The sequence below is a fragment of the Poeciliopsis prolifica genome, unplaced genomic scaffold, assembly GCF_027474105.1.
Source record: "Poeciliopsis prolifica strain line A6 unplaced genomic scaffold, Auburn_PproV2 SCAFFOLD002, whole genome shotgun sequence".
NCBI lineage: Eukaryota > Metazoa > Chordata > Actinopteri > Cyprinodontiformes > Poeciliidae > Poeciliopsis > Poeciliopsis prolifica.
This window is the reverse complement of record NW_026562377.1, coordinates 23,889,062-24,016,042: the sequence shown is the minus strand read 5'-3', so window position 1 is coordinate 24,016,042 and position 126,981 is coordinate 23,889,062. Positions and strand designations below refer to the sequence as shown.

General features: G+C 41.3%; 8 protein-coding genes across 23 annotated transcripts; 4 read left to right on the top strand and 4 right to left on the bottom strand.

Annotated features, from left to right (window-relative positions):
- Positions 1 to 16,950: 16,950 nt before the first annotated feature.
- Positions 16,951 to 27,604, top strand: atp1b1a (ATPase Na+/K+ transporting subunit beta 1a). Its single transcript, XM_055020258.1, has 6 exons — positions 16,951 to 17,211; positions 22,097 to 22,225; positions 23,560 to 23,715; positions 23,866 to 24,050; positions 25,947 to 26,030; positions 26,139 to 27,604. The coding sequence occupies exons 1-6, from the start codon at positions 17,118 to 17,120 to the stop codon at positions 26,400 to 26,402; spliced, it is 912 nt and encodes a 303-aa protein (XP_054876233.1). The 5' UTR covers positions 16,951 to 17,117; the 3' UTR covers positions 26,403 to 27,604.
- An 8-nt stretch (positions 27,605 to 27,612) lies between these two features.
- nme7 (NME/NM23 family member 7) lies at positions 27,613 to 49,599 on the bottom strand. The gene is made up of 12 exons (XM_055020202.1): positions 49,446 to 49,599; positions 47,298 to 47,399; positions 47,035 to 47,201; positions 45,873 to 45,983; positions 42,831 to 42,881; positions 42,459 to 42,666; positions 42,243 to 42,348; positions 38,098 to 38,162; positions 37,244 to 37,312; positions 36,964 to 37,065; positions 30,095 to 30,202; positions 27,613 to 27,785 (listed from the first exon to the last, which is right to left on the bottom strand). The coding sequence occupies exons 1-12, from the start codon at positions 49,446 to 49,448 to the stop codon at positions 27,753 to 27,755; spliced, it is 1,125 nt and encodes a 374-aa protein (XP_054876177.1). The 5' UTR covers positions 49,449 to 49,599; the 3' UTR covers positions 27,613 to 27,752.
- A 173-nt stretch (positions 49,600 to 49,772) lies between these two features.
- zgc:172121 (uncharacterized protein LOC337599 homolog) lies at positions 49,773 to 53,433 on the top strand. Of its 2 annotated transcripts, XM_055020248.1 has the most exons (9): positions 49,773 to 49,865; positions 49,969 to 50,081; positions 50,606 to 50,673; positions 51,132 to 51,289; positions 51,370 to 51,473; positions 52,004 to 52,165; positions 52,777 to 52,982; positions 53,075 to 53,154; positions 53,225 to 53,433. In XM_055020248.1, coding segments are annotated over exons 1-9 (993 nt in total). In that variant the 5' UTR covers positions 49,773 to 49,864; the 3' UTR covers positions 53,326 to 53,433. The 2 variants fall into 2 exon arrangements, with proteins under 2 accessions (XP_054876223.1, XP_054876227.1); XM_055020252.1 differs by lacking the exon at positions 49,773 to 49,865 and having other exon boundaries at positions 49,872 to 50,081.
- Positions 53,434 to 53,597: 164 nt separating this feature from the next.
- On the bottom strand, positions 53,598 to 60,881 carry LOC129351245 (basic immunoglobulin-like variable motif-containing protein). Of its 5 annotated transcripts, none has more exons than XM_055020144.1 (10): positions 60,522 to 60,611; positions 59,825 to 60,389; positions 59,567 to 59,696; positions 58,296 to 58,391; positions 57,298 to 57,402; positions 57,117 to 57,211; positions 56,911 to 57,043; positions 56,699 to 56,782; positions 56,524 to 56,620; positions 53,598 to 55,870 (listed from the first exon to the last, which is right to left on the bottom strand). In XM_055020144.1, exons 1-10 carry the CDS (start codon positions 60,600 to 60,602, stop codon positions 55,565 to 55,567), a joined length of 1,692 nt encoding a protein of 563 aa, XP_054876119.1. In that variant the 5' UTR covers positions 60,603 to 60,611; the 3' UTR covers positions 53,598 to 55,564. The 5 variants fall into 5 exon arrangements, with proteins under 5 accessions (XP_054876119.1, XP_054876132.1, XP_054876127.1 ...); XM_055020157.1 differs by lacking the exon at positions 60,522 to 60,611 and adding an exon at positions 60,622 to 60,881 and having other exon boundaries at positions 53,892 to 55,870; XM_055020152.1 differs by lacking the exon at positions 60,522 to 60,611 and adding an exon at positions 60,622 to 60,881 and having other exon boundaries at positions 53,892 to 55,870; positions 59,825 to 60,369.
- On the top strand, positions 60,309 to 70,550 carry si:ch211-201h21.5 (uncharacterized protein LOC555526 homolog). Of its 6 annotated transcripts, none has more exons than XM_055020227.1 (6): positions 60,309 to 60,406; positions 62,981 to 63,182; positions 63,285 to 63,648; positions 63,723 to 63,859; positions 64,295 to 64,676; positions 69,450 to 70,550. In XM_055020227.1, the coding sequence occupies exons 2-5, from the start codon at positions 63,000 to 63,002 to the stop codon at positions 64,658 to 64,660; spliced, it is 1,050 nt and encodes a 349-aa protein (XP_054876202.1). In that variant the 5' UTR covers positions 60,309 to 60,406; positions 62,981 to 62,999; the 3' UTR covers positions 64,661 to 64,676; positions 69,450 to 70,550. The 6 variants fall into 6 exon arrangements, with proteins under 6 accessions (XP_054876202.1, XP_054876208.1, XP_054876213.1 ...); XM_055020233.1 differs by lacking the exon at positions 69,450 to 70,550 and adding an exon at positions 65,339 to 66,461; XM_055020238.1 differs by lacking the exon at positions 69,450 to 70,550 and having other exon boundaries at positions 60,310 to 60,406; positions 63,285 to 63,467; positions 63,537 to 63,648; positions 64,295 to 65,178.
- tmem131 (transmembrane protein 131) lies at positions 66,451 to 100,429 on the bottom strand. Of its 3 annotated transcripts, none has more exons than XM_055019976.1 (41): positions 99,978 to 100,429; positions 97,159 to 97,220; positions 96,964 to 97,004; positions 93,761 to 93,829; positions 91,820 to 91,940; positions 89,182 to 89,298; positions 88,986 to 89,108; positions 88,425 to 88,505; positions 88,193 to 88,343; positions 88,052 to 88,108; positions 87,420 to 87,481; positions 87,223 to 87,331; positions 86,644 to 86,752; positions 86,410 to 86,563; positions 86,164 to 86,334; positions 84,495 to 84,605; positions 83,997 to 84,131; positions 81,421 to 81,525; positions 81,239 to 81,325; positions 80,227 to 80,379; positions 80,026 to 80,101; positions 79,509 to 79,623; positions 79,050 to 79,188; positions 78,847 to 78,956; positions 78,696 to 78,768; positions 78,438 to 78,589; positions 78,206 to 78,348; positions 75,755 to 75,941; positions 74,015 to 74,200; positions 73,765 to 73,920; positions 71,971 to 72,383; positions 71,713 to 71,897; positions 71,184 to 71,314; positions 70,994 to 71,106; positions 70,763 to 70,912; positions 70,511 to 70,661; positions 68,616 to 68,731; positions 68,136 to 68,217; positions 67,936 to 68,039; positions 67,696 to 67,838; positions 66,451 to 67,603 (listed from the first exon to the last, which is right to left on the bottom strand). In XM_055019976.1, exons 1-41 carry the CDS (start codon positions 100,138 to 100,140, stop codon positions 67,328 to 67,330), a joined length of 5,382 nt encoding a protein of 1,793 aa, XP_054875951.1. In that variant the 5' UTR covers positions 100,141 to 100,429; the 3' UTR covers positions 66,451 to 67,327. The 3 variants fall into 3 exon arrangements, with proteins under 3 accessions (XP_054875951.1, XP_054875943.1, XP_054875961.1); XM_055019968.1 differs by having other exon boundaries at positions 70,763 to 70,915; positions 99,978 to 100,428; XM_055019986.1 differs by lacking the exons at positions 96,964 to 97,004; positions 97,159 to 97,220; positions 99,978 to 100,429 and adding an exon at positions 95,578 to 96,414 and having other exon boundaries at positions 70,763 to 70,915.
- A 7,100-nt stretch (positions 100,430 to 107,529) lies between these two features.
- Positions 107,530 to 114,782, top strand: cnga3a (cyclic nucleotide gated channel subunit alpha 3a). Of its 3 annotated transcripts, none has more exons than XM_055020062.1 (9): positions 107,530 to 107,759; positions 109,653 to 109,767; positions 109,883 to 109,972; positions 111,257 to 111,370; positions 111,687 to 111,746; positions 112,235 to 112,453; positions 112,584 to 112,685; positions 112,769 to 112,875; positions 112,972 to 114,782. In XM_055020062.1, the coding sequence occupies exons 2-9, from the start codon at positions 109,667 to 109,669 to the stop codon at positions 114,366 to 114,368; spliced, it is 2,190 nt and encodes a 729-aa protein (XP_054876037.1). In that variant the 5' UTR covers positions 107,530 to 107,759; positions 109,653 to 109,666; the 3' UTR covers positions 114,369 to 114,782. The 3 variants fall into 3 exon arrangements, with proteins under 3 accessions (XP_054876037.1, XP_054876029.1, XP_054876045.1); XM_055020054.1 differs by having other exon boundaries at positions 111,212 to 111,370; XM_055020070.1 differs by lacking the exon at positions 111,687 to 111,746 and having other exon boundaries at positions 111,212 to 111,370.
- A 619-nt stretch (positions 114,783 to 115,401) lies between these two features.
- Positions 115,402 to 124,181, bottom strand: ube3a (ubiquitin protein ligase E3A). 2 transcript variants are annotated; one of them, XM_055020032.1, is made up of 11 exons: positions 123,907 to 124,179; positions 122,488 to 122,533; positions 121,209 to 121,465; positions 119,927 to 121,131; positions 119,690 to 119,834; positions 119,356 to 119,561; positions 118,543 to 118,707; positions 117,880 to 118,035; positions 117,460 to 117,533; positions 116,926 to 117,069; positions 115,402 to 116,840 (listed from the first exon to the last, which is right to left on the bottom strand). In XM_055020032.1, coding segments are annotated over exons 2-11 (2,475 nt in total). In that variant the 5' UTR covers positions 122,490 to 122,533; positions 123,907 to 124,179; the 3' UTR covers positions 115,402 to 116,719. The 2 variants fall into 2 exon arrangements, with proteins under 2 accessions (XP_054876007.1, XP_054876016.1); XM_055020041.1 differs by lacking the exons at positions 115,402 to 116,840; positions 116,926 to 117,069; positions 117,460 to 117,533 and having other exon boundaries at positions 117,896 to 118,013; positions 123,907 to 124,181.
- Positions 124,182 to 126,981: the final 2,800 nt, after the last annotated feature.

Here is a 126,981-nt window from a genome sequence, read left to right as displayed (position 1 = left end):
AAATTTGGGAACTTTAAATAGAAAGAGTTGAGTTGACTTAAAAGCATGTACTGGTGTGTGAATGACAAGTTCCCGATGTAGATCTGTCAGCTAGCTTTTCTTTTGATGAGGTAGACTTATCGCCGAGTGAGCATGAAGGGTAGCAACTGTAGACGGAATAGTTAGCTGTTCACATAACACCAATTCACAATAAATGTCATCCGAAGGTACTTTATAAAAAAATATATATATAAATTCAATCACAGTTCACAGTAGTTTCAGAAGTTTCTAAGGAAAACCAGCAGATTGCAATTTTGAAAGTTATTAGAAAGGCATAGGAGAGTGTCAAAAAAAGAAAAAACAATGGCATTAAAAAGTGATCGCAACATAAACAAGTTTTGTGTTTAGGAATGCGTGTGTCCAGGTGACGGTCCAGTCAAATGCACGATTCCTTCGTCTTGAGAGCAGAAAGCAACACAAACTACAAAAGAAAAAACCCAAAAGGACGAGCCAAGAGAACAGCAGGAGAGGACAAAAGCAGGGGACCGCAGAACCCACAATACAAAACCAAGAGAGGATAACATGGTAGTTTGTCATTTTTTGATGAGTTCATTTTCTTCCTCCTGGTCTTTTTCACTGAGCTCTCTAAAAATGCATCTCTGTGCCGATTGTAATTTTTCCTTCTTTGTTATAGTTTCTAAAATGCTCTATTGGCTTTAAGATAAAGAGACTTTCAATTTAAAAATGTAGGCTGCCTATTGTAGCATAAATAACGTAAAACTAAATCACCTCAGCTTAAAAATACAGTCCTTCTTTTCCGTTTTCTTCAAAAGTTATCTTTACCTGAATGCTGCTTTTACATGGAAATAAAACTTAGCTATGCAAACATTAGCTTATCTAGTTAGCTGGTGTTCACATAAGTAATGAAGCTTCCCTCTTAAAATGGAAAAAATTATAGAATTTATAACTTTAAGAATAAGAATGACAAAATACCTGGAGTGTTTCAATTTTTTTTTTTCACTCACTTCTGAGAAATCCTTTAATCTCCATGGCAACGACTCAGCTATCCCAAAATACCTGGATGTTGGACAAGGGATGTTGTGATGACTTCCTGAAGGCGGAGTTTCAGAAAGAGCAGGCGTACTTAAAGAGACAGAGGCCCAATTTCAATTATGAAGTCAAATTTCTTTTTAGTCATATTTGATATAGATGTTTTAATAAATGAAGGTAACATAGTTGCATAGTCGTGGTATAAAATGGTGCTGTGTAACATAATACTGCCCCTTTAAATATGCTTCTGTAGAGTCTCTGTCATCCAGAACATGACAATCCTTTGTGAAAACATTTTGCCCCATCCAAAACACTTCTTCATTATTTCAACTGAAGAAGTCTTTTGGATTCTGAATTTAAATAGATTAAATTAAGTTAGTTTAATTTAATTACGCTTTTAACCATCATGTTAAATTGTGTTGGTTGTCTTTAAGCAAGGACAGTAAGGTCAGCACTGTTACTCTATATAGTGCAGTATTAACCTTTTTGACAGTGACATCTCTTTTGCAATTTGCACATTTTATCATCCCACTTTGGAAGCACTCAGCTGCAGCAGCAGATGACCTCCCGTTAATACTTCAAACACGATGTTCCTTCCTCCTAATCATGTTTCCATGTTGACTGATGACGACAGGAACCTATTTGATCGCCGCGCGCCTGAGAATCTGATCTCGTGTGAGAGATCATCCTCGAAGTAGCTAAAAATAAACGGTAGCACTGCTTAAAGAATGGTGTCTGTGAGTCACTGCAAGAGGAGTTCCACAAACGTCAAAATGGAGCAGATACGGGGGAGGTATTTTTAGACGCCTCCGCCGTCTATTTAAAATTCCTCTATTTAGAGCAGTTCTGGTCACCATTTGAGAATTTAGGGCTCCATTAAAAAATAAAAAAATAAAAAAGCACTTTGATCTGACTCTGACATCCTAGCTTCTGCGAGCCGGAGATCACGCTGCAGAGGAAGCCGGGCCTGTAACTGGAAGCCGCCGCCGTGGTGTCCTGATCGCCTTGCTGAGATCCAACCCTGTCAAAAATGCAGCTGATCTGGCAAATGAAAACACAGCGTGACTTTCAAAGTACACAAAAACAAGCAGATGGAAGTCTAGCTCAGATGTCCACTTGCAGCCTACCGACTGTCAGGTGAAGTTTTCGAGCTCTTCGTCTCAGCTGTGCATAAGTGAATACCCATCTTTGCTGAAGGTAAATATTTAGAAACTACAGGGCACATCTGCTTTTCGTCACGTAAAACCCAGAGCTGAGATACTGCTGGCTTCGTGTTAACACTCAGAGGGGCCTCGCCGAACATCTTGCACCTCTTAAGACACTTTCACACGATGTCAGGTGAAAAAAGCAAAGGAAGTAGGAAATACTTTTACATACACCGCCTCAAAATAAAAATTTAAAGGGAAGCGTTCCACTTAAAATACCAAGCTAATACTGGACGGACCCCTCACAAATTATTTCTGTAGCATCTCCAAATGCACTTAGACAAAGATTAAAGGCGTCCACTTGACTTGTAAGCGCACAATAAACTTCGACACCTTTGCGCTCCGCCACAACGTTTGATGTTCAGATGAGTCAGATAAGATCCTTCCTGTTCATACAGGCAGCCCTTGAGCATCTGTGTACAAGGACGTGTTTAAATACAGTCATGTTCAAAGGCCTCGTGTACTTAGAATTAGCTTCCCGAAAGAGACGTTTTCTTTGTTATCCGTCAACACGGCTGTCAGGCTTTCTGAAGGTCTTGCATGTCTTGTAGCGTCGCAACCCCAAATGCGAATGCATTTTCTTGCACTTTCATGCAATGACCCAACATTGAGTTGTGCGTTATTGTAAAATTTGTGATGAAAAGCTGCTAAAAAAAAAATTTTTCCCTTGCAGTAAAGCGCAATCCAGTGCAACCGACTGCCTTTAGAAATCACCTAATTAGAAAATATTAACCACCAACACTGAGATGCAGAATTTAATCTCATTATTAATCCAACTATTATTATAATAAAGGCCTTAGAAGATTGTTGAGGAACATTAGAGAACAAAGAGCATTATGAAGACTAAGAAATAGAGCAGTTAAATTGTGGAGCAGGTCAAATTAAGGTTACAGGCTATAGAGCTTTGTTCAGTTTTGGAGCTTCTGACAAAGATCTTATAAGTCAGTCATGTAAAAGCAGAAAGAGTGTGGCATAACGCAAACCTGTTAAGAAACGGCCAAGTATGCCATGGTACTAGTAGCCCCAAAAGTTATTAAAAGCAAGCTGATTTACTGTAATTCTATTATTGTAACAGTAAAAAGATATGGCAGCATAGAGTTAAGTGAGTGGGGTCATTCACTCTGTAAACAAAAAATATGTCAAACAGGTGCTCCCTATTTAAGGTCTAGCGGCAGATAATGTTTTACATACATTCCCCTCAGATAGTCTGAGTAAAATTGATCATTTCACATATAAGAACAAGGATATTCTTTGATGAAATACTTCCCTGACTAGAAAAAATATGTATTTATGCCCAGAAAAGGACAGGCTGCTGAGGTACACTGATCCCAAACGCTTTGGCATTAAAACTCTGAACAAACTCCAAGCTCAAAATGCTGAAAACCCAGTCATTGATCAGCTGCAAGGCGATTAAATAAGCTCTACGGTTATTTGTGAGACCTGTAACTATCAGAAAACGCAGAGCTGTAAGAAAGCCAGCTGCCATAAAGTTTGAATATTGAATAAAACTACAGTAATCTGCTCAGCAAGGTGAGTCAAGGAACATGAAATGGGGATGCTTCCCAAACTATGGAATCAGGTCTATATTGACCACAGCAGGAATCATGGATCAGCTTCAATACATTGTAAACTTACAGGTCATGTAATGTCCTTCAAATTAATGGCACGTGAGACAAACACAAGCAAGTGAGCACCATGTTGGTACTTGACAAACGTGATGATATCTTTGGATGTTAAACCAAAGATTGGTACTTTAGGCTGAAAAGTACCAATCTTTTCACTGATTAAAAAATTGGTTTTCGGTTTAACGGTGGTTGTGTGTCACCCCACAGTCTATTTGTCTATTTATTGTCGCATGCGGGGTGACATTAAACAGACTGTTCCTGAGGCAAAGCCACAACATTTAGAGGAACTTTAGTGGGATGCAGTCCAGTCATCCTGGAATACCTGTACGCAGGTGCCAAAAGTAGGTCAGCTTTATGTGACACAGATGGAGAGCAGTTCTCGCAAACAGTGGATACACATCTAAATATAAACTCAGAAAAGCTTCATCTTCAAGCAGTTTTTTAAGTTTATCCCATCAATTTTTCAGCTGAAAAATTAAGACTGTTGCGTAAGGTTTGGTAGAGGCAGCTGGGGATTTGGGATTAACAATATGAATTTTATAAACATTCAAATGACAGGGGTGCTGTGGAGGCGCAGGGGTTAAGCACAACCAACATAAGGAGGATTCAGTCTTTTACACGGCCATCGCAGGTTCGAATCCTGGTCTTTGCCGCACGTCCTCTTTCTCTTTACCCACTTTCAAATAAAGCCCACTTTAGGCAAAAATAAAAGAAAATATTTTTCAAAAGAATGAAATCACAAGGTGAACAGGACGTGTCACGGAAAGAGCTGCATGCACACGGAGGAAGGAGTGGAGGATGACATTGGATGAGGTGAGGAGATCAGGTGATTGTGAACAGCTGTGGAAAGGAACAGACTTGCAATATGAGGGAAGGTGATTAATAAACACAGAGAGACTAAACTAGGACTAAGAAATAACAAATCAAGGGGAAAAGAACAAGGCTAACCCGAGGGAATAAAAACCAAAGAGCAGAGCACAAGAAAGAGACTAAATACAAAGGAATAAACATGTATGGCAAGTCCTTTTGAGCCATAATAGAAGAACAAATGATCCCCAAGAACTCAAATTATATATGTATTTTAAACAAGAACAGAATGGAGCATTTAAAACTGTTGTTGTTGAGCCCAGATGTCTATTTATTCAATCAATTAGCACAAAAAGAAGTTTTGAATGAAAAATGTTACCTTTTTGTCGATATCAATTAAAATGCTATTAACTGTGGTTAATCAAATACAGATCCTGCAAGTCCCAAAACTACTAAAAACAAAGCCACGTCCGGCGTACTGGAGATCGCTGCAACTGAGAGGATGTCAGGAGTCTCGCTCTGCGTTTCCCCTCAGGAGCTCTGCGGTTTAATGGTGCTGCAAAAGGCCACCGTAATAACACGGAGAAAACAAATCACCCAGCTTCATTAGAGCAACGCGCAGCGGTTGCTCCGGGGGTGGAGGTAAGCGTCTGAGCCTCGGCTGGCCGTGTCCGTGGTCTGATTGGCCAGAACGTGACCAGGCCTCAGGTATTTTAGGCCCATGTCAGCGTCTCCCTCCACTACAAGGGATTGCAAAAAGGGACGACTGCAAGGAAGCATTTAAGCATTTCATCTTTTAAGAAGCATCACACCAACAACACGCCAGCACCCTTTCTCATTTAGACGTCTTTGTCGGGCTGTTGTCGCGTGTCACAGTTTGACAGCGGGGCTCACAAGCTGAGGGCATGTATTAGTTGTGCTCGGAAAGCGCGCACAGCAACTCTTATCTCCTCTGACAGGCACTGTAGTCAAGCGACCGCAGGAGGCTAAAAACTCATTTACAGTGAGTCAGTGCCACTGGAGTGAGCTCGGTGTATTACTTAAGACAGAGGAACATTTAAAGTCACACAACTTTTTGCGAGGGCAGAAGATTGGGATGGAATGACCAGAGTATTAGGGCCATGCTGAGAAAATGAAAATAAATACATTCACAAGACTAAAAATAATGAGAATAAAGTCGTAACATTATGAGAGTAAACTCATGAGAATAAAAGTCACAATATTGGGGAGTGAAGTTATAATAAGATAAAGTTTACGGGAATAAAGTCATGATTATCATTTTCTTTACTCTATTGGTTAATACTCCGACTTTATTCTCGTGATTTGTTTTTCTTTTTTTAACCCTGATATTCAGCCATAAGATGGTGCAAAGTTTCTCATTTTACAACAAAAAATAAGTAAATAAAAATAGAGCCACTAAGCTGGTACAGCACAGCATTTCATAAAGTTGAACAGTTTGCTCATGTTAGCCCATTGACCATTTTTGATATGTCTTATTGATGGTTTGACACGTAACATAGTGCAGCACTGCCTGTCCGGGTTTGTCGTGTACAGAGAAAATGTTTCTCTGCTGCCTGACAAACTCAGCATCTCTTTAGCCATCAAAGCTTTAAATCAGTGGCGTTTCAGCTGCTCTACAGAAAACAGTCCTCAGTAGTGAGAGCTATCAGCTGTGAAACAGAAAAGGTTACTGTATTTGTTCGTCTCCACAAAACTGGAACAATTTTCTCTTCATAACTTCTTGTTTAAACATAAATCAGATTCTAGATTCATTTCCTATCACTACGCTGCACAGAGAAAGTATTTTGTCAGTCTTTTCCGTTTCCCTTACTTGCCTTTTGGGCTTCTGAGTTCAGCTTCTCCTCAGCCATATTACTTTAGTCTTTTACATTTTTTTTCCCAACGAAACCAGAACACAAACTGTTAATGTTTGTACTTGGGATGAGTGGTGTGTTTTGCAGGATGCAGCCATGCAACCACAGTCCTTCAATTGTTGCTCATACTGCGTGACCAGCATGGCAACGCGGTGAGTGTTCAAACCACAGAGGACTGAACGGCAGATCCCTGTGCCAAAGTCACAGGTGCCCACTGTTCATGACATCAGCAGAAAGCAGCAAGGTAGATATGAATAGGTGAATCCTAGATGTGTGTGTTTGATATTTCCTTATCTTAATGCTTCTTTGTTTTTTTACAATTAAATTCATTTGAAATATTCTAGTTTCAGCCATAGAGGGACACCTTAACGACTTAAAATGCTTTTGTTTGGCTAATGATGCGGCATGGCCATCATCAGATCTGTGTCGATCTGTGTGACCACAAATGTAAAGAGTGAGCTCGATTCCGTTCATGCTTCACTGTTTTTACAGCTTTTTGTGTCCTTTGAATCAAATCACAGCACATAATCAGTCCACAGTCAGAGTCTGGGTCTGAGAGGTATTTGAAATTCAAATCAAATCTCTTTGTTGTTCACTGCTGATGCTGTTGAAGAAAAGAGAATCTTCATCTCTTTCACTATTTGACTGTATTTGTTCTTAAGTTTAATAACTTCATCCTCATATGTCAACCTAAGTTTTCTAAATACATTTGTGTTTATGAAATCTGTTTTTTAAAGAATTTAACTTTTGTGTTTGTGATACAGATATGAGAATCTGGTAAGTGTTTAATAGAAGTTAAATGATAATAGCTCCACATTTTTATTCACAAAATGGCCTTTCTTAAAGTGTAGCAGTGGGTTGAAAATGGAATACCTTTGATTGTTTTTGCATTTCATGCAATTAAATTATAAGTAAATAGGTCAGTTTGTCTGATTAATAACAACATTATTGGTGATTTTATAAATTATCACTTATGTTTTGAGTTATTAATTTCAGAGGCATACCGAGAACCTCTTTCTCTGTTAAAAATTTTAATTCATTCAGATAGTAAGATTGATTGATCTGTTGACATTATAGCCCTTCAATATAATGCACAGAATAGTACACTTTTTCAAAAAATGCAGCGTTATGCTTACACTTAGCTGGGGTTCAACAAGTAGGTCAGTGAATGCAGCGTGAGACTGAGCACCAGAGCCACTAAACGCTGCAGCAGCAGGAGGTGATTTACTGACTTTTTCAGGATGAACTTGAACTTGACCGCAGCGGGAAGTGAATTTGAAAGGAAATAGTTAAACAGTTTAAGCACAAACACACAACAACTTCTCCAGCTTCTGTTGACATAAAACTGCACCATGTGAAAGACATGAGAGGCCATTGGCCCCTTCTTTCAGTGCCCTTTACTCAGTGATGGGTTGGATCACACCGGTCCTGTATCTGAAGGCCAGCTCACCTCAACAGACTGGTAGAGTTCTGAGTAATGCTAATAAAAACCGTAGGTTAGAAGGCAGAAGGGAGGAGGAAGAAGCAGTGAAATGACAAGCACCCATAACAGATACACACAGGGACAAAAGTTATTTTAGCCTTGAAGAACAAAGAGGGCAAAATAAATTATGGAATAATAATAGCAAGGCATAAGTTTGATCTGAGTGGGACTGAGTTGTCATCTCATTAACGGCAGAAAAGATGCAAAATCTCTGAGCAAAAAATTGAATATAACACCAAATTTCTGGGTTAATAAACTCTTCAGATTTGCATAGCTGCCAAATAACTAGTTCCATCCATAAGAATGCTCTTTTAGCCGACTCTGTGGGAAGCCGAGCCAACCGCCTGCTGCGTAACAACCTGGTGTCTTTAACGGTTACAGTCAAGAGACGTGTTTTGACAAGATGAACTCTCACATAAAAAAGTCCAATTCACTATCAGTGGAAGTTCTTTGAGAACTGAACCAAGAGCCATTGGCACAAGTCCAGCCTATGTACGCATGTAACTATGAGCGCTCGTTCATGCGGACTCGTCTATGCATTCTGATGATCGAAGTTGGACGTTGGTGAACATGAGCACGCCGCTGCTACTCAGAAAAGTCCATCAGTTCCACCTATTTACATACTGCCACTGGTCCAACAATAACATCGCCATGCTAAAGACTTTGTGATAAGTTTAACTAGCCTTTGTTAAACTCTTGTGTTCCTGTTTATTTTGATTCTTTTGCTTTTCGACTAAGTTGAGGGTCATTTTGACAGTGTTTCCTCATACTTGGTTAGTTTCCCTGATCTCACCATTCCCCTGTGGATTCACTTCAGGTCAACGGTTATTTTCCCTCAGCTCCTCCTTGCTTTCCCACAGTTACAAACACATTTAGTTAATTAAAGTCACATTATCCTTGTTCCAGTAATCATCCGCCCACCCCTCTTTTTTTCTTCTTCTTCTTGTTGTTGTTCATGTTTAACATTTTCTTCCACCACTCATCCAGTTTTGTGGTGGCTTCCCATGTCCATGTAAAAAACTGACAGTAATTCTCTTGTTTGATCCAGAGAGTATGAAAGAGAACTCCAGTGCAGTAAGACTTACTCGAAAAGGGCTTTTGCCGTTTTGCAGAAAAATAAGAACCGCCACATCGAAGCACAGCGCTACGCCGTAAACGCTTGTCACCATTCGGAGTGAGTAGAACTTTAAAACCTCCAGCGGAAAAGGAATCATCCCCCACTGTGGTCGTCGCATGGAAAATGATGTGACGCGCAACTTTATTGACGCTGGTGTGCAATTCAGTCAATCCTCTCCTGCAGGGCATGATCTGCATCCCAACACTCAGCAGCAAACAAGGCCCCTGCTTCCAGAGAGAGGTCGTCTGTAACATGCAACAACCCCGCACCGTCACATGGAAGCTGAGTCTCTTGCTCGGCCTGCCGTAAATAACTTTGTGCAAAAGTTGACCCGGCCCTTTAGCTGCTTCCCGCTGATGTCACCGTTTACAGATCCCTCAGTAGTAGTCGCCCCTCTTTGGTTGTTTTCACATTTTTCTCACCTATCAACCTTAAAGAATAGCTCATATGTTTGGGGGATTTTATAACAATCTGAAATGTGTGGCGTGCATTTATATTCATCCAGCAGAAGTTCTTCTCTAATGAAATATTTAAATTCTTAAAAAAAGATTTTTTTTAAAAGCAGACAAAAAATAAGCCTTATGTATTTGTTGCCTTATTTAAAGAAAAACAGAGAATTTCCAAATTTTGGGGTCATCTTTTATTTTCTATCTTGGTGAATATATTTTTACCGTTTCCGACCACAAATGGCCACTCTTTGGACACTGAGCTGTCTTTATTTTTAAGATCGTTGCCGTGCTGCATGATAACCTTACGCCCTGGTTTCAAGTCTTTTGCAGCCGCTACCATATTTTGGCCAACATCTTCTCTGTCCCTGCTGAAAAAAGGTATAATGCTGCCACCGCCATTTTCCACCAAAGTAGTCGGTTTCCCTCCATCTTGTGAACTAACAATATTTAAAACTTGGGTTGTAACTTAACAATGTCATCCGTAACCAGCCTACTGGTGTCACAGTGACACTCCTCCTCTTCCTGTCGAAACTGAAAGTAGGTCAGTGCAATGCATTGTGGTTTCAATAGTTCTCGCTGCTTCATGGCTGGAGGCCCAACATTTGCATCGAGCCATGTGGTATGGGAGTAGTTAGGCAACCAAATGCCTGCATGCAAATGGTTTCACAAAGTGAACAAAAGGCTAAGGGGAACACCTCCAACATAGCAGCTCAGAGACAGACAGTTTGTAATTTCTGTTCTTGCTGCTGTGTTTTCTCGTGAACAGCTCCAGCTGCTTTAATTTTCATACTGTAAAAGGACATGCTACATGCTAAATGTGGCTCTAATCACTGTTGCTCTCATGGCATTCAGTGTGTTTTACGCACCTAGCTTACAGCATTTTTGCTGTAAATGGAAGCAGCTTTTGCTCGCAGGCTGATGTTGTCAAGTTGCCAAAATGACGTCGTGATTATGGAACTATTTGTTCAAAAGTCACAAGTTTGCAGCAGAAAAAAAATAATAAACAGGCACCCCAGCACCGAGGATCCGGACCAGCCTCCCTTGACGTGGACTTGCCCATCAGAACGGCCCTCGTTAGAGCATGTAGACGAGCGCACTGCAAGGAAATGGCGGCAGCAGCTTAATCAAACACTTCTCTCATTAATGTGAAGCATTAATGCTGGAAGCAGCCAAGAGGCTCATGTTTTATTCGATTTGTTTTAGATTTTCTGTCCTGGCAGCTTGAGGAAACAGTGTGGAAGGTCCCGCAGTGTTCAGGTAACAGACAGGGAAGAATGCAATATAGTTTGTTTGTTTGCAAACCAACCACCCCCTACTCCCCGTGCATACAATACTGTAGCCACTAAACTGGCCAGACTGGCAAGGAGGAGAAACCAGTAAGCCCATTGCAACACAGATCTCCACATATTCCCCAAATCTGACTTTGATGGAAGAGTAACAAGAAGAAAGCATTTGTTGAAATAAAGTCACAAGAAATTCTGTTTGGCGCCTCTAGATGCAGTAAATGTGTAGAAAAAGTTGCTGACAATTGAACTTTTTGACCTCCAGGCAGATAAATGTCATTCCCCCCAGTACACTTAAGGTAAAACACGGTGGTGGCAGCATTATCCTGTGCTGTGCTTCGTGACTGACAGGGAAGTTGGTCAGGGTGGGTGGGAAGATGAGTGGAGATAAAAAACTGGATAATCCTGGAAGAAAACCTATTAGAGGCAACAACAAAAAACAGAGACCGGGACAGAGCTACACCTGGAGCGATTAATCAGATTAAACGCAATAAATCGATTATTGAAATAATCGTCAATTAATTTAGTAGTCGACTAATGGTTGACTGGAGAAAACTAAACAAGAAAACTATACATGAAATGTATACATTTTTCATTTAAGATAAAATAAACATTGCAAATTCTTTCTACCCAGTTTTAGCTTCACCTGCTTCAAATCGTGCATAAAATCTTCATGGACGTAAAATCAAAAAGAAAGGGCTGAGTGTTTCTCATTACCATGGGAGTCTTTAGCTACAAATGATCAAGAATACACTGATGGGCAATTGCATATTATTCATTCAATAATATGCTTATTTTCTTATTTGAAAAATGTATTGAATTATATGTTTATCTGTACCTTTTAATGTATTTGTAGGATTTAATAAAAAAACAGTGACGCGATTAAATGAGAAATTTATAAAGTGTGGAATTTTTTATTATTATTTTTTATCAGATTAGTTGCTGGACTGATCCCTTACTAAAATAATCATTATTTCCATATTTCCAGCCTTCTAACAGGACAGCTTACAGTTAAAGATACAATGTGGTAGTCTAAAACTAAATATGCCTTCAGGTCAGTCAAAGTCCAGACCTAAATCCAATGAAGAATCTGTGGAAAGACTTGGAAATTATAGACACACTTCAAATACCAAGCAGTTATACACAGATACTGAATCACAACAACAACAAAAAAAAGTACATAAATGAAAAAGAAAACCATTTCTCATTTTCCTTCCATTTCACAAATTAAAACCTGCCACTTTGTGTTGGTCTATCACAAAAAATAAAGTGACAAAAATATATTGAGGCTTGTGGTTGTGACTATATGTAAAAAGGTTTAAGAAGTTATTCATTTTTGGAGATTTTGAAGTCGATTCCCTTGTCTGATTAACCCTGGGACATTAGAAGCCCAGTGTGTCGATGTCGGTCACTCAGCGTACGATGTGATCGCGTGCCAACGCCTGCTCATCCACCTGTAACACAGGCTGACACAGAGGTCAGCACACATAAAGAGGCTCCCCTTATGATAAAGGTCAATCATGTGGCCCCCTGGAGGGCCCTTGTTATTTGGGGAGTTCAAAAGAAAACGGTGAGCAGCAACGTCCTAAAGATGAGAGCATCATGTGTGAAATATGATAAAAACTAAATCTGAAGTTTGGTTTTAATCTGAAGTAGCCGAATTGTTCCATTTATGAGGGGTGTTAAAACCTTAAGTCGATATTGACTTAAGATTTTAACCTGGTATTTTGCGGAAATATTGTGATAAAGCTAAATCTGACTTCTTCTTTTACATAACATGACTGTGACTGTGCGTCACAACAATTACAGTCCCACGAAAACAAATACTGCTCTTGCAAAATATATCCCATTTGTAATGTGCTTCTTTAGGACACCAGATACATGGAAAAAAATAACTGTATTTCCAAATGTATTGGTATTTATTGCTGCTTTCATTTAATAAACTGTGGAGAAAACAGGAAATCTATCAATCCCTAACAATAAGAACAATTTTGGGGGGAGGGAGGTTAAACATCATTAATTGGACTATATCATGACAACAATTAATAATATTTATCATGATAAATAATAAACGATAAGATAAATGTCCACCCCTACCATTGATTTATCTTTTTATAGTAAACAACACCCTACCTTGTGCATTTGTTGCTGTAAAAATCAATGTGGATTTTTTTAAGGTTCAAAATACGTTTATTTTTGACATAACAGTTTCTGTGAAACTGTGGTAAAATAAAGGATCTGTCTTATTTACTACACCAAGTTGGTAAAAATAGAAAGACATCCAAGTACGTGACAGTGAGTCACAGTCACACATATATTATATATTATATAATATTATATAATAAGGCATAACGTTGTCAGATTGAAGTGAATTTATTTGCATCTCGTTAGAAAGTTATTCAGCAAGGAGTTAAGTATTATGTCTAATGGTAACTTTAACAATTTACAGAGACAGGATATACTTTGCAATTACTCTGAACTCGGTATAATAAAGTGAAGATGTCAAAGTCGGGTTTCAATTTGATTTTCTAACTAAAAGTAAACAACAACACAAAAAAACCCCCACAAAAATAAATAAATTTAGATGTATTTTCTGATGTGGGTTTTCCAGGAGGTTCTTAGTTTCCTCTTACACCATGACTCATGGTGTGAGAAATGGAGTACCAGATTTTTTGTGTCATCTGTTGAAGATCCAGCGCAGGACTCCAGCTCATAGAGGTGCTATTGTTGACTAGCTCAAGTCCAGCTCACAGAGTGCATACCAGCTTCCCTCACAACCTGCTTCAGAATGCCTCACCTCCTGGTAGTCTTGACAAAGCCTTTGTCTATGTAAACAGAGAGCTGTCTTGTTATCTCTCCACAATCGATAGTAGCCCCACAAAAAGAGCGTGGGACATTGTTTACTTTTGACGGTGCAAAGACAGAAAAGTGTATGACGCAGTTCTCCTTTCCAAACTGAATTATAGATTATTTAAATAATAGGGTCATAAATAATTCTGATTCAGTTTGAAAATATTTAATTGTATCCTTTTATAGTATTCACTCCCTATTATCTTTTTTTTTTCCTATCCTGTCACTCTTCCATAAAGGTCAAATTTGCAGAGCACAGCTATTATTTATTAAATTCTCCCACCTGAGCTATAGGTCTCTGCAGCTCCTCCAGCGTTCCAAGGAGCTTCTTTTGCTTCTTCTCTAAGTGATGCCATGTGACATACTATTTTACTTTCATACTTTTCAGGTGATGGGTTGAACAGTGTGGTGAGGCGTTTACAATACATTATTTGGAGAGATCATGTTATCATTTCTCTTCCATTTCACAATCACTGACCGAAAACATCAGAGAAATCTCAAGGGACATGAAAGTTTTTGCAAAAATATTGCAAAGGTATATGGATATAAGCTTAAACTTTATGAGGAAAAGAGCTCTGTGTTTTGATCTGCTGACGTCAAGTCAGCAAGTCATGTAGAATAAAAATAAAAGCAAATCTTGTTTGTGCAGTAACACGTTTTATTTGTGGTGCTACTTTTAATCTATTGTCTATAACTCTTAAAATACAAAGGTCATGGGTGAACTATTGAGCCATATAATACTGCATATAATCAATAGGCCTTCCATTCAGTTTGAATACTGTTGTGAAATGTAATTGAATAATAGTGACTCAATGACGGTAAGGTCGCCTTGCATGACTAACCGTGGAGTAACTATCTGGTTTCTCGGGACAGTGTCCTCATTTTCTGACTCATTGCCAAGTGATTCTGAGCTACTGTGCTGATTTCAACAGAAGCTTGAACTCCTCACTAAAGCAACAAATTGTTTTCACAGCAACATATTAAAAACTATATTGAAAAATCTATGTATTCTGTATTTGCATTCAGGTTTTTTGTGTGTATCTAAGCGACGAACCAGTTTCTTTAAAAAAAAAAAAAGAAAGAAAAAAGCAGAAAGTCTAATTCTACTGTTGTTCAATTCAGATATACCACATTTTTGAACGTACCAGTCAGATTTTTGCATGTTGGCAAAGTTTCATGGGGCAATATGGTTCAATTAAATGTGTAACAATTTCCTATTATTTAGCTAGCATGACTTTATTAACAAGCACATTTTCTACTGAAACCTCCACACCACAAAATTAAAGAATATGCAAAAACTGAAATGATTATTTTAAAAAGCTTTGATTATGTAGTTGCTTCAATGCCATCAATAGCATATGTTTCTTGTTTTAAAGTCAGAACTTAGTTAGCATGTGTCCTACAAGCTAGAAGAACAGCTCACAGCTTGTAGACTATAAACACATTTTTAGTTGTCTCCAATGTCTAACGTTGAGCTCAAATTTAAGTGTTCCCGTGCTAGTCTGCTTCATGTTGTTATTTAGGACCTGTTTTAATTTGGCTAATTAGCTATTTAGTACAGTTAAAAACAGGCTTAAAAACAGGCTAACGTCTCACGAGCGGTGTGCTAACTGCAAGTGAATGCGCCATTTGGGACGCAGTACGTTGCAACGTAACGTCAGGCGCACGCAAGATCCCGCCCACGAGCTCAGTGTTGGAGAGCAGAAAAAACTACTGGCAGACGATGACTACCATCATTTGTTAATATAACATGCAAAATCTTAAATGTATGCGTGATATGTAAAAGAAAATGAGACACAGTGTTTTGCTACTAATTGTCACAACAAGGTCATCTAGGAAACAAGTTCCAACATTTCACAGGTCAGTAATAAAATTTTATCAAAAAATAGAGGGAGGAAGTATGACAGTTTTGCTAGCTTAGTCAAACGGTCGTGTAGAAATTATATTTGTTTCGGTTCAGAAAAAAGTCTATCAGGATGCTATGTCGGCTAATGGCTGTTCGTCCGTTGTTATGGCAACCGGTGTGTTTGTAGCGTAAAGCCGACATGGAGCAAGAAAAAAAAAGAATATGAATGGTTTTGAGTTGTTCTTCATCGGGTTTTCTGCGTTATTTTCCATTTCTGTGGCACACTTCACTAAATTAATAATACCTGCAACTATAAGTTTCATTTTTTTAACGAAATTGTTGTACTGCGGCTGCGCGGCTATGGGATAGGAAGTACCAAATCGTGGCCCTCCGGTTTTGTGCGCATGCACGACATTTCCGGATGTAAATTTTGCGGATGTAAACAATAACATCCGGCAACTGAAACAAAGCCACCTTTGTTTAGTCATAACAGCAGTTAGCGTTTTTATTAGTCTTTTTAGTCTTTAAAAAGTTAAAGACTGATAAACTCCAGACCGTGAAATCAATACACAGACATTTTTTTCTATTTAAACGACTCATTAAAGTCTGATGTAAATGGGCTCCGCTGATAGAAAAAAATCCAGCAAGTTCAGAAGTGCATTGTTCCGTTTATGCATTGTGTCAAAAACAAAAAGGGCTTATTATCTGCACAATTTTGCTGCTTTGAAGAAGTTTCATTCATTAAGACTAGCGATAGACTAGCACTGCTTGTAGTAAGCTAGTTGTTACATTGAAAAACAGTTCAAGTACTGCTTGTTCCATCCTATTTTTTAGCAGAGTATTTGAGTAGCTTTTTGTACTTCTAAGGACAGTTTTGCAGCTCCGTACGCTTTAGTTGCGTGGAATTATTGTCATACAAGATAGCAGTGCTGCGACTTGAGTACAAGTTTTGGCTCTGCTTGTTGACACCTCTGTTGTCACAGCTTTTCGTTTTTGAACATGCAGAGGTACCTTCGATGTCACCGAGATGTATTGGGGAAACGGACCGGTTGCAGACGGTATCGTTTAAACGCCTGCAACAACCATTGGGTACTTTCTGTGTAGCCCCTTAAACCCCCACCCCCCTCCCCCACATACCTATCCAACTGCCCCCCCTCCCCCTCCCACACACACACACACACACACACACACACACACACACACACACACACACACACACCTCTGTACGTTGATAAGCGTCTCCTGTCTGGAGCGAGTCCCCTCCTCGGTTCGCCTCTTACGCAAAACGCAACAGAGGGTTGTGATTTGCTGAGCCGAGCCCTCCCTCTTCGACGGTAACTTATTACAGGAGTTTGCGGGCGGAGCTGCTCCCCGCTAAATAAATCGTGAGTGGTACAATTGGAGGAGTCGGGTACGAAACTGTCCTTTCGTGTTTCCCGTGAAGGACAGTGAGCAGTCGCAGCTTCTTCTTTTTTTTTTACCCCCCAAACCCCCCTCAAAAAACTCCGGTGAAACCTTTCCAGAGCGGGGATATTCCTGTGGAGGTAACATGGCTGGAAAAAAGGAGAGCGACGGCGGATGGAGGACATTTCTATGGAATTCAGAGAAGAAAGAGTTTCTAGGACGAACAGGGGGCAGTTGGTGTAAGTAGCCTACTCCATTTTCTTTTTTTTTTCTTCCTCCTCCCTTCATTGAACTGAGCCAGTCCTCGTCAGGCGTCTGTCGCGAAGGATGAAAGCCCTGACGGTATATCAAGGGAAAGTGGAAACCATTTTTTATTTTTTATTTCACCCCCCTCTTCTCCCTCGTTTCCTCACTCCGCAGACAGTCAGCACCTGTTAGAGCACCGCGGCTCTGACACGCCGAGTCGTGACTTCGGCTTTCAGTGCAGACCGTGGGGAGAAGTTTCTCAATCCTTTGACGAGCTCCACTGTTTTAACTCCAGCCGCCAAACACAAAACCGGCTCCCTTCGAAGAGTTTGACCCCGATCAAGAGTCGTGAAAAATACAAGCGCGATAAACCAATCAACTTTCGCTTAACCCGAGTGACATCTCTGCGACGACGGCTTAATTATTGATCTGGATTCTGACAGGGTTGACTGATAATACATTGTCATAGACAATGATTACCGTAGGCGTCGCCCACGTCGTCCCAGTCAATTATTGCCCTGTAGAAAAAAAGGTCATCTTGAAGGACAGATTGCTGTGGGCCAGGACCGTCCACTAAACGAGTTTGGCTTAAATGTTTTGCAATTTCCTCCACGCTTTTAATTGTCTCTTTGGTGGTTGTTGTTTTCCCACCAAGGAGAAGTAGCCGGAAACAGGGGACATTTCCACAGTTCTGAAGCGGATGGCTAATTTTTTTTTTTGCTAGGCCCCATCTCATACCCCGGATTATTGAATCCAACTCTTGATAATCCTTTTAACGCTGTTTTCAATACTTTAAGGCGGATGTAGAAGCTTGACTAATGCGGGAAGATCTGGGGGATGACTTGATAGGATAACCAGCAGTCGTTGGTTATCTAATTACTGCTGTTAAACCGTTTTACCAATTAGAAATGATCAGCTTTTATTTTTGTTTTTTATTCGGCTCCGGCGCGAGTCTCACCGTTTGGGAACACGGTGCTGTGCTAGAGAGCCGATCACGACTCACGTCTCATGGGCCGCCCCTCTGTCTGCCTGTCTCTCCCACCTATTTATTTATTTATCAATTTATGTATCTCCCCCCCGTTCAAAGACGTGAGACACTGGTCGTCACGCTTTCCGCAAGTTCAATTCGCTCGTTACTCGGAGCTTTATTGAACGCCGGAGGTAAACAAGCCTCATTCTTCGAGGCGGCGGAAGGAGGAAGAATCCGGGCAGTTTGTAGACGCGCCACCTACAACTGCTCGTCTCGGCTGGCGCGTGCTGCCCAATGGCGAACTCTCGGGAGCTACTTTTCTGCGCGGATTTCAATCACTACAGAGCCGCATGGCCGCAGTTCGACTTATTGAGAGTCCGTCCTGTGTTTGTTGTGAAGAGGACAGAGGGGGTGGGGGAATAGAGTGACGCCCCGTTAGCTAAAAGTGTCCACTGAAAGCAACAGGTTTATCTGTGGCGTCCTTCGATAGTTTCAGCGGCCTGAGTACTTTTCTGAGCTTTAACTCCGAGCAGCGGGGCCGGTCCCTTCACAGGACAACACGCCGCGGCAGGCCGGTGGGGGGAGGGGCCCTCCATTCAAACTCTGCCTGTCAACCAGACTCCCCTCTTCCCACACTCTGCTTACATTTTCCGGTTTGTTTTGAAACTCGCTAACCCGGAATGACGTAAACCAAAAGTCATAAGAACAACTCTGGAGGTTTTTTATTTTATTTTTGCTATTATGAGTATTTCACACAGGATGTTTCATTTCGCAGTCGGACCTTGATTCGCATCCGCCTCTGCGACATTTTGTACCTTCCCTTCTTTGACCATTGATTTAACGCTGTTTTCCACAATTAACTTAGTCTGAACGGAAATGTGATTATGTGATTCCAGTAAACATTACTCACCCGCAGCAGGTTGCTCAGAGTTGTATTAGTTTGAGCAGGGACCCCAACACTGGATCAGAACCGTAATAAATGCAAATTGCATGGAATATAAGAGCTTTTCAAAGTATCATACGCTAACATTTAAGTATACATAAAGTCTGAACATTTTAGGATGATGACTACAGGTTGTAAAATTACTGGTAAGAAAGAGATCGGTTTAAAGTTTGTGGCAAATGAGTTGCTTACAGGTATAAAATGGAAGAAGGCAGAAGTGGAATTTGCACCAAAGCGAAGTAGGACTTGGTGAAGAGGGTGACTTAACCCAGAGCTGTTTTACTTAATTATGTTGCTGAGGCAAAATTTAATTAATATAATTAATGAATAGACAACTGTTCAAACTGGTTCCTTCATTCATTGAATTCATGGGTACAAGAGCAGAAATGCAACAGTCGGAATCGGACAAACTCCATGATCGGCTCTCAGTCATGACCCTCGAAGTGCTGCAAAATCCCAGGATTTTTCTCCCCCTTTCAATAAATCCACCTAAACTAGCAACTTCCACTATGTAGGAAAAAGATTAGATACATTAATGTATCTAATGTTGATACATCAATATATCTACAGCTTCTTTGATGTCGATACATTGATTCTGCTGCGTTTACTTCATTTTCTTGTTGGATTCTAAGCCATTGCCTCTATCACAGTCCGACAGCACATCATGTTTTTTTTAAATGCTCCTCAGTCCTTCAAAGTAAACATGTGATCTGTGTCTCAGACCTCTTAAAACCACTGGAAATCAGTATCAATTAGTTAGGCTAAGTGCTACTGGCAGCTTCACTAATTTTATATGAACATATTCATGTTTGCATGACTCCAAATTTATGTATTTTTTTTTGTTTTGTTTTATTTTGGAAAGCAAACAAAAGTTGACCGGGTGAGGTCTGATTGGCTGGCTTGCCTGAAAAGTTAATACATGAGGAGAGAAACATTTGTTTTTGCAAATTCCCTTCACCTTTTCACAACAGGCAGCGAGCGGCACAGTGTTGGAGAGAGAAATAACTGTCGTCCTCCATGTGCGTTGCATGTCAGCATGTCAACAGTTACTTCCTGACAGGTGCCTCACCGCGCCTACGACAAGTTCAACTCTGTCTAGATCCTGTTTGTACCCCGTACCTCCTCTTTTTTTTTTTTTAACCTGTTCCCAACTCTAGAACGCTTGTGAAAAGATCGTATGGCTCAAAAACATGTCGGTCTGTTGCGTTCAAACACGTGCGGGAAGAATATCGGAGCCAACCAGAGAGCTTGAGCAGGGTAGGGCCCAATGAGCCTGCTCATTCCCCTGCTGTCTGTTTGCAAGAGATTATTGTTCAAGAGGTGGAGACCGTTGACTCGTCAAACCAGTTGATGTGGACGAGGACCTGGAAATGGAGGGAAAAGTTTCAGAAGTGAGGAAGAGGAAACAACATGAACTCTGGTAGAGAGAAAGTAACGATGTAGGTTTGGGGTTTGTTTTTTTGTTTTTTTCCCCCCCACATCTTGACAAGGTCAGGTTTAGGCAACACAACAAGCTAACCTTTTCCAAGCATTGCTTTAAAGACAAGACAACGTTTGATCAGCGGTTCTGTTGAGACTTGACAGTTTTAGCTACTAAGCAAGATAAACTGAACGGTTACAGGGGTGACTGAACAACAAGACTCCTTCCAAGCAGCCGACAGTGGGTGCACACTGTAGCAATAATGAAACTCTGCCAACAAGGAAAACTAATAAGATTCAGTCCATTACGGTAACATAAATAAAGGAGCTCTTTGTTTATTGAGGTGAGGGCAGCGTATTTTATCCAGGAACTTGCTGGGGGTGGGATTTCAGGAGGTGAACCGGGGTGTGGGGTGTCCCAGCAGTGGCGCCTGACAGTGACTCAACCCGTCACACTGGAAACACGACTGCAGCCATTACATAATTGGACTAACATTTGAATCGGGCTGGAAGTGTGTAGAGGCTCCTTTCACCACCAACTTTGGAGTGAGGAGAGTTTTAGCTAATTAAATATGTATTGTTTATCACGCTTGGTTGAGGTTCTTTAAAGAAAAAATAATAAGTCCTGTGGAGCTTCAGCCGTTAAAGGCTTCGCTAAATCCATAAAACAACAGAGTTTTAAGAGCTACAGTCTGGATTAATGAAGTAGCTGCTGACTGCACTAGCATAATATATCAAATCAGAATGATCATTGTCATACCAACCAGGCCCTGTCACAATAACAGATTTTACTGGTTGTGTCCCAGAAATGAATGCGATAAGTGATATTTTTTCATTTTTGGACCATTCTCAACTTGTACAATAATAATCACATTGGATTTCTCATGCAAGTACAGCCTGTCAAAGATGAAATCTCAGATTTCTTAAAAACATTTTACAGTGCACCTGGGAAACAGTTTAAAAAATGAAAACGATCGCCTTCACTTGAATTTATCGTGCGATTAATTGATTTATCGTGACAAGCTCAATAACAATGTCCGATGCCCATTGCAATGTGTGATGCCAATGTTTGCCTATTGCACTTTTAAAAGCCATGTTTTCATTATCTTACATACCAAAAGTGTATTAATTGGCCAGCTGTAATAACCTTTACTACTCTTGGTTATAGATTCAGTAATGGTGGTGAGAGAAAGTATTTATTTCAATCAGAAGTGCATGTTTTTCATAACATGGTGCAGTTAAACTACAGATATTCATTTCTCATTAAGGACAATTAAAACTAAAATAAAAATATATCAAAAGGTAAGTAGCTCTGATTCCAATAGAATATGAAGAAACTTATACACATTTCTGCATCACAGCATCTAGGTTTAACTTCTGCAGCTTTAATTCAGCTCCATAAAGGGCATCAGAGTACAAACATAAGGCGGCTCCAGACCTCTAACTGGGGGAAATTGTTGCTTTTAATTAGAAGAAATTGAAGCTTTTTCAGCATCTGACGCGACTGGTGCTTTTCTAATCTCTTTCCACCTGTTTCTCTTTCCAGTGAAAATCTTCCTGTTCTACGTGATCTTCTACGGATGCTTGGCTGCGATCTTCATCGGGACCATTCAGGCTCTGCTGCTGACGATACATGAGTTCAAACCCACCCACCAGGACAGAGTGGCTCCCCCAGGTAAAGCCGGGAGCTCCTCCCCTCCCTCTCTCCTTCCTCCTGAGCGATTCGCCGGTCGCCAAACGATGGCGTGGTCGTGACGGCCGCGGGAGAAAGACAACTGGTTTAGGTGTGTTTCTAACCAGCTACTGTATCCGGAGTCTTTCTGACCTCGAACAGGCTCAGCCATTTTGTCCTTCACTCTCTCCCAGCCAGTCAATGGTTCCCCCCTCAGGCTGCGGGGAACTGAAACGATTTGGGATTATGAGTCACAGCAGCCTGCTTTTCACATGGAGAGCTTGTCGAACATTGTTTAGAGGAAAATAATGCGGTTTCTCATCCCTGAGTGAGCTTGTATCCACCTCTGCGAGGAGACAAGGGAAGGTGTTTAGAATTCGAACGCTGCCGTTGCATTAGAAGCATTTAGAAATCTGCAAGCTTAGAGAGCGTTTTTCTTTTTTCTAAGTTGTTTTCATAGGTGCCAAGCTCCCCCACCCCCTCCAAACTCCCGCACCTCCTCCACCCCATCATGTTGCGCCAGCACTTGTATGCGCAGCACATGCTTCAGCCTCTGCGGTATTTTTAGCAGCCATTGTAGACGCCCGGCTCCGTTTTCCTGCCGCTCTCAAACCACCGACAATCGACGAGATCAGCAGAAGCCTGGCAGAAAGTGTTGGCCTGACGGTGAGCTGAAGCAAGTTTCTACTAGAGGAACGAACAAGGAAGCAGAGAAACTCTTCTTCTTCTTCTTTTTTTTTTTTTTTGTTCTTGAGCTCAACCCGCCTCCCACTCTGGGGCTAAAAGTTTCCATTGTGAGAGAGAGTGAGAAAGAGAGAGTGAGTGAGAGAGAGAGAGACATACACACGTGAGAGTGGATGGGTGGGGGCAGGGGACTGGTGAACTTTTCACAAGTGAGATTCTGACACTCTTCTCTCTCGCCCGGCCTCTTGCTCAAGTTTATGGCGACGCATAAATCCACCCAGCGGTTCAAAAAGAAAAAAAGGAAAAAAGAGGAAAGGTTAATGAAAGTTATGTCTTTGATTGCCATTAGAGCCCATCTCACTCTGCCCCGCTGCCACGCCTTCACTTGGGAGCTTTTGTGCGCGAGGTCTGTGGAAAATTACCACTCCCAGGAGCTGCCAGAGACCATCCGAGGAAAATCCCCAAGACCCCACATTGTCTTAAGATAAAGAGCAGAACCTCGATACGGCTTTGTTTTCCCTCCCCGCCCTCCCACTAAACATTCATCTGCAGTGGTTTTCTTTTGTTGTGTTTTTGTTTTTGTTTTTTTTACATATTGGTTATAATATGCACTGATTTCCTTCTTCTAACCCAAACTTTTTGACGTTCCTCAGGTCTGTCGCACACGCCCCGCTCCGACAAATCTGAAATCTCTTTCACGATCAGCGACAAGTCCTCGTACGAGAGGTACATCAAGAGCATGAAGGCGTTCCTCGAGCCATACGACAAAGACAAGCAGGAACAAAATCAGAATTATGAAAATTGCACTGGCAAGTATCAAGGCATTGTCACATTTGATCACTGACTGGCGTGTGACACATAGCTATGGAGATTCTGCATTTTCTCACGTCAAACACGTTCAATTGTGGATTTAATTATTTGTATTTTTTTGTGTGTGTCTTTTGGTTCACTATTTGCAGACACCCCCAAGACATACACGGACCGCGGCAAACTCGAGGACGATTATGGAGTGAGGAAAAGTTGTTATTTCTTCAGAAACCATCTTGGAAGCTGCTCCGGGGAAATCGACGAGACTTTCGGCTTCAGTGAAGGAAAGCCGTGCCTCATCGTCAAGCTCAACAGGATTGTCAATTTCAGACCAAAGGTGTGTGTCCCGTGCGTGGAGCTGCTGGTTTTTCCTTGAAAAGATTAAAACCAAACCGCAGATCACACTGTTCAAAGTCAGCAACTCTGTGAGTTTCTCCCTCAGCTTCTAATGTGCTTTCACATTTGCTGCTGGTTCGTATCGCCCTCAAACAAGCCTCCTGATTAGGGAGGTTGCCTCTAAGTGGAAGCGGACAGGGACACAACAGTTAGCCCAGACTCCTGTCATCCTGTCTCGGAATTGAACTAGCAGTAACATAGCAGAGAGAAAGGAGAAAAGGGAGCGTAGGAGCGGCGTGTACACAAGGATGTTTGGCAGCGCTAAGACCCTTCGATATCCTTCGATTGGCGTATATCTGCAGGAGTTTGCTCTTTGCTTTGGGAGCAAATTTGTAAGCTAAAATATTTCCAAACACCAAGATTTGTTTTTCTTAGAAGGCACTGAAGGTTATTCAGTTAGTGGGGCAGGAGTGCACAGAAACAGGTGGGGGAGAGGCAACTTGCCTGTCTCGATACATTTGAGTCAACTCTGTCTGGCATCCCAGTTTATCCAGTAAAGCAGTTTGGTGTGTCATGATATGAAATCCATGCCTTATACATAAAGCATTATGAACACTAATTTGATTCTTTTAGCTAGCTAACAGTGTTGTCAACATTCTGCTAGACAATCGACGATACGGCTGAAAAAAGTATCGCGATGCCAGCGTTTCATATCAGTCGATATCGAAAAGTGTCGACGTGTCTTTTTGTTTTTAATACCTGGAATGCTGACAAACCGATGGCTTGACCTGTCTAGATTGATCCAGTTTTCACTCCACGCAGTTTGAGGCACTGCTGCTTACTTAACAGGTTGTTGCTAGGTAACCAGGGAGCGATGCCCTCAACCTTCCTCGGCTGGTTGTGAGAGGTTGAGCAGCTTTCCTCTGCCTGTATCCCCCAGAATGCTGTGCGGTCCGGTGAAATGACTGAAAATGCTATCAGACGTATTACCTGTTGACATTGATCGCGTGTCAATGGCGACACGTTATTATCGATTCATTGTCCAGTCTTTCTTACATGTGTTTCCTGAGCATAAATGTGCGTATTTAAAATAGCATTTTGAAGCGTCATCACGCGCATGATTCATTTCTGTTCATTAGCGTGGCCCCTAGTGTTTAAAACCTTTATGTAAACCTGACGAGAAGCAAGTGCTGAATAATATGTAAGAGCACCTGGGTGATTGTTTGACGTGGCTGAGGGGAAGTTGGTGAGTTTTCCACGCAGCGCGGTTCTGATTTTGATTCAGGTGGTTGACAGAAACATACTTGGCCTAAAGGGGAAACCCGGCAACATGAAACATTAAAGTTACAGGTTTCACACACACACACACACACATTACATCTCAGACCTTCCTATGAGTGCACTGAAGCTGCAGACCGGCGCTGGAGCTAGCATGTTTCCTGTTTCCTATTGCATCATGCGACTGGTGATGGAGTCGAACGCTTCTGCAGGACGAGTTAAATTATTGTGCACCAGTTAGTTTTTAATAGGCTGAACAAATAAGCCAATAATAATACTTATCACCATAGACACATCGATAGATGATGAGTCTGAGAATGGTCAATAGTGCCAGTGCCTACCGAGTCAGAACCGCACGGCATTCTGGGGGATGTAGGCAGAGGAAAGGCTTTAGCTGTTCAGGCAAAGTCTGACTCGCTCTCTTGTTACCTAGCAATAACCTGTGGAGCAGCAGTTTAAGATTTCACTGCCTAAAATATATTTAAAATAAGTGAAATCTGTAGTTAAAACAGAAAAGGTCACATCAGTTTGGGAGTATTTAGGATATTTAAAACTAAACACTAATCAATGATTATTGATATTGACTGATAGAAAATGCTTATCTGCTCTCTGTCTTCAGCCTCCCACCGACAACAACTCCCTTCCTGATGCTCTGAAAGGCAAAACCTATGAAAACTTCATCCCCATCCACTGCAAGAACAAGGTGAGTTTGTGTATTTCATTCCTTCCGCTCAAGAACGACCATCGGTCTGCAGAGCCAAGGGCTTCCCTGCTTGCTGCTTAGCACTAACTCAGCGCTTCCCTCCCACAGAGGGAGGAAGACGAAGGCAAGATCGGAGAGATCAAGTACTTCGGGCTCGGTGGGCTCGCCGGTTTCCCCCTCCAGTACTACCCGTACTACGGCAAGCGGCTGCATCCCGATTACCTGCAGCCTCTGGTGGCCATCCAGTTCACCAACCTCACCCTGAAGGAGGAGCTCCGCATCGAGTGCAAAGTTTACGGCGACAACATCGACTACAACGAGAAGGACCGCTATCAGGGACGTTTTGACGTTAAGTTCACTGTGAACTCGTGACCCCAGGCACGATGAGCGCACACATAAAAGAAAAAAAAAAACCAACGTAGAAAGATATTCAAGAGTTAAGATAAAAAATTAAAAAAAACAAAAACAAACAAAAAACAACCACCACTAACTAGTCTTTGAACAGTCATTATTTACAGGACCTACACTTAATCCGTGTGCTTTACACTAGCTTTTCCCGTGTTTTCTGTCCGGTTAGAATGTAAAATACGCTAAAACGTGAGAAAAAAAAAAGAGGTAGCAATAGCAAATATTTATTCTACTGTAAATGGGGTGGGAGGGTAAAAAAAAAAATTAAAAAAAATAGAGAAAAAAAAATCCTCGAGCCATGGGATGTTCATCGATTACTGTAAAACTGCAGTTTCACTACTGATGTGTAGCGAGTCGTGTCTCTGTCCCCCCATGGTGTTTCATCCTCACGTGGTTTCTATATATTTTTGAAGTGTCCAGAGTTTGTAGGCTAGCCCCGTCGTGATCTCCTGTCTTATGTCCGCTTTAGTGGTCCAAGGTGTGTGTGTGTGCGCAGGTGTGTGTGCGCTCACTCGCTCGCTTGCTCGTGTCCGTGCAGGCGTCTGTAGTTTATGTGAGTGCGTGGAGTGTTTGTCAATGTGCTCAGACTAACTGAAATACTAGCATGGTACTCTGAACCTTTAAGACCCATGTGTTGAGTAAAGATGACTGCGCTCCATCTTTTTCGTTTTTATGCATTTTTCCTTATTCAAGTTCGCCGTAGAATATGTTTGCTCACTTTTTCTTTTCTTTTTTTTCTCCTCCGCTTCACAATTAGGTTGTGTGTTTTTTTTTTTAGACGACAGTTCTGTTTGATACTCTTAACATCAGTTCATTCTTACTAGTGTAAAAGTTTTGTGGGTCCAGCCTAAGAAGACTGTCACCTCCATGGAAATCATGGCAACTCAGTGCTTTTGAAATCTGCTTTGCTGGAGACGTCACGTTCCGTGACGTACCTTACTATTGAATGTTTTTAGCCATTTTCATAATGGAAGAATTTTATATTTATGCAGTTGTACATTTTTTTCCTTTTCTTTTTTTTTTTTTTTTTTTTTTTTTCTTTTTTTCAACGTGTGATGTTTATGAATCCAATACCAAAGTCGCTGGTCTAAAAAGTTCCGAGAAAATCAAAGGCAATGCAGTATCATGTGTAATAAAGATGTTGTAGTGGGTGTGAAAAAAAAAAACTACTTAATTCAATGTTTGAGATCAAAAACACATCAGGAGTCTGATCTTGTCACTTTATTTAATCTGCATAAGGCTGAAACAATAAACGGAAAATTGAGACAACAGAGAAGTCTTTGTGGTGAATGAAGCGTCTTTCCTCCTTTGCTTTCATTCGTCCAAAATCCTGAAGAAATATTGCACCTGGAGAAGATATTCCAAGTTACTCTCATTTTCGCCAACAAATGTAAAAGACAAAATAATAATAATAAAGCGGCGTTCTTAAAAAGCACAGAGGAAAACAGCTTGTTCTGCGTTGCACTGATGACATCACAAGAGGCCCGGGAAGTAAAGCCGATCCACTGGCGTTGCGACACAAAGGACTTTCAACTGATTTCTACACAGATTCTGAAAATCTGAGTTTCATTCCCGCCAACCCTGATTCTCAAAGAAATGGATCAACAATAAAAAACATGGAATCAGTGTGCACCTATGTTTTTTATAGTTATTTATACATTTTTCTGCAGCATTTTTGAATTGGAGAATCAAAAATAGAAGTGAAAGAAGGCGGAAAAATTGAAGAGGAACTTAAAAGCACTCGGATAAGTTTCCTCATATGATGTCATTAAAGTCACTTAAAAGCTTTTTTTTTTCTTCGATTTTGTCCTCATTACATAATGTTTCAAACCAAAATGGCAGAAAAAAAAAGACTTTCCACTGTTGGTGAAATAAACCTAACAGAGTTTGGTGGATTATATGAGACATGCCAGTTAGCACACTGCTAAATGTTTCTAGCGCAAACATCTTAATACTTTTTAAATAAGGCAAAACAAACTTACAAGTAATTTTATAGCCAGATATAGGAACTGGCTTTGAGTTAATAATCCTTAGTTAATAACTGGTGGATTAATTCACTTATGGGAAAAAATGTCTTGTTATAAATGAAAATATCTGCCAATACAACTGGCAGTTTTCCATCAATATTAATATTAATCATCGTTTACTGAAAACAAGCTCTTACATCTTGCTGAAAAGTTACTTGTAAGTTACTTTTGTCTCACCAGGATATTTATGCTAGGAACTAGACCAAAATTACTTGGTAAGACTTTGTGCTTTTGCAGTGCAGCCTTAAAGGAAATGTATCACAGTATTATCTGAATCCATTTATTATTCGTCCAACTCATGTCGAACCCAGGTGTCTGACATCACACGCAGTAACACTCAGCCCCTCTCCTCTGCACAGGCCCTTTCTTGGTCACTCTGTTTCCAGTCTTGGGAAAATGGCAGCCCAGTTGGCCACAGGCTAATGTTTAACAAGGAAGCGTTTGTCCTGGGTTACAGATCAGGAGTTCTCCCGAACAATGACGTCCGATTGGTCAGACCCACTGCCTGCGAAAACAATGGTTTTGTTTCAAATTCCTCTGCCACTCTTGTTCTCCTCAAAACCAGCGTGATCTGAGGTTGCCCCGGCCCACAGAGCGGAGTCATGGGACTTGTCTAAAGACGCGGCTTCACAGAGTTGAGGGGACTTTGTTCTTGGACGAATGCAAGGTGGCTGCTTATGCACGGGGCCGTAAGACAATGACGAGACTCATTGGTGGGGTGAGAACAGTCGTGCTGATGGAAACATGTGGGAGTGGCATAAGGAATCTAGCAACAGCACACACACGCGCGCGCACACACACACACGCACACACACATGCACCCTCCATTTTTTTTCCCCTCTTCTTCTTCTGTTAGTCCTGCTGTGGCCACACACTTCCATGTACTTTGTTGGCAGCTCATAATTGTGAACAAGGAGAAAAAGTGTACCATTCTTTGAGACCAAAGTCCCAGACTGAAGACTTTTATCATCTAGTTTTTAGTAGAAAAAGTAAAAAAAAAATGCTAAATGGAAATGATTGAGCCTGTTTTAATTTATCATGTGATTAATGGATTTGTTGCTTAATAGCACAAAGTTTCTCAGTTGGCAACAGTGGGTGGCTGTTGTGGGAGTGGCATCTGATTACAACAGAGCATGTGCAGATTCAAATTTGAATCCGAGAGATTTTGCTGATCCCAAACGGAAACTGAATGTTGTGACTCATATCAGTGGTCAGGACTCTCATGGGACAGTGGACGATTTTCAGACCTTTGTGGCTGAGATGAGATCAGTTTAAGAAAACTGGGGCGAATCTAATCTGAAACACCGTGTGTACCTCTGGGTATGCGTTTAGTTTTTCGCGTCCTTTTCATTCATGACTCGTTGTAAATTGGGTGTCTTCTGAAGGCAGGTGGTTGGAATGGATTATATTATGGGGTATCACACAACAGCAGATTTACATTTGTACAAAAAACAAAAAAAGATCAGTAGATAATGCACTGTTTTCCCTTTTATTTCAATATTACATTGTTTTTGTAACATGAAACAGGTAGGAAATCTAAAAAAGCTTAGGGATTCAAGTATAATCTGGTCACAGTGAGGGCGTGTGTGTGTGTGTGTGTGTGTGTGTGTGCGTGCGTGTGAGACCCACCTCCAGAACACCGTCCTCTGGGAGGTCTGTGCAGTGCACTGCGTTCCTCACTTTGTCTTTGCCATAAAGGCCGCGCAGCGTGTTGGGACGGAGGTGCCGCGCGATTTCCTGTTGCATGAAAACAGTCTGATTGTTATATCTTTCCCCGGTTAACACAAGGACACATCGTCCCACTGTCATTCAGCTGAGACTTTCAGCAGCAGCAGCAGCAGCTGGTGAGACGCGCTCCGGCGTCCAGACGTCAAACTCCTGCGTGGATGATGCAGCCGAGGTTGGAAACTGAACATCCTGTCCTCTCGCTGCGTTAATAAAATTGTGATTACTCAGCAGCTGGTCATGTGATCCTGGAGGAGAAGTGGAAAAAAAAACAAAACAAAAAAAAAAAAAACAACAAACGCTGACATGCAGGAAAGCTTTCGTGGACTCCAAGGGGGGAGACTTAAAAAGGGATGTTTTGGTTTTAGTTTTATGTGGAGCTCATGTAACGAGCGACAGCACTGGACCGGATGAAACGGCAACATTACAAACAACTTAGCTCTATTACTTCTGTAGGAAACTTGAAAGCATTTCTCATTTATTGGTATATCACAAATCTTCCCAACACCTGCACCAGCTCGTTTCCTCTGCCTTCTTCTTCTTTTGAGTCTAAATGTCTGTTTCCTCTCGACGTCAGACACTCCCAAGGTCAAAGCCGGGCTCCGTTGCCGTGCGCGTCTCCAGGAAATGCAACCTTCCCCACGGCGTCTGCCGTAAAGAGGGAGGGGTAGCTTGCGAATAATTCATTTACTAAGAACACTGTTGACTCCCTGTCCGTGGAAATCTTGGACAATAACCGCTGCTAATAATCTTTAACATTAATTCTTGGATCACCAGTAAGACGGTTTGGAAATGTCCCAGAAGCCTGAGGGGATGTGAGATTTTCCATGTTCAGGGTCGGACTGGCTCTCAGGAAACATTTTCCTGTAACCGCCATAACTCTGTCTAGGAAATAAACTACTCTGACCTCCAACCTGGTTAAGGGGAAAAAAACAAAGATGGCGCTTGAAGGACTTCAGGAGGTTTAGGTCAACCTGCTTTTATTTGAGCCTCTTTCTTTTCTCCTTCTTTGTTCCGGTGTCTCTCTTGCGTTTCATTTTCAACTCGAATTGATTCATTAACACAGCGTCAATCTGCGTCGATTTCAAAAGAACAATGATTTTATCTCCGTTTTAAACTGCACTAAGACAATAAGATGTTCATAAAAACACACAGGGTTCGTAAAATGATGCTATTTGTGGAAAAACTATGTAAAAAAACAAAACAGGGCATGGTTGAACACAATGAGAAGGAGAAGCCTGTGGCTGCAGATTGTTGCTCAATAGAGTCCAGAGGGCCACATAAAATGTTATGGCGGACCAAATTTGGCCCTGAGCCTCGGGTTTGATGCACAACGTAAATAAATCCCAGCATATTTCACAACAGAGCGTACAGCTTTGAGAAGAGCTTCAAGTTCATCTCATCATGCTGAAGGGGCAGAATTATGTAAAATCAACTTTTTTTCTTTAGCTTCATATCATGTTATAATGTTATTCCCTCATTATAAACATACCTGGAGTGGTGCTGTGATAAAATAGAGGATGACTTCCTGAGGGCAGAGTTTCAGAAAGACCAGGAGTTTTTAAAGAGACAGGGGCCCAATTTTAAATTACAAAGTCAAATTTCTTTTAAGTCGTATTTGATATATAAAACATTTTATAATGACTGAAGTTACTTGATTATGGTGCAAAATGGAAATCACCTAATAATGCCTCTTTCGTAGAATTTTATTGTATTTTTTTCTGTTTGAATGCCAACATTTGTATTGTGTACAGTTGTTAACAGGGAGAGTCGTGTTTGAAACTTTCCACGTCAAATATCAGCGCGCTCTCATAAAACCAGCAAAAACAAAGATTAGCACAACTCTTAACTGTTGTCTTTCTGGATTGTATTCTGCTGTTAACAGTTCATTTAAAAATCAGTGTTATGATGAGGATATTCCAATAAGTAGTGAGGTGAAAACAAAGGAGGACATCAGCTGTTGAACCTCTATTGATTCGATGAGCTGCCTGCTGCAGACCCGTCCATGCTGCGCTTCAAAGGAGCAGGAGGACAAATCTGCGAGGACGAGGCGCCGCTCCCTGCGACCGTATTGGCCAACGATGAGGTACGCTTCAGCGTGACGGACCGGGGTTCCTGTAACTGCTACCATGTGTGGGCGGTGAGGACTTAGAAGTCACATGACCGCCCAGAAACGGCTGATGTCCTTCCCACCCTGCAGAGGTCAGGGAAAGGATGTCCACGGCGTTTACACACACGCACGCACACACACACACACACGCACGCACACGCGCGCGCACACACACAGTGCTTACTGACTCACAAGGTGAGTAATTGTTGAAAATATGTCTCTATCCGCCAATGTAGCCAGGTATTTATGTACATTAGGTTAGAGTTTAGATCCCGACCCAAATGATTACTTTTATTTATAGGTCTGAGCCCTAAGCTACAAAAATGAAAATAAATCAATAATAATAATAATAATAAATTATGAGAATCAAATCTAAATAATATCAGAATAAAGCTGTATTACTACTTTATTCTCATAAATATTAGAATATGTATTGGAATAAATATTCTAATAAACATCTATTTACTAGAATATTGAAGTAATATTACCTAATAGCATTACTTATGAAGTAATATGACTTTATTCTTATATTATTTCGACTTTATTTCAGTGATATTATGACGCTCTTCTTGTAATTTTATTTTTTCTCAATATGACTAATATTCTGTCACACGAAATAAACCCATCATCTTATTTTAATTACAACTGTACTGCTTTCTCCTGTTTGCAGCCGTTGCTTTGCTCCATTTTGTTGCTTGTTGTGATGGCAGGTGAGTCAGGTGCAAATCATCTGGGACGTGCGATTGACAGGGTCCAATCTGCTGTATGCGCGAGCATCTGATGAGCTTCTGCTGCCTACTTCCTGTCTTTATTCCCTCCACGGGTTAGATTACCATAAGAAGATTAACACAACTTCATATTGTGCTTTCTCTGTGCTGGATGTTTTCCAGACTCATTGAAAAGGCGTCAGAAGTCCCAGCAAGACGCGACTATCAAGCAAATCATTCTGCTCTTTCATTTAGGAAATCTAAACTGCCATAGCTGGACACCCTCTGCAGCATTGGAGTTTTATTGAGGGGTAGCAGAGTACGCATTATTTAACAGCAACTCTAAATTTATCGCAGTGGCAGCAGCTGGTGTCATCTTACCTATTATGGGAAAGAAAATCGATAGGAAAAAATATAGCCTCCAGCACAAAGAGAAGCTTTTAAGCCCTTTGTTTGTGGTCATTATAAAACACAATATATGTAAAAACGGCGCTGTGTCGCATGTCGCAGGCACGGCTTCTTCTGTTACTGATTTAAAGGGGAAGCATTTACTTTTAGGGAAATCAATCTCTGTGGAATGCACTTCAGAACCGGCTAACAGGGCAGAACCGTGTCCCCTCGCTCCCACACCAGGGCCCCGTCACGAGACGAGAGCACGATCCCGTGACTGACTGGCTGTGGAGCAAGGCAGCAGGAAGGTTTAGGTGTGAGTCTGTGTGTGTGCGCAACTCCTTTTGCACTGAGATGGTTCACGTTCTCTCCAATAAAGAAACATTAGAGTCAATTGATTTGACCTCGGCAGCCAGCTGTACAGTCACGGTGAGTCCCATCAGACCTGTGCTGTTTATAGATTAGTCAGCCGGAACAAATCCATAGCTTATTCTCAGCACAAATAACTAAGCCTCCTACTGGTAAAAGACGCTTTGACCTCCTCGTCCAGTCGCAGAGTTAGTTACGGAGAAAGTTCAGCCTTATCTCTTAATTCCGTAATAACGCCTGGAATGTCTTTACGCTCCAGTCAGCAAGAAAATGTTCCATACTTTGGGAGCCATCCAGACGCCGCGACTTGAGGCTGCACAATCTAAAACAGCTGAGGACAGGGAGCGCTAACGTTTAGGTTAGCGCTGAGAAAATGCTACTGCGGGTGGCGAGGTCACACGGTGATGAAACAGCTTGACCTTCCTTCTCGGTGTGGGAAGTCTGAAGCAATCAAAGTGCTGACCGTCAAAAGAGTCCCGAACGGGGCGAGCGGCGCGGAACGGAACGGCAGCAGATGAAAGAGGCGACCTCTGCGGCAGTGTCAGAGATAAAGTAAAGAAATAGTTCAAGACCTAAGAGGATGTTTTCAAATGTTAACTTCACAGACAGAGACGGGAGCGCAGCAATCTTGATGGTCAATTTTACTTTCATTCAGCCAACTTCACTGTCACTATTTTTTTAAAAATATATTCTGCATGGGCTTTAATTGGATCGTCTATTATTTATCGTGAGAGATTTCTCATCCTGATAAGAATCTTAATTTATCGTTGGAATTGAGGTTGAAGGCTACAAACGAACTCTATTTGGCAAAACGGCTACGGGAACATTTTCCTGCATCACACGAGTCGCGTAATCTACGAATGTCGGAAAATAGGTTGTAGCATGGCGCTTTGTTGGCGCCATGCTACAACCAGAAGGGTAATCTGATGCTGATTTATAGAAAAATCAAGCAATATGTCAGCTGTTAACAGAGCTTGCCACCGAGCTCTTTGAGCGTGTCACAGATGGACAGAACAACGCAGAACACCAACGTGTGATCAGACGAGTCCATGTTTCAGATTACTGTCGGGATGAGACAAACTAACAAAGCTGTTGCCACCAAAAAGCCATATGTTCCCTTCAAAGTGACATCTTTTTAGGATTTCAGACTCCTTAAATCTAAACTCTCACATTTACCGAGAAGAACAAACACAGACTTCTCCAGCCGCATCAGTTAGCATGCTTACTGTCAAAATGTCCAAATGCCTGTCACTAAAAATATACCATCACCTTCGTCCTGTTCTTTCTTGTTGCACTGGTTTTGTCGTACTGACGGTACATGGGCTGAACTCTTTGAACTCTTTACAAAGCAAATATTAATCAAACCAGCTGCACCCTGCAGCCGACTGAGATATTGGCTGTACATTGTATATGATCCAAGGCTGCGACTAAGTTTGAAATACTATTTTACTTTATCGCTGCATTATTACTGCAATAAATCTCAAGAGAAACTTATAATTCCATATTGCCCAACTCCAGCTGACAAAATGACAATAATTGTGTCTTTTAGTGGTTGAAATACGTTCAAATTTGTAAATTCTAGCAGCTCAGTTGCAGTACTTTCTACAATAACGTTGTTATTTTTAGAGCAGAATTTTCTTTTGCGAGCCTCTGACAAGAAAAGCTGACCAATTATGCGATAGTTTTTATCATCACTTTATTGCTATCACAATAAATTCCATAAATGCCATCATAGTTAAGGGCCATATTGCCCTCCACTGTTCTGGAGTTAGAATTTGGTTCTAGAAATAAGCTCAAGCCCAACTTATCAGTACTCTGTGTTCACCTGAGAAAACACAGGTACTACAAACTAAAAACATGGCAGCCATGTTGGCGTTTGTAAGAACTGTAAAAAATGTAATGTACACCTTGAAATGTGACTTCTCTTCCTGATCATTTATCTACCTTCAATTGGGACAATTTTACTTTAAACTTTGGCTGTCCTATGATTTTGAAGTGACTTTAAAGTACAGTTGTACTTGGAAAACTTTAATTTACATCTCTTGTTCTGGAACTGGTTTTTTCTGCTGCTGCTTTTTGAATATTTAAGGGCTTAAAATCAGAGGGATGTTGCAGTTTCTGTATCAATGTTACAAAAGAAAATGTGACTGTAGTTACTTAGCAAATACAAAAAAAAAGAGAAGCCTAATAGACATGTGATGATAAATTCCTTTAGCTAATTATCAGAAGCTTGTTCCTCTTTTGTGGTTTTGATGGAAAGAACATGTCTCAGTGTTTCAAGGGAGGACAGATGGATGGTGAAACGGAGGGGAAAAAAACTGAAAAGATCTGCGTCAGAGAGAAAAACAAGCTGACCCTTTGAAATTATTAACATAATACAGAGCTGAGTCATCGGTCGCAGCTGCATTTGAAGGAGAACGTCTGCAGGTATGTTGTGCAGCACTCATGCTGACCAAGCACAGCCTCTTCATCTGATTTCACATCAAGAGTTGTCCTTGCTGTAATCGACGGCAAACACGCCCACACGCTCTTCACCGGTTGGTTTCAGGACTGTGAGTTAGCTTGAGCTATGAACTGTTTCACAGATACGGCGCACAGGTAATGTTATTTATAGAGCACATTTTCAGCCACAAGGCAATATAAAGTGCTTTACAGGAATCAAAAGGAAATGCAAACAAAATAACAAACCAAAAGAAAGAGCAAAAGAGATACTCCTATTCAGGGTTTGTAGATAAGTATAAGTAACTATCCTCTGGTCAAATTCCTTTTCTGGTTTGGAAAACAGCCATAAAATTGAAACAAGTTAAGCTGCCTTGATTTGAAACTGAACATCATATATAGGAGCTTTCAATTAAAAAGAGACAAAGATCAGAGATAGCTCATCTAACTGTAGCTTTAAGTCCGTATAAAGAGCAAACATCTGCAGCTAAAAAAATACAATAGAAGTTTGATTAAAAAAAAAAAAAGACTGGGTTTCTGTAAGAATTGCACTCTGAACCACAAATGTATAAAACTTCACCAAACATGAGCCTGATAAATTAATGGTGATTCAAAAATTAATCTAAAAATACATTTCCAAACTCCCTCTTGTTGTTCCTCATATTAAGTCGACTGCTGCTGCTGCTGCTGCTGCAGGTGCTGCTGCAGGTGCTGCTGCAGGTGCTGCTAGTGTAAGACACAATAAGAACGGTACTCACAGGGTCGGAAGGTCCGCATAATTCTCTGAAAGACTTTGGTATATCTGCACCTTGGATCTCTAACACAATGCAGGGTCCAGAGCACAACTCGGTCACCATACCCTGAAAAATCCAAGCAAAAATGTAACAACAGACTCTCAGCTCCTGTGACACTTGTTTGTTTTTGTTTTTTTAATCAATCCCTTAGATCTTCTCATGCTAAGCCTTTGTTTTTGTGTAACCAAATGTAGCAGCAAGCATGACAGCCATGATGGCACAACACTGTCATGGCTACACTTACAGGATATTCCGTGACGACGCCTTTGTAGATCTCGTAGAATTCCTCTGCGTTCGCCCGGTCCATGTTAAACTAAATATATGAAAACGAAAAGGTTAAAAAACATTAAAAAAAGAAATTAAAAAGAGGCAAAATGTCAACTAGATTATGAAGCCTAAAGAGGAGAACACAGAATTAAGAAAACAAAGAACGTGTATTAATCAGATGGAAACGCTTCCTTCTTAAGGGCGTCAGCAGCTTTTAAACAAGCTCAAAAACACATATCATCACAAATATTAGGATATGTAAAACGGGTAGCTACAATTTTTGTCAGAAATTAGATCTGGCCTTTGACTGGGCCATTCTAAAGACATGGACAACAAATAAGCCCATAAGCTCTGGTGTATGTTTAGGTTTATTTTCTTGCTCATGTTGCTCTGCAGCTTTCAGCAGGTTTTCAACCAGATTTCTCCTTTGTTTACAGTCATGTGCAACATTATTGACACTATGGGCAGATGCAAGTACAAACGAATCTTTTCATTTTATCAACACGTTTCTTCTCACACTACAACCTCATCACCACAGATAAATCACCAGATAAAACACCAGGGGAAACATAAAGAAGCTCAGCAATTATAGGAATTGACTGCCGTATTGCCACTTAAGAGTTTTCTATTGATTATTGATAAATATGTAAATAATTCTTCACGTACCTTTATTTTTTTGCATACCAAAGTCCGTTTTACACCGTTTATATTGTCATTTGACAAATGTTTCTCTCACTTGTTTGTTTTTTGTTTTTTTTTGCTTAATGAAAATAATTTTAAATCAAAGGACATTAAATCAGAGGGTGTGAGTAATGTGTGTCGAATGATTACCATTTCAAGAGCAGAGATTTTAAAACGAGCTTCATGTATGGAGTTCAGGATCTTCCCAGTCAGACCTGTGAACACACCACAGACATTCAGGAAGCTCACACCGATTTAAACATGCTCGTTTGAGTTCAAATGACCCGAATGTCATCCGGATGATACGTCTAAAAAGAGAGCAATATGGAGAAAAATCTGGGCAGAATTGTGTAAACCGGAACTATTAATAATTATCAGAACTTTACTTAATTGAACTTTTTTTCCAGGGTGGGAAAACAACACTCAACTTTACCGAAGGGCTAAATTAGAGATATTTGATCAGAACTAACATTTGCTGCTACTTAAAATGGAATAAAACAGAGATTAAGTTACAATGATGAGAGGCATGTTTGAAGGAATCTAGGAGTCCACTGCATCAACTATCAAGCATGGTGGTGGCTGCATCATGCTGAGGAGTTGTTCAGCTAACAATGGTGCTGATACATTTCACAAATGTAGGCAATACATCAGTTTAATTTATTGTGTAATGGTTTGATTAATCACTTATCGTGACAGGCTTAGTTCTAATGATCCCGAACACACATCGACCCGGTGTTGAAACGGAACAAGCCAGCTGAGCTTCTGGACTTCCTCCGACCTCAAACCTGCTAAAGAGTCACCTGCTCTGCATAAAAGCAGACAATTTCCATTAACTCCACTATTACTGATGGAAAAGGCAGGTGATGTATCCAGTCAGGCTGTTCATTTTGCACACGAAAACATGAGTGGGAAGGGTATTTAAATTTGACACATGTGCGTAGTATACAAATCAATAACATCAGATGATGGGTGTACGTAAACCTCTGACAGGCAACGCAGTGACCTCAGTTTCTCCTTTAGATGAGGGCTTCCCAACATACACGCAGACCAAACCATCATTTTCAGTCTAGTCACCCTTTCCGACAGAGATTCTGAGCTGTGTGAGTCGAGTCGCCGTGGCTGTACATTAGTGCAAAAATGCTGCAGCGGTGAAGGCACATCGGTAACATTGAAGGTCAGACTGTCTCAGACTCTTATTTGAATGAAGGCGCCCCTCTCACAATCTCAGTCTCCCATCCTGATCAAAAGTAGCCGGTGTACTCATCCGACAAGACAGTTCCCATTAACTCAGAAAGCTGCGGCGTGCAGACGTGACTTTCATGTTGGACCAGGTGCTGCAGCGAGCATCGATAAATTCCCGTCTGGTTCCGTCACAGCCGAGATATGTGCGTTAGGTAATAAACCACCCTCTCCCCTCCGCCCCCTGGAGTCCTCTTTGCCCTCCCCAGGCAGCAGCCAGCCCAGAATAAGCGCGGCTCCCTGAAGCAGCTGCTGCTGTTGCTAGGAGATCCCATTCCGGGTGCCTGGCAACAGAAGCTTCTCTATTCCGGTCATGTCTGGGTGCGTTTTCAGTCACAACTTCCTTCATGGATAACTGGGATAGGCCAGGCTCTGAAGGCGTAGCTGCCACGTAAATTAGGAACTTGTAGTTGATCCCCGGGGGAAAATCACAGCAAGTATTTAGGTACTATTTGTTCTCAGGAGAGCAAATTGTTCAGCCTGGTTTACTATTCTTGGCTCAGACCAAATATCTCACAGCTCTGACAGTAAATCCTTTCTAGTCTCGTTTCAAACAGCAAAAGTGCATTTGAATGAACTCCTGTTTGTAAACACACAAAAACTCGCGTAAGACAGCGAATTAAATCGAAAAGCCAAACCCTAAGCTAATGAGTTCGAGCCATTTTCCCATTTGGAAGAATGAAATAGATGAAGGACTTTGCTTTGCTGCCGTCGTGAACAGATGGAATCGCTGTTTAAGTCAGAGAGAGCACACCTGCTTCCAGGTAAACTCCGCCTGCGCCGCCAAACCACAGAGAGGCCAGGGAAAGTTTAAGGTTACACCCTGGTGAGATTGTGGCATTATGAACTCACGCCGCTTTAGAAGCAACCAAATAAAATGTTGGGGTTTTTTTTTTAAAAAGAAGGAAAAAAAGAATAAGATGAAGAGAGAAGAGTTAAAATGTCCTCGACAAATTTGTTGCAACGGATTTCACCTTTTGTACAAATCAGTACAGAAAGTGATTTCCTTGAAAGTATTCTCAACCCTTGAATTTTTTCACATTCTTCTATCCACAAACTTGGAATGGACTTTGAAGGGGTTTCGTGGAATAGAGCATCACGAAGCAGTGCAGACCTCTCAAGTGGAACATTTTATACACGTCAAAATCTGTGCAAAATAGCACCTTTCAAGTCTCACCCTACATTCAGATTTGGATCCACGCTCGGACTTTAACACGTGAATATGCTTTGATCTAGCTGTTGAGAGTCACTGCTCTGTCTCAAGTCTTTAGCATCACATGTGTTGAGATTGGTCATAAATAATGTGTGATATTTCAAGAAGTCTTACAAGACACTGAAGGTCACTGAACTACAAATACAAGAGCAGCAAAAGAGAAACAATAAAACAGTGTCTTTCTTCTCGCAACTTTTCCACAAAGTACTTTTTGATAGGAATATGTTGTCAGCAGATTTCTCCTTCTAAGCTGTGGATCACTGCAACTCCTCCAGACTTAACATGGAGTTAGGTTTAACTTTAACCGTCATCCTAACCCTAACCCTACCGCAAACCCTTCTCAGATGCTTCTCTTATTAATGCTCTCCTGGCCAAGTCTGGGCAGGTTTATAGTTGCGCCATAAACTTTCCTCTGTCATACAATCAAAGCTTGGTAGCACCTTGCTCCATCTTCATTGGTCTAACATAAAATCTTGATAGTGGTTGCCACAGGACAGAATAGCAAATGTAAGCAGAAGATATTAACCCTTTTCAAAGGTGCAGTGAATGATTAACACCATTAATCGCTGAGATAATTTATCAGGGAGTTGATTGCAAGCTTAACTCTGGCTCAACGAGATCTCACAAACTGTAAACAAAGAGTGCTCCGGCGTATGCATGTCCTTTCATTGCTTTCTCTCACAGCAAACATTTGAACATGTCCTGGCAGGCGCAGCACATGTGTGTCAGCAGAGGTTACATTAATGGTGGCTCTATTCCATCTAGGTGTGGCCAAAAGTCATGTTTGAAAAGAAGAGGGCTACACTCCCTCTAAGGTTGTAGGATGAAGGCTTCATCATGAAGTGTTGGTCTGAACTAAACCTCTAATGGATTATCAAGACTACTAATATATATTTTTATACTGTTTCTGTTCAATAAATAACATGCAGAACTATTTGAAGATGCAGCATATATACCTCTTCTGGAAAAAAAAGAAGTGGTTAAATAATGTCTGATTGAAACAACAGTTTCTATATAAGTTTAAAAAACAAGAAAAAATAAGACAGCCTGGTCTGAAACAGAACAGATAGCACTGAAGGTAAACCCCAGGAGGAAGATTTTTTTTATGGAACTAAGTAATAAATAAACATAGTGGGGTGCAGGAGAAACAAAAACCCCGCGGGTCTTTTCTTGGTCAACAGCTTTTGTGTGCTTACTTGGGCTCTGTCAGGAGAATTTCCCATTTCACAGGTCAGAGCCCCGGTGGCATGCTCCATGAACGGGGGATCAAGCCCGGGATTAGGATAAGTCCTGGGTCATTTTTGGTACCCAAGTAGTGTCTTTGCATGGCTCAAAAACTTTCAACAGCAATAGCTGCAGGGAGTTGTATGTAATACAGGACAGCTGTGTTACATATTCGCACAACACAAGGTAAAACCAAATAGTGCCAGTCAGAAGAGACGTCCAATTATTGTTGGCATGAATTCTATAGGTTTGGGCTCTTAATGGTGCGTTTGAAGCTAGCAGTAAAACTCAACAGTCACTTCTCTAAGCCTTAGCTAGCAGGTCATATGTTACAGTCTGAACAATTAGACCAGGAAATACTTAAGACTCCTTAAATACTTCAGAAGGGCCTGGACAAAATGGACTCTACAGAAGGGCCTGGACAAAATGGACTCTACAGCATAATAAAGCGTGTAAGGGTCAACGTCAATGACAGTTGAAGCTTGACCGAGGTTGGATCGTCCAAGAGGACGACAACCTCGAACCAAGCAGAAAATTCCAAGAGTTGTAAAAACGAAGGGGCGTACTTCAGTTTTACGAGAATTTTTTTTAACATAGCTTTTATATGTGATGACCTGACCTTCTGTTATGGCGTGAGGCTTGATGATGCAACACGTGCTGTCTTCGCAGACCGCTGTGTTGGCAGGACTGTGGCCTACCGTGGAAGGGAAAAAGAATTCGAGCTCCTGACAAAAACACAAACACATCACCGCAGGTTCACCATTATTTCTGGGAGCAAATATAACGGGCGACAAAGGCCCAGGCAAAGAGTGACTTCAGGCAAAACTTTTCTCACTCTTGCGGCGGCGGCGAGTGACTCAGAGCCGTGGCAAACGTTTTGGATGGCGTCGGTACCGAACTTGGCGCGGATGCTCTGCGGCGCCTCCTGTCGTGCCGCAGCGGAGTCCGCTGGTCCCAGGAGTGTCCTCCAGATGCACATGGCCTCGTCACCTGTCACCTCCATGGCGATCACAGGGCCCGAAATCATAAACTTGATCAAGTTGCTGCAAAATGGAGCAACGTTGAATTTAGCGCAGATGATTGAAATAGAAAAGTGGAACACATTGGAGTGTTTCGAATGTCACTGCAATGTCATTTGGATCATTATCGCCACTTCTGGCAATGGTCTTGTGCACAGAACCTGCAAATCATTTACATAGGCACTCACTTGAAGAAAGGCTTTGACTGATGTTCCACATAAAAGTCTGCCGCTTGGCTCCTGCAATGTAACAAAACCATAAACCAAAGTTAATCTGTGACCAAGTGATCTTGGACTTTTAAAGTGAACTCTGTGTACCAGATTAGAGTCATTAAGAGCGGTCAGAGATAATTCTGGGCTTTTGTCTTTTGGGAAATACCTCTGGACAGCAAGTGAAGCAGGACTTTATTAACAAGGTCATTATCTTACACACCTTTAGTTTTTTTGTTGCTGTTTTTTTTAACTTTGATAATATTAGTTTACTGTTGGCAGTTTAGGTAAGCTCTGAATTAAAGAGTAACCTTCAATTTAGTGTTTGAACAATTTACAGGATTTGAGTTAAATAGAACCTGTGGATGGATATTAAGTCAAGACCTCAAACATCCTGCTTCCTTTTCTAGCAGTATGGAAAAATCCATAAAAATCAGTTAAGGTATCAGGAAGAGAATTATGGATTTCCACAAGTCTGATTAACCTTTGGGTTCAAATGCCAAGCTCACTGTTCAAGCAAACATATGCTACAGCAAATAGCACAGGAACATCCACTAAACGTTCAGGAATCAGACGGGTCCTGATTTCCAGAGAAAATCCAGAGAAGCCAGTATACCAAAACAATTAGATTACAGTTTTCAAATGCTCTCAATGGTAAAGTCCAAATAACTAAAAAACTAAAGTTGTACAGAAACCGATATTAGGGTTGGGTTGAAAACAAATATCAAAATGATCTATCTGAGCAACATTTGCATCGTTGTTGAATAGAGCACCTTTAATATGCTGCGTAATCCTTCTTATTTTAGTCATTCTTGTCCCAGTTTTTTATGGATTGCCCAAATTCCTATAAATGGCCAAGTTGGTATTAATATAGGAGGAATGTCAAAGGTAACTCTGAATGAATTTTAAATCTCAACTCCCATTTGAGTGTGTGTCCACAGAACCATTTCAAGACATTCATCCCAACATGCTGGGCTCAAAAGAAGTAGCCAAACCAAAACACCTGTTTGTAGTGAAATATATAAGTGTCTTGGAAGTATGCAGTCAGCAACTGCTCAATAGTCATAAAACAGGTTGCAGAAAATTGGCTGGAAACCAGAATAAGCTCGACCCACAATGACTTTTTCCAATTTGTGGTCAAAATGTAAATCCTATCAGGTTGCTCTTTGGTGCACACCCGTCAAGTCTCCCATTTTGGGTGGGAAACTACTGTATTTTATCCCTCTGTTCCAGTGTGCTCCCGTAGTAGTATTTTTCTGTAAATATCCCATATTAGAGTGACTCACCTTCCCTTAACAGGAGTCACCTCCTTATCAAAGCTGTTAGTCTTTCTCCCCCTGCCCTTACCGCTCTTACGGTACTTTTCTTCACCCCTCTCCCCCTGGTCTGACGACGTCAGCGAACGGATAAAGATTTCCCTAATATTAAGTCCAAAACTTGACGGGGATAACTTAAAGGTTTTATCACAATATTTTGTGATATTATCATAATAATGATAGCAACGATAACTGTCACATCATCTGCACTTTACCATAATTGGACCTGCTGCTTCTTCTTTGGTGTGGTTGAGTGCCTTTAGTTAATTTTAGTTGTATATATTATTATTATTGTGTGTTTGTTTATTTAATATTGTATATTTTGACTTTTTGCACGGGAGTTGCAATAGAAATTTCGTTGAATCCTGTTCGATGACAATAAATGCTATTCTATTCTATTCTATTCTATTCTATTCTATTCTATGGTCCTACAAACAAATACTGCTCTTGAATAGCATTCTCATTTGTATTGCTGTAATGTATTTCTTTTAGGACAGGTCCCATAGAGATGTGTGATTTGTATCACTGCGGGCGTTAACTGTACTTTTGTTTTAATTGAGAAAATGCAGGAAATAGTAAAAATGATCAATGCCCACAACAGGGGAAGATCACACAGAAGCAGTTTTGCACCAGCTGCATCTAGTTACATCAATGTTTGAAAAGAGCAACGTCAGCTTAAGGCCTGGTGCTGACTGGTGTTAATCTTTTTCAAATCTATAGCTGTTTTGTTCAAATTGATTACCAATGAGCAGTTACACTTTAGACTGAACTCTGGTTGGACCCCAGCTAACCACCCCATCTACACAGATGTCGTTACTGTGAGAGGAAAACTCAAAGTTTCTTATTGTTGAGCGTCAGTGAAGCGTTTAAAAGGAAAAGTTTCAGTTTGATGCTTTGGAGCTTTCGATCTCTGTTTGTGATGAAACGTGCCAGATTGGCAGGACTTTGAATTCTGAGTTACAGATCGAGATTCGCTGGGAGATACGGAGCCTCACTCGAGAGAATAATAATAATAATAATAATAATAATAGTAATACAGCTATAGTTCTAAAAGCAGTGCTAATCATGCTACTCACTAAAATGAGAAGAACTTTTTTTATATTAGTAAATCAACTGTTTTAGTATGACACACCACTCATGCATGCTGGAATGTCACTTTTTATTTTAATATAACAAATTAATAGCCATCAGTAGCAGCAAGACCAACAAAAATATTTCACATGCAGTACTCATAGCATTTTAAATTAAAGTAAAAAAAATAAATAAATAGAACTCTTTCAGTGGCTCTTAATACTTGTTGCCACTTTTATCTCCAATTTTAAAGTAGAAATACAAAAAGGTCACAGTAGAGTATATTACCCTTATTTCACTTTGAAAAACACTTTTAAAAGTAAAGGAATACATGAAGGACATTTCGTTCAGTGTCCTCTTAAGTAAAAGTGAGCTATTAAAGGTTATCCTTACTGCCTTCAGGCTTCTACTAATTTGGTAATGATTACACCACCAATATGTAGGCGTAGCTTTTTTGCCTTTTGGCACGTCATTTGTCCGTTGCGCTGAAGAAAGTCATTCTTCTGATTACGTGAAGAAACAGTCAGCAAACAGCCTGCGTCTTCCTCTTGCACGAGACCGTGTCATAAATTTAAAGAATACAAAGAGTAGTAACAACGCGCTCATTAAACACCGGGTGGCAGAGTGACCTTACCATGTAAGCTGGGTCATTTTTGCTTTGGTCACAATCAGGTGGGCGGAGTAAATCAGCTCAAAGATATCGCCTATCTTGTTAAGCACATCTGGCTTCACCAGACCAAACGTTCTGGAACAAAGAAAGACAGAAACATGGGATGTGAGATTTTAGAGTCAGGCGACAATTTATTTATGTAGCAACGATTCGCTGCAAAAGTCGTGAGATGACACTTCACACATTCACAAACTAACATTCACAATATTGTATATTGAAATTCTTAGCTGGGAGCCATCCCTCCATCGTCTATGTTCCTATTATATTATTCTTACGGTTATTTTGATTTGATGCAGAAACCTGAACCACTGTCTCATTTTGGGGCCATTTTCTCATGAACCCAGTCACCAAAAATGTAGCAGAACATAATTTTGTTTTCAAATGCTCGATGCCAACAAATGCATAGAATCTGATGATTCTACAATTAGTCAAGTTTTTATATTAATCCAGGGGATTTAGCGTGACTGCCAATTTATGAGCTGTCTGCTATTGTTACTTTATTGTTTTTTTTTTACTTTCCATAATACAGCATGGTTTGTGGTTTAAGTTCCACAATATATTCATTTGACTTTAAAGCCAGTAATGACAAGCAGTGTGCATGTGAAGTCTGAGGTAAATTTTACACAGTTTACAAATAAAATAATGAAAAGTGTGGCAAGCTTTTTTTTACTCACCCGCCTTTGCCCTGATTCCACTAAATAAAAGTCACTGCGACACTACTGAGCTTATTTTGAGAAGAAAGTGGGCAAAAATGTCCGTTTCCAGGTGACCTGAGCAAGTTGAGAAGAATCCTATTCAACAGTTTGTGGACATAAGGTGACAACATGTGAAAAGGTTTTGTTTCTGCTAAAGATAAATGTATTAAAGTTTGTTATACTTCTGACATTATACTTCATGTCAGAAGTATAAAAGTTAATTAAAAAAAGTAAACACTTGCATCAATCTTTGATACCAAAGGCAGGGTACCATGTAAAGACGCACATATTGTTTAGCTTACAAATTACTGGTCGTGGATTATTATAAGGTCATTACCCTGCACACAATGGGGTTGATTGCTGTGAGGCACAGTGTGTACAGTTACTAAAGAGGATAAGAAAGATTTATTGCACGGCCAAAACAAGCGTACTTTTCTATTCTGCTGCCGAGTTTGTTTGCTGTGAACTGATCTCCGTAATCTATCAGTTTCAGCTGCCGTGAGAACACGGTCACCCGATTCCCCAAAAACAGGTCCTCCAGATGGAGGTCGTCATATTTCGTCTTTCTCAAAAACATCCTTTGGTACTTTAGGTCAAACTGGAAAAGAAGAAACATGTCAGTATTTGTTTTTTTTCTATAGACATTTACAAAAAGCTTGGGGAATTTAAAAAAAATAAAAAAATGAAGTGGTACCATTTCTACAGAGTTGTCTTTATGGTAGAAGAACAGTTGGTAGCGCCGCAGCAGGGCTGCAGTGGGATCATACCACTCTGTGAGAAAAGCATACCGGTCCTCCTAAAAAAAAGTTTACATATTTAAGATACGAATTAAAAACGACACAAGGACTTGGGGGCGGGGGACAAAAATCTACTTTCATACACTATTGTTTATTCTACTTCATGCATGTGTCTTGATTATGAAAGACCTACTTGGGTTAGATAACGCAACAAAGTCAACACCTGGTTTTTATTAGCCCTGCATGACCAGACCTAGCTTCAGCGCATTATGATAGCACCGACGACATGTTTGCATTGCCCTCAAGTGAAAACTTACTGATGTGACAAAGAAACAAATCTGAGCTTTTTCAATTAGGACAAAAATATCTGTAGTCACTTTCTATAGCGGATTAAACGATAAATCCAAGTTTTATGTCACAACTTGCATCAAGACATATAATCCCTGTATTGGATCACAGGAAGCGGATTTCCCATAATGATTAAGTTGGGCTTGTTTGAAACTGTGGGGGAAAAGTTTTCTGACTGTCTCCTGTATGTAAACAACTAAAGTCAAAACCTGGAATTGTTTAATATGATTGAAATTAGTCATTCTGAGAAAATAAGCTGAACAATGACGGTCTATAAGTTGACCTTGAACCTCCTGGTCTCAGCAGTAGGCGCTGCTCACTGAGGACTTTTGCCTTAGAAGTGTGAGCTGTTTGGCATCTCGCAATCTCTTTGTTAGCCATTTAATAGTTAACAAAGCTAAATAAAAAAACCAGCTATTAAACCAAACAACTTTGTTAGCTAGCTGCTAGCTAGCTACTATCAATCAAAGCTGTGTTAACTGGTTAATAGCTAAGAAAGAGAAGAGTGGTTGAATGTCCAGAGTGCTCTTATAAACTGGTATTAATGCAAATATGTGTGACCTTTATTGTATAGTACATATGAACTACAAAAATAGCAAAAGTAAAACTTTGCTATTTCTAGAACAGTATCATTCAAGAACTGCACCGCTGACAAAAGCAGCATGTTGGAGCTGCTCTGTTGTTATTTCTGACTTGATCTTTTTGTTGTCTTTGACTGAGAGATTGCATATTTGAATAATTATTCTATCTGGTTTTGAATCTTGTGCAGTAGGGAAGATTTTGTTGCTCTTACTTTTTTTTAAAACATTTTTTATAACTTTTGAACAGATGTAATGATATGTAACTGAGGCAAAAATATATAATTTTTACAACTGGGAGCAGCTTATTAGCATTGCAAAAGCTAACATAATAAATATTATAAAGCTCCTAGCATGTAGTGACAGTCAGGAGACTGTCATAAAGCGACAGTGTCTTCAGTCAGAGGCCTCTTCACATTCACTGCAACACTGACTGTTAGTGGAGACTCTGAAAGTACTTGTATGAGATGAGTTTTTGGATAGATAAAAAACTCATCTTAATTAAAGTATCTTCGAACTTAATTAAAGTTCGAAGATACTTTAATTAAGTATCTTCGAACTTAATTAAATTCTCTTCTTTCCTGACAAGAAAAATATTCTTCAATAATAAGCTTCCAACATTCTCAGATAGCAGTGGCATGAACCATCTTTTTTTTTTAATATATATATAATTTTGACTGATGGACTAAGAAAACTACATTTTGTTTACTTATTGAGTGCTGTGTCACTCAGCAGCGGTGTCCTAAAAGAGTTGTGCGTCACCACTGATAGTGAAATGTCCATAATTAGGAGATGCTTTGAAGATTTTACACCAAAATCTAAACTATAATTGAACATAAATGCAAGAAATTTATGAGCATTAAGAGTAGTTTAGTCGAAGCTTTAGCTAACAGTTTTAGCATTTAATGGGTAATGCAATAGAAATGTTCAACTACTGGAAGCATTTAGTGACAAAGAAACGTGCAGGTATTCATTATTTGCGCTGCTGTGACTGCTAATACTAACACACGTCCTGAACGAGAGCGTCACATTAGGAGTCTGCTAGCCCTTGCTACGCTTATGTTGCTAAGCTAACGTTAGCAAAAAAATGACTATCTCGTTCGTTCAGTTTCTAAGCAAAGCTCTAGGTTACGAGGAGATTTAACATTAGTGTGATAAAAGTTACACGTGTTAACTCACCATTTGAAGACGTTAATTTTGTTCTATATGGCTCGATACGGTAGACTGCCGGTTTTGCCAAACGTTAGCTATGCTTCGTTGTTATAGCAACTGCAGGTCCAACTAGAGATGCGTTCATGGTCCATTACTGACGAATGCCATGTCTTAAAACCAACTTTTTTTTGTCATTTCAGTGGTCTCAAATTTTTTGATATAGTAATAATTATTATTATGATATCCTCCAAGCCTTAACCAGTTTCTCTCTTTTTTCTAAGCATCTTAATGTGTGAACTCAATTTCCACTGTCGCGCTGACTGGTTGAAACTATTGTCTCAAACGCCACCTAGTGGTGAATTTAAACCCGGTCGGTTCGTGTCATTTTCAAAAATATTCCGATTGTCACGAACACACCAGTTGACGTAAACCCGGAAAAACAACACAGTAAGAACTTTTACCCTCCTCTCACTAATTTCGCTCTCGTGTTTCTTGTAGAGCAATGGCTCATTTGAACAAAACGCTTCGTGCAATCCCCTCGTGTTTATAGTGTTCGCCATGGCTTCTTCTGCTTGCATAAAACGGATGATACTCAGTGATGGTCCCCTGATCTTGGACGGTGGACTTGCAACCGAACTAGAGGCGCGTGGAGCTGAACTTCAGGTGAACCCGAAACCAAACAAACACGAGACCTGCGTTTTCCTGAGTCCAAGTTCAATCAGTGAGCGGTGATAAACATTACCGCTCACTGATTGAACTCGAGGATGTCCATATTACCAGCTGATAAGTTGTTTAAATTCACAAATGCATGAATCAATTAATGAACCTTGAAGGTTAGAACTGCCCGTCAGCCATAGATCCTAGAGAGAAACACGGCGGAGGCAGTATCATGCTGTGGGAGCGCCTTTCTTCAACAGCAACAGAAAAAAAAACCCAATGACAATAGTAGCCTTTAAACTTCAATCGCATAATTAATGATGCTCAGTTTTGGATGAGAACAGCTGCTGTCATTGAAACCGAACTTGATCAATAATTAGCCCAATTTTCAATCGCTGTTTAAACACTGAAATTATATTTGAAATGTATCACAAGATATAACTTTGGATGTTGTCAATGAGGGTGAAAACAAGTCAGCCAAACACAGATGTATTTTTGAAAGCTGGATTGAAATTTTTTTTTTTCTGCAGGGGGATCCTTTATGGAGCGCCAGGCTTTTGCACACGAACCCCCAGGCAATAAAGGAGACTCATTACAGGTAGGTTTATAGGTAGTTCCACCAGGCGTTTGCTAACTGCTGCTGGCTAGTCTGAAGGAGCAGAGTTGGGGAGTTGGGGTGGACAGGGACAGCTTTGTGAGGAGGTTTGTGACTATTTGCCTGAGGAGGAGCTTCGTCCTTGAAGGCGGGGCCAGGTCCGCCCAGGTGTTTTCCACAGCTTAATTGTTTCCATGGAGATTAAAGAAGTTCTCAAGCATGCATGAAAGAATATCTAGGCAACGCTCCTCGTACATCTTCGACGAGGGAACACCATTGTAACGTGATGGAAAGCTCAAAAAGGTTGATTTTACATGACACTGCCCCTTTAAAGAACACAGTTCATTGTTCAATATGTTAAATTAGATCAAATAATCCATCCTCTTAACCTCAAAATGACAAATTACTAAACTCTAGCTGACTGGTCACATTTCTTAATGAAAGCCACCAAACGCCAACAGGTTTCTCCTCAGCGGCGCTGATGTCATCACGACTGCAACGTACCAGGCGAGCGTCCAGGGATTCATCAGCCACCTGGGCGTGAGCTGTGACCAGGCAAGAGAGCTGCTGATGTCCGGAGTTCATCTGGCCAAAGAGACGGTGGAGACTTTCCCCTCTGGTAACAAACCGCACCCTGTTCGGAAAAAAAAAAAAAATCAGACGCAAGCCGAGTTTATTGTGTCTGCATTTTTCCGCCAGGGGACAGAAGCCTGTTGGTGGCGGGCTCCGTTGGGCCCTACGGAGCCTTCCTCCACGATGGGTCAGAGTACAGCGGGGCGTACGCGCAGAGGATGAGCGTGGAAGTGAGTGGCTCCAGGCCGCGTTCTGACCGACTTCCTGTACATGTATCGGGGTGCAAGATTAAAAAACAAACAAAAAAAAAAACATAGTACAAAGCCTTACTTCCTTTATGAAGCTTAATGACATTTCATGTGATCGATTTAATAATGGAGCGGAATGGAGAATGGGCATTTATCATATAAATTATTATTTATTAAGTTAAGAATTTGAATTCATCACCAGCACAAAACCCAGTATTATCAGAAACGTTGTTTAATAAAAGAATCGACAGATTCAAAAATATAATTTAATATCTGCGGCTCAGTGAAATAAATCCCATTTCAAATGTTCTTACAGAGCGGTATTTGTGTTCTTCTGTGATCTTGTTTATCGTTTTTTAACATTTTTATCATTATCACAATAGTACCACAAAATATTGTGATAAAATGAAAAGTCCATATCATAACTTGAAAAAGCCGTTGTCGAATGCAGACATTAACCGTACGTACTATCAGAGAAGTGTCAACAAATGGCTAACCTGTTCTCCGTTCAGGAGCTCAAACTATGGCATAAGGCGCAGGTGGAGTGCTTGGCAGCAGCGGGGGCCGACCTCGTTGCCTTTGAGACCATCCCGAGTGTCAAAGAGGCCCAGGCCGTGGTGGAGCTGCTGAGGGAGTTCCCGGACTGCAACGCCTGGCTGTCGTTCTCCTGTAAGGTAACTGCCCGCGACCGCAGTCCCTTCACTTTCACCGCTTCAGGTACTAAAGTTAGAAACCGGTGACCAGGCACAAAATCTGCAGTGATAAGACTCAGACCTGAACCTTCAGAGACGCATAAAGACGGTTGCAAAGACGGCCTTCCGTCACCGGGAGAACATTTGCAGGACAAGAGGACCAAAAATAGAGAAGCGGCATTCAGCCTGGAACAAACATCCAGAAAACTGCAAAACTGTTGAAACAGTGCTGCATTTGGTTCATAGTGACTGGATGAAAAAAGATGGAGCCCACTGGAAAAACAAAAAGACTTCTGACATTTTCACTCAGGATTTTGTCTTTGATGTCAGAATTCCTGGTGGCTCATAAACAATTTGAACAGTTCTGATTCTGAGAAAAACAAACAAACGTCAGAATAAACAGCAAGTGACAAAATGTAATGTCTGCTGTTTGTTTCACAATTGCTTACTGCATTATGTTTTTATAGCAAGACTTTGAACTGTCTTGCTGCTGAAATGTGTTACACAAATGAACTTGATTTAACTTTTCATCCCCCAAAAAAATCCTCTGTTTTTTTTTTTTTTTTTTTTCCCCCTCACCAAAACATCCCCAGGACGAGAAGCACATTTCGGACGGCACCCCGTTCGTGGACGCCGTTCGGCTCGCCTGCAGGTCGCCCCAGCTGCTCGCCGTGGGAGTCAATTGCTGCCATCCGGCGATGGTGGAGCCGCTGCTGGACTCGGCCAGGGCGGCCCGGGGCCCCGGCGTGAGCTGGGTGGTGTACCCAAACAGCGGGGAGGAGTGGGACGCCGAGCAGGGGTGAGAGAGTCTGCTGCTGGTGGTTCTGCTTTTCTGTCGCTCCAAGCTTCTGCTCTCACCGAAACCGCCCGGGTTTCCTTTTTCGTACGAAGATGGCAGAGGTCAGAGCGGACAGCAGGATGGACGCCTGAGCTCAGCGGCGCCTGGCTGAAGCAGGGAGCCGCTTTGTTAGGTGAGGTCCGTCGCTTTCCCACGTGACGTTTCGCCGCGTCTCCTCTTAGCTCCATCTCCGTGCGCTGCAGGGGGCTGCTGCCGCATCGGACCGGCTCAGATCGCGGCGTTGAGGCAGCAGCTGAAAGGGAGCAGCGCGTCTTCGTCAGATCCGGCCAACGGCAGCACATAAAGAACGTTTATGATCCCGTCAGAGCCCCTCCTGCTGCAAAACCCGTAAAAACTCAAAGCTCTCATTCATTGTGTCGGATTAACTTCAATAAAGTGGTATTTGGTGAAACAGTGGTCTGCGTTTGGGCAGGCAGCGCACCTTGTACAGCTGTCTGAGTCTCTGGCTGTAACTAAGAGGGGATGAACAGATTAGGGTAATGGAAAGGAGGCCTTCCGACTTGAAAGACTTGGAATTCATCACCAGAGATAAATATTGAGAGATGTCTTCCTTCATCAAAAACAAACCTTTTATTCAAAATTAAACCCATCAGGATTATAAATAAATCAGAATAGTTTGGTCAAGAGCTTGTTCTTTGTTGATTTTCATGGCAGAACAACAGTATAAGTCTCTTTACGCACGAACCTGGTTAAGACATCTTCCTGTTTACTTTCCACTATACAAGTCTGCACTGTTTTGCATTCATTGGTCTAACATAAAATCTCAGTATAATGCACTGTTGTAGCCAGGTGTGAATACTTCTGCACGGCACTGTCACTTGTAGAGAGAGAAATGGGACAGCTTCATGGTGTTTTTAAAAAAATTAAATAAAATCAAGATTTTATTGTAAAATAACTAGGAGAATCCCATATGAACAGGCTTGCTTAATCACGTCTGTGTTAGCTGAAGCACAGATGGCTGCAAACCAAACCGTGTTCACAGAAATTAACAACGTGAGGATCACATTTTTAAAGAGATGTGACACATATGTCATATCTCTTAAAAAAAAAAAAAAAAAAAAAAAAAACACATGATGATCCACATATCTGTTACCAGAGGATTTCACGAATCACAGAACACTGGCCATTTTCACAACACTTTGACGACGCCATTTCCACTGAACTAAACCACTGCGAACCAGGAGGGAGACATTTCCGTTGTACAATAAACCCTGTTGGTGCGTCATTTCTGAACCAAACGGGATTGTGGGTAATGCTGTTGTGCGTTTTCTAGGCAGAACTGGCTCGATATGAAGCCAACAGTACCACTGCGGCTGGGTTGAGGTGAAGAGAAAGACCTGGAACATCTCCCTATGTGTCCACGAAAGAGATGATGGCTAAGAGCAGCAGTGGTGAATGTAGGCATTTTGCATTCAGGGGTGATTGAACTAAAAAAAAAAAACAAAAAAAAAAAGAGACTAGGGTTTAAAGTAAGTTTTTAAACCTTCACAAGTGTTGATGCAACTCGGTGTTTACTTCTGAAACTTTACCAAACACTTTTCATTGTAGATGGGAAAAAGACATTTCAGAGTAATCTCAGATTTTTTCTTTAAAAAAAAAATTAAGTTTTAAATTTCCTAGAAAAAAACTTGGAAATTTTGAGTTTCAAAAAGTGGAAAATGTTTGGCTTTTCAAACTCAGAATTTTCCTTGTTTTTTCTATAAATGTTCTGAGATTAATCTCAAAATTTGTGTTTTTTCTCTCAAAGTTTTGACATTTAGAATTCAGAAATTTCCTCATCTTTCAAGAACATTTCTGACATTACTCTGAAAACTCCTGACATGTTCTTTTCTCTCTCCATATACAATAGCCCTAATACACTGTTGTAGTAAATTCTTTCCTCCTCATAATTTGTCCTTATTTTTTATGAATGTTGCAAAAGCTGACCGTGTTGGCATCTGTATTTCCCATCCATCAACAGTTAAGATTGAGTCTTCATTCAGTAATACCTTTCACTCTGAAGAGTGTTGATGTCAGTGCAAGTTCCAAAGCTGATTGAAAAAAAGTTTGGATGTGATTTTCCAACCGGTTGGGCTTCTATTCGGACTGGAATTTGTCTTCTTCCAGTGGCTGGAGAAGTCTTGGTTCACCTCCTTCCCTTCATTTCCTTGTGGAAATCAAGGAAATCCTTTGGCAGTGCTACGATAAAATAGTGGAAACATATATTTTGAAGCTGCTGTAGCCTTTGCGCCACTCCCGAAACCGGAAATATAAAGTCACAGCTTCGGGGACTGTTTGCGCTTGTGGGGACACAAGACAGGAAAAGGGATTTTCGATGTGATGAGGTCAAAGGAATGCCCAACACCAACAAAAGCCTTTAAACTCTATTTAAATATTTCCAAAAACTACAAACAAAAACTGTTAATGAGTTGAACCAACACTTTGCAAGGTTTTTTAGGGGGCCTATCCTTTAGAATCGCCAGCTCTGGGTTTCGTCGTAGGTTGTCATGACGTCCCGCTCCTGCATGTCCACAGGAAGCGTCTCAGTCTGTGATGTCCTCCTCCAGGTCGCTCTCTGGGGAGCTCCTCTGTCTGTATTCTGTGGTGTTGGACAGCCGTTTCCAGCTGCAGGTGTCCTTCTGACTCCCCATGCTCTGCGAGCGCCCCAGCTGGGCCAGACGCTTGGACGGCGTCCTCTCCTCCGAGTCGTCGGCCACGCTGCCCTGGGCTCGGTCCGAGGCCGGCTGCTGGAAGTCGTGGCGCAGATTCTCCAGGTTTAGAGCCCACGGGCCGAGCTTCTGCCAGTTCACCCTCTGGAAGGCCATGATGCAGTGCAGGTTACCGCCCACCTGTCACACACGGTGTTCAGAGAGACATCACTTCAATGCAGAACGCAGCAGGGCTCCTACATCGTACCTCTGTTATTATTGGCTATTAAAGTTTGATTTAAAACAAGCAAACTCATTTTAGTATAGGAAGAACCAAAGATTATGGTGACTGAAAAGGAGGCCTATGCTCAACAAAAAATAAAAAAACAGTGGTAACAGAAAAAATGGTCAAAAAGAAGAAAAGAACAAAATAGGATAGGAAGAAAGTAAAGCAGGAAATAAAGAAATAAGGAAGACAAGGCAAAAAAGAAAGGAAAGTAGGATGGAAGGAAGGAAAAAAGGATAGAAACAAAGAAAGGAAGGAAGAAACGAAGGGAGCATAGTAGCAAATAAAAGGAAAAGGGAAAGAAGGAAGGAAAGACACAGGAAGGAAAAAAGGGGGAAAGGAAATTAGGTGGGAAGGAAGAGTCAAGCAAGTTGGACATGAAGGCAGGAAGTAGGACAGGATGTCAAACAGGCAGGAAAGAAGTCATGAAGGAAGGATGAAAGAGAGAAAAATACTTTCAATACTAATACAGATCTGATATTACGAATAATAACTAAAATCATTCGCAATATCCCGACTTATCCAGCCACTGCAGGAATGAAAATGTGTCAAGCGTTAGGACAGGAACCTTTTTGGTCTTGCGGTGCTGCAGTCCCCTCTCTGTGTGGCGGATGTCCAGGTACTCTGGATTCTGCGTGTTGAGGTCGGTCACAATGTCCATCCACCTGCACAGAGAAGGTCCTGATCAGCAGCTCAGCAACAGAGATGGTTACATTTCCCTACTGAACCGAAGAGAAACCTACTTTTTACAGTGGATCGCTGGATGTTTCCTACTGGGCTCGCCGATTAAGATCCAGTGCTCCATTTCATTTGTGGGCAGAGGACCCCTTCACACAGGAGACAAGCAGTCAGTCTCTTATGAGGATGTTGACCAAAGGTCTTTGGGTGGATCTTGGACTCAGAGAAGCTTTAAGTGATGGCATTCTTCTACAAGATGAAGAGTCACATGACCAACCTGTAGGCCTTTGCCGCTTTCAGTGGCGTAGCCTCGAAGCCCACTGGGCAGAAGTAATGGTTCTGACAGTGGTAAATGTAGGCCATGGACTCATCCTTCAAGCCTTGGGTCAGCTTCAACAGCGCACCTTCAGCTACAGAGCAGAGAGCAGCTGTTACTCCTCCAACACCACTCCTCCAGCAGGTATCCGCAGGCGGGAGACTCACCCGTTTCTCCAGCCGTCTTGTGTTTACCGTGAGGTTTGTACAAAATGTAGGAGCAACCTCGCACTCGGAAATTGTCGTTGAGTTGCCTGAACCACCTGTAAGGAGGAGTTGGGGACCGTTTAAGAAGGTCTAATACATACTTTTCTTTTGCTAAAAACTAGCAGGGAAACCATTTGTGTACCGCATCAACGTGGCATTCCCAGTGAAGGGGCCGAACTTGATGTCTTCGAAAGGCGGCTGGAAGCCCAGAATATGCAGCGCCTCCTCCTGAGAGATGGGTGAAAGGCTGGCCAAGCAAATAACGAACAGTACGTTAAACGGAGTTGACTGTTTTCACACATAAAACTTTCATATTCAGCAAGTACAACTCCATATTGCTTACACAACCAGGCAGCTTGTGAGGCGCAGCTTTCTCAAGATCGAGTAAACTTGGCATTCACCTAACAAGTACATACTGACCAGGACCAACGAAAAATGAGTGAAATATTCTAAAAAGTTTCTACCTGAATGGATTCCCCTATTATTTCTTTTTCACATACAACCGAAATCGCTTTACTTTGGATTGATGCTGCTGAGTAGTTCCAACTGTTAACTCAATGGAAATGTCATGACCCAGAAAGAAAACCCCCATAATTTATCGTCTAGCGTCAATCATCACTGCCCAAAAGAGATCTCTATACTTCACAGTGACATGGCTGGATTTGGTTACAAGTAGTTTGGTTTTCAAGCAGTTTAAGGTTCTTCTTACTCCTGCTTTTATGCCCTCCATATTGGTTCAACAGGATAAAGAGCTAGGCTCACGGAGGAGCATTTAACAACAGCATGCCGATGTTGTTGTCTTATTGTTTGAACTCAGGACTAACCCTGATGGTCCATAGTCTTCATTTTAATTTTGCGTAGATTCAAGGCTTCCTGAGTCAAGATGTGACAGTGTCTCTGCCCACAGACTTGGTCTTGGATTAGCAGTCACCCCGCTGTTTGCCAGATTAGTGACTTTTTCGGTCAATTTAGCGCACTCACTACAAAAAAAATTGGAATCGGCAGGTCTGGGTTCTAAAAATGCATCTGAGCATAATTCGGGTCTTCTTGATGCAAAGCTGACTTGATTAGATATTGAAAGTACGGACGGGATTCAGGAGTCTAACACTAAACGAGACCGGAGCGACTCAAGCCGCTCACCTTCCTGCACCCAGAGTGCTGTACAGGAAGTTCCAACAGGACACCAGAGAGGAGATGCCACAAGACGTCTTGTACTGCGGCCGGCTGATGCAGTACCTGCAGGAACAGAGACGTAAAGGGTTAACATCACGGAGAGACGTCGTCTCACACGAAGCAGGTAGAGCGGCTCAAATTCTGACCTGCGGTTCACACCTCTGACCCCTGTCAGCACTAATGATTCTCATAAACCTGCTTTAAGGTTTCTAGGAAATTATGCAAATGAAGCTTTTTTTTGTCTCCTGCAAAATGAAATCGGCCTCCCGTCTGTTTCCATGAAAGGTCGCAGGGTAGTAGCTGCAAAACCAATGCTGCTTTATGGTTTTATATTTTTAAATGTTGGGGCTTGAAGAAACTCTAAGGTAATTTTGCATCACATCGATGTTCAACGGTGCATATCACCAAGAAAATACTATCACATTATGATACATGGTGGCGGCAGCAGCATCATGATCAGCAAAACAGGCAAAAGATTTCAGTCTCCAGGCTGGTAGAGACATCCCAAACAAAGACTTTCAGCTGGTTTTGTCTCAGAATAGCTGAATACATACAATATTTTTTCAGATGTTTTATTTGCAAAGGATTTTTGAGAACCATGCATCAGATTTTCTCCTCTTCACCAATTTTTGTTGGTCTGTCGCATCAAATTCCACCAAAATATCACAACGTTGGAGGCTTTAAGGAGGAAGTTTTGTGCATTTTTCAGGCACATGGTGCCATTTCATAGAACAATCAAGTAACTGTGTTAACTTCAGTTGTTATAAAATGCTGTACATATCAAATATGATTTCAAAGAAATGTTAACGCCTTGAAATTAGGCCTCTGTCACTTTAAAAACCTCTGCTCTTTCTGAGACTCCGCCTTCAGGAAGTCGTCACAACATGTCTCTGCTGGCTAGTCTGAAGGATCGGAGTGAGGAAACTGCAGCTGGGAGGAGGAGCTGCGTCTCAAAGGCGGAGCTAGGCCCAATCAGGTGTTTTTCACAGCTGAGCAGAAGTCATGGAAATCAAAGGATTTCTCACACATGCTTGAAAGAACCAAGATAAACACTCCAGTTATGTTTTGGATGAAGGAAAAACATTATAATGATGTGGAGCTAAAAAAAAAAAAAAAAAAGAAGTTGATTTTACATAATATTTCTCCTATAAATTGGCACAATGTGATACATTTTAAAGACCGTAACAGGATCTGCAAGTTTTCTGCTAAGACAACAAAGGAACAGAGTTCAATGTTACCATCTTCTGAGGTCCAGCACTTTCCTCTGTTTGATCTCCTCCAGTGATGCATGAACAGGAACATCCTGCAGATTCCTGCTGGGTCTGTCTGAGGCCCTCATCTTCTTAGAGCTGCATTTCTTCCCATTGCCTGAAAAAAATAGGGCACAAGATTACTGGATCACACACTGTCCAGTAAGAATAGAGTTGATATGGAAGTTGTTTAACTAGCTTAACGACCATACAGCCAATTAAAGTAGACAATGATGGTAAGCTTACTGGTTCTTATTTTCCTAGTGAATACAGTATTAAAGTCCGCTGTGTCAATCTCCCAGGCCAGAAGAGGCTTAGCGTGGCCGGAGGACATCTCATCCACGTCGCAGTCCCCGTCCGACCCCACGGGACCCCCTCCAGTGTGACCGCCGCTGAAGTCCGAGGAGGCTTTGGGCTTCCCGAGCGGGGCCCCGTCCTCCTGCTTGTTCCTGGCCACCTTCGGCGGGCAGCAGTACACGGAGGCCGCCTGGTTGAGCAAAGCGTAGTCGGAGCAGACCGTGTAGAACTTTTCCCGGGAGTGCGTGACCGGGCAGGTCCACTGTAGGTGCAGCTCAGCACTCGAAGCCCGCCTCAGCCTCGCGGCGTCCCGGGCCAGAGAGCCGATCAGCCCGTGGTCCTCCTCCTCCTCCCCATCCGCGGGCCTCTGCAGCTCCGACCGCTCCGCGGGCCGGGGGAGATTCGCTCCTTGACCTTCTGACGTGTTCGGCATCGGAGGATGCAGGCGTGCAGGCGACGGAGGACGGAGGCGAACGAGAATGAGGGCGTCTCCTCTGGGGACAACAGAGCAAAGCTGGAGGAAAGATGGAGGTGATGTGTCAGACTCCTCACGCTGAGGTTACTTTCAACACATGAAAACAGACCCGACCCGGTTGTTTATCGCACAGCAAAGCAATATAATGACAACAATTTAACAATACGTCACCTTTAACCCAAGTCGCGGATTAGGAAACGAGAGAAAGAGCCCGACTAGCCCGGCTGGTGTAGCTGTGCGGCTATTAAACATTAACTAAACATCATGTCACCTGTGAAGCCGCAGCTGAACGAGCGCAGCTACATCCCTCCTACTCTGGAGTTAGCTGGCAAAACCAATACCCTCTCGTCAGGCGTGGTGGGCTTTTTGTTCCCTCGGCTGTTTCTAGGGACCCCGGAGGTCAGCTAAGTGTTCGCCATTTTACATTGACATTTACCAAGCAATAAGTCCGCCACCGTAAACAATTAACGCTGAGAATCCTGTTACTTCGCCCCGCTGACCCGTATCTTCCTCCGGAGCAGGCTCCCAGGACCGTACCATTCTACAGACAAAATGGTGGGGGGAGCCGGACAAGTATCTCTGAATAAAATTAAGAATACGTGGGACAGGAATAATACACGCACATCTATCTAACATCTCAAGACTTTTTCGTTTGAATAATATGAATTTTTCATCACGTTGAATTTAAAAAAGGTGGTATTTGCACGTCACTGTGGTCGATTCTCACTCCCCGCCATCCGCTCGTGTTGCAGCGGTTCCACATTTTTAAACCAATCACAAGACAGAACTCAAGTGGGTGTTTAGACCATACATGCACTGAGGTAAGTCAGGTGTTTACTGGCAATACTTCTTAAACAGTGTTGGTATAGGATAGAACGTATTATACTTCCTCAAACAACTTCAAATTGGCAAAATGCTAAGTTTATTAACATTTTCAAGCTGCGGCACAGCAAATCATAATTTGTGAGAGCTCTCAGAGACTGGGTTCTGCTTACAATTATGCATCTGGACTTCTCGTCCATTTTTGTTAACATACAACCATAAACTGAAATGTATGTTATTGAAAGGAAAAACAATGCATAGATCCCAATTTATTTAGAAATAAAGTAACTTTTCAAGATTAGTCAGAATAAAATGCAGTAGACATTTTCACACAAAACACTTGATTTTTATTAGACAAAAAGTGGGAAATAATGCATTCAGTCATTTTCTTGCTACCTTTCAGTTATGTGGTGGTTTGTTAGTCTACATCTAAAATATGTGGATATTTATGGGCGCATAAATACATGAAGACTTTCGATGGATGCTTTTGCAAGGAAACGTAATGTAATGTAAAGTGACAATGTGTATCATGTTCTCTTTCATCTGTAAGGATTTTATCAGGAAATTGTAAATTAGTAGGTGTGACATCTTAGTGTGCCTGTGCAGAAAATCATTCCAACACTGGGATCAAACATTAGCTGCGTAACCAAAAAGACTACACTTGTGGTTTAATGTTTTATCAGACAGTGCACTCTTCAGTGACCTTCAAGGCCTCAGAGATCTAGGAAAGTTTTAAGCTCTTAAACTGTTGAGTCAAAACTTCTTTGGCGAGATAATGGACTAAAAATAAAGGTTGATGCATTTCCTGTCACTGTCAGTTGAAACAGTTAAATGGTCGATTTAAATCTAAATCTAGATTTAAATCTAAATCTACCATGTGTTTGCCGAGATGTGGGCACCTCCTCGCAGGCGGTGGCGTTGCACCAAGAACCACTGAAGGAAATGACAGAAGAACCTCAGAAGAAGACATTGTAAATGGAGTGGTGTCAGATTTTCAGCAGCCTGTGGGTTTCTTTTCTGTCTTTGGTAAAGGAGCTATAGCACTAGACTCATGGCACTAAACATGAGTTTAGTGCTATACCGGAATGCCCAGGTTGCTGTGGTCCGCATCCTGTCTGTGGAACGCGCTCCTGTCCACACACGCATTCAAAACCAGAGTTCACTTCAACCGAACTGAGATTTATATTTTCAGCCGATCAGAGGCCACGTCAGAAATTCACTTCGCATTCACAAACCGGACTTTCTCAGCAAACAAACTAGAGTTCTATGAAAGCGGATTAAACATGGCTGGTCTGAATGCGCCATAAGTGTTATATGATAAATGAACTTGGCATAGTGCATCCCATGACAGAGTGCTTTTTCAAGTATAGGTACCTTCGTCTGTAGTACATACAGAGTTGTGTGTCCATAAATTATTTTATGATGCCCCTAGCATCTTGACCCTCCCAGGCAACTGCTGATGTTTGCATAATTGTTTAGACTTAATTTGACAACGATTACATAAAACCTAGAATTCTTTCCTTTCCATGAATGTTTGCTTCATGTTTACACCTTTAAGATAAACTTTGAAAAATGACACCAATTTGGGGGGAGCTGTGGTGGCGCAGCACCACACCACGAATGATCCACGAATGGAGGCCTTAGTCCTCATGGCAGGAGTCGCAGGATCGATTTCCAGCCCAGGGACATTTGCTGCATGTTTTCGACTCCCTCTCCTTGCCCTCTTTCCTGTCGAACTACTTTCAAATGAAGGCCACTGGAGCCAACCCCCCCACTGATTTAGTTCTTGCTATGTTTTGTGTGTCCAGGATCGCAACAAGGTGAACCATGGCAAACAAGTTGGTGATCATCGACACAGACTGCGGCATCGACGACGCTCAGGCCGTAATGATGGCCTTGGCGGCGCCCAACCTGGAGGTCCTGGCCGTGACCTGCGTGTTTGGGAACGCCTCGGTGGAGAACGTGTGTCAGAACGTTTTACGGGTTCTCTCTGTCTGCGAGCGGCAGGGAGTACGTCTGCCGGAGCAGAACCTGAAGAAGAATTACAGTCCAATGTTTCAGATTAAAGGTTTAGAGTTCTGATGGCTTTCCATTTCCCGTCCTTTCCTGCAGATTCCAGTGTTTCAAGGCAGTGCAGGTCCTCTTGTTGGACTCAGTAGCCCATTCAGTGACCACTTTGGAGGTGACGGACTTGGGGATGTGATAGAGGACAAAGATCCTCAGTGGAAGGAGAAAATTCAGCAGGAGCACGCTGTCGATGCCATGATCAGACTGGCGTCTAAATATGAGAATCAGGTGAGAAGTCCCGGTATTTTTCTCTGTGTGTGGGCTACTCTGGCGCTTCTAAACCCTGAACCCCCACAGGTCTCCTTGGTGGCCCTGGGCCCGCTCACCAACCTGGCGCTGGCCGTCAGACTGGATCCACGTTTTCCCCAAAAGCTCAGAGAGCTCTTCATCATGGGAGGAAACATGGAGGGTAGGGGAGCAGGAGTCCAAATGCAGCCACGTGTGAGACGACTGGCCTCAAAACGCTGCTTTCTGTCACTGCAGGGAAGGGGAACGCGACCGTCTGTGCAGAGTTCAACTTTGCAATGGATCCAGAGTCAGCATACATTGTTCTAGAAGACTTCGTCTGCCCTACTTACCTCGCTACATGGGAATACTCAGGCAGAAATGCCCTGACTTGGGTAGGCTGGTCAAAGAATGTCTTGTTAAACGATTTTACGCTCCATAAGTGTTTCCTTTGCCATAAATAAGAAAAGTTCAAGGGGCATATTTGCGAGGTATTGCAAATGAAAACTAGACTGGATGATGATGTAACGATGGTATATTATGGGTATATAGATTTGAAAAGGAGTACATTTCTGCCCCAAAAACAAAAAAATCTACTTTTGAAACTCAAATGTTGAAATTAATCACAGATTAATATTTCTGTGATTAATATAAAAATTTGTTTTTCTCTCAAACTTTTGACATTTGGAATCATTTGGAACATTCCTAACTTTTATCTAAAAATGCCACAGTTTTTGGGGGGTTTTTTTTGGCAGAAATGTACTCCTCTCTTTTCAACCTGCATTTAAAGCGCAGTCGTGTGACCCGTCATGTGACCCGTTGTTTCACAGGAGTTCTTTGAAGAACTGGTCAACCAGGACTCCCCGGCGGCCCGCTTCATGAAGACGGTGACGTCAAAGTGCTGGGCCTACTCCAAAGAAGCCATGAAGAAAAAGAGAGACGTGCACTTCGGGCCTGGCTTCGTCTCTTACGACTCCTACGCCATGGCGGCCTGCGTGGACGGCAGCACGGTGCTGGAGAGCGTTGAGTGCCCGGTGCGCGTGGAGCTGCAGGGCTCCATGAGCCGCGGCATGTTGGTGCTGGACCGCACCGAGTCTCTGAAGAAGAGCCACGCTGTGAGGGTCATGACTAAATGTGACGTGGAGAAGTTTGGTCGGCTCCTAATGGACTCCCTCAAACAACCGCGGAGGAAGTGACCTGTTCTGCCGCAAGGTTTGTTTTTCTGCTGACAATGCCTTCAAAATTTACAAGGATAAAAAAATAGTTTTTTTTTTTTTTTTCTTTGTGTACCATCATCGTCTGGGTCAGAGTTTGGACCAATGCAACAAGGTCCTGCACATGAAGGCCCAATCATTACCACAGCGAATGCTCATTTTGTGTCATATTTGTAGGTTTGTAAATAATTGCGGGACCGTTTCATACAGGGAAATACGCTGAAAACCTAAAACAAACATGGGTCACCTTGAAAGACAAAATGTTGCGTTTCCTATTTCTAGTTAAACAAAATATAATATTTCAGTGAAAATAATCACCCTTAAAAAATATTTTTTTACAGTCTTAATCTGCCATGTTATTCTTAGAATTACTTGTTAAAGCCATTTCATTTAAAAAACTCTGGTGTTGGACACTTTATTTAAAAAAAAAATTCCAAGTGTCTTAAATATAACATAAGGATTTAAATCACATGTAAAAATTAATAAATAAATAAAAATCAGTTCTAGATGTTAAATTGTATCCAAGTTCTTCTACAAGTGATTCCAAGAGGTGTAGTTTTTCCTCAGTGCTCCAGCAGAGGGCAGCAGACACCCGGTAGCGCTGCAGCCGAAGCATGAATTGTTGCATCATTTATGCTGACATGTTTTTATCTCTTTGAGGAAGAGGAACAGCACAGAACCTACAGCTGCACCCTGGCAGCACCAGGCCAGATTCCAGACAGTATTTCATAAGCAAAAATCTAAAGATGTTTCCTCATAACCAGAGCAAGGCTGATGGGTTACTCTGCCCTCAAGTGCTTAAAGGACTTATTAAAATATCCCAGAGGAATGGGACATGCCTTCAGGAATTCAATGCATCATCAATTCTTCCCACCTTATTCTACAAAAACACAAAGAACTGATTATGATCAAATAAATGCACTTAAATGCACATAAAAGTACTGATGGAAAATGAAATGCAATTGTTGCTCCGTTTTTGTTTATTTGAGAGGATAAATCTTCTGTTTCTGTTCATAAACAAGGAATTGACTTTGGTTTCGCGTACAAAGTTTAAAAAGATAATATTTCGGAGTTGCAGACTGCTCTGGCTGCGAGGTGTTCATCACGTTCATAAAAGACAGATTGGGGGAAGAAACTGGCTGGTTTCTGCAATGACTGCCGACCTGAAGGTAAAAGGTTTAAGAAGCTTGTGTCCAGGATGTGTGGGGTCTGCAGAGAAGTTAGCACTCCTCTAGTTCTGTTCAAAATGACAGCGGTCCAACATTGCTAATCGGATCAGCCACGGTTTGAGAACGATTTCAAAACTTGGAATTTATAAGCGAAACTAGTCAAAAAGTCGAATAACAAAAAGAAATACAATAAAAAAATAGAGTTGTCCTCAATGACTTTATTCAGCCTGGGTAAAAAAAAACGTGAACCAGTAAGAGATGTCTCTGTGTTCCTGTAATCACTGACGTCTGATAAAGGTGAAGAAAATTTGATCCATTGTCAGCTTTTTTAAAAAAGTTTTTAATTTATTCATATCCGTGGTGTGATCATTTGTGCTGATGATTTGTCAGATTTGTAATCGACAAAACATTTAAAAACTGTTTCCAAAGCTGTACTTGTGATGCTCGAGGTGGATGATCACATTATGAACATATTCCTGTTATTCTAAGAAAATTCTTTGTACAAAAAAATTCAATTTAGTTTATCTATTTGGTGCCAATTCACAGCAAATGAATGGACACACTACAAAAAAAAAAAAAAAAGAATCAAGAGGAAAACCCAGATTTTCTGCTGAAATCCTTTAATTAAATTTGCAGACAAACAAAGGCGACAAGAATACAGTTCAAACCCCAAACTGAGGAATTTAGTTTTACTTGATCTCTAGACCAAATAATTCCACTTTGAAAATGGACAACATAAATGTTCCTAAAACTTTTATGGGATGGGTATAGAAAACAACCAAAATATCCAATACTAATCCAATTTTAGATTTATTTATTTTTTTAAAGATCCCTTCTGCTGAATAAAAAGCAAAGTGCAATGATCCCGATGTGAATGAATCTAAGTTTTGGCCTCTGAAACAAACCTCTTTTCTTTTTTAAATTAAGAAACCAATAAGAACTGAGCTGAAATGTGGCTTCAAATAAGTTACTTAATACTAAACCTTGAGCGGTTCTGCCACGTTTCTGAGAAGGAATGCAGCATTAATAGCCTTTCTATGCCATCTGCACACTGCAAAAACATTTTCATCTGGTTTCTAGTGCAAATATCTCGGTACGCTTGAAATAAGAAAAAACTAACTTACAAGCAACTTCTCAGCAAGATTTCTTCAATATTAAGAAATGATTGGCTCAAAACTTAACTCATCTTGCTGAAAAGTTACTTATAAGTTGTTGTTTTTTTGTATTCCAAGTATACAAAGATAGTTGCAATAGAAATCAGAACATTGTGTTTTTACAGTGCGCTTATTTCAGGGGTCTCCTGTTAAAACAAACCCAAATAAAAAGTTAGCATCCCTGCCCTCAGGAATAAAAAAGCTGCAGAGAAATAAACGTGGCGCTCATCCATGGCTCCCCGGGACGTTGCTGTCTGGAGGAGGGGGCGGGGCTTCTCATAGTAAAAGACTCGTTTAGCGTACAGGTAACTTTCGCCAGCTGCTGCTTAGTTGCCGGTATCAGAGGAGGTGGGCCAGGGCTCGGAGCTGCGCCTGCTCAGGGTCGGAAGCCACGCGCTCCAGGGGTTGAAGGTCCTGCTCATCTCCGAGGGAGTCGTTGGCGACTGCGACGGGGCGGCGGCGCCGCTCACCAGAGTGGTCAGAGCAGGCGAACCGGTCGACGGAGAGTATGAGTGCAGCGTGGAATCGGCGCCCGTTGACCAGATGGAGTTGCTGAAGGGCGTGGTGGCAGACCACGGGCTGCAAGTGCTTCCCAGGAAGGACTGTGGCAGAAACAACGGAACAAAAACAATGGAGTCACTGAACAGAGCGAGCCACGACGGTGACGGAAAGCGCCGCAGGGCGGGGAGCTTACGGCCGTCGGGGCGGTGGGCGAGCCGGAGCTGCTGGGCCAGGAGTGCAGGGAGTCGCTGCTGGGCATGTCCCAGATGGCCGGGGTGAACTCGGGCCAGCTCGGCTTAGGTTCTGAAGGCTTTGGGAGATTCATCCCACTGAAAACTAAAGCAGAAACACGAGAACGCATAGCGTGACTTTGGCTGGCTAACCATGTTAGGCAACATCCTGGTACTGGCTCGGGATCAGGCGTGTGACGTACCCTGCGTCAGGTTGAAGGAGCTGTTGGGTCCGAAAGCAGAGAAAGAGTTGTCAGATTTGTAGTTTGGACTGCTGGCCGTGTCAATCGGACTCCATAATCCAGAACTTCAGGAGGAAAGGGAGAAAAGGGAAGAAGAAAATTAGGAATGGTGAATAGATGCTTCTGACTGAATGTGTGTTTGTTTGTTTTTTCCTCCATACCTGTCTGAGCTGTCGCTTTCCACTGACATCATGTTGGCCAGAGTCTTGGCTTGGTTGTCGCCTTTTCCCAGGCCGGAACCGCCTGTAGAGAACAGTCAACCTTACTGCTGAGGCAATGCCTTCAATCATAGATTCAATTAGTGGAAACGCTCAAAATGAGACCCTCCCCCCCCCAAAAAACACGTTTTTCACGCACACAAAAAACCGTTGAGCATCAAACCGGTTTGTATAAAGCAGCACTGGCATCGCAGCAGCACACGATCCATCAAAAGTTGAGTTTGTCATTCAAAATGGTGGAATCTGTTGCTGTTCTGTAAAAACTCTGCATATATGCGTAGCCGCTTCCAAATACAAGGGTCATGTGTGATTTTCATTTAATTTCTTCGTTATTGGAAACGGCGCAATTGTGGATTTTCCAACATTTGTAACGGAAGCGCAGCTGCTGTCGGGGTTGAGTTACCGCGCTCGCTGCAAACTCACCTGGGCTTTTGTCGTAACCTGCGGCGACGGCGGCGAAGGTGGGGTTGCCGTTCTTGCCTGGGAGTGGCGCTCCAGCAGACGGCTTATTTCCCGGGGCCTTTTTCTGGTTCAGCTCACTGGGGACACAAAACAAAGGCAAGACTTTAGAAGAATGATCAAACTAATCCAGCATATTCATAAAGCAGTGTGTCGTAAAATCCCAAAGCCTAGATGCATCAAAAAATAGTAATGAAATAATTTTCAAATATAAAAGTAATTTTCAAATATAAAAGTATGCGTCTGCCCATCAAGGGATTATGATGGGGTTCATTTGTTCGTGCACATCGACCCGTTTCATCCCATTCTATTCACATTTAATTGTGCAGAAAACGTGATTATCTGAATGAATCAAACGTTCTCAAAGTAACCACCGTATTTGCAGATGGCGTCGAATGAAAAGGCAGCGTGTGGAAAGCACAAAAAGCAACCAGGCGCACAGAGAAAACTTTAGGAAACGACCAAGTTATCAGACACCATTAGCGGTTTGTGAACCAAGTCAATACGCTCATCTCTCCCTCTCACTACCAGTTATTAAAGAGAAAGCAACAAGTAAAAGGGGTTGGAGCTGAGGAGGAGATAATGTGCGTGGAAACCACATTCGTCAAAGTGGATGAAATGGCTTCTTCAGAAGCCAGACTGATGCATCAGGATGTGGCAACACAGAAATACAAGTCTGCTAATACAGGAAGTGGTCAGTGAGGCTTCAGTGTGGGTTTGTCTTTCTGCAGAACGCTGCTTTGTGTGCCACATAAAGCTGGGCTTTGTTTCTGACGTCTTTTCTCTTTCTTTGTTTAGGTCACTTAAAACGTTTTCCTGGAGCCATTTTTACATCTACAGTGACTTTTTTTTCCTTCTTTACAAACATCGTTGAAGCTCAGTCTGATTTTATGGAGAACATCCCTGAACATAAGGTTTTACGTCTTGCCACCAACTCTCGTCTGTTAGTTTAGGTCTGGCCTTTGACTAGGCCATTCGAGGAGCTTTCATATATTGGGAAATTTCTAGTAGTAAGAGTTCTGATTGATTTCGATCTCAATAAATTTCAGTTATTTATGGTAAATGAAAAACAAAACCTTTGATATTGTGGGAAATGTTAGTTTTTGCTATTTTCTCCAAGGTTTCTTTTAGAAGCGCATCAATAATGATCCGCTAATTCAAAAGTGTGATTAAATGCAGTTTCTATGTGATGATTAGATGATGTTAGTAGCTGTGTTTCCATGAATCATAAAACTGAGCAAATTGAAATTGTGAAAATAAACGTGCCTAATGGAAACATGGCAACAAAAAGTTGCGCTTTTTGTTACCATTCTTCGCGAGGATGATGGTTTTTCGGAAAATATGTATTTTGCAAAACTGCAATGGAAGCACCTTTTTCCACATAAAAGTCACATGATCTACAACTGGATGTTACTACTGGCAGAAACGACAAAGAAGGCGACAGGGAGTAGGAGGGCGATGTTTTTTTTTCATATAACGTGTAGCTTTCTCAGAAAAAGTTGTGCGTTTTGAATGTGTTAAATCCATAGCTCTCATGAAAAATCATCCACTATAATTTCATGTAGCCGCCACCAAGTATGAGGTTTGTGGCTTCGATGCCTGAATCAGACAGTAACGTCTCCTCAGATGATGAGCCCCAGTATCATGGCTGAATTATCAATATATCTCATATAACCGTTTACATCCGTCGCCACCATGATGTGGAATGACTTATCTCATAAACAAGCTTATTCACGTGCGATTTTAATTGCATTTCTTATTGGAAACCCTGTCAATGCAAAATGTTTTGTTTTAGCCCACATTAGCGGAATATGGACAAAGATGAATGATTTACTGCACAAACGCAGAAGGCCACGGACCTGGTGCTGTTCAGCACGCTGCTGTAGGTGCCTCGGGACAGTAAGCTGGGCGAGGTGGGCGGAGGGGAGCTGGTCCCCGCGGTGGACGACCGCTTCAGGAAAGGATCTGCGTTTAACGTCTGCAGGGAGATCTGCTGGAGGCTGTCTGCTTCTGAACATGGGAAAAAAAAAACAAGGGAAGAAAAGCGGTGAATGATTTGGAACTTGGACCGACTCCAGGAAGGATCAGGACAGTTTATAGTGTGCGCTCACGCATGCTGTTGATAGGAAGAGGGATGTCCCACTCGGGAGGAGCGTAGTCCTTCTCTCCCTCTGAGCTGCTGCTGTGGCCCAGCTCTGGGACGGAAGAGCTCGACGACAGCTTGGCTAAAAGCATGGGCCGTCCCTCGTCCGGCTTCCCGTCTACTGTCAAAGAAACGAAAACGGGTCACCAAACTAATCCCAAAGGAAACCGGGAGCAGAATGCGAACGCTCCGAACGCACGTCTTTGTTTCTGCGCCGGTCTCGTCTTTGAGATGAGGGGGTGAAGAGCTTTGGATGCGAAGCTCCGGCGCTGCTTGTTTTCCAGCGGCGTTACGTATGGAAGCTCCAGAGAACTGCAGCGATAAAGATTTGTCAAGAATGAACCAACGAAAGCGAACTCATTTTAGTAAAAGAAAAAAATAAATCAAACCTGGATTTCTCTGTTTGAGTCTCTTTCTTTGCAGCTTCTTGTTTTCTTTCTTTGGGTTTGCTTGAGAAATGTGAAGTTTCCTCTTTTGTCTTCCCAGGAGTTGTCGTCCTCCCTTTCTTTTTCACTGGTTCCTGTCAGAAATTATGCATTTAAGTGGATTTATGAAAATATTCACTCTGCGATTGAAACTGTATTATAGTACTCCAATGAAAAAATCCCAACTAATTTCTAGTTAAAATATTTTAATTTAGTCCTTTTCCCAGTGTACCGACTAAGGAGTCGTGCGAATTTCACTAGCAGATTATTTTACTTATAACATGGAAAAATGTCTTGTTATATATAAAATTATCTGCCAGTGAAACTAGTTCTTCTTAAAATCAATATTAAAGGATTATTTACTTAAACAAGCTCATATATTTTGCTGAAAAGTTACCTGTAAGTCTTCTGTCTTGTTTCAAGTCCACTAAGATATTCACAGCAGAAATCAGACAATCCAAATCCTTGGTAAGTTTGTGTTTTTCTCACGTACCTCTTTGAGGTTCGTCTCCACGTCTGGGTTTGAGGTCTCTGTGGTGGTGGAGGAGCTGTCGTCGTTGTCTGCCAGGTTGTCTTTCAGCTCGTCTCCCTGAGTCTTTAATCTGGGCTTTTTCTCCTTTTCTTCCTTCTTTCTTGGCACTTTTATTTTTGAACGCTGCTTCCCTTTGGATTCTAACCCTGGAGATAAAACAACCGCGGTTTTTAACCGAGCTGAGCCGGCTGACATCGAATCGCATCGAGAAGACGGTACCTTTGCTTTGAACGGATCGAGAGCTCTGGTCCTGTAGAGCCTCGGCGGCCAGCGACTCTGGGCGATCGAGGTCGTTGTCCATGGCTCCTATGAGGCTGGAGTATTCTGGATCCTCCTGCAATGACGACCCAGGTGAACTTTGACCCTGGAGGTCCAGCTGTTTGACGTTGCGAGCCTTCCGATTGACCAGCTGGCAGGGGGCCGGCGGGCCGTCCTGGCTGGAGACGGAGCTGGCTTTGGGCAGCTGAGATGGAGCCGCTGGCACAGACGGGCGGCTGAAGGGCATCCTGGGCCTCTTGTCTTGGCTGTCGGGTTCCGGTAAGTTCCGGCTGCTCTGTCGACCTCCGACCCTCGCCGTGCCGTTGCTGGATGGGTAAAACCCCCTGGAGTTCTGGGATGAGTCGCTGTAGTCACTAAACCAGAGGGGAACAGAGAAATCAGATTAGTTGAAACGTTTAATCGATGATTGAAATAATAATCAAGTAAAGGAGTGAAGACTCTAAATCATACGATTATGCACTGCTTTTAGAAAAATCCCAGTAAAACGCAGTAAAGGTTTTAGTTATAAGGGATGCGAACACTTCTGCAAAGCGATGCAGAAGTTTTAAAGAAGAACTGCTTCCAAATTATCAGGTTGCATTTTAGTAGTTTAAAAGCTGAACATGAAAATGACCAGAAGTCGATCCAAAGGAGCACTTGAAACACGCTTCTTCATGACACACCGACCAGAATGCAAATTAATGCAGATAAGAAGCTTAATTTGACCGAGTCAAGCTTTACTTTGTGATAATATATACAAATCACCTCAATGACTGCCGATAGGTACCAGTACCAGATATGGTCACCGTGGTTAAGCACTAAACCACAACCCAGAGTCCACAGGAGGTTTTTTCTACGTTCAAGAGGCCTTAAAACACAAACTGTGATTGAATTTATGACATTTTTAAGGTCTAAATCACAGATCTACAACAAAGTTTTATTTTATATTGTACATATAAAATAAAACAAACAGTTTAATGAGTAAAAGAAATGGCATATTTCCAACAAAAAACAGAAATTTTGAGATATTAAAAATTTTATAGAATAATGCAAGGAAACTTCTGGGTTTCAAAAGTCAAACATTTGCTGGAAAAAACTAAGTTTGCGAAATTATCTCAAATTTTAGACTTGTGAAACTCAGAAATGTTCTTGTTTTCTCTATGTAGGTTCTGAGACGAAACTCAAATTTCAAAGATTTTTCCAGCAAATTGTCGATTTTCAAACTGCGACATTTCCTTGGTTGTTCCTAAGAAATTTCTGAGTTTTTTGGCAGAAATTCACTCCCTTTTCTTCTCCTCCATCTATACACTGCCCATAAGATACAGTTGTACAGGTCAGATTTCTTTTTACTGCATTTAACTTCTTGTACATTTTGTGGACTCAAGTGAGTTTAATGCTTGTAGCAGTAACAGGCCAGGATATCTGAGTGTTGCAGGACATCATTGTCCACATCTGAGAGGGTGTGGACAGTAATGAGTCTATAATCAGTGTTCTTTGTAGACATGGGGACACACCCGTTTCTCTTTGGGAGCCAAACTGCACCGCCTGACCCACAGAAATATGCATCTAAATCACCCAGTCATGCCTGGAGATATTCTCTTCAAAGGAACAGCTCCTGCTTGGATGCATGAAATCCTGCAGCTGCAGCTGAGATTGGGTATTACAAGAGTACGATTTGGATTTGTGAGATTTTTTTCTTTTATTGATAAAATATAAAATAGTGAATCAAAGACATTTTCCCCCCCCGTCACTTACTTTAAATCTCTGTGAATTGGGACAATTTTCATGAAGCTAAACGGCTTCCCCGTCTCCATGCTGGAGTTGGACTCCACCGAGACGCGTCTCTTGAAAGGCTCCCAGATGCTCTGCGCCTCCAGGTAGGCGGCGACTATCACCAACAGAAACATGGAGCTGGAAAGAAAAGAGATGGGGGGGTGGGGAAACCATGAGGCGTCTGCAAAGGCTCAAAGTAAAAGTCATCTGACGCAGACGGAGTCGCCCTCACCTCATGACGACGGACACTATGATGTAGAGCTCGAGCTCCCAGCTGGGTCGGGGCAGGGCTTCAGCGCAGGCGGCCAGCATGTGGTAGGGCAGAGAGGCGTTCAGGACGAACACGAACTCCGAGCCGCCCCGGGTCACCAGTCTCAGCTCCCGGATCACTCGGGACGAGGTGAAGTCGGGTGTAAACCTGAAGCAGAGACGGAACCGAAACTCATCCGTCTGCATCCCGTCAGGCTACGCACGACGGCGAACTGAGCCATGTGTCGCTCTCTCCTGGCTATTCAGACGTATCCACATTTCTTCGCTTTCAGAATGAAATGGAGTCGCCGCGGCAACGTCAACAAATGGTATAATGCAACTGCTTAGATGCAGCGTTTTGGTTTTACTGTCAAACTCATTTTCATTTTGAGCCTCATCAGGATCATGAATGTTCTTAAAGGGCTGCTTGTGCCAGAATGAATTGATAAAATTCATTAGAGCGGCTACATTTTTAATGAAGAGCTTTTGCTTAAAATTAAATATTAAAAGGTTTCTCACATTGTCCTTCCAGGATTGTTTTTTTTGATTTCTTCACAAAAATTTCTGATTTTGTGGAGCTAATTTAGAAATATTTGCAAAGAAATATGCAATATCTGCCCTAATTTATGACGTTAAATTTTGACATGATCAATTTTGCTGTATGACAAATTTTCCAAATAACTATGGCGATAAACTAAAATATTGTTGTTTTGAGAGCATTTTCGAATAATATCTTAATAAAAGGTGTGATGATGTACCTTTAACCCCTCAAAGAGCAATAAACTTAAATTTTGTACGGAACAGATATTTTAAATATTCAAAGTAAAACGAGCAAAAAAGAAATAAAATGGAAACAGAAACCACACACATTAAAAAGATGGATTATGAAGTCTTAACAAAACTGCCCTTTAAAAATATGGAAATTATTGAGCTCGTTCGAACTTAGCATGCGATTAATTAATTAATTGCGACAGGCTTAAATGAGACTTTGTTAATCGCCGACTCGATCGCAGACAGTAACTTCATCAAGTGATGGAGAGGAAGAAGTGAAATGAAAGTAAGAAATTCCACCAACCACAGGTGGGAGTTAGCGATCACTTAAATGGGATGTTTTCAATCATTTCTTGCGGAAAATTTCCAATAAGGTCAGGGTTACGTATTAGAGTGAAAGAATGCAGGGGTTTATTGATTTCCCGTGAATTTCCACAATTGTGGAATCATGACAAACTGGTGGGGCTGACAGATTTGATGTCTGGAGTGTAGAGGTCCATGTGAAAAATCATACTGCGGGCCGGATTTGGCCCCTGCGCCTTGAGTTTGATGCATGTGTCATCATGGGTAAAATCAGTACGCTTGCGATTATTGATTTAACAGTTTTTAAATTATGTGTTTAGTACATATGGCCCTTTAATTTGGAAACTAATTGCTGGAAACAAGGCGTGCAGGACATGATGAACATACCAGAAGCAGAGACTTTAATTAAACATCCATTATTATCATTACACCCGTTTACCCACATAGATTGGTCAAAATGATTGTTAAAAAGACAATTAGAGTTCAGTGGTCTGCATAAAACCTCATCAATATAATGCAATCTGTTTGAAATAGACCACAACAAAACTGGCTGATAAGATGTAAAGTAAAATATTAATAACTTAAAAAAATAGATTATTTTTTCTTTTTTGCCAGTGTAAGAGTAAGACAAACAGTTTTGATCACTCACAGAATGATGATGTCTTTTGAAGCATTTGGCTTAAGTGCGAACTCCTGACAGTTGACAACTTTGAATCCATATCCTTCGCAAGCCTGGCCGTTGATTTCTGCCGATTTGATGGTGATCGGGAGCAGGCCAGTGTTCTCCACTCTGAAGGTTCTCTTGAGAGTAAAGTTTGGCTCCTTAACTTTTATTTCTGGAACAAGGAACGAATCGAAGGTTAATAAAAATAAAACAAAGTGAAAAAAAGAAAAAGCTGTTTTATTCCAACTCTCTGTGGGAACGAGCCAAGGCTAATTAATTGCTTTAGAGCTAAAGAAACAGTGTTTTTCCATCACACGTTTGCCCTTCCTCCGCGTCACTTTCTGACTCAAAAGTTGGTGTTTGTTTTTCAACCAACCCAGTTTGCTCTGATTGGCTAAAAACCAGGCCGGCCCAGTCAGGTGCTTTCCCTTTGTTAGAAACCTGCCAAACTCGCCATAGGGCAGAGACTACTCAGGCGGCTCCTTGTGTGAAGGGAGAAAACGCCTGGACAACGATGAAGGCGCCTCAAGCTCTCCAGGTTCACTGTGTTCAGCTAGATATGCATCTCAGAGGCAAAGATCAGGTAGTTTGGTAGTTTAAAAGCAACAAAGGTGTTAAAAGCAACAAAGCTTTTAACAGCTTTGTTGCCCTTTTAAATTCAAACCACATATTTAAAGTTGATATAAAAGCCTCTGACCTTGGTTGGTTTTATAATAGGGAAGAAACAATTAAGCATGATTAATTGATTACTGACATGATTGTCAGCTAATTTAGTAATCGATTAGTTGTTAACTGGAATTTTAAAAAGGGCATTTGTGACACATTGTTCAGCCATAGATTGGGAAAAGGCCATCTCTTTCCCCGTATTTCACTTTAAATAGAGCTGAAACGGATAATCGGGATGAGATATTATAATAACCATCAACTAATTTAGTAATTAATTTTTAGTACAGTATACAGACTCCAAAAAAAGGCTATTTGGTGAAAGAAGAGTTTTGTATTTAGGATGAAAAATCTCTGTCTGTAAATTACATTTTCCCAAAACTGCTCAAGGTCAATAGTTTTAGCTTCACCTGGTTTAAATCCTGTCAATAAAAAAAAAAAAAAAAAAATCCCATTAATTACTTTTTGCTATCCGATTATTAATTGGTTAATTAAAAAATAACTGATCCCTAAGCAGAAAGCAGAAGTATTTTTTATTTCAAATATTGTGTACGAAAGGCTGAATAAAAAATCTGGAGAAAGTGCCACATTTCACATTTTTTTTTAAACCTGATTAAAATTAACCGTCAGAATAATACTGACTAAAAAAATGTTTAGTGAATTTATCAACACAGATAAGATATTAATGACTCATAAGTGTTAGATTGTGTGTCTTTAGCACATTATCTGCTTTCATTCTTTGTATTTGATCAAACGTGCGTGAAAAGAGACGCATGTCTGCTGACGCTCCTCAAGTCCCGGGCCACCTGCCGTTTCGCTATGACAACATTTATATTGAGTTACTGCAGAACTACTCACACTACCGCTTGAACTTTTCCACATATTGTCCGATTTAACCAAGCATCCTGAATGCAGCATCCCCCACTGTGAAACCGGTGGGGGATGCTGCTTGTGTATTTCTAACATTGTATAAGAACGGAAGGTGACGGCAGAATCATGCTGTGGGAATGCTTTGAAAACTTTTGTAAGTCGCGGTCGATGTGTAACTGAGCAGTTCTTTTTTTAAATACCGTGTTTAAACATTCATGAAAATTATGAGCTCAGTTTCATTCAAAGGGACTTTCGTTTGGGCAAATTCACAACACATTTACACACAAAGTACTTTTCACAAACTTAGAAAAAATAAGTCCTTGTCATATTGCCTATAGTCACTAATATTTGTTTTAACTAATCGTCATTTTCATAATCGATTATTCTATTTTTCTTACAATTGGATTAAAAAACTACTACTAATAATAATTGGAAAGCAAAACCTGATTAATATTTATTTTTTATTCATTTATAGAATTTGAACCAGGCGAAGCTAAAATTATGCCACTAAAAGAGTCTCGGTAGAACATGATTACAGACAAGAAGGTTTTTTTTTTATCTTAAATGCAAAATGTCTATTTTCAGTACTTTGAGCAGATGTCCCTTTTTCCCCAATTTATATACTCCACCAAACAACTAATTGACTATTGAATTAATTGACGATTATCCTAATAATCAATTATTTCAGCCCCAGTTTTCTTAACTGAAGTGAAATATGGGGAAAACATATTTCAGATTTTTTCAGAAGGAACCATTTCAGAATTTTTGTAAATAAGTCCAAGAGACTTTGAAGCTTGTAACTTGCATTACACACTCAGCAGGGCAGGTAAAGGGTCAGTTGTTCCACAGTGTCAGATGCCATGTAACTCTCTCTCAGCTTCACTCCCAGAGACCCGGACGTACTTTCTGTGCAGTCTTTCAGCAGCGCCTCCGTCATCTTGAACCTCAGCGAGCTGCCCTGCCCCGGAGGCTTCCCCGCCACCTTCAGGCTCTCCGTCGTGCCGCGTCCGTGGAGCACGATCGTGTCGATCACCGTCAGGTTGTTCCTGAACGCATTCCCAAAGCATCCAGAGGATAAACATGCCACTGTATGCAGTGAGGCTACAGCTCTCTGGACTTCAGTAGATATGGTTACCTGACTATGAGAAGGGAAGAGACGCTGTGATTTCTGACGGGCGTGAACCTCACGCTGAATGACTTCACTTCGCCAGGCAGCAGCATGAGGTTGTAGACAAAGGGTCTGGTTGAGCCTTCGACAAACCCTGAGCTGCTCTTTATTAGGGACGTCTGCCACACAAACAAGAGAGGCTGTTAGCTGCTAACAGCTTTCTCATGCTGCCTCAGCAGTGCTACGATTAGCAGGAGGGAAACCAGTAGATCATGCAGCGCTCACTTGGTTTCTGTGAACCTGGAACTCGAATGTGCTTGTGTCAATGTTGATACTGGACAAATTTCCCAATGGCAACCTGAACGTTTAGAGCACAGACAACAAGTTGGAGAAATGGTCAGAGAATAGATCCTGTAGGGTTGAAAGGATTAGTCACCTGTCGGCCAGCTTTCCAGAAAACACAGAAGGGTTGGGAAGAAGCGCCAGTGGGAGAACTTGGACGTAGACGGGGACGTCTGCAGGGTTCTGCAGGATCACCTCTTCGTCCTGCATTGTAACAGAAACATAAGCTTCCTTCAGATCAAATACACTAAAAGATAATCCTCCATATGTGTCATGAAACGGAGGGCTTCAACTCACAGAGGAGCTGTTTGTGCTTGTCAGGGGGAACATGATTCTCTGTGAGGAGTTGACGAGTGAAGGCCAGGTCAAATGGGCCGTGACTTTAGCTTCGATGTTCTTCTGGAGGTCTGTGTTGACTTCGAAGATGGCTTCGATTCTTCAGGGGGAAACAAAGTATAAGTATATGCACACACCCTGAAGAAGGGACTTAAAAATGTATTTTCATTTTAAACATTAACCATGCTAAAGACTTGTCTACTTTGTTTAAAAAAATATGTGCAGCAACTCCAACTCTTTTTTTTTTTAAACAATGTTTTAGCAGAAATAAAGCTTATAACAAAATTTGCAACTTCAATTGCAACTAAATAAAAGAACAAAACAAAACAAAAAACCCAGGGCCACATAATCAGCAATTTTAAGTCGCAACAATGACCGACAAACTTCGCAACATCCAAGAGGGACAGAAAAGATGATTACTTGTGTCCTGAGCGCTCTTTGATCTCCTTCCATCGTTTGAGGAGTTTCTGATAAAGGTCTACGTCAGCATCCCAGATATCCTCCTGCAACACCAGACCGTGGGGCTTGGATTCAGCTGCGAGATGAAAAAAAGAAGAGAAACAGAGTTACACTTGGAAAAAAAAGGCTAACATTTGCTAAAGGACGAGAAAACTCATTAAAGATAAATACAGAATGTGTAAAACCCAAGATAAATTAAAAGCTTAGGAAAGGTCGTAGAGGACAGACGTAATAAACTGGAGCTCTGATTTACATTCAGTCACCAAGTTAAGTGCATTTTAGCCAGATCTACAGATATAAATCCCTACCAGCAGTAGTTACTACAAGCAGGAAAATAAAGTGACACTTTCGCTTTTTAAATCACTGCGCAGCATGAGTGATGCCAACATGATCCCGCTTCCCCATGGAGACAGAAAGCCGATCTATCTGAGCGTCAGTTGTGTGAGCTTTGAACGCCACACAAACACACCAAACTTACATTTAAGCACAAATGGCAGGCCCACATAACAGTGATCACCACACTGCAAGCTGGCGTCAAAATAAATATTTGCCACCTGGAAAACATGGGAAAAAAATAAATAAATAACTTTTGGACGTAAACTTAAAAATAGGTTTACGTCCACAGCAGCAACAACAACAATGAAAGAATCAATTTCAAATCCCGAGGAGTATTTTCTACCTTGGATTTTCGTCTTGGCTCCAGCTCATCTTTGTTGTTGCGCAGACGCTTGTAATAAAACCTGATGTCCTCCGTCAGTGACTGGATCTGCTGCAGCCGGACTTTTTGTGTGAAGGAGCTCTGGATGTTGAAGCTTTGGTGAACAACTTTTCCCTGAGGGAACAATGGAAGATACGGGACTCGCATCACACAGCCAAAACCTACTGTAGGGCTGAAAAAATCATTTTAGTAATCGATTATTTGATTGATTCTTCTGACAATTAATTGATAAATCAGATTTAAAATTGTCACATTCTGCCGATCTTTCATTTAGCCACTTAAGCATTTACTACATAATAGTAGAAATACATTAGAATATGCAAGTAAACAATTCAACCTTTTCTTATAAAACAAAAAAGCATTTAACTGCTTAAAATGCAGTAACAGCACTCCTTTAGTGAACATTTAATTAGTAGTATCAAATTATAAATCTGCAGCTAAAAAACAATTACAACATGTGAAAATCTCGGTTCTTTCTGCTCAACTCATCAATACAGCGTAGGACTGAGCTGATTGTATTTTTTTTACTAATTAAATTCATAGCAAAACGTGATTGTATTTACAGACAAAGAAGGGTTTATTTTAATCTCAAGGGCAAATTGCTTATATTTTTGTGCGGTTTCAGTTTACTTGCTGCTCTTGTTTAATTTGTTGAATTGTCGGCAGCTTCAAAATCGATTTCATCCCGATTCGTCCGATTAATTGTTGTAGCCCGTTTTCTTAAATCAAGCAAAATGTTTGATTTAAAAAAAAAAGGAACTTATTCACAATTTTTGTGAATGAGTTCAAGCACAACATGACGGAAAAGCATATCACAAAAGGACTTTTTCTGTAGCCTAAACGCCAGTTACCGATTAATCGATTACTAAATTAGTTGATGATTATTTCAATTAATCACAATTAATGCGACTAATCTTTTCAGGCGTACCCTTTTTGTGAGTCAAACCTGCGAGAAATCCTGACTGTTACTCACTGGAAACGAAGGTGGCAACACGATGTGCCTGGGTGAGCTGTTTAATGTCCCCACTGCGATCAGAGCTTTGACTGGGATTGTCAATATCTGAAACCATAAAAAAAAAAACAGAATAAAGAGAACTTGAGAGATGACTTAAGCTGCCATTTTCTCCCTAAAAATCTAAAATAAAAACAACCAACCTCATAATCTGTTGTGATGTGAATGGCTCCATCGTACACGCCCTCGAGCGCCTTGGCGACTAATGTCACTCTGAAAGCTGCATAATAGCCAGATGCTAGAATCACCTGAAGACACAAGAAGGGATGATTATTTCTTTCTGGGAAAGTGAGGTAGGATTATGACATTGTATCGCGTAATCTTTCCTTTTTGTGACGTAACAAAAGTTGTTATTTAAAAAAATATTTACACATCACTTTAGTCAGCACTAAAGACAGAAATGTTTGGGCTTCTTAATCCTTTTTTACGAGTGACAACAACAGAGAGACTTTCATTGTTTTCAATCTTGCCTTGCAAAGGTTTTTTTCACCTCTGCTCGTTTTTCACGTTTTGTCACCTTAAACGACGATCTCCATTGTATTTTATTGAAATTTGATGCACTAGGTCAACAAAAAAGTAGTGCAAAATTGTGAAATCGACAGAAATGATGCATAGTTCACACATAAACGTGTACATGTAATGCATCCCCCTCCATTAGTGCATGGTAGTACTGTAGACTAATAAGCATTTCTCAGAAGTAGTTTTCCGCAAGAACGCAACCATGGCTACTTTTAGAAAACATGTAACTTTTTTAAAATTCAATTTATTGGTCTGAAACCATTTATTTTCTCATCTTCCACAGGAACAAGCTGTACCTTTTGGTTAAAAATCCCTACTGGACCATGTCCAGTAGCACCACAGTTCCTGGGAAGGCTAAACTATTTCTCAGCTAAAAGCTTATCTGTAGTTTTACTGATGCAGGAGATTAAAAATAAATGTAACTTCAGGCTTTTCTCATAATTTGTTGCATAAAAAAAGCAACTGAAGCAGTAAATACATCTGGACTTTTACCAAGAGTCATTACAGGTGAAATATGTTGACATCTTTTAATTTCACATTTATTTTCAATCCTCTCCCTCACTGGCAACTGAACACAAGAACAGAAGCTGCTGTTGTAAACTGAGCTGCGGAAACCGCCGGCTTAAATATTGTTACATTCAAATCATTAAGAGGAAAAATAAGAAATCCATTCCAGTAAAGCAGTGCTTTGAATTGTGTCAAATTCTTGCATAGCAGAAACTGCAGCGCTGACAGTAAGCAGTTTCAGTGGAAGTGAACTTCTGTAGTCACAAGTTGTTCATCTCAAAAGGAAGCAGACCAACACCGCTATCAGATAACACAGTGCTGTCTATCAGTCACAACAGCCTCACCACTGCAGCTGTGTAACATGCATGTCAGTCCATTTGCTTGTTTTGTTTCTTTTACACTGTTTTCATACAGGTTTTATACTCACATTGTATGACATTGCAATCATGAAAAGTACAGCTCAAAAAATTAGAACAAGTTGATTTTTCTATCTCCATATCTTGTAAATTTGATGATTATGGATTACAGTTAATAAAAACCTCTGATTGTAGTGTCTCCAAAAAATCTATTAAAGAATTTGAGGGAGCTTCAGAAGAAGTGGATGTAGGTAGGAGTCAGCACATAAAGAGTGGGGATGCATCGATCACTTTCGATACCGATACAGATCTGAGGTTTAATATTAGCTAATATCCTGAAAAGACTTGAAACTTCACACGAGGTCCAACATGTTAAAAATAAATTGCAAACATGACAGAAATGGCTTCTTAGTCCCAAAAAGGACAGAACAAAAAAGGAGCAAATTTCTAACAAATAGTTTGAACATTTTCTCAAAAAATCCTGGAAAGTTCAAAAGTGGAAAACTTTCAACTTTTGGGAATTTTTTGTTTCAAAAGTGGAAAGTTTTTGACTTTTGAAACTCAAACATTTCTATGATTTTGACTTTTGAAGCTTCAATGTTAATTTTTCTAGCAAATTTTAAACTTTTTTTTTAAATTAGACATTTCTAAGTTTTTTTGTAGAAGATTTCTGAGATTAATCTCAAATTGTCTTAAGTTTTTCTCTCAAAAAATGTTTGACTTTTTGAGTTCGGAAATTTGAGTTTTTCTAATAGAATTTCTGAGATTAATCTCAAAATGTGAGTTTTTTGAGAGGAATCTACTCCCCTCACCTGCCATCTAAAATGGCTCCAATTTACCATGGTGACATACAATCAGTGCCATAACTGAGTTATTTGTGTCATAACATAATCATGTGTTAGAATGGCCTACTCAAAATTAAGGAGTAAATCCCACTGAAAAAAATGTAGCAAGCATTAAACACTGGAGTTTATTGACTCATACAGCTGGTAGAGGCTAAATACAAGCACACAATGCACTTTTCAGTTTTTTTTTTGCAAACAGATTTCTAAAGCACTTGACATCTTCCTTCCACTTCACAATTACTGCACTGCTTAGTGTTGCTCCATCACTCACTCATGCCTGTGGTTCCAATGTGTCACAATGTCAAACTGCTGTTGCAAGGTCCTGTAATTTGCATGGCTTGTATTGTTATTGATCGGATCAATAACGCTTTATCTCAAAAAACAAATAGAAGAGGTCAAACCAAACTGATTCCAGAGGGAATCTGTGAAGGAATGAAAAGCCTCCAGAAGCTTCCAGATATATCGTTTGGGGCAACGTTTGAGGAAACTCACTGTTTTGTGATGCGAGGCTGAGGCGTTTTGCAGCTCCTGCAGGCGACTCAGGGCTGCTGTCGTGTTCCCCTTCTCCGTCTTCAGCAGCTCCATGAAGAGGCTGTCTCCGGTGACCAGCCAGGACTTTATCTCCAGCTGCGGGACACGATTCACAGAACCGAATGATTATGGACGAGGGATTCAGTGATTTGTTTCGCAGAACAATGCGTGAATGTACTCCATGTTCCTTGCAACTTATCAGCGAGTAGTGCAGGAGTGGGGATGTTGGCACAAACCCATATGTTGCGACACGGATTGCACTGGGCTGGTAGTATAGAAAAGCACAAGCAGGAAAATCTAAAAGGCTTATTTAGACATGTCTTACACAACGGGACGTTGGACAACAAACTTCAGCACAAAAACTGGAGCCTGTGCCCGGGGAGGGAGGCGGATACCTGGTTGGAAAAACACCCGCAAAATGTCGCAATCGTTACGTCAGCAGGTCACGGGGTTGCTCACCTCGATGGGGTTGCTGTTGACCACCACAAATATGATGCTGCTGGTGTCAGTGGCGCTGCGGACGCCAAAGTCCAGGACGTTCTCCTTCACACTGGGGGGCAGGACGAGGGGCTGTTCAAGAAAAAAATTATAAATGAATTAGAATTCACAATTTCACAACAGTTTAAAATATTGTATAAAAGTGTCACACTGTGGGGTCTATTGTATGCTCTCTTTTTTGTTACGGTACAAACAAGGCCAATTAGTGGAAATATTTATATAATAATGCAAATCTATATTTTTTGAGCCTTTAATTGTAAACAGAAGTCAAATCTGGCTCATAATGGGAGAGACGAAAAAAGAACAGATGGCCAAGGGAAATTCATAACTAATTACGCATTTACTGGATCAATAATGTTTGCACAGACTCTTAGCAATTTGTTATATTTCATTACAGTGCTTTGCAAAAGTATTCATACCGCTTTACAGGAGAACAGGCCTGAACAAAATCCACAGACATTGTGTGCAGAATTGTGCAATTTGACATTTCGAAAATAAATTTGTTCAATGGAAGCATGGCAATTTTGGAAAAACTGTAGTTGTTTTGATGAAAAGTTTTGGTTTATTCTGCAAAACTGCAATGGAAACATTTATTCTGCATCACATGATCAACAACCAGACAGTACCACCGTCAAAGCCAAGCAGAAAATGACAGGAAGTGGTAGGATGATGATGGCATGCCATGTTTTAATGACTTATCACGTGAACAAACGTGCTCACCTGTGATCTTAATTTTATTTCTTCCATAACAGAAATACAGCAAGTGCAAAATTGTCCTTTTTCGACATTATCAACAAAAGTCTTGCTGACATTTGTCGTAAAAACGCAGACATTGTGTCCAAACCCCATCCAATCAAACTAACTTTAAAGGCCCAAACCAGAAGCAAACTTGACATATTTTAATTATGTTTTTACTGCTTTCATATTTAGATAATTTGAGAGAACTGTAAGGTCTCCTTTTTTTTTTTTTAGACTTGTTTAACATAAGTCTAAAAAAAAAAAACTTCCTGAAAAACAACCTGAGTTCCTCTAAAACCCATCTGTTTAGAGTTGCCTTTGATTAGTAGTCAATGGAATATTGATCAATATATTTGACACTTGCTTGATGATGGCACTTGACGAAAAGTAATGTTTATTTGGTTGTGTAACAATTAGATACTATACGATGTTTTTATGGTGTAAAGGACTTTGAACTTTCTTGCTGCTGAAATGTGCTACACAAATAAACTTAACTTCATCTCCAGTATCAGTTCATTTACAGTCTCTAGCAAGTTTTTCTTCCAGATTAAACCCATATCCATATCCACCTTCCCATGGACTCTGACCACCTGAACTCCAGTTGTAAAACATTTAAAAAACAACGTAATCGTTTCCTTCACACTGTTGCTCTTAGTAAATGCTTGTCTTGTCATGCAAATCTTAACAAAAGAGTGTTTGGTTATAACAAAACTTAAAGCTTAAGAGACATGAATACTTTAGAAAGATACTTTATGCACTATATATAGGCTTGGTGTTTCTCCAATTTCACCACAAATGCATCAAGGTTCATTCAACACTGCTTGGATCCACAGGGTTTAATTTAATAAATGTCGAAACTCTGCTGCGCTCTGCTTCTATGTGGTCTTCCTACCTCTAAGAAGCCTGTGTAAGCCCGGACGGGCAGGTGAAACTTGGATGCGTTTGTGATCAGCAAGATATTGCTGTCAATGTGAATGGAGGGTCGGACTGCCCGGAAGAGGAGGGAGAAGATGTAACGGGACTCGTGCGGCGGGATGAGGATGGGCGTGCTGAAGTTTTGCACCTGCGACACAGAAGAGAGAACTCGTGACAATTTGTCCCTCGGCTCCTGGAGAACCGCAGCTCGGCCGGCACTCACTTTAAACATGATTTTGGCCTCGTCCGGCAGGGACACGTTGTGTATCCGGATCGCGAAGCTGAACGCGTTTGTGAGGAAAATGGCTCTGTCCACTGGGTCGACAGGGCTGTCTCTGATGTGAAACAACGTAGCCGTGTGGTCAAAGCCCAGGTAGCTAGGGAAAAAATAAATAGATTGGAATAAGCTCCACAAAAAACAAAAAGGTTCACTATATTTCTTAAAGAAATAACTCACCCTTCTAAAACGTCTGCCTGGTATGGGATTTCAAGCTTGGAATAAGTCTTTTCTTTTGCTTTAACTGTTATTTTACCAGAAAACTGATATGATCTTCTTGCTTTTGAGGCTGCAATGAAAACAAAGATAAACAGGGTGGATAAGCCTGCTGTGAGAAGATACAGGGCCCCAGAAGAGAAAGTTGTGAAATAGCAAAAAAAAAAAATTTTTTAAGTCTAGCTCAGTCAAAGTTTGAAAAAAATTGTCCAAAAGAACCAAAAACTCTCTGAAAGTATTATTTTCAAAATGGCGCCTTCATAAATATAGCATTTTTTGAAGCGGCTATGAAAAAGAACCCAACAAAAAACATTTTAAACATAAGGAACCAAACCCAAGCACATTTTTTATCACTTTTCAGGAAACTGACATCATGCTCTACTTCCTTAAGTGGTCAGTGAAACTGTTGCATGCAGACGGCCAGAGAAATCATGAGCCCTCACACAATCGGTCATGCATGCAATTTCATTTCCCTTAGCCCTACCTACTTTTCAAAAACGAGTTCATTCCCGCCTTTAAAAGCAAACAAAAATACGCACTCACCATCAAAACTAATGGTTGCAACTTTAGTATATCTGCTCTCTCCGGCTTTGAGGGTCACCGCTTTAAAATCTACGGTGACGGCTTCATTTGATGGTGTTGTGCGAACACTCTGAGGAGAAGAAGAAACAACAAAAAACTTGTTACTTACTGCAAGTCTTCAAGGAGGAAGATTTTATGGGAGCAACGAGAATACGAACTGTGATTGGAACGTCTTTTGTTCCTGAATTTAAAAGATGGAGGTTCAGGAGTTTTGGACGATCTGTGTTGGGGAAAGAAAGCAGACAGTCAGTGTTACAACGAGTAATCCTGATATCAATATCGGTAGAGATATTGAGAAAAATTCTAGATCGAGTATCGGTGGCGATGTGCCTGATCCATCAGGGCGAATCTATTCAGTCTAATTCTATGGTTTGTGCTCTGAGCAACGTCATGTTTTATTATTTAATTTACATTATATTTAGAATCCTAATTGCTCTTTCTGAATCATTTGAAAGGTTACATGATTGATCAAGGTATTTATGTTACGTTGGCTGTTTTCCTCCTGATTGCACTGAATGAACAAATTAAAAATTTTTATATATATATTTGACCATGCTCGTGAAGCTGTTGGTGTATTCAATATGCTGTACTTGTGCAACATTATTAAATAAATGTATAATTCAGTACATTTATGTCTTCAGTTTAAAAAAGAAGAAACCTGTTGAGTCGGTTCAGCTGTTTTTCTGTAATGGATTGCTGTTGGCCAGTGTTAACCTCTGATATCGGTATCGGAAGTGAGAAATGTGGATCTGTGTGATTGCAAAAAGCGTTTTCCTGTAACTCTACATACCTTGTGATCGAAGCGTACCAAAGTCAAGCATTTCTGTGGAGGAGTATATACCGGGAGCTGCGAATAGTGATTAAGATCAAAGAGTTATGGTGATGCCGGAGGTGGATGGATGAATTCTGGATTAAAGATTTAGAAGCGGACCTGAGGTGACCTCCACCTCAACCGGGAGGATGATGAACTGGTCCTCATTTGGAGCGTTGGTTTTGATCCTGATGAAGGCCGTGTGGTTGTCCGCGTCTCTCGAAGAGAAGCTGGCTCTCATCACCCCCTTCGTCTCGAAAGGAGGAATCTCCTGGAAGGCGGAGGAGGTTGGCGCCAATGAGATAAAAAGTTGGTAAAAAAATAAAAAGTTGCATCCAGAAGAAGGACTCACCCAAAGCTTTCCGGTGCCTCCTTGTTGGCCAGTGGGAAGCTCTAAATGCAGATCTCCTCCACTGGAGTACATCTCCACCACCTGATTTTAAAAGGATCAATCAAAATGCATATAATGTCGATGTTCTGCTAATGAGCCATCATTTGATCCAGGTGCGTTAAACCAGGGAGAGAACTAAAACATGCAGGACGCCGGTCCTCCAGGTCCGATTTTGGGCACCGCTGGACTATATCAGGGCTGCCCAAGTCCAGTCCAACCTGCGACTTTTAGATGCCGCCCTTCTCCGACACACCTCAATCAACTGACTCAGCAACTTCCAGCTCTGCAGAGGCCTGATAGCGAGCAATCATTTGGTTGACTGGACTTGTGCACTTCTGGTCTACGATTAGATTGATTTGAGTAGAAATCTAAAACGACTTAAATATCAAATCGCTTGAGTTATATTGTGCAAAAGATCAAAATAACTGGTTTATAGATCAAATGATCACATTGAGGTTTGTGGGTGTAAAGTGACACAAAGTGAAAAAGTTCAAAGCGTTTGAAAGAATCTCTTTAAATTACCTGCAGCGGTTCACTGTATGGGTTGTGAATGTTTATTAGAGGGGAGAAGCTGCTGTTCACAGGGACCCGGGCCCCGATGAAGGGCCGCAGCCTGTAGGGGTTCGGGACGCCGACCCCGAAAACCTGAAGGAGACGGAGAGGCAGAATTAGTGGCGTAGTACAAACTAACCTTAGTGAGAGGTTGCTCTGTTTTTACCTGGTATGTAAACACTCCATGATGTGACGTATTAATAAATAAAGTGTTTTCTACATTTCCAACAACTCGACCAAGAAACACGACATCAAAAGATGTGTTCCCTCCAGGTGGAATTATCTATAGGAAGAACAGAAGGATATACGTAAATTTAAAAAAAAGAAAAAAATCATCCTTGATGCATCAGATGAAATAATAACCCACAAAATCATAACCTAAGGCAACACAATATTCACTATGAAAACAGTCGACGCTGTAAAAGCTTTATAGCTACAAGCTAACTTTAGCGTGCCGGTGGTGGCCGTGGTTTCAGATGGTGATTGTGGGTTTCTGCTGCAGGTTTCCCAGAAAAGATGCAATTATAGTAAAATGAGTCATTTACAAAGTCAGTTCTCACAACGACATCATGTTTAAGTTTGATGGTGTTAAGATACGGTGCACCAAACGGCACAAAATCCATCTTAAAGGAGACATCTCTGGTTCTGCAGTGTGCAGACGTTAGCAGGGCTTTTGTTTGGGTTTTTTTTTTTTTTTACCCCTTTTCCTCAATCTTGCATTAAAAAGGAAAAACACACTTTTTTCCCAAAACTAGCCTTATTTAAGACGTACTTTTTATTAAAAGTGCAGATTATTTGAAAGTGACAGTTTCTCAGAGTTTTTTTTTCATGGAATAATTGCATTGAACCTCTATGACAGAATGCCACTAAAAGTCCCAAGTATATTCTTTAGATTTGTGTCATTCAGTTGAAAACTAAGCTTTTTTTTTAAGAAAAAAAGTTATAACAACTTCCAAGAAAATGTATCCATCCCCCTTTCTTTCTGCTAAGTTTTTCAAGTTTGAATTGGTTTTAAAGTCTAAATATAGAAACAGAAATGTGGTTTCCTGTGGGAAATGCTGATCAAAATCGAAAGTTTTCTCGTGCTCTTCTTCAAAACTTCCTTTGACGTTTGTGGCTCTCAACGAGTTTTATTCAGCTGGACTCGGGGCAGGAACGTTTCTTTGGCTTGTTAAGGTTGCTGACCCCTGACCTGGACGACTCGACATTCACAACTTCCGCTTGAAATAAACTATTTTTGATCGTGGTCCAATAAAAATCCTATTGCTCCTAATCTGTGCCGTCATCAACTTGTCTCTTAACACCCGTCTGCCAACCCCCACCCCCTCAAAAAATAAAACAGCAGCATGCGAGTGTTTCTGAGCCGCCAGACTGCTAGACAGCCAGAGTATTTTAGCTGAAACATCTGCTTGGTATGTCACTATTTTAAGAAAAAACTACATGGGAGGCAAACAGCAAACCACTGAAAACTGAACCAGCTTCTCCCTCTCTCTTTTGAAACCCTCAAAAACATCTCGTTCCAACCACAAATGTCTTCCAGTTTTATTGGCGACTAAACTGCAACAAATAAAACAATTACAGGGAAGAAGTCACTGAAGATAAAAAGAAAACAAAGACTCAAAGTGGACACAAGAAATCAATTGTTTCCCTTCATCGAGAACACGCTTGCAGAAATGTAAAAGTGTTCCTTCCTACTACAGATTTCCACAAATGCCTCTTAGTATCTTTGATATCTCAGTGTTATCTCAATGAGGAAGTGTATTGCTGCTGACGCTGCTAATAAAGAAAAGCAAAGCAATAAGGACAAAAATAAGATGTGAAGTCATTGGATATGCAACATTTTACCATCCACCATGAATTATGATTATTTTCCATACATTGTGTTGACAGCCCTGCAGATGACAGTGAGAGGATTGGAAATAACACAAATGTTGACCTGCTGTTGGAGTGTGGACTTCATGTTTCTGGATTTCTAGTTCCTATTGAACCAATTCACACTGATCTGTTGACAAAGCCAGAGAAAGTATGTCTCCTCTTGTTTCATAACAGTTACACAATAAAAGGACAAATTGCATTAGAACATCAATGATTCACAGAGTATCGCTTTGAGCTAAGCTTTAAAGCTTGAATCATGAGTCACTTGCTTCTGCTTTTTTTTCTTCCAACCATTATTCAATCATCCATTGTGTGTTAAACAGCTCATCATCCTGTCATCCTGCCTTCACTGAAAGCTCTGGAAAGAGATGTCCAAGCATTTTCAGGGGAAAGCAAAGAAATGTATTTTTTCCCCAGATTTCTGACTTTAATCTTCTGAGACTTTTTCTTAATCTACCAAACAATAAATAAAGTTCAAAGATTTTAGCTAAATGAGAAAATCAGTCAATTCTTTTGTTGGGGGGAAAGAAAAAAACAAAAACAAAAAAAAAGATGCAGGCTGCACAAAATCAGTCCAGGGGCCACAAATGGCCGTTCAGGACTACAATTCCCATCGATGAGCACACGTGGCCCATATTAGCATTTCTCACATTTCTCTGTGTCTACACCCATGGTGCTCACTAGTTTACAGCAAACAAAACAGGGAAAACAAAAAAGAAAATTAAACGCTTCACCAAGTTGGGTGCAACAGCGTTTGAACTGCAGGCATTAAGTAACAGTGTGATCAGACAACATGACTGAAGATAAACAGATCATTTTCCTTCCCTTAGCAAATAACTTGTTACATTTATCAGATTCACAACAACAAGAAAAAAGACAAAAAAGAAAAAAGAAAAGAAAAATCGATTTAAAAAGTGGTGACTACTTACCCTATTCTGAAAAAAGGAGGCATGGAAATGTGCTGTTGTTGCTGATATTGATATCAAACTAATTTCTTCTGAGCTAGGATTATGTAAATAAACTTTCTCCATTTTTGGCATTCCAACCGGCCTGTGAAGGAAGACGAGAAGGTTTGTGTAAGTGCAGGTTTTCAAAAATCACCACTGTGGAGAAAAACAAAGCTCAGACGGACAAGAACTGAAACCCGACTGCAGTTTTCACATCCTTGGTTTCTACAAGGTTTTAACCTACCAGTGATGATTTTAATCAGTTCTCCTCACATAAGTACTGGGAATATTGTCATAGAGAGCAGTCAATTATTATTAACAAAATAGGGTCCCACTAACATGTTAATACAAAGACAAAAACATTAGCATCTTTCAGAAACTAGTGCGCCTGAATAAACACTAGAAAACAACCAAGATTATTTCTGCCCACAGGGTGTGAAAATTCTCAACCATGCTACTCTAATTGGGATTTTTCTTTTTACTTTTACATTTTTTAGTCGTCCAATTGTGCTAAATGTCTTTTTTTTTTTTTGTCATTGCATCTTTTTTTGTCAGAAAAAAAATAGCGATGACTGAAAAACAAAACTCTAAAATAGAGTCTGCATGTTTGAACTTTAAGAGGTCTTTTGTGTCAACTACTTAAAGTAAAATAAGAAACACAACCATCTTGTGGAGTCCGGATTCGACTCCACCGAGTTACTAGCTCCAGATTGTTAAAACGCCGTTCACAGCACACCATGGACTCTTGATTTACAAACTGTCAGGCAGCCAGCGGCTGATATGAAAATGGCACAGTATGAAAATCAAGTTCAGCTCTTGTGGTGTTTTAATCACTTTCCCTCCCACAGAAATCAGACAAGGACATTTTCAGCTTGGGCAGAAATCCGACCGTGCCCAGAACGTCATTATGGGAGGTCAAATGGACAAACTTCCAGGATCTTTCCATCCTTTGCTCTTGGGCCTTGATGAAAACTTTCAGACCTGATAAGTGGACTGAATGAAATATGTGTGTGAATGAACACAAACCAGAGTTTTTCCAAGCGAATTCCCTGAATCCTCAACAAGGAAATATATTTTAAAGAACGCTGATGTATGATTCCACAATCAGACAAGAATGTGATCTAGTGAGTAGTTGAAGATATGTAGTGGCTGTGGAGTTAGCTTCTTGTTTTCTGGGCAATCCAGAGATCAACAAGAAAAAAGGGTTTGGATCATTTTAACTGCAAAGCAAACAGGATTTTACTGGACATGTTAGAGAACTAATGTTGATTTAAATTTAAGCCTTTAAAGCGGTTTTAATATCACCTTGGATTAAATCTAAGGCAGAAAAAATATAAACGTAAGGAATGGTTGGGAGATACTGCTGTATTATAACCAAGCATAGCAAAAACTGGCATTTCTGGGGACTGTTTATGGCTGTTAGCAGCAAGTTTGTGTTTCTCTCTGAAGACTTTATCCTCCCTAGTGTCCAGCATAAACCTTTTGTTTTTTGCACACAATGCGCGTAGCCTTGTATGGTTCCTCAACAGAAGTGAACCAGTGGCAAAAACAAACAATGTGCAGCAAAATGGTGATACAATCGCACCTACACATGATAGAAAAAAAAAAGCTACCTCGCTAGCTACCAAGGATGTATTAGCATCTAATTTTGCCAGACAGAAAATCCAGTGAGAAACAAAACTTACATATGCAAGATTAAAAAGTTCTGCCAGGAAAAATTTAAGACCTCTGACTGAAGTATTTAAGGCCAACTTCAATATTTTTTTAATGAATTTAAAGACATTTCAATCCCTTCATTTTAGATACATAAATTTAAAGGACGTACAGACACCCTGCAGAATAAAAACAAACCCGACAAACAGGAAGCAAACTATGCCAAACTAACAAGTTTAATATTTCAAAGATAGAAAAAAATATACTCACTGTTCATGAAAGTCTAGCATTGGAGGTTCAAATCGTATAGGGCGGCAGTTCCCTCGATGCGGGGACGTGCTGCAAGAGACGGGAAGGTGTGACAGCAGCAAGAGCAGGCAAGTGACAGCAATATTCATGCTTCGGGTTTAGTTCAAAAGTTAGAGAGACTAGATGACCAATGAACTCCTGGTTTTTGCTTTTTTTAGGACATAAAAAATACAGTGGGATCCCTTCCCATTCGCAGCATGCCATGTATATGTCCAAAGTCTTCCCAAAACTTGGAAAATGACAACAAAAACAAAGAAAAGTAGCAGGATGGGTGCGAAAGAAGGAGCTTTCAGTGTCACTTTCAGGTTGTGGTGCTTCTCTAAACAAACTTGCTCTGCGGCTGTAAAACTCACAGAACTTGTCCAGCGACAGGTGTATCGAAACAATAGACAGAGGGGCGGCTCCCCCCGGGGGCAGAGGAAGGGAGGAAGCACACAACAGAAACGTGAGCCTTTATGTAAATCTCATGCAAAAGGAAGTTTGGAGATGGTAGACGTGGCAGTCAGCTGAACATCACGTGATTGTCTTGCCACATATATGACTAATTCATCTGTGACTAAGATTCCCCATCCGAGGCAAATATTTAATCTAACTGTGCTACCCTAATTATACCGTCTCACATTGTTCTTACAAAGGAACACGCTCGCTTTATATAACTCGCGTAATTGCGTTAACGCCGCCCTGCAGTCGGACAATTTGCTGGAGATCCGTTTCACCTTCTTTTACTACCGAGCCTCTGCTCACAAGAGCAGACAAAAGCCGGAGCGCAGCGCTCCAATAGCCAGGATATTCCGAGGCGGGATGGGTTTACATCCCTGGGGAAACAGAATGTGTCAAGCTCTAGGTGACGGGATGAACTGTCACCCAGAGCCTGTCCCCGCTTTGTGCCACTAATATAACAACTGCTGACAATATTTTTGGAGTAAAGAAAAAAAGAAAAGAAAAATAGCTTGTAGTGGCTACATTTTTCTAAGCGCTACAGAGATGAGAGAGCAGAGGCTCTTCCTCTGTGAGCTGCAGGGCCGTGCGAAAGTATTCATACGCCTTCACCAGGGCCGGACTTACATGGGTTTGGGCCCCTGGGCTGGAGCCAGTTTTGGTGCCCGATCCACCAAGGAAATATTTTTTTGCTAATGCAAGTACAGTAGTCCCACGCATCTGCAGGTTTGAACTGATGCAGGTTTATTACATCCACTAGGCAATAACATCAAGGAGTGGTTGATAAGCCTTGTGCTTTTTTTCCTGTGCGTAAAAAAATATGCATAAAAGGAAACATGCATATAGTATGTTAAGAAGGTTCATTCCAGAGGAAGAGAAAATGCTGCTTCAAACTGATTTCTGAGCTCAACACAATGAAGTAAAAGAGGAAGTGTGAGCCTTAAAAAAAAAAAAAATTCAAAACACTCCTTTGACACACCTCTGTCAACACTCGCGCTACGATTCCAAGAGATAATGACTTCATGGACTTTAACATCTCTGCATACAGTAAACCCTCCATGCACATGGAGCAAACACACGTGTAGATGTTGCATGTCGGGTGCATGTAACTGCAACTGCTGCAGACCACAAAACAGAAGCATGAAGCCACAAGTCAGCTAACTTTTACAAGCTTCCTGCCAGCCATGATGGAGAGCTGTTTTCAAGTTTGAGCACCGCTCTGTCTGTTGGACACACACCCCCATCATAACAAATCATAACAGATGCACACTGCAAGACAAAAAAAAAAAAAAAAACTAAACCTAAAAATCAGTGCAGGGTCCAACTGCAAAGAGACTCACTGTAGTTCAAACAGCATACGACTGAGGGATGTTAGGACAGTGAGTAGAAGGCAAACTTCTCCAAAGCTGTTCACTGACTGCCATGTTTGTGTACACTGAGTACGGTGGAGAGATCCTGCGGGCCGATTCAGCTCTGCCCTCCTGGACCCGAATGGAGAAGAGAGAAGAGCTCGGTGCGCTTTGGTCAGACGGGTGACTGAAAGGTTGCGGCTCACTCTGTCGCAATTTTGACTTGCCAGTTGCCCCATACCGTCGCACCTCGCTATTAAAAGTATCCCGTCTCTGCCCAGCTACACCAGCAGCTATTTTTCCAATGTTGGTCGCATTATAAGAACGGGGGTATAGCCAAGTGTACGGCAGGCGTCTCTCTCACGCACACGCATGTGCGCACAAGCACACACACACACCCTTTAAAAAAAAAAAAAAACTCTTTCTGGCTGGATATCCGACCACTCTTCCTGTTCCACTGAGAGCTCATTTTAATTGGTCGATTTTCTGCCACCTTTCAAACATCGTCCACACGTTTCTGTAAGCAGCTCATCCTCTTCCTGAATCTTAACTTGCTTTATTTATTTCAAACTAATTTAACTGTATGAAATCTCTCAGTTATTAAAACAAGAAATGTAGAATGATTAAAAGCAGTGCAAGAACAAACAAGGATTAAATTGGACATGAACTTAAAATACAGTTTATATTAATTGTGTTACAGCTTCTTTTATTTTTGTATTTACTGTTTGTACTGATTTATTAACAAAATTTGTGTCATTTGTTTTTAGCAAGACAAATAACTTATTGTCCACGAGCAACTGATGAAAAATAGCCTTTTTGCTAATTTTGTCGCATTTTAATCAAAGATATCAATACAGTTCAAATGTTAACTTAATGGGAAGCCAGTTTCACCCGTAATGCGAGAGCACATTGAGCCTCAAAAGACAGACTCCTTCCAGTTTGGCTGCCTACATAGTTGGCAATGTTTTTAAAAGTTACACCGCTCCGACTGTCAGGTAAGGTGGTGACAGGATCATGCTGTGGGGTTGTTTTGCTGTCAGGTGCACAGTGATATTGCATCCGTAGCATGAAATACAAAACGACGACAGCTAATTCATCAACTTATCCTCAAAACAAAAGGTAAGACTTTAAAAGATAAGTAGGTTTTCCAACGAGACAAACAACAGAACTGGTTTTGCAATCGATACAACAGGTGCAACTTGCTAAAGCACATTTATTCCAGATCTAGATTGGATGCATGTAAATATTTAATATTCTTTGTAATATTCTGACAGCTTGGATTATAGAAAAAGCTAAAAAATGTTAAACTTGTGCAACCAATTCTTGTTTTCAAGCTTAAACACATCATTAGAAATCAAAAGGAGAAACATGTCATACCTCTGTTGATGATATAAACTAAAATCAATGTCAGACTCTGCCTGCAAGACAAAAATCACAAAGGAATTATCAAGAAAACATGATCATTTAGTCAGAAGCTCTGCCAGCTGCATTGCATGCCAACTTAGTGTTTCTTAATCAGGTTGATAATCCTCTGTTAACATTCAGATGATGAATGGAAACATAAGGCCTTACCTGTAAAAGGCTTCCCTCACCAAAATGTAGAACCTCCAGAATTGTGTCTGACTGAATGAATGCTGTAAAAAACAACAAAAACAATTAGCTTTATTTACACCACCATCATAGCTAGAAGGGCAGCTTTTCATCTTAGTACATTTACCAACAATTAAATCAAACTTTACATTGACAAAAACTAATTAAAAAAGCACAAAACATGATGTCATTTGATGGTGCTGCAACAGTTGACGTTTTTTTTTTTTGAAAAAAAGCTTATTTGCATTGCAAAGAACCGAACATATAAATAGAAGAAGACACAGCTTTTAAATGCCAATTTCAAACTCTGGCGACAGCTGCACACTGGGCCACAATTCTAGAGAAAAGCAGAATTAGATGTCATGTAAAAATAGCTTTGTGAAACTGCTCGCATTTCCCTATTGACATATGAGAACATTTTCCGCTCAGTGCGTCTACCTCCTTGAGCCACTAGTTATAATTTCTCGTGAAGGTAATTTAAAGCTCTCTTGAAAGATTCGTGCTCCATATCTGCTCACAGCCGGGGAACGTTTGGCTTCAGCCACAGGTTACGAACTGAGGACAGCCCCGCCGAACGACGTGCCTGCGCCGCGCGTCTATTTCTGGATGTTATAAGGTGTCGGGTTGTGAAAAAGGTAGTAAATCCTTTACAATGGCGCTCTTATCAACAAGGCTTTAGAGAGGCGGACATCTTTTATTTCAACTGCGATGGGATTCCCTCAAATTAAGCCCGAAGTTTAAACTCTGCTGGTCAGATGTCTTTACTGTGTCCACCTTTTGACACAGTAAAGGAAACATTTCCTTCCTGTAAAGATTCAATTTACCAAACAAGAAAGACATTTAATCTGAGTATGTTACATCATGTTTTTGTAACTTTTTAACACTTTAAAAATGTGCAGTTTACACAATTTCATCCACTGATCCAAAGATTTGTCGTGGCATTACTTAGTAACTGTGTTACACAAACAGTGCAGCAAGAGTGTGTGTGAATGATCTGGGCGTTTGCTTGACTTAGCTTTTCCAAGTTAAGATCAGGTATTTAAAAAAAAAAAAAAAGAAAATCAGCAAAAAAAAAAGTGGCTTTCATTTCTACATTTCTACATTTGTGTGTCAAACCCATGTAATAAATAAAATTAGAAATGTATTCTCCCTAAGTACAATAATTTATGTTGAAATGTTTGTAAATATTGTGAAACTGGTATTTTGAATTAAGGTCATCATACTGTGAGAACCTCATGCCAGCCTACGCTAAGAATGGAGACACGATGTGGCTTAGAACTGAAACCCTCCAGAGGTCAACAAACCCTCAGGAGAGCAAAGATAAAACACTTTTATGAAAGAAGCCCATGAACAAAATATTAATGATTGTAAAAATGCAGAAACCAAAGTTTGAAGACAGTTGGTGAAATGCATTTATCAGCATCTCGGATTAAAGAAGACTGTGTTTTGGTTTTTTTTAATCACACCTCAGAAGGTGTGAGTCAACATGTAAAGATAGTTTTTCTTCTTAAAACCAGTTTTAAGATATTTTAACCCAACAGTGTGTGGAGCGTGTCCGTTTGTTGTTAGGTGAAGTCGGAGAAGCTGATGGCTGGTTCTTTCAGCTGGACTTCCTGAGATGTCGGCGGTTCCTCGCCAAAACAGAACTCAGCATCCAAAATGGCCATGAAAATCGTTTCTGTACAGTTTTGAAGATGCAATTTGTTAAACAAATGTGATACGACTTCCCTAAAAGTTTTAGAGCTAGCGCAAAGGGCTGCTTTAGGTTTGACATTATTCCCAAACCCAAAATTTTTACTTCAGAGAGCCACTGCAATACATTTTTCTCCACTGCATTTTCAATTGAAGCAAAGTTCAACCTGCTTAAATCCTCTTTTTGCCGCCTGATATCTTCACATCATGGCTAATGCATTTACACTGACAGCCTTTCTAAAGGCTCCCGAAGTGCAATAACCAGCTGTACTTGTGCCACAGTTTAAAACCGGGGATTTGCAGCCTTTAGTGCGGCATAAAAGTAATGAAAAAGTTGAAGCAGTCAAACACAGACGGGCTGGGAGCGGTTTCTCCTCATTGTGGAAGCACTGTAAACAGGGCACGTCTCAAAGTTTCCACAGCTGATGTTGACAGTGGATGTCACCTGTCCGTCTGGCTCTGACCTGACACGACATGACCGCAACCCGGCTGGCCAAATAACAACCTGGCCAATTTAGCCTGTGGGCCGAGCCGTCCGACATTCCCAACCTGAACCCGGGAGCGGGTCAAGTGTCAAACCGAGAAGCCACGTTTACAAAATAAAACTTCCGAGTGTCTCACCTCAGACTGGACTCGGTATGAGGAAGTCACCTCCCTGCCTTACCAGGACTATTTCTCCACCCTGACATGTCTCCATTCCAGCGCTTTCAGGTCACAGTGACGGCTTTAAGCTAAAACTAGTGTTAGCCGTGGTGCTAAGACGCAGCTCCGCACCTTTTCGGACTTCTCCAAAATGTAGTTAGCTTAACTTAGCCTTATATGGAAGGACTGAGAGCCAGCGGAGAGCCAGCGAGGAAGCTAGCGTCGCGTTTAAAGGCCACTTACAAACCAACATGTCGGTGGTTCTTTCATTGTGAACTGTGCTAATAAACAGTCTGCCATTAAACCTGGTTCATGGCAATGACGGAAAACCATTAATTCAGTGCGAGCGGGCTAGCCGTGGTAAAGTTGGCCCGCGGAGGTAAGGCTAAGCTTTACCCGCACTTCACTGAAAATGCCTGCGGAAGTTAGCGCCTGCTAACGCGGACACAGTCGGCTAAGTTACAAACCTTGTTTATCCGCCCGCGCGGCGTGAATAAAAGCAATAAATAACATCCTGAAGACTCCGACACACGCTGTTCTTCTCGTGCGGGAGCCGCGGGCTCTCTCTGGACTCGCCATGCTGCGGGTCTCCCCGTGGTTACGATAACAACCGAGCGAGTGCGCGGACATGCCCGTGGAAAGCTCTGCTGCCTCTGTCAATCATAGCCGTGAGAAGAAACACTGCGGCTCCACTGAGCAGCAGCTAACCACTCAAACAGGACGGTGGCCTCTTCTTCTGCCTCCTCCTCCCCCTCTTCCTCCTCCTCTTCTTCTTCTTCCGCCTCACGCCGCGTCACCGGTTACTACAGGCAGCAACGCATCACCCTCCCGCCTGAACCGCTGTGGAGAACAGCGCTTTTAAAAACCCGCATTTTACACGTTTCACTTCAAAGCAGCGACTCAAAGACCAAGACTTGTCAAAAGCAAAATGTCATATGTATCTAAGCAATTTGTTTTTAATTAAAGCTGCTCGTCCGTTTTTTTTGTTCAGCATCAAATTCATTCGACTCGTTTATCATTTTACCGTCTTTTTTTTTATTATTTTTTTTTTAGTTTAGCTACTTTGTTGTTGAAAATGTTATACTTGTTGAAGATGAAAAAAAATCTAAATCCAAAAACCCCCTGACATAAAGAGAAAACATGCTCTCTATTTGTTCTAGGATGTCTGAGTTGCCGGAAAAAGTCGACGTTTTGCCGAAAAGCCCCGAATTCAGAATCCAGTTTCCGAGACGGATATAAAAGCTGACTGTGATGATCTGTCAGAACTTCACGGTGTTGTCAAATGTTTGGTGTTGTCCAGCATCTAAAGTTAAACATGTTTTATTTGTGTTTGGAACTTCACGCATTCTGGTTCATTGTGTGCTCAATTGAAATCCCAGTTTAAGACAAATTATTCAGGTTTATAGATTTGAATAGAAAGAAAATGAACGTGACGCATAGTTTCTTTGAGAAAAAAAAAATTAAGACTATGTGTCCTTTTTCATTAAATTTCAGAGTGAAGCCCTTACTTTCTGCTGGTCTGACACGTGAAATTTCAACAATATCTGTAAGATATCTGTAATCATGGGACGACAAAAAGAGAACAGCGGTGCTTTTTGCAAGGCATTAGATTCCTCCAAGTAATTACTTCTTTTATCAGCTATTTACCTCGGTGAACACAGAGACAGTGAAGCCCAAAGCCATGTCATCAAGGCATCTGGTTTAGTCAACAAGCAGAAAATCTGAAGATAGATGGTTACGTTTTGGAGTGCACAAGGTAACACTTAATGCTCCAGAGCAATAAATGAGCTCAAACGGAAAAGACAACGTGATCATGACGAGTCCTGCTACTTTGGCCGGCGTGGACTTTAACCGCTGACCCTTGCTCCTCAGAAGGAGCTGCAGGGTGGCTTGAGGTGAGAGTTTCACTTCTTTTGTGGCTGTTGACACACAGAAAAAGCAGAGAACCAACTGTGAAAGGGAACGCAGAACAAACCACAGTGTCAAAGAGCAATTGTAACACAACACCAAGATAAGGTTTCACTTGTGTGATGAAGAGTGTCAAAGGTCGGTCCTTTCATGTCGTCTACTGCTACTCCTCCTCTCAATATTAATAGCAGTGAAGATAGAGTCAAAATTCCTCTTGTTGCACCTATAAAGCTATTGCTGACCAAGATGCATCGTATTTCAATGAGTTCATTGTTCCAAATCTGTCCAACATCTGTTTTCTCTATGGCTACAGTCTTGCTCGTGAGTTTCTAAACACATCTTTACTGTTCAGATCTGGCAACAAAGGTTTTAAATTTAAATCTCTGCCATATTTTTCTAATAATCTCATGAAAAATATTATTAAAAGTCAAATGTGTCTTTCTCCGCTGCCACTGATATTCTGTGGAGGATCTCTCCGGACTTTTGGAGGCATTTTGTGATCTGTTGTTATCAGCACACACAGGCATGTTAATGCTGAATTTAAGGATTACCTATGTTGGGGTTTTTGAAATTAAAGCCTGTGGCTTTAACTGACAAATCATACCGTCATGTTTTTGCACTGGTTACTGGACACATTTCTTACTCAACCAGACATAACTCTTTGCTTCACTGACAGACGCCAAGCAGTTCACCACATCGGTTCGTGAAACAGCGACAGCCTCAGGATGGATAAATCGAACTACATCTGTTTGTTTCCAAGCAAGTCGAGTTCATTAGTGAATTTCAAGTTTTCTTTAAAAAAGCTGATATTGGTAATCACATTTCATGACATTCCCGCTAGTGTCGCCACAGTTACGCTCATTGTTTGTCTTTCGAATGGGCTGTTTTGTGGTGTTGACATAACTCCGCTTCGTTAAAACAATCCATTTGACGTGGTTTTTAAGAATGTCTTAAATGGTTCTAATTTCATCGCCACCAGTTTTTTTCAGTCTTCACCTCCAGACAGAAAGGTGTCCGTCGTTGAACCGCACCGTCAGCTCAAACTGCGTCCAATGTTTTGTGACTCATGATCGTTGATCGTTTCTTACACACGTGTGAATCAGTAGGATCGCGAGTACGAGTGTTGCCTCTGCAGATTGATGGGTAATGAAATAATCAATGTTATCGACATCCATTGTACATAAACTAGCCCTTGGACGCTCTGCCAAACGCAAACAAATACTCCAGTGCAGGCCTGTTTGCTCCACCTTCAACTTTTTCTGTTCTGTCCCATCATGGAAATGTTTGAGATATGGTGACACGTGAGGTCACAAGAGGTCATTCAGGTCTGTCTTTGTGTGTAAACAAAGACAAAAAAAAAAGGACAATGAATTAGATCAGCTTAAATGAGTCACTAGAGGTTTTTGTTTTTTTTGTTCCGCATCATAAAATTAATTTTACTATTGGCAAAGATAAACTGGCAAATAAAAAAAAATAAAAAAAACAGTTTACAAAGGGAAATTTTATCTATTGAGGGCAAAAGAGACGCTCGGGGGCAGGAGTTCCCTGCCAGGGTCGAAGTTCAGAGTGAAAACTGCCACAGCCGTTTTCTGCCTAACGTTGTTCCCATGGACACGGGAGAGAATCTCGAGGTGGGAAACAGGAACGTCCACATTCTGCCTCCGCTCAATGTTTACCCGTCTTGTCTCAAAACTCATTCCTCGCCCTCCGTCTTTCTCTCGGGCGAGTTTCACGTGTAAATAGAGCGCACTGCACTGTTTACAAGCCTGGTCAGCGTTGGGTACCCAGCAGACACAGGGGACGTTTTGTGCGTCGTGTGAAGGCCTCAGAGTGAATGTTTTACCCCACACTATCAAAGATGGACTGGTTATCTTGAGGGGGCATTAATCACCACTGAGCCAGCTAGATAAGGTCTGTTGGCATTACACAGATCACAAAAGCTGACACAAGATTTATGTGGGGTTTGGGTTGCTAAAGCTTTAATAGACACTAACGTACAATTGAAAGGAAAAAGAAAACCTCTTTGGATAAAATATGCTTTACAATGTGGCCATCTACACAGCGTGTCGTACATAACTCTTTGTATTTACCTCCACTGTTTTGAGTGACGGCTGAATCCGGCTGAAGATGTGAAACAACTGCAGGGTGTAATTCTGCGAGCGTCCTATAGGGGGCAGACAAGTTCCAGCTGCAACATGGAGTCCACCTTTAATACACAAGAGCAGGACAGGACTGATGTGTTTGCCTCACAGATTTACCCGTTTTGCCCTGGTAAAGGCTAATATTTGACACTATTAAATGTCATGTTTTGTCTGTGGACAACGTGTTTATTAATTATTGTTGTTATATATATAAGTGCACTGAGGAGAGAACCGTTTCCCAATTTTGCTATGCTTGTGTACACCATAAGGAGATGAACAATGACAAAGACTCAGACTTTAAAAGGCTACCCGTCTAATTTAAGGAACATTTGTCACAGAACATTTGTCAAATATGTCGTTTTTACTTCATGTTATTCAAAGATAATTTTGCTTCGCACTACAAATCAGACACTGTAGAAAGGGCCAGACCTAGAAGGAAAAGGGGCCCTTTCTAGCCTGGGCTAGAGCCAGTTTTGGTGCCCTACATAAGAAAGAAAAGAAATATTCAAATTACAGTACATTAATAGGCAGGCCTACACTTCAGCAGGTTCAAAACATGAGATGGCTCCATGTTTGGTCCAACAAAAGTCGTACAGAAAGTTCAGAATTATTAAATATTTTAGGAGTGTACACATTAATAAAAATGTAACAATATTAAAACAACACATTATATATGAGTCTATGAGTATTTATTTATTTTTTAAAAAGTTACGATGTAAAACTTGCATTCTTTATGAAAACATTCAAAATATTTGATGCCCCCCAATTCTTGGTGCCCTGGGCTACTGCCCTGTAAGCCCTTTCTGAAGTCTGGAGAAAGACTGTAGAGAATATGTGGCTTTGGGGAGCAGATGCTGACTTAGAGGCAGGTCATTTCATCCCTTCTTACTTCTCCCTCTCTGAGAAGCCTTTCAGCACATGTTGGTCCGTTCCTCTGATCACCTTCTTTTTGCTTTTATTATGAAAAACATTTCACACACAAACTTCTGGATGCTTGCCATTTCAAGGAAACCAATTACTTCCTTAATTTCATTCAAGGGAGTAGTGTGTTTAAAGGTGTTTAGCTCTGGCCGAGTAATTCCAGCCTTTTGGCTTATAAACTTGATGTTTTACTCACCTTTGAAACAGTTTTAAGAAAAAAAAACGTGATAAAATTGATCCCCAGAATGACCGTGGTGTAGAGGGTTTTTTTTGTTATATTTTAAAAAGTTTTTTTAATATAGTTGACAGGAAAATTGAAAATATCACTTCATGATTATGTATCATTGGAAGACTGGAAAATTAATACCTGAACTCCAACTATAATGTCTTAAAAAAAGGCAATTACATTTTTTTTTTAAATATAAGTAAACAATACTTAGCCTGGTGGGGCACAAGTAAAGCCTGGCAGCCCGCCAGGCTCATAATACACTGGGGGAAACCTCGACTAATATAGTAATGCTTTTCAACAACCTGAAGAAGTGGAATATTGTTAAGTAGGGAATTTGAAAGTTGTCATTTCCACACATCTTGTTAGCATGAAAGGCTGTCAGATTGGAAATCAAAAATATGAACGCAGGCATAAATAAGAGACTTGGGAGCTAACGTCCTCTGCTGAAACCGGAACATTGGTCAACATTTTTGATTATTTTGATGGTGGCATTTGACAAAGTGCGCCATTTACTGCTTGTTTCATATGAAGTTCTGTATATGGCGTATTGCACTTTGAAATGCTGAGGACAAAAATATTTCTATTCTGAACAAGTTCAACACCATAAGACGCAAAATCCAACAGCGGCGGTTCTTCATCAGCCTTCATCAAAAACGAATCTCACAAGCAAGAATAAACAATAGACCCTAAAAATGTATTAGAACTGGCATCCAAAATCTTTGATTCCTTCTTCGAAACGAGACAAGCCAAGGTTGCTCCTTGTAAGGAAACTGTACTTCATATTATACGACTTTGTTGCACAATTTTTCCCTTGTTTCCATGACGTCGGAGATCCCAGTGAAGCCCGATCGCGTTTCGTTTCAGACCGCAACAAAGTGACAAGAAGTTTGACTTGGTCAGATCTAATTTGTCTTGATTAGATGATGTTCGAGCACATGAGTGATACTTTAATTAAGGCCCAACTTTGTGGTGAGCATTTTTCATCGCAAGAGCTTTTTTTTCATAAGGCCTAGCTGCCTGACAAAAGATCTCTTTCACTAAACACCTAGCTTTAAATAACGACACTATGTGATGTCATGCTTGGTTGTTTTGCTCATTTGTGCGCTTAGCACGCAGCGGTTTGTCACTGAAGGAGCTCCGTAGTTCAGCAACAGCTTCATGCATGGAGTGGGAAACGCTGTTCATCAGTGTGAAGTCACCCAGAGTCCTTGTGTCTACCAACATCTGCACTGCACTGCTGGGTCATCTCTGGGTCAGAGCCGGCCTTCCCGGTGAGCTCAGCTGACCTTCTTTCCACGCATATTTTGGTGTTTTATAGCAAAGTGCAGCTTCCTAGAGAAACAACTGCACTTTGGAAAAGCTCAGATTCAAGATGGCGTGAGGGCTCCTTGACTTTCAGCAGGAAACGGCTCTCATGAGATCACCACTCCCTGACTGAAACTGAAACAGATCCCACTCATTTCAAACCGACTCGAAGTAGGGATTCATCTGAACGATGTCACAGGCCCCATTCCATTCAGTCCGTGATAAACGTAGATGTGAAAACTTTTCATATTTATGTTGTTTTATTTTTGTTTTTGGGTTGATCAAATCAAAATAAAGATGATCACTATTGGAGTTTCTCGGCCGTAAACATCAAAGTACCGACAGCAGGGAGCACGCAGCGCCTGCCCAACGGCGCGCTCAACGTAATATGAACACAAAAGGCAAAACGTTCCATTGCTTTAAGCGAGGGGGCATTAGCTGGCTGAAATAGGTACTCAAGTCTAATCTGGGATTAGCTTGGCAGCGCCGTATATTGCCAAGGGATTTCTCTTTAACCTTATGCCTGGGCCGACCAGGCATAAGGACGGCACGACGGCGCCAGAAACAGACCCGCGATGTTTTCTTGTAGAAGTATCGTAAATATCGTTACACGTCACACGATACATCTCAGGATTTGAGGAGTGGTCTTCACAAAACCCTGATGTCGAGTTTGTGGGAAGAGCTGAAAAGGTGTGTGAGAGGATTAAGGTCCCCCCGAACCTTCGTCGTTTACGTCATAATCTTTACACGGTGCATATAAATGTATGACGGACTTGATTTAGATTTAGGCTGATCCAAAATCAAACTACGCTGCAAAGCGTCACAGTGGAACCGTCGGTGGAGAACCGCCATCGCAGCACGTCGATGTCTTCAAAGAGTGGTCCAGTCAAAGTCAAAACTTGAAATGTGAAAACATTTTGAGTACATTTCAGTGAGGGGCTGAATATGACTAAATAAATGAGGGTCATAAGAGAAAAAGCGAAATATTATTGGAGGCTGTTAGTGTAAAACTGAAACAGACGCTTTACGGCGGAGCGACGATCCACGACTGTGGAACCTCTGGAGATGATGACACATAATGAGACAGTCGCAGAAAAACAGTCTTCAGTCAGAGGCTTCTTCAAATTCTCTGCGATACAGACTGCTACGGAAGACCTTTCTGTCCCACAGCCATTACTGTCTACATTAACTCTGAAGAATCTGGAGTGATTTGAGTTACAGCAAAATGGTATTCCCCTTTGGATCAATAAAGTGTTTATTTTTATTTGAATTGTGAAAATGATTGAATTCAATTTCTTATATCATGCGGATTCAGAAAACCCAAAAAGATTCAAATCCAGCTGCAGGATTTGATCTTACCAGGGAAACATTTGCAGCTAGATGTTTGTTTGTTTGTTTGTTTTTGCCAACCTGTTGTCAGAGAAGGCCGTGGTCACGGCAGGTCCAGGACTCCTCCCCCTTCTTGTCTGTTCCTGGGAGCCGGGAGCTCAGTCTGCAGGCTGCAGAGCTCCTGGATCTAATTATGGACAGCCTTCAGTTATTTTTGTGGTGACTGCGCGCCGGGGACTGCTCTGCTGGGACGCCTCGCTCGGATCAAACAAATCACCAGCAAAAAAAAATAATAATAATTTTTTTTTTTTAAATCCAATTTTTCATTCGGGAAGATGGAACTACATCAAAGAAATGAGAGGATTGTGGTTACTGGGGCCGGTTTGAGAATGTCAGCCTGAGGAATCATCAGACAAGTGAGTTATAGCTTCATTGGGATTATTTAGCTGTAATATGGAATATAAATGGTTAGAGTTAGAATTGGATTTATTGTCAAAGAGGAACAAAATGGGTACTAGAGGACACCTGCGTATATATATATATATATATATATATATATATATATATATATATATATATATATATATATATATATATAGTAGGAACTATTTCTCAATTTTTTCAGTTAAAGTTTAGAATGTAGATTAATTAGTTTATTTTTATTTGCTTATTTTCTAGTTGATTTATAATTAGAATGTTTATTTTATTTCGTTGTTTCTAAAGTTTTTTGGTTAGTAATTCACTTAATTAGTTGATTGATTTCCGTTTGGGAAGTGGGTGTGTTTCACAGTATAAATATGGAGGGTTTAGATAAGTTTTGAGTCACGTGGTGGTCTTATGGTTTTTTTATCTGTCGTCAGTCAGTTTTATCAGTGAGAACAGGTGCAGGAGTCAGGGCAGGTTTATCTGAAGCCTGTAACTTGGTTTTAGCTAAAAACTGAATAAAGTAAACAAAGAGCTGCATTTTGACTGTTTTGACCCTTTTGTTTTGGACTGCGTAAACCAGAACCCATGATGCACTGTATTGACTATTTGAGTTTATTTCACTTTGCTTTGATCACTTTTGAGATTTGAGTTTTTTCGAGTTTGGAATTTTAGTTTTTGGACAAATAGTCAATACATACATATACATATATATAAGAAAAGACAGTGTTGAATCCTTGTATGGCTGCAGAATAGTAAAGTAGTCTTGCTTGCTTTAGATGTGCTTATCATGTATGGAAATAACAAAGCCATCTGTTCAAAATAGCTTTTAATGCACAATATGTCCTTTTTGTGAGTTCTTCTGCTTTTTTCACATTGTTTGATTTCATATCATTCATTCATAACGTGTCCCTGAGAACTTAGAAAAGTGTGATGCCAGCACCACCATTACCGTCATTATTAGAAATCTGTGCACAGCGAAGCTTTTTTTCTTTGTTTTTTTTTTTTTTAGTTTTTGCCTCATTCTTCAAAGTTCGGTTGAAGAAATCCTTGAATCTGCGTCACAATGCAGGAAGCGACAGCGCTGTGTCATTTCCTGACACTAAACTTGAGATTTTGACCGTTTGTCTAAAAAGAAAGAAAAAAAAATCCAAATCACAGCGAAGTGACACCGAGTGACCTTTGCTCTCTCGATGCAGCGCGCGATATGAGCGATGCCGCTCATACTCACGGTGCAGACGCCGCCGATTTCACCCCCCGTCACCCTTCAAACACTTAGCTTTCTGGCAATGCTCTCAGTGTGATTGAATTTACCCGGGGGTAGCTTAACTCCTCGGCATTAGCTGTAATCTACAGGAGTGCACGTGTTACAACCACTGGTTTCGCCCAGAGATCAGCGAGCCGTTGCCTGGGCACGGACAAGGCGACACGATTCGGTCAAAGCAGAACGTGACCGGTGAAAGCCGCGCGTTTTCAGATTCTGGTGTGAACCTCCGTGCAACATGTGAAAAAGCGGAGCTTTTTCCTCTCCAGATCAGGCCGTCTCTGCAGGCTGCCGGGGCTCTCGGCCACTTACTGTCTACTTGTTCCCTAAGCTGCGTTCTAATAGACTTAACCTGCTGTATACAACACTGAACACAGCCGCTGCATTCTACCTGTAAGCCATGGCTTATTCTTAAAAGCCGGCTGGGTGGGTTCATCAAAAGACAACGCTGATCTTGTTTGGTGTTCACAGAACAAGAGGTATTTTTAGGTGGCACTCTCACACAGATGTCGGGCCCTAAGTCGACACATTTACACCTTCCATTAATTAATTTATTCACAACGGTGTTTCAGCCCGACTGAGCGTGTGTGTGTGTGTGTGTGTGTGTGTTTGTTCCGCACAGGCGGCTACAACAAGATGGCAGAAGTGTGCAGCGAAAGCTCGTTCCCAGCAAGACTTCGGCCGTCCACCAACACGTCCGACGATGAACTCGACGCCATGGAAAACGGGGACAGCAGGTCTGAGGGCCGAATTAGGGAACAAACTCACTTTGCGCTCCTTGGAGTATTGTCATAGTTTTTTCAGATTTCCAGGATCAAGTGAATGTCTTACACCTTTCCTGCTGTCTCCTAGGGCCCACTCTCTTCGCCAAGACGCCGCCGCGGGAGCCCTGTCCTCGGGGCCTCGTAGAAGCCCACACAGAGGTGGTGCGGCGTTGGCCAGGTGAACGTCGATGCGCTTTTACATTCTGAGTGCTAATCAGTAGGTGTGGAGCAAGAACAAAAAAACTTGTTTGACAGATTTGTAACACCAGGGACTCAACTGTGTTGCACCTGCCGACTCTTTGGGTCCAGATCAGCGTTTTATTGGTTCCTGATCAATTGAATGGATGACAAGAAAACAGAGATGTAGGCCAAGACTTCCTGGTGTTTTCAGAGATAAGCCGTCGTCTAATAAGTCTTCTGATGATTTTCCTTGGCAAGTAGAGTTTGCTTTGTTTGCTCTCCATGGGGATGTTTGCACCAAAAAGGCAGGTTGAAATGGTTTCGACTCATTTGTGCCTTGTGGACTGCTGACAGAAAGTACAGATGCAAAGCCTAGTTTGTCTCTTCTAGCAGAATAAAAAATGTGGTGGCCAAACTATAGCCAATACTCCGCTAATGTCAAAAACTAGCAAGTTCACAATCGAGGCGTTTACATTAAATTTGACGTGAATAAGTCTGTTCACGCAATAAGTCGTCAAAAAACACGTCGCGCCACCATCGTCCAACTGCTTCCTGTCGTCTTCTTCCTTGTGGTGAATGCACCAGAAACCAGTGGTCCACAAGCAGATGCGAAGAAAAGCATTTCCATTGCAGTTTTGCAAAATGAAACCAATTTCAATTAGGCCAAAAAAAAAAACACCTCATCCCAGCGCCAAGACGTTGTATCGCCGTTTTACTCCTGTGCTTCCATCAAGTGAGTTTATTTTCAAACTGTTAAATTGCGTAGTCGTACGGTCAATGGAGACACGGTTACTGGAAGCGCAGACGTGCAGCCGGGAAGTGAAAAGCGAAAGTAAAAGTGAGGATGTGCTGTCCTTACCGTCAATGCCTTCCTTGGCTTGACCCAAATTTAATCAGAAAGTTCAGATTTCAATTGTGTTTGGGGTGCATAAGGACAAAGACTGGAGAAACTGAAAACACCAGTAAGCTGATGTCAACGGGCATTTTGAGCAAGTGGAACGTATCGATATCCACAGCGATATCGATACGTTTATGTACATTTACTTCCATTGGCCCTCTGGAGGCCTGACATGTCACTTTACCCCCTGAATCATTATTCATTACATTTTCTGTTGAGTCATTATATTAGTTGCCTCCATCACAACTTGTATTTCCTGTAAGCCGACATGACGAATAATCCATCCCCGGCCTAGAGCGATGTCACTTGGTGCCGTTTGACCTCCCGCTGACCTTTTAGGCTGTCTTACCTCTTCCTCATGCTGCGGGACTGGGAATCCCACAGAGTGAACCCTACAGAGGAGAGGAATGACTCCTTGCTGGAGCGCATCAGAGGCCCGGCCCTTAAAGATGCAACCAGTGGGGAGAGCGACCGCAGCGAAACACGCAGGAAGAAAGAGTAAGTGTGCTTTTGGTTTGCGGTCACTGGACGGCGGCGTCCGTTTACAGTACGGTGTCTTTTGAAAAGGCTCTACATTAAACAAATTTTCAACCAAATATCAGATTCTACAAACTGGGTTTTGCACAGTTATTACTAAGCTTGCCAAAGCATCTGTTCAGCTGGCCTCAGTAGACAGAAGGATGCTTTTCAAATCAGGACGTGTAGCAAAAATAGACCGGAAAACTAATTACATTCAGTTTTTAATACAGAATAAAATGATGTGCATTTTTTGCATATATCTCAAGACATTTCTCTCCGTTTTTCTTTTCCCAAGTCTTTCCAGTAAGTGGCCTCTCGCCACCTACAACACAAATAACTGCAACAACACAGATGAGTAAGTGCACCCAATTTCTGAAGCAAATATAGACATGATAAATTTATTCACCGTTTGTATTTGCAGCCTCCCCTCTTGTAACTAACCCAACGAGCCATTAGCAAGAGCAAAAAAAAAAAAAAAAAAAACCCCGTAGGAAGTGTATTTCCCGTCTTCCTGTTCCTTTCACAAGCATCATAAAAATAACTACCGATGCTAATTGTGGTGATAACGACACCTTCCCCTTCACTTCTTGACTTTTTGTGTTGCAAGTGGATGTGGGTTTGCAAATTGGAGACAAATTTGCTTCCATTAGAACTCTGAGCACGCAGCGCCACCTGCTGGCTGAAAGCGTGACCCACATCGGACCTGACAACAGAAACCTCACACTCCGAGCCAGTCTGCCCGAAGTTGCCTCCCTGTGTAGATCAGTGTCTCGCGCCTTTCTCATCCCTCCCCTGCGCCGGGTCCGTGTCTGGCCACGTTAAGACTGAGCTTGTGATCTCCAGCAAAAAAGAGGACAAGAAAGACGAGATCAAGAAAGAGGAGAAGAAGGAGGAGAAAAAAGACGACAAGGACGGAGACAAGAAGACGGAAGAAAACAAGGACGAGAAGAAGGACGAAAAGAAAGAGGAGAAGAAGGACGAAAAGAAAGACGAGAAGAAGGACGAAAAGAAAGATGAGAAGAAAGATGACAAGAAAGACGATAAAAAGAAAGAGGAGCCTCCGTGAGTACGGCGTTAGGCCGATGCTGGTCCAGCCTGTAATTTGAATTTTAGAAGAAAAAAACAAAACAAAAATCTGTTTTCTCTGTAATGTTTTTCATATTGCCATTATTAAGTACCAAATTGTTTTCAGGAAAGAAATCTGGATTATGGATCCATCTGCAGACCAGTACTACAGATGGCTGAGTGTCATTGCAGGCCCCGTGTTTTATAACCTGATCATGATTGTAACAAGGTACTGTCTTGTTATTAGTACTACTGTTATTTTCCTGGATACAAAAATTGATTGCTGATTTTTGCTTCTCTCTCTTTCTCTAGGGCCTCCTTTAATGAGCTCCAATATTCGTACACCAAACTCTGGATAGTCTTGGACTATACCTCAGACATCATCTACTGCATGGACACATTTGTCAGATCAAGAACAGGTCCGAATTCTGGAAATGTTCAATGAAAGAAATGTTAGCTTAATCTTCACGCTATGTTGTGGGCTGGTCTCTTATTTTGTGCTTTACCTCCCTTAGGTTACCTGGAACAAGGACTGTTGGTAAAAGATGCCAAAAAACTGAGAGCTAAATACAGAACAACGTCTCAGTTCAAATATGACATGATTTCAATGATACCCACAGACCTACTCTTTCTGCAGTACGGCTTTGACAATCCAGAGTTTCGTTTCAACCGTCTTTGCAAAATCCAGAGGCTCTTTGAGTTCTTTGAGCGCACCGAGACGAGAACCAGCTTCCCAAACATGTTTCGTATCAGCAATCTCGTGCTTTACATCCTCATCATCATCCACTGGAATGCTTGTGTTTTCTTTTCCATTTCGAAAAGCATTGGCTTTGGATCCGACACGTGGGTCTATCCCAACATCAGTCACCCAGAGCACGGTCGCTTGGCACGAAAGTACATCTACTCCCTATACTGGTCGACACTCACCCTCACCACCATCGGAGAAACCCCAGCACCAGTGAAAGACGTTGAATTCCTCTTTGTCATTGGGGACTTTCTCACCGGTGTGCTAATCTTTGCTAGTATTGTCGGTAACGTTGGTGCCATGATCTCAAACATGAATGCCTCTCGTGCCGAGTTTCAGGCAAAGATCGACTCCATAAAGCAGTACATGCAGTTTCGAAAAGTCACCAGAGACTTGGAGGCCAGAGTGATCAAATGGTTTGACTATCTTTGGACTGAAAAGAAGACCTGCGACGAGAAAGAAGTTTTGAAAACTCTCCCGGACAAGCTCAAGGCGGAGATCGCCATCAACGTCCATTTGGATACGCTAAAGAAAGTGCGAATTTTCCAGGACTGTGAAGCTGGTCTGTTGATCGAGTTGGTGCTCAAGCTGCAGCCACAGGTGTTCAGTCCTGGAGATTACATCTGTAAGAAAGGGGATATTGGCAGGGAGATGTACATCATAAAGGAAGGAAAGCTGGCAGTGGTGGCTGATGACGGAGTCACTCAGTTTGTGGTGCTCAGCGACGGGGCATACTTTGGAGAAATCAGTATCTTAGGCATCAAGGGGAGTAAAGCCGGTAACCGACGAACGGCCAACATCCGAAGTGTGGGTTACTCCGATCTCTTCGCCTTGTCCAAAGATGACTTGATGGAGGCGCTCACCGAGTATCCGGATGCCAAGAAAGCTCTGGAGGAAAAGGGCAAAGCCATCCTGATGAAAGACAACCTAATCGACGAGGCGGTGGCGAATGCGGGCGCGGACCCCAAAGACCTGGACGAGAAGATTGTGAAACTGCAGGGCAACCTGGATCTGATGCAGACCAAGTTTGCTCAGCTGATGGCAGAATTTACCTCCACCCAGGCACGGCTGAAGCAGAGGGTCACTCAGATGGAGGAAAAAGTCAAATCCGTGAAACCGGAGGACCTCGACGAAGTGGTGGCTGACAAAGACAAAAAGGTCCAGTGAAAAAAAAACAATCAAAAAAACCATCACTGGAGAACTGTGAAAGTGATTCTCTTTTATGTCATATAAATGCCCACATTTTTAACTATTTGTACGTTGTGTTTATTATCATCATCACATTATGTGTCAAACTGTGTACAGTGAATGCAGAGAGTCTTTTTTTGTGCTTTCTGATTAACTGCTACTTTTGTCGTCTTCAAACAATTTGAGTGTGTTGAGAGGAAGCACTTGTTTATGCCAAAAATTGGCTTTTCATAGCCTTAGGATGACTTTTTCCCCCCTGATAAGAATTCAGATTATTCAGGTAAATGTATTGCTCTTCTTAAGCTGCACTGTTTACTGTATAAAAATGTCAACATTTTAAAAAGCCAGTACTGTTTATATGTTACTGTCAGCGTACTCTTACAAATATGAACGTTACACGCAAATAAAATGTTCATATTGAATAACCTCTTTGTCTATGTGTGAAAAAGAAAAATGTCAAACTTCCTTTGAAAACAGATCACGTTCAACTAATTTCCGATGGATGGTAACTAGCTGCTTATGCATATTACTGTCTTAACACACTGGTTCCTATCCAGCTAAAATTGTTGGTCTATGAAAAAAACATGCTACATGGGTATAAACATTTAGAAAATGAAAAGCATTTTAGGAAACGTCCAGTCCTAGCACAGTTTTCAATGTCACGTTTTGAACCGTATAACGTTTTGTCACAGTGCACGCTTTACTCAATAGAGTTGAAGTTGCCATTTTGTTTTACTTATTTATTTTGGCCATTTTTTAACCAGCCGGGGATGTTTTGAGCGCCCCGTGTGGTCAAATCGTTAATAGCTGCATGAACCAGAAAGTAGGCTGAGCTGTGATCAGTTGTGGCCAGTTCAAGACTCCAGGATGTGAATCTTCAGCGCAACACGACACTGCGTAATATCACTGCAGAGATGTTAGCACTGGCGTGACGTCCTGGCACGGAAAAGAAATCTGTGACTTTGCCACAGTTATTTTTATACCATGCCAATACAGGAATTTACAACAAAACTACAATTTCTCACCTTTATTTACCTTGCATATTGGAGAGTTTACAGAAGGGTTTTCACATTTTCTGCAAATTCTTTACATACCTGAGATACAAATCGAACACTTTTTGTGGCCGTTTCCCTTAAACAGGCCTTGCACATTTGGCAAGTGTGCAAATCAGTAACTCGTAGGAAACGAGCCAAGAGACGCGTTTTTTAAAAGATCTGACACACTAAAACAATCGGCAAGTAATTTTAAAGGGACAGCATTATGTACTTTCCAGGCACGTGATGCCATTTTACAGCACAATTGAGTAACTACGTTACTGCCAGTTATAAAAATGTTATATACCATATAACAAACATGACTTGAAAGAAATGTCACTTTGCAATTAAAACCTTGATATTGGGCCTCTGTCTCTTTAAGAAGCTCCTGTTCTTTTTGAAACTCAGCCTTCATTCAGGAAGTTATCAAAACGTTTCTCCATTAAGCAGCTTACAGCCGTCCCTAGGAGCACTTCAGACTAGTGCTATTGCCACTAGTCTGAAGGAGCTGAAAGGAGTGGAAAATGTGGCGCTAGGTGAGAACAAGTGTTTATGCATCCACAACGGTTGCCGTGGGAGATTCAATGATTACTCAAACAAGCATTAAGCAAAAAGCAACACTCCAGGTGTGTTTCTGATGAGGGAATAACATTATAACATGATGTAAAACCACAACAAAAAGCCAATTTTGCATAACACTGCCCCTTTAAAACACGCAGCCAACACCATCACATCAGGATCACAGCAAACGATATTCAGTCCATATCCGCTACAGGAGGCACAGCACAAAGCTTTCAATCGTAAGATGGACTGAAGGTCAGAGAGCAGGTAATATATAAGGCTTCTTCACCTCAGTCTACTAAACTGACAATCGCGGCCAAGGAGCACCGTCAGGCCCAGTGAGGACTAAATACTGCTACATTTCCAAAAACGTCAGAGGCATCAGAAGTCAAACTAACGTCATAAATACACTTTATGTGCTACACGTGAGCGCACTTTCACAGTTTCACAAACGGGCTTTCGCCTTTTCAGAACCAGGGCATGTGGGGATGGGAGAAGGCTGAACTTATTTGGGATTTCTAATGCCTACACAAGTGACGAGGTTACAAAGCAAGTGAGGGCTCAGCGTGGAAGGCCAACAGTGGAGTTTGTCTGTGAGAGACTGATTAGGCACAGAATTATTATTGCAGCATTTTGTTTGTTTGTTGTTTTTTTGGTGGTATTCCCTTTTTTTTTTTTTTTTTTTTTTTTGTCGTTTCTATCCCACACAGACGGAAAACTCTCTTTGGAAGTCCGTCACAGCATTCCAAAACCTTTGGCGTAAGTGATGGCCTTGAGGAGTCTCTCTTTCAGTTTGTCCTTGGAGGAGTATTCAGGGAGCAGCAGAGCGTTGAAGCAGGTGTGGGAGGTCGGTAGCCTGCAATGAACCGCGACAAAAACTAAAAGTTCATTTGAGTCGAGTGTGTTGAAATTCAACGGGAAGTCGCCTGCGCCAGTTGTACCTGTCCGAATCAGAGCCGTTCTTCGCGATGATCATCTTTAGTTTACCGAGACCTCCGACTGGAGCTCTGTCTGTTCCTGTGGTGAACTGGAGAAAAAGTCGCTTCTGCTCCTCTCCGAAAGAGTGGATGGTTTCCCAGAAGTCTCTGCAGCCAAAAACAAACATCAATTCAGGATTCCTTTGCATTCCGCATGTAAAAAATAAGATATTTCTAGACTCAAGTTTTCATAGTTCTCAGTGCGTTAAAAGGCTAATCTTCACCATGGCTTTATGGCCTATATCTCCACTTTAATGTTGGTACCTGTAGGAATTAGAAACTAGAAGGAAATGACCATCAGACCGTCAGTTCACAAAACAGTATCTGAATCTTATCGGAAAACATTGTTATATTCTTACTCAAAAGCTCCCGTTAGTGCAAAATGATAAAAAAACAAAATCAAGTTTCCATAATCCCTTATTTTTTCAGCGTCTTCAATAAAACCACATTAAAACATTTATAACCGAGATAGCATTTAAAGGCAGTGAATAGACTTACTTGATAATTTGACTATCCTTAGTGTAACCTCCGTCATATTCTGTTGTCTTTTCAAGTGCTTCAAAGTCAAGTTTCTAAGGAAAAAAGAGAGAATTTATACGATCAATTCTTAATACTTTTTAATCTTTTCTTGAGATTAAAGGATGCAGTTTTATGAGAGGAATGTCTGTCCATTATTGCCAAACACTTAGGATACAAAAACTTGTTTGTAAAGTTAATCAATAACTTTACTCTGCTATACTTCTAAATCTAATTTTATGAAGAAAAAAAAAACACTCACTAAGTTTTCATTTAAATTCCAGACATTAGATTTTCTAAACTGCATAAAACTCGTCACAAAAAGAGTTATTTTGTTTTCTACTTAGGTTCAATTCATTGCAAAATGAAAACTGGAGGTTGCTGATTTTTGATTTTTCTCACCCTGCTCCCACAGATCAGAAGCTCGACTTCCTCTGGTCTAAACAAGTATTTGAGCGGCGACTCGTTTGTCACCATCAGGAAACCTTTCTTAAAGGCTTTGAATTGGCTCTCCACACTTTTGTTCAGGATGTAGTCTGCATACAGATGAACAAATTCCTGTGTATTACACACACACACGCACACACAAAGAACATTTTCAAAAAGTTCAAACATTTCATTGTAGTTTTGTCGTCTTTCTTGAAATGACAAGTTGGTGTGGGGTTGTTGTCCTGTACAGGGTGTTCAGCTGAGCTTCTGTGTCATTTCATTTAGTTATTCCTGTTTTTGTCATTTTGAAACATACCCAAGTCAAAGGAGGAACCAGCATGTTTTTATATCTGTGTAACGAGACGTAAAACCAGAGTCTTCATTCCAAAAGCTTTAAGTCAGGATTTAGATCTGGGAATAATGTTGTAACCAAACTGAATCTGTAGGATTCATTTCTTTAAAGTCTGATCTTTTCAGACTTTAAAGAAGTCAACTGGAAATGACTCCCCACTTGAAAGTAATTCATTCAACCAGCATAAAATTAGGAATTTACATCATGTGGTTTTCTAAACTGAGGCTTACAACCATATATATATAAAAAATGTAAACAAAGTGTTGGCCGCAATCACAGCTCACCTGTCTGTTCTCCTTGGTAACGGGGATCTGGTCCCCCTTCTCCTTCAGGTCGTACAGTACGGGGTTTCCAAAAAGGTCCGTGTGCGATATTTGGAAGGTGAGCATCATGTCCTCCTCCAGGCTGCCGCTGTACTCCAGCACCTCCTTCAGACTTTGGTAGAGAACCTGCCACAGCAGGAACATGAGAGCAGAAACTAGAGAAGATCTGCATTTTCTCTTCAGAGGGGTAATTCACATTTTTTATGCAAAAATTCCTGACATTTTCAAACTCAAATTGCAGACTTCCATCCCTTTTACATTAGCTTTCCCTGATATTCTTACATAAATAATCAGGCTTTAAATATCCGACCTGGGAAAACAGAAGCTGGAAGGAAGGAAGCAGGAAAGAAAGAAGGAGGGATGAAAGCAATGAAGGAAGTAAGAAAAGAAGGAAAGGTGGACGAAAGGAAAAACTAGAAGTAGGACACAAGGACGAAAAGAAGGTAGTGAGGAAGGAATGACACAAGGAGTGAAGAGGTAGAATACAAGGAAGGAAAGCGAAGGAAAGAAAAGAAGGAAGGAAAGGGAGGGAGAAAGGAAGGACAAAAGGATGAAGGAAAGAAGAAGGGCTAAAAAGAAAGTAGCAAAAAAGAATAGCAAGGAAACAAAGAAAAGGAAAGACAGAAAGAGCAGAAGGGCACAACATAAAGTAAGAATAAATACTGGGTACAAGGAAGGAAGAAAGGGAAGCTTCCAGCCCTACAGGAACCCTCTCTGTAAAATGTCAACACATCCACATGAACATGTAACATCATATAGAAAAAGTTGGCGTACTGGATGTGAGTCTGACAGATCCAAGTAGGTCCCTTTCTTGCCCATCAGCTTCCTGTAGACAACCATGGGGAAATGAACGTCCAGGATGCAGTTGTTGTAAATGGCGAGCCCCAGAACGATCCCAATAAGTGTGTACTGCGCTTCGTTCTCCAACGAGGACGAGTTGAACCAGAAAAGCTTGGTGTCATTGTCGTAGGTGAACATCCCTGTTGAGAAAGTCATTTACAAGCAAGTGAATGTAAGTTTTTGACGATTTCTACAACGTGAACAAAACTCAACAGTTGCAAAACGCAGGCATTTAGCTTTTAATACAAAACATTGTTGCAAGCCTAACCGATGTCCAGATTAAAGATTTCCTCCAAAACCAATTGGAAGAACTCTTTGGACACTCCTCCTTCGTCTACGCCTTGTTCGCCCTCGAACTCAACGTACAGCTGCTTCTTCAGGTCTGACGGGTTCTCCATGGAGATCATTTCCAGCTGCAAGAAATAAAATGTTATTCACTCGCTGGGACGGCTCCAACCACGTTATATCCGACGCAAACCGACACCTCCAACGCCCCGAGACTCACTCTGACGAGGGCGTCGTCGATGATGTGGTCTCGACGCACTTTGAGCTTCAGATAGGGGTTTGGCTGCTGGCCCTGTACCATACTGTAGAGGGCAGTGAGGCGCCTCTCGCTGTACATCCGGATCCTGTTGTCGTAATACAGCCCCTGGCTCTTGGTGATGACGCTGAGGATGAAAGGGCAGGTCTGGAAGGAAAACTTGGTTTCCGCGTTGACTTTGAAGAAGGTAAAATCTTTGTCCATTTCAATCACTTCGTTCACCGATTCATTGACAAAATCCTCAAACGGTATGAGGGGTTTGACGCTGTCTACAGGACGGACGCTCAGCTCCTTCTCCAGAGGGTCGACCCGGGGACCCTTCTTATAGAGCCGGTCTTCGCCCAGCAGCTCGTGCAGCGTCAGCTCGTCCGACTCGGCGTCTTCGTCGTCCTCCTCCTCGTTGTGCTCGCCGTCCACCTCCCCGCCGAGGATGCTTGCGTAGAAGACAACCCTCAAGCACTTGGTGGCAGCCACCACCGTCTCGTCGTCGTTTATCAGGTTTTCCGCGCCATATTCATTACTGACGACTGTGAAGGTGATGAGCTGCTGGAAGGTCTCCATCATGCGGCGGACGTGCGGAAGGCCGAACGTCGACCACAGCTTGGACAGGCGAGCGAGGGCCATGAGCGGCAGCTTGCTCATCGCCTTGCAGAACAAAGGTAACGCCACCTCAAGGTACTCCGGGCTGTGAAGGTTTCTGTTCTCCATCACTATGATGAAAATATTCAGATAATCTGGGTTTGCTTCGTACACATCAAGATATTCCAGGTCAAGTTCCACGTTTGGAGTGAGGTAAATGAGGGCGTTGACCAGGGCAGACTCCACCTGGTCGACGGACAGGAGTTTGTCGTAGACCCTTCGAACTGCGTCGATGTCTACCGAAGGCTCAAAGGAGTTGGGGATTCCGTTTGGAGTTTCGTCGGGCGAGGAAGCAGAGGAGGAGAGATTGTTCTCTGACGACTGGTCGCTCCGTTTCTCTTCGTCTTTCGACTTGAGAGAATTGAGGGTTTTGACAGCGGCACTTGGTTCTTCCTTCCGGAAACTCTTCATGAGAGCGTCCGCGTTGGAGAATATCCTGCCAATGACACGGACGAGAGCAGAGTAGTTCCCTTCTTCCTCGCAGACACTCAGTATCCTACACACGGTGTGCTCTGTGAGGTAGTGAACATCTGCAATCGGAAACCAAACCGTTAAAACCGACTTAAACCATACATCTGCGACAACCCATAGTCTGCTTTGAAAGTACCTGAGAATTCCTCGGTGCTCATCTCACGCCCCAGCCGAGAGTTTTCGTCAGACCTGGACTCGACGGAGGGGTAATAGTCACAGAGTTTGGCGTTAACCTTGAACAGTTCCAGTGCTTTAGCAGCTGCTGCGTTGTTGCCCAGAGGTTGACAAGCAGAACAAGAGGCACAAAACTCATTGGTGCAGTTGCTATTTCCACAGCCTTGAGTCAACTGTTGAAAGTAGCGTTCAATTAACCGCTTTGCAGTCGCTCTGTTCCTGTGAGAAACACACAAACAAGGAAGAATTATTTACAATATAAGCAATGTACGCGTTTCAAACATGATCATCCTCCTTGAATATGCTACATTTTGCAAACCTCAGTGTGTTTCATTTGAGTTGTATGTAACAGAACACCATGTACTGATCATGAAGATGAAGAAAAATAAGACATTTTGGGGTTTTTTTCATTTGTTTTTGAAGATGACCTTAAAAATACTTGCATTTGCATCCAGTTAGAAATTTTTACCAATTCTTTGCAAAATAGCTCAAACTCCGTAAGACTGAACGGAGACCATCAGTTCAGTTCTAACACAACTCCCAACTGAATTAGGTCTGGACTTTGACTAGGCTATTCTAGGCTATTTTGTTTACAGAGACTTCACAATACATTTTATTTGTTGCTTCTGCTGTTTATTTATTATGGATAGTTAAAACGTCTTCCAGTTCCAGTGTTAAATGTTCACTAGAATTTAAAGTTTAATGAGATTTGAGAGTGTGTTGTTGCTTTGTTATGCCATAACCGTTATATTTCTTGAAGATGCTCTGGAAAAACAGCAGAACTGTTCATCACAATAACTTCTGGGAGAATTTATCATCCAGCAAAATGTGTTATGGTGACAGGCCTATAATTTAAATACACAAAACACTGATTTTGCAGTAGGCAGAGGGCCACCAGGATGTTCTCACAGTAAACCAGTAATAAATATAGCATTGTTTTTATGGTCTTAAAGTATGTACTTGCATAGGCAGCCAGCCTACAGCCTGCAGCTTACCAGATAGGGGTCAGAGCATTACCTTAATAAAATTTAAGAAAGGTTCAAATCTGTATTTTTGTAAAACCATTGCATACCTCGCTTTCTTGTAAGAGAGCGCGTAAAAAGAATATTTCCGGATTAAATAAAGTGAGATACCAGTTAGAAACAAATACCTCGTCTATTCAGCATTATATGAGAAAACGAGAAAACATGTCTGTTAGAAACAAACAGAAAAATTGTGGATTCATGTCAGAGGAGACTTACATTCGGCTGGATTGAGACTCCTCTCTGCAGGCCGGAGGACAGTCAGCTGAAAGAACGACAGGCAAAAGTATAAATTCCGATTATTTGATGCACATTTTTAAAAATATATTTACTCCACCCCCAAACTGTATTAATTGACCAGGCTTTTCTCGATTAAACCTGAAGATTTAATTTGCTACTCTGTTGAGCAGCAGCCCTTCAAGCCATACTTACAGAAGAGTAAGAAGATGCATGAGCTATTAATGATGCATATTAATATCCTATATGTTGCCTAAAGGTGCAGGGAAAAAATGTTTCAGCTGCCAAAGAAGACAAGAAAGCATCAGCCAGGTCCCACTAAATTACATGTGGATGATAATGTAGACCTGTGTGTGTTTAACACAACGTCCAGGAAAAACATCAGCAGTGACTTTATTTGGTGGCCTGGCCCCCAAAAAACATCCACCTGGATGTAACTTAGCAAACAGGTACGGAGCCTCCTATTGGACGAGTCCTGCCTGTCAGCTGGCAAAACGTTATTCAACCCCAACTGATGCAATAAGTAGCTTCTTGTTTCTGAAACAACCATGTCGAAAGACACATCCTGTGTTCATGGGAAAGGGTTTAAATCCATAGCCTTCATCAAGCAGAGAAAATATCTAAGGCGAAATGATTGAAATTTTAGCCTGTGTGAGGCAATTCTTCAGCGAGAATGTTTACCCCAAATGTGGAAAACATTTAAGAAAGTGGACGTCTCAACAAATTTACCCTGAGACCCAAGTAGAAACGATTGGCAAAACTGCACAACACAATTAAATCAAATCACAGCAAATCAGTCCAACAGTTGGAAGTGAAACTGGGTTACCAACAGAACCAAAGACAGCAGCAGAACCAGAGGAGAAGGTGCTGCAATATTTCCCTTTAAGTCCAATAGAAATACAGTGTATAAGGCACAAAGTAACACCTGCGAGCCTCAACCTATTCAGGCAGCATTAAAAAGAAGCCTGGGTCAGAAGGACAAAGCCGACCCCATTGAAGCAGAGGGTGATTCTACAAAATGTTTATCACACAAGCACTGAAAGTGTGAATATTGCTGTGGCGTGAAGGGATTTAACTGGCAAGGACATTTCACAGCAAAATGATTGTGTCTTTTCTCTGACAGGGACAAAATCCCCTTAGTTACGAAGTTACACAGGCCCGAGATGACACCCAAAAACAATCACAGGGAAGACAACAAGTCACACATGCTATTGAAATCAACTGGCTGTGATAAATGAGCTGTCGACCTTTAGACCTAAATTACAGCAACTAACAGAAGAGGAAGAGACAAGCAAAGTTTCTCAGCACTAGTTTAAAAGGAAGTAGAGCTTCGTTTCTATTACAGGCTAATCCTGATCTAAACGAAGGAAACGACACAGAACCTGCGGAACTTCAACCAACCTGCTGTGATTTGACAGATAGTGACGGTGCAAAAAAAAAAATAAAAATATCTGGCGTGGCAGACTGACAGCTCCGTGGGCTCGCGTTTCAGGAAAACCACTCGTGTTTTTTTTTGTTGTTGTTGTTTTTACACGCGTGTTCACGGCTCGGGTGTGCCAGCGTCACAGAGTGGACTTGTTGTTCCGTGTTTAAGTCAGGGTGTAGCGGTTTTCTCCGTCATCTTGTAAACAAGAACGAGCTGTATCCCGGCATGCAGCGCGACGCCGTCGAACGTCACGCACGCTCGCTCGCTCCTCTCACCTCCACGCGCCGCAATTGATCGCGCACGACTCTCTGTCGGAAGTGACGGAAACACCCGAAACGAAACGAGCACCTCAAGTAAAGCGCATTTAAAGGGCCAGGAACGAAAAGTTTAATTCATACAGCTTTGATTTATTTGAAAGAGAACCAATCAGGACACGATCCATTAAATTATTTAAAAAGTGACTTGTGTGAATGTAGCAAGCCCTATATTTTTTTTCTGGACAATAAAACAGACAAAAAACAAAAAACTCAAGACTATTTGGTTTATTTCATTTTTGTGTGCTTAGTTCACTGTAAAATTGCTTTAGTAAAGTGGAGATTATTCTCATATAACTGTGCTATTATTACGTTATTAATATTGTATTATTGTTAATACTCTATCCTCGGTTTGAGTCTCCACATATAAATGTGTAAACCGTGGCTGCAGTTTTCATTGTGAACACTAGAAGTCGCTGTAGACACATGCAACCACTTCTTTTTTTTTCTTTTCTTTTTTGGTTTACCCCCACTTTACTTCAGTCCGGGGCCCTGGGTTCTTCCGTGACCTTCTGGACGAGTCATCGGTGCAATTCCCCAAATGAATCGTTTTTAACAACTGGGAGCCTCACCCAGCACACGGGTGGGCTGACAGAAAAAAAGTCCAAACTCTCCTCAGTGTTTTCCAGAAACAAATCCCTCTGACCGCGGCGACCGGGCCCGGGCGCGCGCGCCGTTTACATTTGGTCAAGTCAAAGTAAGTCTAACATCTGAGCGAGGTGTGAGGTGGAGTTGGTTGACGAGGAATAAAATCACTCTTTACTGCAAGTTTGGTTGTCCCGCAATGCTGCACGGGATGTAGGGAGGAAGGAAACCCTGGAAATAGATCACTGCTGGGAGTTTTATGCCCTGCAGGCTGAGGAGTGAACAACAACAAAAAGTGAATGGAAAAAGTTGAAAAAGACGATTAATTTAGTTTGCAATCGGGCTGTGAAGGAGATGGAGATCAGCGGTAGAAGGAAGTTGACAATAATTCCAGCACTGGTCTTAGGGGTGAAAGGTCAAGCTGTGCCTGTGTGAACTCCTGTCTGCTTTGTTTGCAGTGCAGTCTGTTTTTTGTTGTTGTTTTTTTTGATATGCAGGGTGGACCAAAAAAAAAAAAAAAAAACCCTGACACCACCCCTCAGCTCCTTCAGACTAGCCACTAGCAATTAGCAAACACCTGGAGGAACTGAGCATCTGCTGAGCTCATTATAGGAGCTGATTCTCAGCAAAGGTGAAAAAAAAAACCTAAAAAAAATAATCGTTAGAGAGATGTGGTGATGACTTCCTGAAGGCGGAGATTCAGAATGAGCAGCGATTTTTAAAGAGACAGAGGCCCAACTTGAATTAGGAAAAGTAATATTTGACAAATATGTACCATTTTTAGAACAATTGAAGGTAACATAGTTATTTGATTGTGTTACAAAACTGAATATACATGATGCTGCCCCTTTAATAAAATACATTTAAAGTTGGATGGCTGATTCCCAGGCTTTTTGAAAGAAAATGATTGAATTTGTTGTGACGCACCTGCACTAATTTATTATTGTAAATAATAAATTACAATAAATAATTAATTTACAATAATTATTTACAATAATTTATTGTAAATTACAATAAATTATTGTAATTTACAATAATTATTATTGTAATTCATACAACAATAAATTATACATTGTATAATTTCACATTACTCTCCACTGCTATAATGCATAATCCAAAACTGTGTTCTGAAATATTACCTTCCTAAAATAATGGCCTAAGTTGCTTTTTTTTTTTTTTTGCAAAAAAACTTTTTTATTTTTTTCCAGTCATTTTTGACATAAAATGACTTCCGTATGCATTTTGACAGGTTTATTATCACAGAAACGCACTAAAATAAGTGTGCAGCCTAGTGAGGGGGTTACACTTTGCTATAAAAAAAGAGATTTGCAGTCTAAGAAAAAGTAACTTTGTAAAAATTATACTTTATTCTTGCAGTTTTATTTTGATCACAAGCAGCCATACACAGAACATTTGGAACAACTAAAAACAACATGAACCTGACATAAAACTGTGGAACTGAACCCTGTGCAGTTTTCCACATTCTTAACTGAGCTGAAGCGATTCAGGATTCCTCGCCAACCTTTTACTTACCAGAACTTGGTATTATTACAAAGGAATAAAAGTGGAAGATCCCCCAACACCCCCAAAAAGCTCAATTATCACATATAACTCATGGATATCTGTTGTGCAAAAGCTCAATGTTGTATTAAGTGGAAATCAGCACCACGGAATGCAGCAGAACATGATGGAGCTTCTTTCTGGCACACAGAGGGTACGGGACGAACAGAACAGATGAAACACAGCAAACAGACTGACGAGTCTCAAACCAAACAACATGCCAGAGAAGGAATTTGTGTGCAAAGGCAATGAAAACAAGAGGGGCGGCGGGGGAAAGTCGGGGGCAAAGATGCCACTCATCCTCATAAATATCTGTACAAAATACGAAAAAAAACAAACAGACAAAAAAAACCCCAAAACATGCTCAATCATATTTAATCAAACAGATCCAGCAATTTCTTATCCAGTGTCGAGGCACTTTCTATTACGAAGAAAAACAAGGTAGATATAAATTATTTTTGGTATTAGGTTTGCTTAAAAAAATGCACTGAACACAGTTAAAGGTAAATGCAATTCTTCCCAGCAAAAAGTTCAGTTTGGTCAATTTCCCATTGGTTTCTGCGCACTTTAAAAACAAAAAGAAGAATAAAA

Bases quoted from the DNA above. Each gene is read 5' to 3' on its own strand.
- atp1b1a (XM_055020258.1), top strand. From the start codon at position 17,118: ATGGCTGGAAAAAAGGAGAGCGACGGCGGATGGAGGACATTTCTATGG. The intron at 17,212-22,096 runs GTAAGTAGCCTA...TTCTCTTTCCAG, and splicing joins ACGAACAGGGGGCAGTTGGT to TGAAAATCTTCCTGTTCTAC. The intron at 26,031-26,138 runs GTGAGTTTGTGT...TCCCTCCCACAG, and splicing joins CCATCCACTGCAAGAACAAG to AGGGAGGAAGACGAAGGCAA.
- nme7 (XM_055020202.1), bottom strand. The intron at 37,313-38,097 runs GTAATCATTCGA...TCATATATTTAG, and splicing joins AAATCTCTGCTCTTGAAATG to TTTAACATGGACCGGGCGAA. The intron at 27,786-30,094 runs GTGGGTCTCACA...TATCTTCTCCAG, and splicing joins CAGAGGACGGTGTTCTGGAG to GTGCAATATTTCTTCAGGAT.
- zgc:172121 (XM_055020248.1), top strand. The intron at 50,082-50,605 runs GTGAACCCGAAA...TTTTTTCTGCAG, and splicing joins CGCGTGGAGCTGAACTTCAG to GGGGATCCTTTATGGAGCGC. The intron at 52,983-53,074 runs GTGAGAGAGTCT...TTTCGTACGAAG, and splicing joins GAGTGGGACGCCGAGCAGGG to ATGGCAGAGGTCAGAGCGGA.
- LOC129351245 (XM_055020144.1), bottom strand. From the start codon at position 60,602: ATGTTTAATAGCCGCACAGCTACACCAGCCGGGCTAGTCGGGCTCTTT. The intron at 57,044-57,116 runs GTGAGTCTCCCG...TCTGCTCTGTAG, and splicing joins CAAGACGGCTGGAGAAACGG to CTGAAGGTGCGCTGTTGAAG. The intron at 55,871-56,523 runs GTTCCTGTCCTA...CGTGTGTGACAG, and splicing joins AGCACCGCAAGACCAAAAAG to GTGGGCGGTAACCTGCACTG.
- si:ch211-201h21.5 (XM_055020227.1), top strand. From the start codon at position 63,000: ATGGCAAACAAGTTGGTGATCATCGACACAGACTGCGGCATCGACGAC. The intron at 63,183-63,284 runs GTACGTCTGCCG...CCTTTCCTGCAG, and splicing joins CTGTCTGCGAGCGGCAGGGA to ATTCCAGTGTTTCAAGGCAG. The intron at 63,649-63,722 runs GTAGGGGAGCAG...CTGTCACTGCAG, and splicing joins CATGGGAGGAAACATGGAGG to GGAAGGGGAACGCGACCGTC.
- tmem131 (XM_055019968.1), bottom strand. From the start codon at position 100,140: ATGTCCGCGCACTCGCTCGGTTGTTATCGTAACCACGGGGAGACCCGC. The intron at 80,102-80,226 runs GTAGAAAATACT...CATGTTTTCCAG, and splicing joins AGCCAAGACGAAAATCCAAG to GTGGCAAATATTTATTTTGA. The intron at 74,201-75,754 runs GTGAGTGATCAA...TCTCTGCTTCAG, and splicing joins TCAAAAGACATCATCATTCT to GTTTACACCCGACTTCACCT.
- cnga3a (XM_055020054.1), top strand. From the start codon at position 109,667: ATGGCAGAAGTGTGCAGCGAAAGCTCGTTCCCAGCAAGACTTCGGCCG. The intron at 109,973-111,211 runs GTGAACGTCGAT...CTGACCTTTTAG, and splicing joins GGTGGTGCGGCGTTGGCCAG to GCTGTCTTACCTCTTCCTCA. The intron at 111,747-112,234 runs GTAAGTGCACCC...TGTGATCTCCAG, and splicing joins AACTGCAACAACACAGATGA to CAAAAAAGAGGACAAGAAAG.
- ube3a (XM_055020032.1), bottom strand. The intron at 119,562-119,689 runs GTTAGGCTTGCA...CTTTCTCAACAG, and splicing joins AATCTTTAATCTGGACATCG to GGATGTTCACCTACGACAAT. The intron at 117,534-117,879 runs GTGAGAAAAATC...TTTTTTCCTTAG, and splicing joins TTCTGATCTGTGGGAGCAGG to AAACTTGACTTTGAAGCACT.